This window comes from Gymnodraco acuticeps, unplaced genomic scaffold (genome assembly GCF_902827175.1).
Source record: "Gymnodraco acuticeps unplaced genomic scaffold, fGymAcu1.1, whole genome shotgun sequence".
Taxonomy (NCBI): Eukaryota; Metazoa; Chordata; class Actinopteri; order Perciformes; family Bathydraconidae; genus Gymnodraco; species Gymnodraco acuticeps.
In genome coordinates this window covers 159,645-281,540 of record NW_022990590.1, presented here as the reverse complement: position 1 = coordinate 281,540, position 121,896 = coordinate 159,645, and the positions used below count along the sequence as shown (strand labels likewise).

General features: G+C 40.7%; 6 protein-coding genes across 12 annotated transcripts; 3 read left to right on the top strand and 3 right to left on the bottom strand.

Annotated features, from left to right (window-relative positions):
• Positions 1-1,553: 1,553 nt before the first annotated feature.
• pigh (phosphatidylinositol glycan anchor biosynthesis, class H) lies at positions 1,554-4,156 on the bottom strand. Its single transcript, XM_034228540.1, has 4 exons — positions 3,655-4,156; positions 2,543-2,752; positions 2,375-2,458; positions 1,554-2,048 (listed from the first exon to the last, which is right to left on the bottom strand). The coding sequence occupies exons 1-4, from the start codon at positions 3,832-3,834 to the stop codon at positions 1,977-1,979; spliced, it is 546 nt and encodes a 181-aa protein (XP_034084431.1). The 5' UTR covers positions 3,835-4,156; the 3' UTR covers positions 1,554-1,976.
• Positions 4,157-4,590: 434 nt separating this feature from the next.
• zfyve1 (zinc finger, FYVE domain containing 1) lies at positions 4,591-15,009 on the top strand. 4 transcript variants are annotated; one of them, XM_034228532.1, is made up of 13 exons: positions 4,591-5,176; positions 5,330-5,857; positions 5,942-6,185; positions 6,797-7,057; positions 7,176-7,390; positions 7,513-7,619; positions 8,261-8,369; positions 8,457-8,554; positions 9,161-9,278; positions 11,010-11,180; positions 11,457-11,637; positions 12,303-12,416; positions 13,105-15,009. In XM_034228532.1, the coding sequence occupies exons 2-13, from the start codon at positions 5,369-5,371 to the stop codon at positions 13,335-13,337; spliced, it is 2,340 nt and encodes a 779-aa protein (XP_034084423.1). In that variant the 5' UTR covers positions 4,591-5,176; positions 5,330-5,368; the 3' UTR covers positions 13,338-15,009. The 4 variants fall into 4 exon arrangements, with proteins under 4 accessions (XP_034084423.1, XP_034084425.1, XP_034084428.1 ...); XM_034228534.1 differs by having other exon boundaries at positions 4,596-4,855; XM_034228537.1 differs by having other exon boundaries at positions 4,596-4,875; positions 5,382-5,857.
• Positions 14,566-32,734, bottom strand: wdr21 (WD repeat domain 21). 2 transcript variants are annotated; one of them, XM_034228538.1, is made up of 13 exons: positions 32,251-32,734; positions 32,005-32,144; positions 31,400-31,557; positions 31,173-31,255; positions 30,281-30,383; positions 23,753-23,896; positions 23,224-23,273; positions 23,024-23,103; positions 22,800-22,892; positions 22,386-22,507; positions 21,428-21,604; positions 16,919-17,033; positions 14,566-15,291 (listed from the first exon to the last, which is right to left on the bottom strand). In XM_034228538.1, the coding sequence occupies exons 1-13, from the start codon at positions 32,361-32,363 to the stop codon at positions 15,056-15,058; spliced, it is 1,614 nt and encodes a 537-aa protein (XP_034084429.1). In that variant the 5' UTR covers positions 32,364-32,734; the 3' UTR covers positions 14,566-15,055. The 2 variants fall into 2 exon arrangements, with proteins under 2 accessions (XP_034084429.1, XP_034084430.1); XM_034228539.1 differs by having other exon boundaries at positions 22,386-22,483; positions 32,251-32,733.
• A 229-nt stretch (positions 32,735-32,963) lies between these two features.
• dpf3 (D4, zinc and double PHD fingers, family 3) lies at positions 32,964-56,389 on the top strand. Of its 2 annotated transcripts, XM_034228713.1 has the most exons (12): positions 32,967-33,338; positions 43,101-43,261; positions 44,658-44,765; positions 48,370-48,503; positions 48,842-48,937; positions 49,177-49,249; positions 49,662-49,703; positions 50,858-50,995; positions 51,097-51,225; positions 54,406-54,518; positions 55,423-55,504; positions 55,656-56,389. In XM_034228713.1, the coding sequence occupies exons 1-12, from the start codon at positions 33,307-33,309 to the stop codon at positions 55,721-55,723; spliced, it is 1,176 nt and encodes a 391-aa protein (XP_034084604.1). In that variant the 5' UTR covers positions 32,967-33,306; the 3' UTR covers positions 55,724-56,389. The 2 variants fall into 2 exon arrangements, with proteins under 2 accessions (XP_034084605.1, XP_034084604.1); XM_034228714.1 differs by lacking the exon at positions 49,662-49,703 and having other exon boundaries at positions 32,964-33,338.
• Positions 56,390-59,613: 3,224 nt separating this feature from the next.
• Positions 59,614-71,546, bottom strand: LOC117554224 (protein LEG1 homolog). Its single transcript, XM_034228545.1, has 12 exons — positions 71,540-71,546; positions 70,515-70,642; positions 70,240-70,370; positions 69,964-70,057; positions 61,796-62,129; positions 61,488-61,574; positions 61,322-61,395; positions 61,010-61,114; positions 60,745-60,863; positions 60,217-60,358; positions 60,021-60,117; positions 59,614-59,930 (listed from the first exon to the last, which is right to left on the bottom strand). Exons 1-12 carry the CDS (start codon positions 71,544-71,546, stop codon positions 59,779-59,781), a joined length of 1,470 nt encoding a protein of 489 aa, XP_034084436.1. The 3' UTR covers positions 59,614-59,778.
• A 21,886-nt stretch (positions 71,547-93,432) lies between these two features.
• Positions 93,433-102,025, top strand: stx7l (syntaxin 7-like). Of its 2 annotated transcripts, none has more exons than XM_034228664.1 (10): positions 93,433-93,514; positions 94,949-95,040; positions 95,172-95,241; positions 96,453-96,543; positions 97,576-97,713; positions 98,886-98,932; positions 99,011-99,101; positions 99,206-99,278; positions 99,865-99,947; positions 100,635-102,025. In XM_034228664.1, the coding sequence occupies exons 2-10, from the start codon at positions 94,956-94,958 to the stop codon at positions 100,728-100,730; spliced, it is 774 nt and encodes a 257-aa protein (XP_034084555.1). In that variant the 5' UTR covers positions 93,433-93,514; positions 94,949-94,955; the 3' UTR covers positions 100,731-102,025. The 2 variants fall into 2 exon arrangements, with proteins under 2 accessions (XP_034084555.1, XP_034084556.1); XM_034228665.1 differs by having other exon boundaries at positions 93,511-93,576.
• The last annotated feature ends 19,871 nt before the right edge of the window (positions 102,026-121,896 follow it).

The window sequence follows — 121,896 nt, the reverse complement described above, 5'->3', positions numbered from 1 at the left end:
TACTCAAATTAAGTGAAAACCAGCAGTAGCAGGACAGGCAGAATTAATCGCAGTGTATTTTTTTAATCTGTCACAGAAACACTGGAGGTGAAAACTGAGGTAAATGTGAAATTACAGGCCTATCATAAAGGGAGGTAATTAACAGTCCACACCTCTGGCCAAAGAAAGCCTCACTGGTTTTTTTGGCCTGCCAAGCTTCTACACTACCTATGATTTACACTCAGGGGGGGACATGCTGGTTTATGAGGCCTATTCAGGAGCCCTGAGGTGTCACTCCCGGGTTTTCTCCTCGGCCTGGTTCCTGACCGTTTCACACCTCCAGGAGGGACTATTATCCTGTCAGAGGGCCACTCTTCACAGCTGCGTAACGCTTCGCCCCGTGAAAGTCACACCCTTCTGCTTGTTTTGTTGGCCTGTGGAGCCCTGGGTTCACACACAGGACTTTCCGGGAGCTGCAGATGGTCATCGAGATTTAAAATGGATGGGAAAAAACATGGTCTGAGGAAGAAACATAGGCTGAGTGGTGGTGAAAACAGGAGCTCTGAACTTCAAACTGTGGGCAATGGAGACCCATTAAACTTTCAATCGTATTGTTATAAGGCAGTTAGAACCAGGAGGCACTTTGACGGGAAGACTTTTTGCTGCCAGGGAATCTAATGCAAACCTTTACACTTATATTAATATATCTACTGTATATAGAAACTAATCCAAGCAGTGTTACTTAAAGTAAACTTAAGTAACAGTAAAAAACAGGCACATTATTTCATGGTCCAAAGTTCTTTGTTTTGGGGTTATCCAAAAGTACTTGGGTTTTGACATTAGAGTTAAAAGAAAAATGTAAAGTGAGAAATCACTGCAACGTGACTTGTTGCATCATTCTTCTTACAGTAACGCCTTGGATAATAAATATTCCAAATCTAATTTAACAAAAATGGTATGGTCAGCACTTGTATATTTCAGAAGTGAAGGTTTTATCACACTATTTGGGTGTATCGACTAAAACGAATTATGACTCATTGTGAACTTGATCCTACATACACTGCCATTATTGTCATTGTCTGTGAGGTAACCTTGAGTAACACTTCTGAGAACCGGACTGGTATAACAACAGTCTCAAGTAAGGTGACAGCTGAGGTAACCAGAGGCTCCTTCCTCAAAGAGATGAAGATATGAGTAGTTATGAGGAAGTCAAAATATACTTAAGGAGGATGAAGGTGTGGATGGTAATTTATAGAAATGTACAGTGCAAACATTATATCTGAAAATATAAATGTAACAACTCTTTCTAAGGCTTTCTGTACACATACATTGCACTTCTAAAATATGTTTTGTTATTTTATTGTGGGTAAACAAAGGTTAGTATTTATTTACTTAAGTTCTTTATAAAACTGATTCATTAATCTAGTGGTAATTCTATAAGTCTGAGTAAGTGTCGGTCTGCCCCCTACTGGGGAAGTAAAGTAAAGCTCCTCTGATAACTGATAACTATCAAACTAAAACCTGAACATTAAATAAAGAACAATAATGATTTTGTAATGTTTTAATAAAATGTATTCATTTAATAAAAAATACAGTGTGTAAATGCTTGAAAAATACAGACACTGGCATCATAAGTCAATCAAAATCAAAATGTATAAATAAGTAAAAATGTTAAATTATCAAAGATTTTTTTTTACAACAATGTCAGTTAAAAGGGATTGGCTCTTTAGGTTCAAAATAGTAGCATATTGCCATTTTTCTAAAATGGTTTCAGTAACTACACAACAAAGTGCGACATAATATCACTATGAAACTACAATTGGTGTTTATAACATGGCAGCACTTTGAATTCAATATATAACGTTCACATTCACAAAGGGAAGAAACATGAAAAATACACTTTGCAAAGGAATAAAGGAGAAGAAAAACTACTCATCAAAAAATAATAAAAGCATACTGCATGACAAGAAACATGAAAATGTATGTCACGTGGGTCATCAGCACTTTGAAAGAATCTCCTGACAGCTTTTGTAAACTTTCACCAAGCAGTTCAGCCTTGGCTTTGAACTCTGAAAGCAATTTGAAAAGAGGGTTCATTAGAAACACATTACTCTGAATAACACTGTGTTTAATAAAGATGCCCCATTGTGCTTTATGGAGTTTTCCCTTTCCTTATAGTGTTTTTTATAGGTTTTTCTGCATACAGCCAGCATGCCATTGCATCCTTGGGCAAGACACAGTGTCCACAGTATTGATGTTTTACATGTCTGATACTGTATATGTAATATGTAATGTAAAGCGCTTAGAGCACTTGTAAAAACACTAAAATATATGCAATGAATTATTATTATTATGCTTTATGGGATGTTCTCACACCTTGCATTCAAAACCTCACCTGAAACAATGGCACAACACGCGCCACTGCATTAGGCTCTGAAGGGTCCTTCAACAGCACACACAGGTAGTAGATGATTTGATGCTGAAATAAAAGCAATAGATGTCAATTCACCCTTCTTGCCAAAGCATAAACTTACATATCTGTAGGTTGTAAAAATGTCCTCACCATGTAAATAGCTTCATTGATGACAATATCCTTGATTTTGCCCATCTCAATGAACGTGGTGGTCTCACGGCCCGACGCGTAGCTGGAAGACAGCTGGATGCCTAAGGAGCCGATGAAGAGCAAGGTCTCGTGGTCGACCTTCACAAAGTGGATGTGAAGCATCATGCCAACCAGAGTGATGAATATAGCACTGGACAGAACGGCTGTGTTCTGAAAGAGAGGGAAGACATTTCAATGTAACTTGTCAATATCAATATGAATCATTACATACCACTCAAAAACGTAAAGAAGACTGATCATTTAAATGTACAGATCACAAGGAGCATCATCATTATTATGTCCACAAGGAGTTTCTTGGTCTGGCTTAACAAAATCAAAACAAGAACCAGTTGAGAGTTGAATAATACGGACAAAAATCTAATAATGCAAAAAAAGTGTACTAGCCTGAATGTCTTCTAAATATCAATAATGTGCTCTTACATAATAAGTAAGCTTGAATGGGGTGTACATAATGGTAAATAGGGCTTTTACCAATAACCAATTTCATTATCAATTATTCTGCTAATTACTTTCTAGAATCATTTGCCCTATACTATTTAAGAAAATATTGAAATGTTTTCATCCCAGTATCTCAAAGTTATCTCAATGTTTCTTTGTCAGTCCAAAACCCAAATAAATGTTATTTAATATTATGTAAAAGAGAGAAAAGCAGTATATTTCAATACTTTAGAGGCTGAAATCAGCTTTTTCTGACACTTTGGCATTGACAAAACATGTTATCACTATGAAAAGATTATCAGAACAACACTTTTCCACTGTCCCTGAAGTAATCAATAACTCGATTTATCGATGCAGCTCAAATAATATATGGTATAAAAACATGTAATATATTTATAAAGGTTAGTAAAATAGTAAAGGCTTATTTACTTTAAATTAATATGACCATTATAGTCATACAAACCATAAGGAAACAGTACATTTTGATAGTGAAAAATGTCACATCTCTTGTGTAATCGATTTTAAGCAATAAGGCCACAGCGATTCTGCCAGCACGTAGTAACCATAGACTGTACAGTGTACATGTAATTAATGTAACATCTCATGTATCTTACCTCTGTGAAGAAGAACACAACGTATGCCAAAAGCCAAACACAGCAGGTGTACACCATCACCTTCCCGATGGACACTTTAGGGACGCTGACAACGAACTCCTTGCAGAGGCTGGAGTGATCCTGACAGCTCAGAGAGATGGCTTTGCCACTAATGTCAGTAAAGGTTTCGTCTTCCATCATGAACGCAACACAAGCAGAGAGTAGAGAGAGGAGAGAAACAGGGAGCTAACTGGCTAACACTGACGACAGGATAGCATCGAGCTAGCTTTGGCTAGGAAAGGTCAGACGCATATAAAGACATAAAATGGTGCTTTTTCAGATAAATAATTCTGCATGCATACATACGACTCAATATCTCTGGAATTAATAGGATGAGAAAAACGTAGCAGCAAAAATCACTGAAGTGAATATTCCCAGGACAAGTTAATTTGAGTTGAAGCTAAAAATCAATGCTAACATTAGATGCACTCGTTTTCTACACCGGGGTGTTCGGTTTGGATGTTGTTGTACAGTAACGACAGTAACGAGCATCAAGTACAGGGCGGGCACTATCGCTCTACGTGTTTGACAGGTTTCACAACACCCAGGGACATTAAAATAATAAATACACGTTGTATTATAAAATGAAAGCCCGAGCTATTGATATTAACATGATGCCTGTCGTTATCAGTTACTGTAGTAATCTATCTGTATCTGAGTAAGCTCCGGTGTACGCTGGATACTAATAAAAGCGAACACTACATCAGCTGGAAGGTGCAAAGCATTATGGGCAACGGTTTATATATCGTCCAATAAATCCACATTATTTTTTTTAAGTAGAAAGGTAGTTGATGTCAAACTTTCCTAATATAATATACTATGAGTATAATTGACTGTATGTACTCTTACATCGTTTATAAATCGAGTAAAGTATTAATTGTCCGATGTTTTTCTCTGCAACTCCCAAATCCTTCATATCCCAAAATGCATCATGTTTCGTGACTTCTGAACTCTGGATAAAAACAAGCCGATCAGCTGATGGAAAAGCAACAACATCTACAGTGGTCTGACACAGAAGAGCCCTGCAAGCTAACTTTCTTCACAACATTAGCTGTATGTGGCAGTCAGCTGTGTGCGTTAGACGTATAAGTGTCCGGTTTTAGACTGTGTGGAGGCAGCCTTTTAGTTAGCCGTCGTCCGTTGGACTAGTAACCACTGCTAGGTCAGTCGACTGAAACGAAGGTGGTTTGTTTCTTCAGAAAGTGTCTTTCTTTGTGTCGGTTAGTGACAAAATAAAAATATGTATTACTGATTTTCAAAACGTTTTTTTAAGACATTATGGCTCACATTGACAGGGCTACTTTAAAATAGCAACTTGGCATAAACAAGTTAGCTGCAGCATTACCAAAACAAGACAGGGGATGCAGGGCAGCTAATGTTAGCTCGCAAACTGTTGTGCCAAAACAAAGTAATTCACTTGTCTGAACAAGGGCGTTTAAATGCACAACTCTTCCCGTTAACTACTGACTGAATATCCTTATTGGTAAGCAGTAATAAGCTTAACATTTTACAACTTTTTGACAGTATTGTACTTTAGTTTTTGTTTAAATGGCTCTTTACAGAGTTTAAACAAAGATTGCATCACTTCAGCTCCTCAATTGAACCGACACGTTGCGTTTATTCCGCTTGCTTTTAGTAACCGAGGGGTATCCACTGACCTGTCATTTCTTTTGACATGAGTGGTCAAGGTCCAGCTGTAGATAAAGGGATGACCACATTGCTAGGCTGTCAGGAGAGCTACGCCTGCGGGGGTTCAGAAGAGGCTGCGTTTGAGTGCGATGAATGCGGCAGCCTGCAGTGTGCCCGCTGCGAGATGGAGCTCCATCGCCAGGAGAGGATGAGGAACCACGACCGGGTTCGGATCGCACCCGGCCACGTCCCGTTCTGTGACTCCTGCAAGGGGGACAGCAGCTGCCCCGTGAACGGTGGACGGCTCAGGGCGGTGGTGCGCTGCCAGGGCTGCAAGACCAATCTGTGTTTGGACTGCCAGAAACGCACCCACAGTGGGGTCAACAAGAGGAAGCACCCTCTGACTCCATACCCTCCTGCAACAGCTCCCCAGGACAACTGCCTGGCTGCAGGGGAGTCACACATGGAGATACTGAAGGCCGAGCTGGAGAAGGTGTCCAGCTTCATCTTGGTGGACGAGAGGGAGGAGATGCAGGTAAATACTTTTAAGCAAATAGTTTGACATCTCCAGATTATTATTATTTTTTGAGAATGAGGCTGATCTTTTGTGGATTCTCAGGTGAAGGATGTGGAAGACTTTGTGAGCAGACTGCGTTGCAAGTCAGATGAGCTCTTGAAGGTGGTCTCCATCTTCGGAAACACTGGGGAGGGCAAGTCCCACACCCTGAACCATACTTTCTTCCTTGGACGAGAAGTCTTCAAGACCTCTCCCACCCAGGAGTCCTGCACCGTGGGGGTGTGGGCCGCTATGGACCCTGTGCACCGGGTGGTAGTCATCGACACAGAGGGACTGCTTGGAGCTGGTATGGGACCAACAATGGGAGAGCTTAAAGGGACAGTTCACCCAGCATATTTTCTCTCCTACCTATAGTGCTATTTATCATTCTAGATTGTTTTGGTGTGAGGTTCACATTTTTTGAGAGAGGCCTGCCAATGGATCTAGATGACACTTGGCTTTTGGTGTTCAAAGCACCCAAAGAAATTCAATTGTAATTAATAAAACCTCAACAATAATATCTCATTACAAAAATCATGAACTGGTTACTCAAGCTGATCTAAGGACTTTGTTTGTGGGCAGTTAATGTAGGAACTTCTTTCTTTTGACCAAACTAAACAATTATACATTTGCAAGGCGGCTCAGCACTAACATTTGTAAAACCTTTAGTGAACTGAAGAAAGGCTATCCCCATTCATTTTAATTAGCGCAGGTTTCTAGCAAGAACTAATCTCCAACACTCAGCAACGCACACCAAAACAATCTAAGTTGATACAAATAGTATAAGAAAAAAGTGTTTTTATTTTGGGTTGAACTGTCCCTTTAATACCATATAATAAACATCAGTACTGGGAGGCATGTTTTTCCTCAATTGACACACATTAACACTACCACATTATTATATTTTGCTCTCATCAGGAGCAAATCAGGGTCAGCGAACGCGCCTGCTCCTTAAAGTCCTGGCCATCTGTGATGTGGTCATCTACCGAACCCATGCAGACCGTCTCCATGACGATCTCTTCAAGTTCCTCGGCGATGCATCAGATGCTTACCTGAAACACTTCACCAAAGAGCTGAAAGCGACCACCACCCGCTGTGGTCTAGACGTCCCCTTGTCCACTCTGGGCCCTGCTGTGATCATCTTTCATGAGACTGTCCACACCAAGCTACTAGGATCAGGTACATGTCACCCTCTTAATTCTCTAAAACTTAACTTAAATGTACTGAAATGAAAAAGATTGTCAAAAGAATCATATGTTCTCTCACCTTCACTTTCTGTTTTGCTCTTCATCTCCAGACAAACCCTCAGAATCGGTGGAGCGTCTTCTCCAGGAGCGTTTCAGGAAGCTGGGTCTGTTTCCAGAAGCGTTCAGCTCCATCCAGTACCGTGGGACTCGCACCTACAACCCTCCCACAGACTTTAGCGGTTTGCTTCTTAGCCTTGAGCAGCAGCTGGACAACAACACCACCCGCTCACCACGCTCCGCCAGCGTCATCTACAAGGCCCTGCAGGTAAAGACCCTTGATTGTACTCAGAAACTACTAGTGTTATGTATTTATTTACACATTTGTAAATGTCAATATTGACAGCCAGCTTTATTGACTCTTTCTGTCTCTTTATTTCCTTCTTTCAGGCCCTGAGCGAGCGCTTTAGCGGGGAGATAGCCGATGAACACATGGCCAGTAACTCGTTCTTCCCGGATGAGTACTTCACCTGCTCCAGCCTCTGCCTCAGCTGTTGGTACGTGTCTCTGTAAATGCTGCCACCTTTGCATTTCATTAACGTAGTATACGTTTTTAGACCTTTTTATTTCGCCCTGGTTCTCATACAGACCTCCATAGTTTCATTCAATGAGTCTTGAAAATTAAGCTTTAATTGAAGGACAAAAAGTTAAAGTCGGCCAAATCTATTTGTTGTGACAATTTAAAACACTTTGTATTAGCATTTAATTTTCCTCTGGTGCATCTATAAATAACAACAGTGTAAATAATTTAAGTATCTTTTAGGTTTTTATGAATAATGTTTTTTAAAAGACACCGTCAAAGAATCAACATCAAAGGGGAACACTGCCGTTTCCAGTACATTCCGATATGCTATTTGAATGGCCTAGGAAAGCTGTATTTTTTATTTTGTAACCAACATTTTTTTGAATGACACATTCCCCTGAGTGCTCTCATAGTCATCTATGACACATTTCCCAAATCATTGTGTATGGAGCAGTTCTAGACTTAAACTTGGTGACATCACTGCACTCTGGTTTTTGGATTTGGAAGAGTAATTCTTGTTTATATTTGTTGCCTGTCGAGGACGATAAATGAATTTAGGAAATGGTTGTCAAAATATCCCCTTTACAATGTGGCCTTTTGTCCCTTAACTCTCAGTTCAGGCTGTAAGAGAAGCATGAATCACCTCAAGGAAGGACTTGACCACGAAGCCAAACAACGCTGCCGCTACTCTGCACAGTATGACAACCGCATCTACACCTGCAAGGCGAGTACAAGCCCCAATGCCACGCCTGTACATGTTGAAGTTTACCTGCGTGGTTAGATTCTCAATGTCTCTTCTAAAACTTCTCAGGCCTGCTATGAAGGAGGGAAGGAGGTCATAGTGGTTCCCAAAACGACAGCCTCGTCTGACTCACCGTGGTTTGGCTTGGCCATCTACGCCTGGTCTGGGTGAGTCCGGCTACCACAGAAGAACCATGAGGAAGACGATCGGAAATGTCTGCCTGGCACTGTGATCAACCCACTTGAACTATAGAAGAGGGAAAAATCCAGAACAAAAGGCTTTACTTTATGAGCTTCTCCTACCCAAACAGCGCACAACTATGCTTTTTAATTAGCTTATGTCTAGTTTTTTTTAAATGGATGGTTGTATAAATGTTTATGGTACAATTAGGCTTTGGTTGATGTCTGAATCCTCCCTTAAACTGAATCCAAAACAAACAAAATCCACGCCTTTATCCATCTTAGTAATGTATGCTTAAACACACAGATATAATAGGCAAAAGTGGAATAGATCCAAAATGTATGTATATTTATTTCTTTCATTATTAAAGTAAGGAGACCAATCACCAACTAATGTAATTTATATGCACTAAAGGCTGTTATATTATCATAAAGGTAGTTTATTTGACTTATGACTTCAGCCTAACAGATCACTAATGCAGGCAAACTGACACCCACAATGGGACCCTATGGTTCTTATTCTGCCATAAAACCAAAAACAATAGGCAACACAATCTGTCCCCTATAAACTGAAATGTTTTTGTCTTGGACCAGGTATGTCATCGAGTGCCCCAACTGTGCAGTGATCTACAGAAGCAGGCAGTACTGGTACGGGAACCAGGACCCAGTGGAAACAGTGGTCAGGACAGAGATCCAGCACATCTGGCCCGGGGTAAGGCAACAGTGGGTTTTATGTTGATGCCCAGGAAACCAGACCCGGCGCCAGAACAAATCTAAAGGGAGGGCATATGATTTTCATGGGAGGGCACACAAAACCGTCACGTGCTGCGGGCCTGCGGCACAATATCAAACAGCAAGGCCAACAGCATTGCGTAAAGACGCACACTTATCGCAAACATACACAAATAAAGGGCAACATAGCAACCACTTTGAAACATTGTGTGCGTGGCAGCACAGACACTGGTAAATCACGAGCAAGGCACACTGGTTACGGAAGGCAGCTTTCTCATCGCTGCACTCGGAGAGAAATAGTATAGACGGAGACGATGAGCTGTTTAGCCCGCCTTGGGCATGGTTTATGTTCCTATGCACTGCACTCGGACATGCTGTGGAGTGAATCGAGTCACCTCTGAGAGGGAGTTGGTTGACAGCTAAAAAAGCTATAATATCAACGACAGCTGACACGTAATAATGGTTCCGTGCCAGCTGATCTGCACCAAAGTACTCATTTCCTTATTTGTTTCCTCGCTTATCTGTCTCTCTCTCCACACACTCTCACATGAAATGTGTTCTTTTGATGCGGCATGCCTTAGCAGTCCTTTATCAGTCTGTAATGCGTGTTTCCAGTCGCAAAAACCTTTGACAGTAAAAGCCGCATCAGATGAAGACGTATTGACTTTAAACTGTCTACAGGGGAAACAAAAGGCTGCGTCTGCTTTTAACGAATCTTCAAGCCATGGTCTGTTGTTGTACCATGCGCTTCTTTCCTGAAAACAATCTCCCTGATAACGATCCAGTTTCACCTGGTTGGGTTTATTAACCCCAAGATCATCTGGGGCTGTTGGTCTTTGAGCGGTTGCTGGCCCAATAGAACCTGTTGATGTGCTGCAAGGTAGCGTCTGTAGTGGAGGCACCGGCACGGAGCAGGAGGAGGAGGATGCTGGCGGGTGTGGTACAGGGTGTGGCAACGCAGGTGGTGATGGTAGGGGCACAAGGAGTTGTGCCTCGGAGGACAGCGTTGGTGGCGGCCGCCTTGATGAGTCAAGGATTGGGCTCGCTAACTCAGCCCCGGGGTTTGCCGAGGTCAAGCTTGTGACATTAAGGCGTGCTGCTGCAACGGCAGGTGCAGGGTCGCCAGCAGCTGCATCGGCTGCAGTTCTTTCATCGCTATTTCGTTTTAATAAATCCTTAGACCTTTTGAGCCAATTTCTGATGTCCATTTTGTAATTCAAACAGAAATGGGAGTCTACAGAATGCACAATAAACAAATCCAGAATAGGCGGCAGAGTGTGACGCTGTGATTGGTCTAAATGGGGACGAATCACAAATCACAACAGACACATTAATTTATTTGACGTAGCCTGCGATTTTTTTAGTTCTGACATCACATACATCGTAGCATAAAAGTTCACAGTTTATTTATAATTAAAAAAATAAAATATATATTTTTTATTTTTATAAATAATAAAAAACGTGTTTATTGGGGGAGGGCAGGAATGTCAAATGGGAGGGCTTGGCCCTCCCTGGCCCTCCCACGGCGCCGGGCATGCAGGAAACTATTACCCAATGTGGTTTATGAACTTTTTTATATTTAACTGACGATGTACACAACAAATGTCAAATTTAAGATTCTCCAACAATATTTTGAAAGTATGATCTACAGGAGCTAGTGTATTCCTTTGTATCTTACTCAACCTTTTTTTCTCCTCTTGCCTTTTCTCAGTCTGACGGTTTTCTGAAAGACAACAACAACGCTGCCCAGAGGTTGCTGGATGGAGTCAAATACATTTCTCAGTCAGTGTCGGAACTCAGCGTGAAGCCGGCCAAAGCCGTCACCTCCTGGCTCACCGACCAGATCGCTCCCACCTACTGGACTCCAAACTCCTTCATCACGGTGCGCAACTTAATCTCTCAATTCCCAATTAATTACGGCTGTTAAAACTGCACATAGTTTTCCTATAGAGACCGACATCATCTTATCCTCTATGGCAGGGGTGTCCAAACTACGGCCCGGGGGCCAAATGCGGCCCGCGGACCATTTTGAATCAGCCCTCAGCTAATTCAAAAAGTATAATGGAATATGGCCCACAAATTAAACTTGTGCTTGTCTTATATTGTACTTCTTAAATATGAATGTAAAAATATGCTATCTTCGCTGTTTGTGTTGCAGAAATGCACTAAATGTGGGGAAGAGTTCCAGGCCAACGACACAAAGCACCACTGTCGTGCCTGTGGAGAGGGCTTCTGTGACTCCTGCTCCTCAAAAACCCGCCCGGTCCCAGAGAGAGGCTGGGGGCTCGCGCCTGTCCGAGTCTGTGACGCGTGTTTCCACAACAGAGAAATCTCCACTGGTAAATCCCTCTTAATATAGGACTTAATGTCTACGTACCATTTAAAAAATCATATGTTATTACTATTCTGTTTTAGCTAGTTTGTGTATTTATTCTTCTGACTTTTGAATCGCTTTTATGATTTTGAAAGCTATACTATGTTTAAAGGTCCCATGTCATGGCCATTTCTACTGATCATAATTCCATTGTTGAGGTCTACTAGAATAGATTTATATTGTGCAATTTTCCAAACTCACATTGGTTTCTCATACAGCATCTCTGTATAGTATGTGTATTCACTCTCTGTCCTAAACGACTGGTTGGAGCTTGGGCCGGTCGAGAGTCCCGGGCTGGTTTGTAGATCCAGTCCGCCCCTAAATGCTAATATTTTCGGTTTAAAGCACCTTGAAATGACTGAATGATTGAAATGTGCTATATAATTAAAATGGTCTTGCTTTTGGTCTGAGACAGTCCAAAGCTCTTAGCTACAAAGACAACTTTCCCTATTCCAAAAAATGTAGTCCTTAAAATCAAGATTGAGAAAGCAGCTCATATTTCCCAAATATTGGTATTGAACTGTCTAGGTCACGGAAATAATATTGTGTTACCTTAATTATAATTAAGTTATGTTGCTCTTTAAAACATGTGAGTGCCTGAATTTCTGTGCACATCTTTGCTTGTTGCAGAGTTACTGGACGCTGCCCTGGAGGAGGAGAGAGGCACCCTGATAGCGAGGAAGGTGGGGGAGGCGGTGCAGAACACTTTAGGAGCTGTAGTGGGGGCCATCGACATCCCTCTGGGTGAGCATTATATCGGTCGATTATCAAAAACAATCTGTGTTGGGAGGGGAATCGACCCACTATAAGTAGAAATACTTTTGTCTTAAAATACCTATATTAGAACAAAAATACTTAAGTAGAAGTGCAGAAGTATTTTGAGCTAAATGTACTTAAACTATCAGAAGTACTGATGCACAATTGCTCTTTCCAAAGTATTTTATTGATATAACTTATTATACTACAGTTGTTATGGCTTACAAATACATCTAAGAGCATTTTAATGGTATAGTTCGTCAATGTTGAGCCAATGTATTTATTTTATTTGTAATAAATCAAGTAAAATAAAATATAATGCAGTAAAAAGCACACTATTTCCCTCAAAATTGCAATGGAGAAGAATCATATAGTAGCATTAAATAGAAATATTCAGGTAAAGTATAAGTATGACAAAACACTTTTTAAAAATACAGTAGTTGATTAAATGCACTTAGTTATTTTCCACCACTTTACAATATGCGCATTATTTTCTTTACAATGTACACGTTTTAAATGTAACGTCTCTGTGTTGATGCTAATATTTTCTCAAATGGAACAACTGTTAGAAGATCCAATTTCCTCTGGCGGTAAATAGAGTATTCTTACAGCTTTAACTGAAGCACTCTACCCGGCTGTTGTTAGAATAACCCCCCATCCTCTCCTGTGCGTCCAGGCCTGGTGAAGGACGCCGCCCGCCCGGCCTACTGGGTCCCAGATCAGGACATCCACTCCTGCAGCGAGTGTCAGAAGGAGTTCTCCCCGCGCCTCTCCATCCACCACTGCCGCTCCTGTGGACAGGGCGTGTGCGGTGACTGCTCTCAGGAGCGCCGCCCCGTGCCCTCCCGCGGCTGGGACCACCCGGTGAGGGTCTGCACCGGCTGCAACCAAAAACCAGGGGAGCTCTAGCAGGACGCAGAGGAGGAGGCTGTTTGAGGACGCCTGTCAAAAAACTGGAAATTGGCTAAAAGGCTTCAGTTCCTCTTTTAGCGGCATTTCTTGGCTGCCAATAGACTGTCTGTGGCAGGTTTTCAAAACTATTCGTCAGTCCCTTAATGTTCTTTCACTTAAATATGCCTATATTTTACACTGTGAAGAATGTCAGACAGAGTAAGACTTGAATATCAAGAAGGAAGGAGAGATAAAACTGCTTGCTAGCGTTTTATGAAAGTGAGTTTTAAGTGTTAATGCTTACAATTGAGTGCGGTAATATCCATGTACCCCTAATCCTTTTAAAATGTGTACTGATGTACAACCCCTATGACAATCCCTCCCAGTGTGACCCACTAGTACTATTATAATTAGTCTGGGGCTACATGTGTGAACCGTTAGATAATAGATGCGTCTTAAACTGATCCCGGGTAAGCACTTTTATTCTGAGAATGTTTCCGCTGGAGCCCCTGGATATAGCACTTCAGAGAAACCCTGAAAGAATGATCCACCAAAATGAATTATGGTCCTTTTTAAATGGAGTTACAGTAGTTTCCCTCCTCTTCTTCAAGAGGATTAGAACAATCAGAAGCCAATAATGTACTGTAACATCGAGATGCATTCCTACTTATATAATTACTTAACTTCTTATATAATAAGATTTGAATGGGAAGATCAGAACAGCCTTAATAACGCTGTCCACATTGTTTAAATTTAACATAGAATATACATATAAGGGGAAAAATTTTCCTAATAGGGATATTTTTTTGAAAGGCTTGTGTTGTTTTTATGTTAAAGTACTATTTGCTTACAATACACATCTGATGAACTGCAACAGGAACTGATTTTATAGAGTGGCTGGCTCACAGTAGCAATATGGAACAGAAAAAAAATAACTTGAAAACATCTTTGAGGCTGGCCCCTCAAAACAAGGAAAAATATTTAGAGTGTTTACTCTGTCTACTCAGGCTGTGTAGCTAGGAGCAACGTTTGAGACTGTACTGTACAATCATCTGACAAATACATCATGAGGATGCAGCTAGGGCTTCCGACTGAACACTAGGGGGTTGTGAGGACTGGATTTGATTTTTTAAGTGACTGTTTGGGAGAGTTGGCTACCAATTCCACAAATAAGCTGAATTAATAGGAATCGTATTACTGTCCCTGTCTCAGAGAAAGATGTTCAATGAATACAAAATATCAAAAGGAACAAATCAATACCTTTATGCACATGTACGCTCATACAGTATGTAATAAACTGCAGAAACTCAGTCTCTGTCATTTAGGAGCAAATACAAAGCATTAGATATCAATAATTTCTTTAGAATAAGACATGGTGTTGATTTACATTATGAGCGCAGCACCATCCTTTTCAAATCAGATCAAAGAAATCCTAAATAACATATTAAAAAAATCATCCAATTCTTAAGTAAGGGCACTTTTTCTTGTAAATGTTACAGATTTCTTAAATTCGGTAATTGCCATGTATGCCACACGTCTATTACAATAACATAATAAAAACCACCCATCGAGACTTGATTGTAACCCCCTATATGGAAGCAAACCTGTGTACATGAACTGCATACTGGCCAAACTTTGTCTTTATAAAATACCTAAAGATTTTGTATATGAATAAAACTCCTTCCATACATTTGGCAAGTCCTTGTTTTGAGAAGATTCGTCAGTTTTCAGTCCTTTCAAACGGAGCCGGCTGGCTGCTCTTCTCCTTCCTGGTAGTCGGTGTTGTACGGGAAGTAGTAAAGGTCGTGTTTGACGGCCATGAGCAAGCCGGGGAGCCCCCTGCAGCCGCCCAGCTTGGAGGAGAAGACCACGCTGGGGATCATGTCGTTTGCGGCCGGGTGGGGCGATGGGATAGTCCTCAATAGGTGGCCATCTTTGAGGCTCCATAACCTAGTGTAGCAATCCTGACCGACTGGGGAAGGAACAGAGGAGGAAAATCATAATTCGTTTTTTCTCTTTCCAATCTGGTCGGAAAGCAACATTAATCATTAACTGGCTCAAGAGCATGTTGACTTGCACTAAGTACAGTATGTCAGCGCGGGCTGTGCAATTACGGCAAAAATCATAATCACGATTATTTCTGGTCAATATTGATATCACGATTATTAAATACGATTATTCATTGACTTTGAAAACGTCAATTTATTGAACTTTAAAACAAATTAAAATAATAATTTGAACAGTATGTTTTTAACAGTTGATTACCCTGAACTTTAAGTATAATTCAACTGAAAAACCAATAATAAATAAATTATACATTTATATCTACATTTAAATAAATAATATCAAAATAATAAATACCAATAAAGAAGATAAACAAATATTTTGGAGCGCACTTCCACAACCTACTAAACATCATGAGGTGCCGGCGGACCACCCTGGATGGTGTTAGGTCCACTCCCCACTTATAAAAATAGCACTTTAATCTCTAGCCTCTAATCTCAGATGCACCCTGAGTCATTTTGTTCTGGAACCGGGCCTGGACCAGGTGGAATATTTTTGCAAGAACAATGAATGGCTCGTTGTTAAAGACAAAAAGCTGGGATGTCGGATATGTAAAGAGGTAAAGTCTTTGGGAAAACACATTGGACAAGGACTGAAACTCTCGATGGAATGGGGTGAGTGTGCAGTGTGTCATTTCGGTAGTGACAAGTGCAAACAACAAGCTAGCCTGAGAAAAAAAGATCAAAGAACACGAAAAATCACAAGCCCATACTTAAATCTGCTTCACGTGAAGCAATTCAAAAGCAAGCTGCGGAAAGATGCGTGAGTGTACTCAGGGACGAGGAGTCATTGAACCAGCCGCCAGTAAGAGTCAGGCTTTAGCCATATCCGCTGCCTTTCATACTTTTAAGTACAGTGAGCCTTTCTAAAATATACAGTAAAGAGACAAACCCACCAGCATTATAGGATATACTATATGACTTTGAGCCAAATTCTTGTTTTTGGGCTGTATAAATAAAATTGACTTGAAACAGTTGCTGATTTAGAGTACTGGCACCTTTTTTATTCCAATTCAAGCACTGCATATATAAATATGATAACTAATGTCACTCACAACCTGTAATGTTTAATTATACTGCTACACGCAGTGCTCTTATTTTGGTAACCCCTTATCCGGAAACCGGAAGTAGCTAAGAGGCTCCGGCTTGACGAGGTCAGTGAAAGTTGACTGAACGCTAGAGACCGGAGAATAAAGACACGGCAACTAAAGCTTCCCTTGTAACGTGTTTATATGGATTTATTAAACAGACTGCAAGTCACAACACAACCTGGCTGAGAGGGCTTTTAGGGAGGGGTGGAAGCGCACGCGCGGGCAGGATGTATAACGCAATACAAATTGAAAGCATCATTGGGAAAGGGAATGCAGCAAAAATAATCGTTGCAAGCCAAAATCGTAATCCAGATTAAAATACGATTAATTGCACAGCCCTAGCGCATAGTGGTGTAACCTGGTAGGCAAGTAGTTAACTGGCATAAATTAAATTAACATTTTCAAAGCCAGTGTGTTGATGTGAGCATGTTGTGTTCTCTCCTACCTGCCAATAAGAGTCCCTCTGGCTCGTTGACATGAATGGGAAGGTAGGCGTGCTCATTGTAGTGCCCTTTGTACTCCTGCACAGGCTTTGTCGCACGCACATCCCACAGCTTAATCTGCACAGAATTCAAGAAAAACACAATGTTAGCAATATTAGCATTCATGTGGGTTGACATTTTTTTAAGAAGGGATGCATAATGGATTTTTTTTGTGTCACCAACTAAATACACACTTTTCATAAAGGATATGGTATGGTAACCATTATTTTCAATCTTTATTTTATTTTTAAGCTAAGTTCATAACCTGTAGTTTGTGCACATCTGATATGGCTCACTTCATTGCATTTTTCTAGTAAATCAAAAAACATCAATTGCACATTGGAGTCGTAATGTCTTCTTCTGAAGATCTTTTTGGCTCAACGGCAGGTAATTTATCGGGTATGATTTCATTATCGAATAATATATAACATACATTTCTCATTATTAGCTGTGTGCATTCCTTTTAAAAAAAAAATGATTACATTACATTGCATTTAGCTGACGCTTTTATCCAAAGCGACTTACAATAAGTGCGTTCGTCCAACAAAATACAACTTGAAGAAAACAGAATCATAAAAGTACATCAGGTTTCATAGAGCAAAAACATTTCAAGTGCTACTCAACTGGCTTTAGAAAAGCCAGTCCTTTATTAGTATAAAAGTGCTTCGTTAATAGTTCTATCGCTCGAAGTGGAGTCGAAAGAGATGAGTTTTCAGTTTGCGCCGGAAGATGTGCAAGCTATCTGCCGTCCTGATGTCAATGGGGAGCTCATTCCACCATCATGGAGCCAGGACAGCAAACCCACGTGTTTTCGCCGTTGGGAACTTGGGTCCCCCTCGCAGCGAGGGCGCAGCGAGTCGTTTGGCTGATGCAGAGCGTAGTGCACGCGCTGGGGTGTACGGTTTAACCATGTCCTGGATGTAGGAAGGGCCAGATCCATTCGCAGCATGGTAAGCAAGTACCAGTGTCTTGAAGTGGATTCTAGCAGTTACTGGAAGCCAGTGAAGTGAGCGGAGGAGCGGAGTGGTGTGGGAGAATTTAGGAAGGTTGAAGACCAGACGAGCCGCTGCATTCTGGATGAGCTGCAGAGGTCGGATGGCACATGCAGGTAGACCAGCCAGGAGGGAGTTGCAGTAGTCTAGGCGTGAGATGACGAGAGCCTGGACCAGAACCTGAGTCGCTTTCTGTGTCAGCTGGGGACGTATCTTCCTGATGTTGTAAAGCGTGTATCTGCAGCAACGGGTTGTAGCAGCGATGTTTGCAGTGAAGGACAGGTTGTTATCTAGGGTCACACCCAGATTCCTTGCAGTCTGAGTCGGGGAAACAACTGAGGTGCCGATGTTGATTGTTAGGTCAAGAGTGGGACAATCTTTTCCCGGAAGGAAGAGCAGCTCAGTCTTGTCAAGGTTGAGTTTGAGGTGATGAGCAGACATCCACTGAGAGATGTCAGCTAGACAAGCAGAGATGCGTGCGACGACCTGGGTCTCTGAGCGGGGAAAGGACAGAATTAATTGGGTGTCATCAGCGTAGCAGTGGTAAGAAAAACCATGCGGGCTAATGACTGATCCGAGCGAGTTTGTGTACAGGGAGAAGAGGAGGGGACCAAGAACAGAGCCCTGAGGGACCCCTGTAGTTAATTGACAAGGGTCGGACTCAGACCCTCTCCAAGTCACCCTGTAGGTACGGTCTTTCAGGTATGAGGTGAGGAGGGAAAGTGCAGAGCCTGAAACTCCAAGTTTTTGGAGAGTGCGAAGGAGGATCTGATGATTCACCGTGTCGAATGCAGCAGACAGGTCCAACAGGATGATGACAGAGGAGAGGGATGCAGTTTTGGCAGTGTGCAGTTCCTCCGTGACAGCAATGAGAGCAGTTTCTGTGGAGTGACCTGCCTTGAAACCAGACTGGTGCGGATCCAGAAGGTTGTTCTGATTGAGATAACAGGAGAGTTGTTTAAAGACAGCGCGTTCAAGTGATTTAGACAGGAACGGGAGGAGAGAGACAGGCCTGTAGTTTATAACATCAGACGGATTGAGAGTGGGTTTCTTTAGGAGAGGGTTTACTCTTGCCTCCTTGAGACTGTTTGGAAAGTGACCAGAAGTTAGAGAAGTGTTGATGAAATGGGTGAGAAACGGTAGAATATCAGGAGCGATAGTCTGAAGGAGGTTTGAAGGGATAGGGTCCAGAGGACAGGTGGTAGGGCGGGCAGAGGTAATGAGGGTAAGAACCTCACTTGGAGAGAGAGGGGAAAAGGAGGTAAGTGTGTTGGTGGAAGGAGGGTCTGGTGACCCAGCGGTGAGTAAAGGTGAGTCAGAAAAAGAAGAGCGAATATCATCAAACTTTTTTTCAAAGTGGGTAACAAAGTCGCTTGACAGAAGTGAGGAGGGGGGAGGAGCTTTTGGAGGGTCCAAGAGGGTGGAGAAGATGGAAAATAGTTTTTTAGGATTGGAATAGGAAGACTGGATCTTATCTTGAAAGAAAGTGCTTTTTGCCTGAGAGATCGAAGCAGAGAAAGAGGAGAGGAGAGCTTGATAGGTTAGGAGGTCGTCACGGTGTTTGGATTTCCACCATTTCCGCTCTGCTGCCCTAAGGACGGTTCTATTAGCACGCAGTGCATCATTTAGCCAGGGAGCAGGAGGGGACTGACGAGCCTGCCGAGATGTGAGAGGACAGAGCGAGTCCAGAGTGGATGAGAGAGTAGAGAGGAGAGTTTCTGCAGCAGAGTTTGGAGGCAGGAGTTGGAACGAGTCAGAGGAAGGGAGGGCTGAGAGCACCGACGAGGCAAAGGTAGAGGGGGAGAGGGAGCGAAGGTTACGGCGGACAAGTGCAGGATGAGAAGAGATTAGTTTGTTATGTTTGGAAAGGGATAGAGAGAATGAAATGAAGAAGTGATCGGATGTGTGGAGCGGGTTTACAGAGAGGTTAGAAGTAGCGCAGTTCCTTGAGAATATGAGATCAAGGACATTGCCAGCTTTATGAGTCGGTGGGGACGGAGACAGTGAGAAAGCAAAGGCGGTTAACAGAGATGTTAGTTCGTCTATCTTCCCCGTCTGGAGGTTGAAGTCTCCGAGAAGTACAGCGGGAGGGCCAGTTTCAGGGATGTGTGAGAGGAGATTATCTAATTCCTCCAAGAAGTCCCCCAAGGCGCCTGGTGGACGGTAGAGAACAACAATGGTTAGCTGTATAGGATGGGTTACTGTGACGTCATGGAATTCAAAGGTGGAAGGAGTGAAGTTAGGTAGCTTGAAGAGGGAAAAGCTCCATTTGGGAGAGAGCAGGAGACCAGTGCCACCTCCTCTGCCAGTTGGTCTGGGTGTATGGGAGAAGGAATATGCTGTGGAGAGAGCTGCTGGGGTGGATGTGTTGGATGGAGTAATCCAGGTCTCAGTGAGAGCAAGGAAATCCAGAGACTGCAGGGAGGCGTAGCCAGAGATGAAGTCAGCCTTAGGAACAGCTGACTGGCAGTTCCACAGGCCACCTGAAACTAGATGTTGGATCTCAGTGGAGCATATGGGATAGATGAGAGCAGGCCGGTTATATCGATTACGAGATATACGGGGCCAGTGATAATTGCGAGAAGACACATGAACAGGAATGGAGAAAATACACATGATTATAGCATGAGGGGCTAAACAACCAAATAAAATGAAATGAAATAAAAAACACCAGCGATACTTAGCTCAATCAAAGTAGAATTTGCCTCCTCTTTGCCTCCCTCGTGACTCCCACAGGACTCTAATGTCTTTGTCAGTCTTACTCCCACAGGACTCTAATGTCTTTGTCAGTCTTACTCCCACAGGACTCTAATGTCTTAGCCTGTCTGACGCTGAAGCTGACGCTCCAGGAAAGTGCTACCTAAAATGGACACCTGATTGCTGAGTTCTCACAGCTGTGGGGCAACGTCCTTTTAATTAGTTAACTCTCTGCAGCTGGTGGCCCTCAAAAGGAAATCGAGACTGGCTTCGTCCTGATGTGTTATTGTCTTTTAAGTCAATTACATTAAACCCTAAGTTATAAAGTTCTGAGTTTAACCCTTAATACAGTTACACCTACTCAATAAAGCTCTTAGTATTCTAGAAATGTTTAAATCAAAGTTAACCCTAGTAGTCAGTTAGATCACTTTTAAGGTTTCAGTCAAATGACTTTTCCCAAGTTTCTGTCTGACAGATGCTGTAGCGGTTTTGAGTTTTTAAAAACACAATTCCAGTCAGATCAACTACAGAGCATTGATACAGAGTACACACACTGAAATAGAGAAGTCTACAAACACAGTGTTACTCACACAATTCTAGAAGTCTCCAGTAGCTTTCTTGTCAAAAACTAGTTGCACACTGATGATCCGTTATCTTCTTTTTCCACTTGTGTCATTAGCCTCATCTCAGGACCTAAACATCATCAACATACTAGCCGTGTACAACTTAATGTCGTACCAACGATCAGAACCCAAAATCTAATTGTAAAGCCAATAGCCTGACCTGGCCCAGCATGTCAGCAGCGAGCAGGTAGTTCTCATCCTGCAGGACGCGCACAGAGGTGATGGCTGACTCCTGATGGAAGCGGCTGGCCTTCCAGCTCTGATCCCTGCGGCCGCGCTGCCGCAGGTCGATGCTGAAGATCTCTCCTGACCGGCAACCGTTAAACAGCACTGGGTCCTGGGGGGAAAAAGGAGGTGTTTCACATTAGGCACTTTCACACCGGAGCACTTTTCCCCGTACTTTTCCCGTTTAGTTCCGATAGTTCCTGGGATTTTGCGTTCACACCAAAAAGAGAACTTAGTTCATGAGAACTTTTACCCCCTTTTTAGTGCCTGCTAGAGAGGTGCTACTTTCATGGGAAGAAAAAAGTTCCAATTTCTGATTGGCTGGACGAATTTTAAACTACGCCCCGTAAAACTCTGAAAGGTTTTGTGAAGCCGCCATTATATTTGCTGGCATTAACATTATTAGCATTAGCCCCGCGCACCAACTGAGAGGATATAACTTATGGCAACACAAAAAAAAACATGGGAGCGGTGGAGTGATGAGGAGGCGTAGGCGTTCTGGCGATTTACTCGGAAGGCTTCAGTAGAAGCTGCTGGGAGTCCCAGCAGCTTCTACTGAAGCCAACTCCGGGGACTTCCGGCCAGGGACTTCGGGTGGCAGTATACGCTGTGAAGTTGTTTGCAGCCTGCCAGTAAACCCAAAGCAGAAGAAGAAGAAGTGACGTCGGCGGCTTCATTTGCGTAATCTTCCCTCAGGGAACTTATTCCGGTGTGAACGCGATCTGCTCTTTGTTCCATGGGGGTACTAAGTGCTGGGAACTAAGTACGGCAAAGTACTTGGTGTGAAAGCGGCTAAGGGTGCATTATTTTCTCTCTTACAGTGTCCTTTGTCACAAGCCAAACTATAGCATGTTACCAGTCATTTCATCACTTGAATGTATCAGATGACTCACCCTAAGGGCAAACTGCTGAGCCAGCACATCGCTACCGGTGCTGTACGTCTGCGTTCGTCCCGTCTCGGCATCTTTCACAATCACCCTTCGAGACAGGCCTGCCATCACATGCAAGAACACATCTTTTTTTTTTATTAATACGATTGTGAAAAGGAAAAGTATGCCTGATCAGATAACACAACATTTTCTGGCAACATATGCTCTCTCACATAGGCAACAATCTCTCCCGATGACTATATTCCAAAGCAATCATGTGTTGCTGTACATTTATTCCATCCAAACATATAGAGCATTATTTAATAGATTGTTTAACACTCCAAAGCTATAAGCCAACAAATGTACGCCTCTACAGAAGCAGGATATAATAATGATCTGCTTATAATTATCATGAGTTGGAAGAGGATGAATACAGACCAGTGCTAAAGGTCTTGTCAAACTGGGGGTTGAGGCACCAAGCACAAGACCAGGCGGAGGATATCTTGAAGCTACACAGCATCCCGGGCTGGTCTGAGGAGAGAGGAGAAATGTTAAAATGTGGATGCAAACAAACAACATGAAATGTGTTTTTAAAACAAAGTAGGCTAATATGAGTGTCCTAAATAGCGTGAGAAACCTGATAGGATTCTACTCAGTACAACCTGGGTTGGAGTTGCTGAAGAGGGAAGCAGGAAGTAAACTGACGCAGCCGGGGGTGTCCGCCGCTCCGACCAGACACAGCCTGACGGTCAGATAGGTCAAGGGAAATATACTTGTGTTGTCTAAAGCTGCACATGTGTTTTAAGGCATGTTAAATTATAAAAAAAATAAAAATAAAACTACAGTAGCTGAAAAAGGATACAAGACGTGGGAGTCCGGGTAGTTGACTGAGGCCCAGCAGATGGAATTCACCTGAAACAGCCAAATGTTAAGCTTATTGGATTTATCTTAGTATAATACAGAGGGATTTCTTGAAATGTTAGGTGGAACATTGGTCTGCAGACAGTGTAAGCCAGTGTTTCTCAAACTTTTTCATACCAAGGACCACTTAACCAATAAAAAAACACTCGCGGACCACCTAACTCCACAAATATCCAAAAAACATCGTTTTTCTAGAACAGATTACAAATCACCTGAAACTGGTACAAAGAAGTGCCAACATGTGTGATGAAGGTGTTGCGCTGGGCTATATGATGCAATTGATAGTTAAACTTAAGCTCGCTCCATTGCGGAAATATTCGCGCGAGAGTGCGGAAAACTTTAATTAATTAATTAATTTCAAATGTGAAATTGTACCAATATACTCACGGACCACTAGGGGGCGCTCACGGACCACCAGTGGTCCGCGGACCACACTTTGAGAAGCACTGGAAGCTGTTAAAAGCTCCCACCTTGCGGTTTGTGAAGTAGAGGTTGTCGCACATTTCCACAGACAGGGACCCCCGGCTGCTGCTGCTGAAGTTCATGATGCCGTACTTGCAGCCGCCGTGTGACACATCGTTCACCGTGAACACCCGCTCACATGCCGAGTCCCCCTGAGGAAGAAGAAGAAGAAAAGGTTTGACTTCCAAAAGATGTCCAGACAAAACATATTCTTTTTTTTGGTAATATGTTTTGTATTGACATTTGGCAGCAAACAATTAGTGTTTTTTCAAGATATAGTAATTGTACATCTTAACTTTGTCTGTCCGAAATGCCTTTTTCTTTTTTTACACAAAGATAAAATAAAAACAGAAAAAAGTTTCTCCATTGTGACACAAAAAGTTCCAGTTTTTGATTGACTGATGATGCTATCCTCTCCATTTTGTAAATATCCATTGTAATATCCATCCATGCGTTTAAAGTTGGGGCTATCTGGTGATAACCACTTCCTTCAAAGAGCTTTTTTACTCACCACCAGCAATAGATTTAATAAATATTTGTCGTTTTTAGTCTATTCTTGAGGTATTAGTCCATATAAAACATATTCTAAGGATTTACTCCTCTAAATTAACTAGAAAACATTTATTATGGCTAAAATATATAGTATGAGTATGGTGAGTATGGTGTTTAGTGTGTGTGTGTGTGTGTGTTTGGTGTGTGGTGTGTCAACCCAGTCTCACGGCATTTCGTGTTATAGTCACGACATTTAATCTATTGATTCGTGTTCACCAACACGATTTTCTCCTTCTTTTCGTGTCACACAGAACGATTTTAAAAGCAATGTATTTCTATTGGTAGTATGTTTCGTGCCTGCAACACGTATTTTTGTCCGGTCAGGTCTTGGAAGACCAGAAGCTGTAGGGTTCATAAAAACATGTTCTTACTCAATATCAAGCCATGATTATTGTTTTATTTTTAAATCGTATGTTGGACTTTTTTTGCCGTCCGCGAGGAAAATAAATGGGGCTTAGAGCCTCAGAATACTGAAATCTGTATTTTTTAAATCTTTTTTTTCCTTCTAATTTGTTATTATTTTCTAAATAACACACTGTTATTTACTCAACAATAACACACAATTATCCTTGTTTTTATTTATTTGTTTAATTCTATAATCTCTGGCTTTTTTGGCATCCTTCAGGAACTGAATTTCAAAATAAAATAACATCAGCTTGCTTTTCTCTTTGGAAGTCATCACATAACGGCATTGTAATACACGGTTCGGCTGCATTCAATATTACACATCTGCCGTAGTTCTTTATTTATAAAGCCCTGATGAGAAGACCTTTGGACAAACTGGAAGAAATGCCACCGAAACTGAATACGTGACGTGGATCATAAATATATCAGCAATTAAAAAACATCTTCAATTTCTCTTCACACAATATGTCTCCTTGCAGTATCAACACTAATTCGGCTGACTTTTATATTTGATCCAATTGGTAGATAGGCTGTATTTACACCATAACGGTGCACAGCTGATAGAAAAGGACTTGTAGTTTTTAAAGATATTACTGATTTTCTTTGAATATAAGAATGTAATACTGAGTTGAGAGAATAGTCAGGGGTTTTGGGTGATGGGAGACACATCTATGGAATCACAATTTCAATAGCTTACCATTAAATGACGGATATACTTTAGTTTCTGTCTTTGATGTTTTACAAATCAGATATTAATGTGTAGAAGTAAAACATGTGAATTAATATCGCAATATCCTGTAAAATTATGTGAAAACATGAATAAAACTACCCATCTTCAGATGTTATACATACATAAGTGTCCTACACTAATAATACAAAGTTATTATGGCATTGTATGCTGTGTGTACCTTGTGTGCACCGCCTAGTGGTTAAAGCACGATATTCTTTTTTTAATATGTTATATTTGATGAAGAAAATATTAAGAGTACATACAAAATAGGGGGAAAGTAGAAGGTCAATGATAGAAATATAGAATATAAAAAATCAAAGAAGATACTGTAAGTGATCTCTACAATAAAACAGTTTAGTGCTGGATGTACAAAGATATTAATAGGAGGATGTGCAAAACAGAAAAACAAATTAACCTTTATTCAAACATTAAAGAATATTTTAGGTTAAGGTCTTCTTTTAAATAAGAAAATGGGGCTGGTCCCGTTCGGTTTTGTTCCATTTCAAAGTGCTGTTTGACGCTCGGCGTAACCTTGGCGCACTGCCACTCTAACATCCAATCCCAGAGCTTGAAGATTAATCACGGGGTTTGTCGAGCAAAGGAACTGTAGTCCCAAACGATAGCTGAGGATTATGGCTAGTGTAGTGTCTTCGGTAGGGGTGTAACGGTATCCGTATTCGTCCAGTACCGTCACGGTTCGGCACATGCAGTCACACGACGAATACGCGTTTTTTTGGGAGTGGGAAAAAGATCTGTCATTCAGGGCAGTATCCATTACACTATTTATAATCCAGGGGGCGGTATTGCGTCTAAAAGCTGCCAGCCGCCCTTAAACAACAAATGAAGAACAAGAAAACACAACAAAACGAACAAAACACAAGAAGAAGAAAAGTTAGTATGGCGATTTCAGATAACACACAGGAGCTAGAACCCACCTGCTTCTTTTAAATCAGCTGTGTGGGAACATTTCGGGTTCCCTGTGGACTACAATAACGATGGAGTGCGAGTGGTGGATCGGACGAGGACGGTGTGTCGGCGTTGTTAGACAGCGGTGGGGTATGCTAATGGAACACACGCCAAACATGCTAAATCATATCAGAAGGCATCACTCAGATTTGCCAATCACCGAAGCCCGGCAAAAGACAACAGCAGTTCAACAGCTTATCCCCGCTGTTTTTAAGAAGCCAAGAGACATGAAAGCCGAGAGACCAAAATAAATAACGGAAGCTATTGGCATATATATTTCAACGGCTATGCGCTCTTGAAACACTTTATTATTATTCATGATGTAATATTTTCAAGACATTCTTTTTAGTTTTAGTTTATTGAAGCTTTTTGTTTGACATCAGCCATATAGATAATCTGGGCATCTGAGTGTGTGTGGTACTGTTTGTGGTTTGTAATACAGTTAATTTTTCAAAATGTTAGAGTTCCTTATTTTTAAACTGAAACTTGCACTACTGTTCAAAAATAAATAACAACAAACCTGGATTTATGCATTTGGAACTTTTTTTTTGCTTTTTCTTGTTGTACCGAACCCGTACCGAACCGTGACACGTACCGAACCGTGAATTCTGTGAACCGTTACACCCCTAGTCTTCGGCAATCCTAAACTCCGAAATGTTTTTCACATTTTATATCGCATTAACACCATATCCCAACGCGCATTGCGGCTAAAACATCCAATCACCGAGCTTAAACCACAGCTGAGGATCTTGGGTAATCAGTTCAGTGGGTGTGTATCGCAATGATGCTCGAAATGTCCCATATAGGCCTACGTCTGTGTCCTGTTACTTTATTTTGAAATTCACTTCCTGAAGGACTCCAAAAAAGCCAGAGATTATAGAATTAAACAAATAAATAAAAACAAGGATAATTGTGCGTTATGGTTGAGTAAATAACCGTGTGTTATTTAGAAAAGAATAACAAATTAGAAGGAAACAAATATTTAAAAAATACAGATTTCAAAGCGTTCGACAGGGTGGAGTGGGGCTTTCTATTTGAGGCCCTTAAGAGGTTCAGCCTCGGATCCAAATTTGTGTCGTGGATAGCATTGTTATACTCTTCACCCAAGGCTTCAGTGAGTACTAACGGGATAGATTCTCAATATTTTACACTAGGTAGAGGTACTCGCCAGGGTTGCCCTCTAAGCCCGTTACTATTCGCTATGGCAATCACTTGCGCTTAAATCTGCCAGCTTTACACAAGGAATGACCAGATATGGTTCAGAACACATACTCTTGTTATACGCTGACGATTTACTATTGTTCATTTCTAACCCTATATCAGATAATAGATCTGCTAACTCGATTCGGAACTATCTCAAGGTTCAAGGTTCTTTATTGTCAAACTAACATAGCTACAGAGTAATTATGTAGTTGAAAATCTTAGGTCACAGGCTTCTCCAACAATGCAACAGACTGTAGTGCCCACTCCTTAGGTTGGCTTCACTTAGGTTAAATCACTCTCAGGGTACAAGCTAAACTTTTACAAGAATGAGTGCTTCCCTGTAAATGACCTGGCCCTTCAGATCCCCAATAGACTCATCACCTTCAAGATGTCTAGGAGTAATTTTAAGTACTTAGGCGTGAATATAAGTGGAAAACTCTCAGACCTTTACAAAAACAACATCCCGCCACTAATTGACAAGCTCAAATTTGATTTGGAAAGGTGAATCATTTACATATAACTATTGCTGGGAGGGTAAACTGTATCAAAATGAACGTTCTCCCTCACTTCCTGTACCTCTTTCAATGTCTGCCAGTCTTCCTACCCAAATCACTTTTTCGTAAAATAGACTTTTTTATGGCAAGGGAAGACTCCTAGAATTAGGAAAGAGATTTTACAAAGGCACAGATCTACAGGAGGATTGGCGCTTCCAAACATAAGACACTACTATTGGGCAGCCAATATCCACAAAATAATTTTATGGACTAAGGAAGCAACATTGAGTTGGTGTGAGCTTGAAGCCAAATCCTGTCCTAATACCTCACTTTTGGCTTTGCTTACATCTACATTACCCAGCCGGCCAACTCAATATTCGAATAACCCGATTGTTGTTTCCACCCTAAGAATATGGTCCCAATTTAGAAAGACTCATGGACTTTTTGGATCCTCTATTCATAGTCCCATTCGCAACAACCATCTCTTTCTCTCCCCTTACACTGATGGGGCCTTCATGTGGCAGAGATTAGGTCTTATCAGAGTAAGGGACCTTTACATCATTTATATATCCTTTATTTAACCAGGTAAAAGACTCATTGAGATTAAAATCTCTTTTCCAAGAGTGACCTGGCCAAGAAGGGCAGCATGTACGAAGTTACAACAGATAAAACACAGACATGGCAACTGGCAACATTTAAAACGATTTTAGGATATACGAGCACTCACATCTACCAATGGTGTCGTGTTCTCTGTCCTTTAAGATGGACCTGAATTCCCCCATAGTGATTAAATCTGAGAGTTTCAGCTCCTTCTGTACATTGTTCCAAGCTGTGGGGCAGCATATTTCAAAGCTGTTTTACCCAGTTTTGCTCTCACTGTAGGAACCAGCATCTGAATAAAATCTTGGGAGCGCAAATGTGCAAATGTAGGAGGGAACCAACCCAAGCAGAGATTTATAAATAAAACCCAACCAATGGGAAAGTCTGCGAGCAGACAAAGATGGCCAATTAGCAGCAGCATATAAAGTGCAACGGTGTACTCGATATCCACATCCAGTAATAAATCGTAAGATTGCCGATTTGCCAGTGAGAGTTTGCGAGTCTGTAATAATGCAGGCTGGTAATTCACTTTTAGTTTCTGTTCCAAACGAGTTTTTTTATTACCTTGTTTTCTGTAGCTTTAGCTATCTATCTGACACATTTTGCCTCCCAGGCACTCATCTATTTTGCTACTTCCAGGTCCGTAACTGGGTTAAACTAAATAACCCTTCCTTCCCCAATATCCCTCCGGATTCAATAATTGACTCAATTCTGGACACTAACAACCGAAAAAGGTTTGATTTCAAGAATTTACAATTCCGTCTCCCAGAAACATCTCTTGGTAAAATCAAACAAGATTGGGAAGAGGAACTAGTCCAAGCAATAGATGATGATGTCTGGGATGGCGCATTAGCGAGAGTGAACAATATGTCCTGTGCCAGGCTCAATCTTATACAAATAAAAGTTGTCCACCGTATCTATTACACCAACTCTAAACTCTCCAAAATATACCCAAATGTCACGGATACCTGTAAAAGATGTCACACTTCACCAGCAAACATGACTCATATGTTTTGGTCTTGTCCTCGCCTACAAGGATACTGGACAAGCATTTTCAAACACCTTGCTGAGGCCTTGGACGTGGTATTGACACCTGCCATTTTTGGAGTACTACCTGGCCACCGAATGATGAGGAGGAAAACTAAAGACAGTATAGCCTTTGCATCTTTATTCCTTATCTATTAATTTTCTTTTAATATTATCTTTTACATTACTTTATTTGTACCTATATATGTATCTATTTATTTATTTGCTTTACTAGCTAGGACCGGGAGGGGAGGGGGGGAAAGGGAAAGATATTGACTGTATAAATGTAAAGTCATTGTGCCGACTCAATACAAAAAAATATATATATACAGATTTCAGTATTCTGAGGCTCTGAGCCCCATTTATTTTCCTCACGGATGGCAAAAAAAGTCCGACATTATACGATTTAAAATAAAAACAATAATCGTGGCTTGATATTGAGTAAGAACATGTTTTTATGAACCCCACAGCTTCCGGTCTTCCAAGACCCGACCGGACAAAAAGACGTGGTGGAGACTGGGTTGGGTGTGTAGTGTGCGTGTGTGCGTGTGTGTTCTCACCACTATGAGTCTGAAGTTGTCTGTGTTGGGGTTGCTGTTGTCCGTGCTCTGGATCTCTAGTTGGTGGCGTCTCATTCCACTGACCTTCACTTCATGCACCAGCCTGGAGACACACAGTAACCACGGTAACATGAAAGGACAATCATCTCAACTAAATCAATAACTCTTCTCCTCGCCACCATCTGACAATGCCTGTGTTAGAACTGACTATAAATTGTCTCATTGATAAATCAATCAAGAGAAAAATCATCGTGAACTACTTTGATAATCGATTATGGTTTAAGTACATTTTTCATGCAAAGCTGGCCTAAAATTACAATTTCAGTCCCTCAAATATCATTACCTGATTATTTATGCTTTGTATAATGTTTAAGAAGAATATCTTTGAGTTTTGGACACTTAGACCTTTAGAAACTAGGATGGATGTTTTTCACAATTTCTAACATTTTGTAGATCAAATAAGTAATTGATCAATCTTGAAAATACATGGGAGATTAATCGATGAGGAAAATAACCTTTAGTTGCAAATCCTTATCCATGTTTTTATGTATTTATGGAAATGTTAAGAAAAAAATGTATCTAATTGCATTTGGGTTACAACTATGTGTCAGTTTAATTCTTACAATTAGAACTGACAGGCAGCACAATATCCTAAATAAGTTATAGAATGTTCCTCTATGACTGTTTTCCAACTCTTCAAAAACGATTTGCATCATGATTAGTGGCTCGGCAATGCCGCAAAGAAAACTCCCTCAGCACATACAGAACTGATTATCATTCAAGTTTGACTGTGTTTGGTTGGTTTCTTTCTCTCTAATGTATTACAGCTGTGGATAGGATACAAGAAACAGCTCGATGTTCAACATTGATTGAGAACAGTGCGATGCGATACCTGCAATATGAGTTCTCAGGTAACATGCCAAGGTGTCTTTTCTGCAGCAGAAGTGAAGTGTTCAGTCCTTTTCTTGGTGCTTTCTATAAAGAAGATAATACATGATCAATAATCAAACCCACGCATTAAGGGAAACAATTGTAACTGAAGCTTCAAGCACACGAAACAACCTCATAAATGCTAAAAGCTTCAGAAGAATTGCCTTAATTTCCTCTCCGCGGACTTACTTTCCTGGACTTTTCATCCTCCGCCAGCATCTTGTTTCTTTCTTTCTCTCTTTCTTTTTCCTTCAGCTGCTCTCTGGTCAGCGGGTTACAGTTGTTGTGTCCGGGCAACAGGCGGAAGTAGCGATTTTTCTCCAAGTCAAAGTAGAACCCAGGAAGCTCTGGAAAAAGAACCGGGTGATGAAATTAGGCATGGATACCTTTTGTTCTTGTAATTCAAGTTACAGCCATCCATGATTATGTTGTTAACAGAATAATTATCTTTTCTTAAAATAAGAAACAGACTTTTTTATCATCTATATTTTAACAGTGCAGCACAGTACATAGAACAGAAGTTACAAAAAACAAGATACAAGACAATTGCATACAAATACTGAAATACTTAAAATACATGTATTATAGATAAAATACAGATAGTTTAGGTTAGGTGTCATGTTTGTATCCCTGGGATATTTCTGTAGTAAGGTGCAAGTAGTCCAAATAAAGGGTATAAAGGATTGTGTGTTTTCTGATCAAGTCTTTATAAAATGACAGCTTACTGCCAATAACAAATACAATTATGTGCTATTGTTTTTCAATTTTGGAAGATGTTGTTCAGTTGTTCTCACCTGGTGCAGCACTGCTGGTCTTAGAGGAGGAAGAAGAAGATGGGGAGGAAGAAGAGGAAGACGAGGAGGACGAGGACTGGTGGTTTTCATTTCTCCTCTGAGGTGGTCTAATTGACGGCCCTTCCTCATTATATCCAGACCTGTGAACGCAACACACCTTGTCTCTTACTGACGTCACAACCCCTGTCCTATTGAACACATATCACATTCTTTAACATAACTAAGCTTCAATATACTATCACTTACGACTGTTCGTCCTGTGTTAATCTTTGCCGGTTTCCCCTGTACCATCCATGGCGTTGTCCACCACCTCGTCGCTTGTACGGTCGCTGTCCTTCTTTCCAGTTCCACTTCTTCATTCCTGCTGTTTAGGTCTAACAGTAAGGCTCCTCGCCACACGCTTTCTTTCAATAACTTCAGTGTGTACGAGTGTGTAAGGCTAGTTGATGTAGCATGTTTACTTGTTAGCCAAGTTAGCAAGTGGCAATCTTTAGCATTTTAAGGTAACATCAACTACACATCTTTTGTGACACTTTTAAAGCAATGCTGTACAGTAAACGTAAAGACGGGTTTAATATGTTATTGAAGACACTTTCCTTTGAGTGTAAACAGTCTTTATTTTCTTAATAAACGGAGTTTAAGTTACAGTTGTAAGACCACATGAGCTAACAGGCTAATTGCTGTATATTTAGTTCCGGCCATGTTGTCCCGCCTCTAAATGCCATTCATTGGCTGATTGCTAACAAAAGCGCCTGACGTTGCAGGCACACATTGGTTGTTTTCTTTGTAAACGTTTCAGCCACGCATCAGAATAATAATGTGAAGGGATTTGTTTTATTTCATGCCGTCATTTGATTGATGGCAGTCAACATATTTTAAAATACTAAGGCAATGTATGTAGTCACCAGACTAGGTGCATTTCCTTTTATCCTCAGACATTTTGAATGAATTAAAAATAGATTACTGGTGGATTACTTTTCACACAGCTATCAAAACCCCTAACTCACAACTAAAGAGGAGATCATGACATGGCTCAATAATGTTTGATCCTTATTTCCAATTGTGATATGTTCACTAAAAATAAACACAAATGCCTTTATTTTCATGATATGATAACTACTCTAAAGACTGGAACATGGATGTTGACAGATATCTCTGAGGCCACGCCTAACGTCTTGATGCTGGACTTGTATTGGTAGGGAGCACACAGTGCCCAGGACCGCATTGGCTGTTGTGTTTTTTTCACAAGGGTCCCAAACTACACCGAGATTTGGAATATTACGTTACAGTCCTGCAGGAAAAATGGCGACTGCCATTCATAATCCTCTAAAATCGTAAGTACATTCAGGGTTTTCTAAATACAACCATCGTACAGTTGGATTACATGTAATGATTGATCTATACAGGGTTAAACGCGCGTTTGAATAGGAGCCTAAAAAATGAACACTTTCGCCACGGACTCGGACAGTCTCCGTGTGTTATCTGCAGGTACCGTTGCCTTCTTGCTGTGTTGTGTCATATAAAAGCATGCACTCGTGCACAAACTGCAGAGAAAACATCTCCAACCCGCGCGTAAATGTCCGCACTATATCTGTCTCTTGTTTTACTAGGACAGAAAGTTGCCATCGTGCACATTCAGTTTATCGAACACGGTTGACAGAAGTTTGCATGGAAGGCTTCTTTGTCAGTGGTAGATGGGAGAATTTGCATGGATAATTTAAGGCAACTAAATGTCACAAAGCGGACATTGTAGGGCGACTCTGGCTAGCCTCGCGGCTCGGGCTTTTGCTGCGGATGCTACATGCATGTAAACAATGGGATCGCGGATTATAATATGTTATTATACAGTATTGACCTCCTTTCATGCTTGGAGAAGAAGGCTGGGATGTATTACAGATTTAGGGGGCGTGCATTTTCCCTGAAGTTCCATTTTTGTCTGATCTTTAGAATCTGCTAGTTAATGTTCTGATTTGTGGAATCAAGCAGCAATTGTTATGCTATTTTTTAGAATATATATACAATAAATTAAAAAATTGGGATTTTTGTTTTACCTTATTTCACAGTAAATTATCAATATAATATGAGGTAGTCATTTCTGAACCATAATAAGGATGACCCCTTTATATGTGACCTGCTTTAAGTGCACTTATAACTTTCAGCCTAGTCTTTATCACTGAATGCATGTCTTCCTGCAGTGCTGGTTGACAGCAGATGTTTACCACTGGTCACTGGAATGTGCAGACAGTTAGACAGTTATCCCATAATCTGTTGTGCAAGAGCCAATGTCATTTTTTCCTGAGGGTGGAGATAAGTGTGGCACATATCACATCTTTGCTTTCACTTCAGGCCATTTTGTAATGGTGAAATCTTTTTAACCATCAGTCTTTTTTCCCCCTAACCATAAATGTGCCGAATAACATTTTCAGTATTCAGAGGAAGAGGAAAGGAGCATGGAATGTTTGTCAAGTACAGATATGCTCTTGTTTTGAAGATCTCTTTGTTGACAACCATTCATTACAGAAAGGATCCTACTGTACCAGCACTTGGGGATAAAATGCTTTAATCTGCTGTGTTCTACTGAAACAGATTAGAGTTGTGTATGAAGGTATATGGGTGTTGTGTGTGTCTGCAGTTGTGTGTGTCTGCAGTTGTGCATGCAGAACAGCAGATTAGGAGTGTCCCAGTATTCTCCTGGGTCCATCTGTTGAGAGGTACATGTAAAGACAGACAGACGGATGGAGGAAGGGAAACCCCATCTGCCCTTCGTATAGCAGACAGTACCTTCTTAGACAAACCCCCCACCACCACCACCACCCCTCCAAAAACTGCTTAAGGGCAAACAATGTTTAGGTTTGAGGCAACATTTAAGACTATACCATAGAAGAAGAAGAAAAAAAGTGTCAAGCAGGAGTGGAAAAGATAATATCAATTAACATGTGAGTTATGACCCTGGGAAATATAGTTGTGGTGTAGTTTTCAGGCAGTTGCTTGAGCCCCCTGTCTGTCAGAAACAATGTGCCCACCTTCTCATCATTCCCCAGGAAGTGAATGGCAAATCATTTGCAGTCAATATTAAGGACGTGATAATGTCCTTGCCTGCTATGAAAGATGAATAAGAACCATCATGAGCTTGCAGTCAATACGTCTGGCATGTTAAGCAGTTAGCTTGATTTATTTAAACATGTATTTTATAATGACCTCTCCCTGGCTGGGTGGCCGTGTTGGATGGGACGTCATGAAGAGATGACATGAAATATTGAAAGGAGTGATATAATTCATAGGGAAAAAAAGTGTCTTTATGGATGTCTTGTGTCCTTTTACCCTCTTTTTATAACATTGGTTGGGATTAGTGTTGCGCTCAGGTGGACGGTTGCTTTGGCTGGGGAAATGTAAAGGAGGTGGTGTGTGGGCGGGGGGGGGTTAGCGTGTAAGGTTGTGTTTTTATTATGTGTGTTTGTTGCATGCGTTGGCGCTTGTATTGCAGGCCACCCTTCCCCCCAATTTGCGTGAGAGGGACTGTGAGTGAGTGATGGAGGATTTGAGGGGGGGGGCGGCTGGGTCGTCTGTCTGGCTGCATTTACTGCATACATTTATACTACACCCTCAGCGAACTCTGGCCTTTGTCTATGCAAGCCCGGGAATGGGAATGTCCGGGAATGATTTCCAGGCATAGGGAATTAAATCTAGAAACCCTTCTTTTTTCTTTTTTCTTTATACAAAGCTCCATGCAGTGATTGATTGATTTTTTCTTCCCTGAATATGGTTCAGGCACATGTTCCCTCTCTTTATGGATTTTTTTGGTATGGGTGTTTTCTAGGAGGAGAAATTAGATATAAATGTATCTTTTTCTCCACATAGAAAATCTGAATCAGGGTTTCCCCTTTGCAACACCCTTTTCCGCTCTGCTCCCCCCCCCCTCTGCACACTGCACCTTTCCCTTTCATTCCCCTTTGTATGTCTGTTTGTGCACGGGCAAGTGTGTGTGTGTATATGTGTTTGTGTGTGTGGGAGTGCGCCCGTGCGTACACACATCCGCGTGTTAGAGAGAAAATGAGTGTGACAGGGTTTGAAAGGGAACACGTGTGCCCGGGGACATATATGACCCCTCCTCTTCCCTCCACTTCAGCCTCCTTGGCTCCTCCTCCTCCTCCTCTTCCTCGCCCCCTCCTCACTGCTTTGCCCTGCTGCTCGGCCTACAAAGTGCCACAAAGACGCCTGTCAGTGCCCACATGCTTTTACCCTGCACTTTGGGGCCTCTTACCTATCCAAAAGTGGATTTCCTTTCTGCCTACTATATTGTAGCCTATCTTATCTTTGATAAACCCCCACCATTCCCTGACATTAGGAGCTGTGTTTAAAGTCTTCCTCTAAGACACTGTTATGTGTGTTATGAGAAAGATCTGTCTGATGTTTGTGTCCGACTCAGTGAGCTGAATGAGGTCATGCAAAAGATATATATATATACAGCTTATGATGAGAAATGTTGTACATATCAAGTCATATAGGTCAGCTCATCAGTGGGATGTTTTGTTCTGTATATATCAATGGCTCTATGTCAAAGGCACCGTATATTTTGTACATTATCACATGCATTAAAGTAGTTACCTGCAAGTAGTGCAAAAACACAATTTAATAAAACAGCCTGTTTTGGTTTTAAAGGTTGGAATAGGCCAGAGCTACATACCAGGCCTCTTTTTGAAGTCCACCAGAGTTTGTGAAGTATTAGTAGTAGGGATGCACGATATTGTTTTTTTGAAACCGATACCAATAACTTCCTGCTTCTCAAGACCGATACCGATAACCGATAATAATACAATATATATGTATATATATATGAAATGTACCTGTAGTTTTTGCACACCTGGTGGTAAAAAAAAGACTAGTAGTGAGCAAATGACATGAGCATTACTACTATGAACAAAACTAACCCTGGGGTCGTCTCTTGCAAACTTCTTTGCTTTTTCAAAAGCCTCGTCGATAGGTAAAAGCCCCGGTGCCTTTGCAGCTGGCTTTGGATTCGCCGCTAGTTTAGCAGCGCAGGCGTCTTCGTACGCTTTTAACACACCATCGTAGCGATGGCGATGTTTCAGGTGACTAATCAGGTTGGCAGTATTATAGCTCGTTGCCTTTTTCCCTCCTCGTGGAACTTCTGCATTGCATTTGTTAATACAAATAGCAAGCAAACTATCTAACTCTGAAACTTTGAAATAGTCCCATACTACCGACGACATGTTTGTTTACTGTCCTGGCTTCACGGCCGCACACCATTTACGTCACAGCCAGGCATGAGTTAGGGAGCGCTGGATTTGTGAAAAACTCCCCTCTTCCTAAACCACTAATACCACAGTACTGGCAAAACGGGAGGAGCCGAGAGAAAAACAAGCGCCCCTCATCCCAATCCACCCACACCGCAGTATTTTTTCTTTTTTTTACCCAAAAAATATATTGTATATTATCGGGACTATTAATACTTTTATCGGGTTTATCGGGATGACGTCATAATTCCTAATATCGGACCGATAATTATCGGGCCGATAATTATCGTGCATCACTAATTAGTAGACATTGAAGACAGTAAAGTATATTAAACTGAATGTTATAAAATGCAATGACATTTTAATTTGGGTTTATGTATGTCAGAGAGAGAGGCTTAAACTGTTTTTTTCTCAATTAATTAAAGAACTAGTGTTATGAATGTCTATTTAACGGTACCTACATTGAACAAGTCTTAAGTACTTCTCTCATGTAATCAATATAACACACACACACACACACACACACACACACACACACACACACACACACACACACACACACACACATACACACTCTCTAACTAAAAGCAATGTCAGCCCTGTACATCTAATCAGGGGTTTCATCTTTTCGAGTGAAATCCAGTGTAAAACCTTAAGCCGATCACCATGCAGAGACTGATGTGAGTATTTTACTTTAATGTTCCAGTTTTCGCTATAAACATCTAATAGTCGAAGACATTCAATTGTATTTCTCGTTATAATTAATACAAATGAATAAAATATGTTCTTGATCTTACAATTCTGTATATGTCGCCTCTGTCTGTCTCTGGTGGATGCGTTAACCTCAGCCATCAGCGAGATCCGAGATGCGGCTTCAAAGCAGAGAGCCCATTAAAATGATTGACAAAGGTGTGATAGTAAACTGAGACGAGACTGACAAAACACCTCCTGCCTCGAGCAAAATGAGTGTTTTGTTATTTTGCTCTAACCCAATAAAGAAAAACAACAGCATTGTTCCATCTTTAATGAATCAGAAGGGTTTTATGGTTTGAAAAATTTCAAAACATAGGGAAACATTTCTATTATGATCAATTTCATTTGTTAAAATGGATTGTTTAACAGTCTAAAACCACACAAATAGTTTGTATACGATCATAAATGGTAGATTAAAGACAACAAAACTCACAGTGTAGTAGCAGCAATCGGGGAATGTTTGGCATTTTTGGTTTGAATAATTTTTCCGAAAGTTGTTGCCGTTGAAATGTTGTTCATTTAATCGTTTCAGGCCTAAAATGGTATCACTATTTTACAGCCGTGACTAAAATGTGTCACATCAGATCAGTCACTTCAGAACTTGTCAAAACTATAGACTGTATTTAAGAAGTGGATGAAGACACTACGCCTATTTTTGAAGCCTCCAGTTTGGCATTTTGGCCCTCGCCATTTTGTTTTTTTGGAGCACGAAATTACCATATTTAGTCAAGACAATGGGGCCAGGAAGGGATATGCATCGTTAAGCCTCTATCTTGATTGATTGGTAATATAGTCAATAAATCAATCAATCAACAAGGTAGGCACATCCTATACCAGGGGTGGGGAACCTTTTTCCTCTCAAGGGCCATTTCAATTTTTTCAACATCCTCCGAGGCCCGTACAAATTATTGACGTCTGCTTAAAAATACTAAAATCACAGCCCATTCATTTGGCCTTTCTTTCATGCTGTGCAAAGAAAAAGCAACCTCTTAATCCAGATATTTTACCATGACTCGCGCGTGCACGATTGTGTAACCTCCTCTAGGGGGGTCCGGGGGGCATGTACCCCCGGGAAGATTTTTTTTTTTAAATGTTGAAGTTAAAAGCATCAATTATCTGGTGCACTTTGAGAGCAACATTAAGAGATCTATGGATACATCTCTCAACACCCATATGAAGCAGAACTGTAAACAGATTTTATTTTTCTTTATGGATATCTTACAAATCACTCTCCTTTCAAACTGTATTCTTATTTATTAATAACAACTTTTTTTTACTGTCATATAGTATTTTATACCTGTTTACTTTATTCTCTTATTTTTTTTATAACTATAATGATCATATAAAGATGTGCCTTTACCTCACTGGTTGGAGAAAAAGCTTCTTATATTCATTAGCATAGCTAGCTAACCAGATGCTAATAACAACAAAGTTATTGACTGTATGATCAGTATGACAGATCGCCACTGGGCTTACAACTAAAGACACAGCCACGCAAAAAACTGCGGCATGTGTACGGCTCCTTATGGGTACTGACATTTGTGATGTCCCGGCCCGGAGCGACGTCCTGGTGCTCTCCGGCAGCTCTAAACCCCTGTCGGATGAGACATATACCACGTGATGACACGTTAGGCTCGTGTTGTGTTCAAGGACCCTGACCGTGGCCAGGAAAAACAGGCACTCGCTTGTTTAATTATTTTGCGGTCTAGATTTCTTAATTTTTTTTCTTTTTTGCGTGAGTTACCTCGAGGGCCGTATCAAATTGTCTCGCGGGCCGTATACGGCCCGGGAGCCGGAGGTTCTCCACCCCTGTCCTATACCCTGCTTAATTGTGTATTTGACTGTAAACTGCACTACTGTTGTTGTTGTTGTTGTTAGCTTTAAATTCAAGGGTTTTATGCATTGGTTTTGTTTTGTAGGCTACGTCAAGTTTTATACAGTCTGTTGTGGAAAATAGGAAGGAAAAACAAAGGTATGTCAGAGATTTAATATGCTACTGATGAGTTTTACTAATACATGATGGTATTCAGCAATAAGAAAGAGAATATGCTGTGCTGTCTGATTAATAGAGCTATATAAGGATTAAATGTAAGTTTGAATATGTATAATGTCCATGAGCTTTGACCTAGAAACATTGAAAGACTGTCACAAACAAAGCACTCCTCTGTGCTAGTATGGGAGCAATTGAGACAATCACAGTGGTATAAACACACACACACACAGTAACTGCAGATTCCATCAGTATCCAGGAAACTGTCGATCAAGAGGAATGTGTTCCACGACATGCAAACCTCCACTTACATAAGCTCCATCACTCGGATCAGCCATACAGTGGACTAATGGGTACAAACAGGAGGACAGTACAATCTCTGATGGTTCAATCTGGTCCGCGGGTTGGGAAAGGCAGAGCTCACTTAGCCCAACACATAAACACACCTCTCAGACAAATGTAGTCAAAGGAGCAGAGTCAGCAGACACGAACGCTTGCTTATGTAAGAGTTTATGAAGCCGCCCGGGGACGTTACACAGACGCTTTGTAGCTGGAAATGGGACAGAAATATATGTGGGATGACACAGGGAGGAAGAGTGAGGAAGAAAAGTTGGGAAGACAGATGCCTGTAGGTCAACTCACGCACACACACACACTTCAGCTCAGGAAACAAATAGTGAAAGCAGAGATAACGCTCCACCTCTGGGAATGTGAGTTATGTGACAGGAAGTCTCTTCTGGACATTTGGATTTGACTTGATCGCTACGCCTGCCGCTTGGTCATACAGTAAAAACATGTGTCGCCCAAAAAAAACAGCTGCCTTCCTCGTTTCTGTAAGTCTCCTGACACAAACCACAGCCATCAGACGCCACATGTGTTCAAGTCCAGACGTTATACATAAACTGTGGCACTGAAGGTGAACACAAAGCCTCTATACAGGTTTTCCTTTTTGCTGTGCTGCATGTAAAAACAACAATTTGGGGATTTTAGGAGAGGTTGCATGGCTGAATCTTTCTCATCCAGTAGCAGTGGTTTCCTGGATTCTCAACTGGCTGAATATCCCAATAGCTGGACCAGATTTTTGTCAGTCACATGTGATCACTTATCAGCATATTTTAGAGCCATTATCATCTGTTCAATTGTTAATTTGTTTAGATAAAATGAAATCAGGATTTCACTAAGGAGCATGTTAAATTAGAATATAAATTGTTAGCTCTATATATGTTTCTTCAACGCTGTCTCCTACAAAATGATAGTCCCATACAACTAAATCACATTCTCAATTACGTTTTGAAACATATTTTCTTCGAGACTCTGATTGAAGTTTGAACCATTAACCCTTATTGAAACAGAGCCACACTTGGTCAAAATGGTTTAGCTTAATATAAGTAAATAAATATTCGAAGTGGAAACTGATTTTTATTTTAAACCTTTCCCCCTCTAGTGTTTTCAAGTCGTGAATGAGGAATGCTCTCTGGTAGGCAGGGATGTAATGTATATGTCATGGGCTTTTATTGTGAAAGGGACTTTGCCACTTAGAGGCAAACAGAATTGCATTGTTAAGGGAAGTTTATGTGGAACCAATCAAGACGCTGATGGTGTTGTTGATGATTAGTTAAAGCAAACATGTCTTTTATTGCCACTAATAAGGAAGTCATGATTTCACTTAGGAGTCCGTTCAATAAATCAGTGTTCTCCCTTTAGAGATAGAATACATTTGTTTTGCGCTCTATATCCTACTTTTGTTGCCTTTTGAATTTCCTCTTTTCCACCACATGTTAGCCCCCTTCTCCATACCTGTCTTCTAATCTAAGTGCTCCCTGTTTCTCCATTTTACCTGGTGCTCTCCCTGCTGCTGCTCACTCCAACCCCTCACCCTTCTCCCTCCCTCCCTTCCTCCCCTATCCTTCTCCACGCACCCTCCGCCCCCTCCACCTCCAAACACTGCACATCTTTGTGAGAGTCACTTCGACCAGACCTCTGGTCTTTGTCCAGCTTGGAATTCTTTACATATCTATGCTCGGCCAGTCAGACAGACAGTCAGACAGACAGGGTGACTGGCAGGCAGATAGATGGATGCACAGAAATAGAAAGACAGGCAAGATCCTTCTGGTTCGGGTAAACCCCGACAGAGAAACTAGTGCCATTCTTCTTCTTTTCTTCAACTTTTCAGAACTCATAGTCCCTTATAGAGAATGACGTCTTTAAACCATACTTAGGAGATATTAACTGCAAATGGTATTTTATGTCTCATTTGGAAAACTAAACAGTAAACTGTGCCAAAAGATGGTTGACTTTTAAAAAAAAATCTGGAGCTAGGACATGCAAAACTATCTTTCCTCTATCTTCCTCTCAGAATTTTAGCTCTGTAATTATATGAAGAATTAGTCTCTCAAGGTTGATATTTAATTTTTAGCAAATGTGAGCTAATCTTATTATTTCCCTGTCTGTCGCTAATGATCTTAGCTGCAGAAATCTTCCCTCTAGACAGTGGAGGTTATTGATGGCTCTAATCCTGATTTATGCCCTCGTGTGTGTGTGTAGCCCATCTGCTGTGTGGAATTCGATCTCACACTCACTTATCCATCAATTTGATAGGATGAAACATTTCTTTTTATTCCTATCCAGCCAGCTCTCGTAAATGTTCCTTTTCAGCTTCATGCTTCGTCTGATTTCTGCAGCAAATCCAGACTTTACACAACAAACTGAGCCAAAATACGAAGTGAGGTATGGGCGCGTTGTATTTAGCTAAAGTTAAGCTGGAAAGAACAGGCCCTTGATTTACAGGAACTAAGAAATCATCAGCCTTCCAGCACATTTTATTACCATTTAACATCCAAAAAACGTTAGCATTTAGGTGATAGGACTTTAAGAGCAGTGATGACTCAGTTTATAGAAAGCAGAAATCGAAGCTGTGTGATGCAAATAGCTTAAATCCATGGCAGACATAGGACTATAATGTTACCTGTGGGTAACTTGAGTCCAATGTTAAAAGAATGGGGCAGTTAATGTAGAAGTAAATGAATAAAAGCCTGTTTGTGTTTCAATCTGACTGATAACCTTCCACGTTCTCCTTTTGTCTGTTTGTCTGTGTTCAGGCTTGGTGACCAGTTCTATAGGGAGGCTATCGAACACTGTCGCAGTTACAATGCCCGTCTCTGCGCTGAACGCAGCGTGCGCATGCCCTTCCTGGACTCCCAGACTGGTGTGGCGCAAAACAACTGCTACATCTGGATGGAAAAGTGCCAGCGCCAGCCAGGTGCGAAACGCCATCTAAACTGAACAAATGATGCTACTGATACACTGTAGCTCCAAATATATAAACAACAGTTTGACATTTGGGGTACTATGCTTGTCACTTTCTTCCAGAGTGTTTGATGAGGAAATAGATACTGCTCTCATATCTGTACGCTAACTATGTATAGACAGCTAGTAAGCTTATCTTAGCATAGAGAACGAAAACAATGGGAAACAACTAGCTTAAACATATTCTTGTTTAATCCATGTGTCAAACTATTTTGAGTGATTTTCTGGAGTCATTCAACTTTGGCCACCAGGCAAACAAGTACAAATCCTTTCTAATATCTAATTTATAAACAGAGTTTCCCCCAGTCTTTATGCTAAGCTAGGCTAACTGGCCGCTGGGTGTTCATTGAATGACAAAGAGTGGTATAAATCTTCTCATCAGACTCTCAGCAGGAAAGGCAAATACGCATAAATATAGATGGATTGAAAGGATTTAATTTATCTGATATGATGTCTAACCTCAATAAAAAGGCAAATCAACCCCTCTTTTGTATATTACATGAGTTACTACTTGCTGCTTTATCCTGAGACATGCTGTCAGATTATACATCTGGGCTGCCTGCTCAACCAAAGGCAACAATCTGCCCTTTACCGAGAGCTGGATACAAATAGCCTGTTCTCCATCTCATATGCAAAGCCCTTCAGGCCACACCCTATACTTTGTGGCAGACCTAACTCGCATTATATGCATTTATTCTGGGTTTATCCCTCCCCCTCCCTCTTCTTTTTTTTCTGCTCATGCTGACAGAAAATAAAGAAGCTTAAATCACTTCTACTGACTAATGGTAGAATATGATTTGACACAGAAATACCAACATATTTAAATCAAGCACAAGAAGTCTGCTTTGCTGAAAAAGTGATTTCCATTGGTTATTAGCGTAAAACTAAATGTAAGCATCCTCTACACTGATATGTCTGTTTAAGAGATTCTTCTAAATATGTGGACCATTAGCCCGAGCACTGAAAGCGGGACATATTAAATATCACGAAAACAACACTAGTCGTGGTGTGTGTGTGTGTGTGTGTGTGTGTGTGTGGTGTGTGTGTGGTGTGTGTGTGTGTGTGTGTGTTGTGTGTGTGTGTGTGTGTGGTGTGTGTGTGTGTGTGTGTGTGTGTGTGTGTGTGTGTGTGTGTGTGTGTGTGTGTGTGTGTGTGTGTGTGTGTGTGTGGTGTGTGTGTGTGTGTGTGTAATGTATGTGTGTGTATGACGGGGTCTCAATGAAAGTTTTGTTAAAATTGTAGGCCTGCCAATGGTTGTAAAGACTCTTCCTGTGCGCCTGTCTCTCTGCATGTGTGTGTGTCTTTATATATTAATTAATGTATGTGTGTGTTGGTGTGTGTGTGTCCAGGCCAGGCAGCAGGACAGATGTATACCTACCCTGCTCGTTGCTGGAGAAAGAAGAGGCGACTCCACCCTCCCCTAGATCCCCAGCTCCGCCTATGTGAGCTTCGACTAGGTAAGATAAACACCACACACACACACACACACACACACACACACACACACACACACACACTGCCATGTAGCAAATTGATATGCAAGCGCAATGAATGCCATATCCGCAGAAATATCGACCCACAATTGGACAATGAAAGCCTTTTTAACTGGTGCATCCACTCCTTTTTCACACACTCTACCGTCACTTACATGCACATGTAGGCTGTGTTTCTGATCTTTGTTCTCTTTTGTGGCTGCAGAGATCTTTAAGGCGTGCTCAGCGGCCTTAATGTTCGCTATCTGACCATCTGGCTCTGGTTAGCCCGTCTCTCTCGCCAGGTCTCCAGGTTCATTCTCTCCCCTGAATCAATGACTCCTCTCACTGTTCTCTGGCAGTACACACACACATAAGTGCACAAACACCCCCACACATGACTCTCGCTCTCCGTTGCAGCACAGAAGCACCCTCACTGGGCCTCTATAATCATTTGACCATGAGGCATTAGAATGTAAGTGAGTCTTATGAGGTGGAAGTGAAAGCATTTTTTCATGTGTGTGTGTATCCATGCATATATATGTGTGTGTGTGTGTGTGTTATAGGAGATTTTAGCAGAGGAATGCCCCGGGAACCTGATAAGGGGGAGAAATAAAGGCGAGTCTTTGTTTTGGCTTTGCCACATTTATTGTTTCCAACACGCTGTTTTGCAGACGCAATTTAATACTCGAGCGTTCAACCAAGAGCGATTCAGCTTTAAGCAGAAGAGGCATTTTGGGTGGAAAATAAGAGAAGAAACTCCCAAAAAGTAACCAACTAAAACAAGGGAAACAAAGCAATTGCAGTGTGAACAGCAAAAGTCTTCAGTTTTGTTTGACATAGATCCATTTCTGCTGTTTGGCCCAGATATCTTTCATAACACAACAGAGGAATGTAATGGCGCATTTCCACTGCAGGTCCTCGCACGGCTTAGTACGGTATAGTTGGGCCTTGGTAGGCCAGGCTCACTTTATGCTGCGTTTCCATTACAGTTTAGTAGCTGGGGCAGTAACTATAGTAACTCAGTGTAGGCGGAGCCGTGACGTCATCTTCAATGCGAAACACAAAACCAACATCAGCCGTTAGCTGTTAGCACTCAGAGCTCACAGCTCCTCATATCTGTTCAGAAACTAGACAAAAGTTAAACAAGTACAAACCACAGACTGCCTGTGTCATGGCGAATACAGTCGCTGGTTTATTTATGTCTGTAGGCCGTTGTTGTGAGTGTGGACGGTCGGAGCATATACAACGTTAGCTTAGCCGATCTCCATTCAGAAAACACGCATTTTAAAAGGTTTTTCGCCTGCCGTCTGCAGACTTGTCAAAGCATTAATTCATGGTTTTTACTAACCGGTATCAGTATGTTGTTACTTCGGCATCATTTTGAAACGCGTATTAAAATTAAATCACGGTAAAATATGTTCATTTTGTTGTAGTTGTAGCCCCCTTGCCAGCGATATTCTCTCTGACCATTCAGCAGTCGAGTGTTTACGTCACTAGTTTAGCATATTCAGCCCGGTTGTTGGCCCGGTAAGAATCGTGATTTTGGAGGGCCAGAAAACCGGTGAAAAAGTAGCCCTGAGCCGGAACTACCCCTAGTGGAAAAGCAAAAACAAACGGGCCGGGGTTGGCACGTCTGGCAAGTGGTTTGTTTATTTAATGCTTCCTGAGCCGAGAGGTAAACACAGAGGCTCTGTCATGAGGTTATAGTATATAACCAGGTTTTTGTACGGGAGATCCTCTCCTTCCATTTGTGTTGTGGCTCCACATGTTAGTGGTCATGCCTTAGCAGCCATTTTCCTTCCCTCTGTATAAACTGTTTAATCTGATGCATGTTACAAAATAGAGGCAAGCAAATACATATACGATGTTTGCGATACTTGACATTCATGTTTCGATGTACAAAAGGCAATTAGCATGCAGTTAAAGTTAATCTCTTCCATGATATTCGTTTTCTCATGTTTTTCTTAAATCATATTTCTTAAACTTTACTTTTGATTTCATTTGCCGGTTTACATTAAATGGTAACTCCAGTGTTGTACTTAAATAAAGTTAAACCCTCACTTTGCTCCCTCGTATCGGTCAAGCACAAAAAGATTCTGGATATCACATTTCCACTAATGCAACCTAAAAAGCATCCTCCTTTAGACCCCCAATTCTCTCGAATACGGCAGCAAAACTATTCAGTTTCATGCTATGACATAAAACAAGTTTATTGTTAATGCAAAAGGTTTTTTAACATTATAATGTGATATTTTCAGGTTATAACAAGATATATTTACGCTGTTACGATATATAAACTTGTCACGTTATTAATAAAATAGTATTCATCTTTTCATTATAATCTAAAAAATGTTACGTCATAGCATGATAAGCACTATATCGGAATAACATTGAGGATTTTGGCTCATTTACAAGATATGATTTCTACTACATGCTTGGGTTGAGACATTTGTGATGTGTTAACTAAGAAGGATTATAAATGGATACGGGAGAAATTTCTATGGATGCTAGCTATTCCATCTCAACTGCATCCTAGCCGGGTATGCTGTGACCTAAAGTACAGAGAGACAATTTATCCCTCTTTGTTTATCACCACGGGGGGTCTAGAAACTTTAGAATCAAATCACCACACTGTAATTGCTTGTATTCATGGAGTCTTCAGTGGCCCTCAGTGGCCCTTCTTTCAAACCCTACATCTCCAGTTTTAAATAGAGTGGAGGGCTCTTTTAAATTCAGCAGTGGTTCTAGATCAATATGATATGTGTGAGCAAGTATGGATGTTTGCCTCCTGTATGGGGATTTAGGGCGCTTCTAAGCTTTTTGCTGGCAAAGCAGAACATTGCCCTGGAGGGTCAAGGGAAGGGGAAGGAGGGTGAAGAGAAATGGGGGGGAGGGGAAAAAAAGTACTGTAGAAGAGGAGGGAGGGGGTGCAGGTTTAGGGACTGAGGGGAGGGAGGACATGTCATGTCAGTGCCAGCAAGTCAACCCACACAAATAGACACAAAGAAATGAGAGGAGGAGGAGGGGAAAGAAACACTCCCTGTTTTTTTCTTATCAAATCCCCACTTTTATTCTGTTGTCATCCTGGTTTTAGAGTTCAAAGACGAAGACAGAGAGTCAATGCTGCAGCAAGTTCATCTTAGGGAAATTAAAAAGTAGAAGCCAGATCCTGGAGATATAATACAAGCCTATGAGCAGTTTTTTTGGCTCATTGTTTCCTCTTTTCTTCCTGTGCACCTGGTGTTGCTGTTACTAAATCTCCCTTATTAACATCCTATGCAGAGGGAACACATACACACTGCCCACATTGATACTGATACATGTTCACCGCTTCGGTCAATTGCATGTTGTTCAACCAAAATGAAACAAATTTGAAGATTTTTTTTATAGAAGGACTTTCTGCAAAATGTAACTTTAAAGAAAATGTAACTAATTGAACTTTTTTTTCAGAAAACCCTAAGATCAAAAGGTCGAAGTGAGGATACCAAGAAGTAAAAAGAGCTTTAAAATATATGTGCACTTGGAAGGACACACACACACACACCTGCCATCTCAACTATTTTTTTTTTCTCTTCTGCCACTTCAGAAGCTGAGATGGCCCCGAAGCGCGAGGGGCCCCCAGGGGAGGCCACAGCCTTGGAGGCCCTCCTGAGGGGGGACAGCCAGATTGAAAAAAAAAACAACATCTGTAAGGAGGAGGAGACGATGCTGGAAATACAGGTATTTTATTATTGTGAAAATAATTACCCATATCTCCTTATTTTACACCTTTTCAAACATTTCACAAATATGATTTACTTTCAAATACCCCCTTTACTGTGTGTGTGTGTGTGTGTGTGTGTGTGTGTGTGTGTGTGTGTGTGTGTGTGTGTGTGTGTGTGTGTGTGTGTGTGTGTGTGTGTGTGTGTGTGTGTGTGTGTGTGTGTGTGTGTGTGTGTGTGTGTGTGTGTGTGTGTGTGTGTGTGTGTGTGTGTGTGTGTGTGTGTGTGTGTGTGTTGTGTGTGTGTGTGTGTGTGTGTGTGTGTGTGTGTGTGTGTGTGTGTGTGTTTAATCTGTAGAGAGTTCTGGAGGCAGAGGAAAATGGAGACGGTCTCGGTGATGAAGATGACTTTGAACTGGATACTCCAAAGAGGAAGAACAGAAACAGAGGCAAAGTGAGTCAGCATGCATTTGTGTGAGCTGTAAAAGAGGGTTAGTTCATCAACAATTCATCAACTCAAGCTCTATTAAAAGAAAAAAGGGCTCTTTCTACACTATTTGACTATATCTACAGCACCTTTCCAACATAAAAAACTGCTCCTCCAAATACAATAAAAACATATTTTGTGTTTTTAATGACGTTGAAATACAGTATGCTCTATGTAATTATCACATGTGACGTATTTCCTTTCAGAACAGAGGATCCAGTCGCAGGAGGACAGAAGCCGCTAACCTTGAAGACCAGGACAAACCTTACGTCTGTGACAGTAAGAGAAAAGGAAACAAAATTCTTCATAACATTGTATGGTGCTTTACGTGTTAGTTTACCCAAAATCAGAATCACATTGTCTCCTTAAGCTCATAGAAAGAGAAAAACATGTTCTAGGACTGACGATAACTCCTTTAAGATGTTTTATATCAGGAAACCTTTCTCTACATGCCTGCTTAAATTCTTAGCTTATATGTTCAGAAAAGATCCTTCAGACAATGAATTTTCTCTCATCCTTCAATGATATCCCCCTCTCCTTGTGTCCTATAAGAGCTGTCCTCTGCAGCATGAAGAACGAGTTTGCTGTTAATCCAGACCGTTGACTGAGCCTCGAACAAATGAATCTCATCCTCATTTTGTGTCTTGTTCTGTCTTTCCTTTATTGTTTGCTTTTGTCTTCTCTGTTCCAGATAGATACAAACAAAAGCATAACTCAAAAAAGGCTGAAGAAGGTATCTGAACCTGTCGCCATCTTGTCTTTCTAGGGACTCCTGTCTTTTTTCTTTTTTTTGCTCATGGGCATCTGGTGTGGGAATGGCTAACTGAATGTGAATCCCTCTGAGATATCTAACGCTTTCAATGCTTCATGCTAGTCCTGAACTCAGTGCAAGCATTGCATGACATTAACGCTTTGCCTCGTGCCTTAATGCTTGCTCATTGCAAGGCATGCACAATTTGATGCTTTAAAAGGCAGCTCTACTAATGTCTAACTGAGGGATGCATGTTTTTAAGGCCGCACTAGCTGTGATTGTGATCTGCAAATGTAGCCATTGTAGAAGTGTTTACACTGGGGGTTTAACATGTTTCATAAAGTCAGTTTTCAACCCAAAGATTAGATGTAGATTTCGGGTACAGTAGGTAGAAATTGCTGCAGAATTGGGTGAAGCAACATAAGCAGCAGAAACCGTTTGAAAATTAACTTCTATGATGGCTACATCTCTACTGTGTTTATTACGTTTTACAATGACCCCTAGAGCTACTAAAATATTAGACTGTAGATCCCTGTTTTTATATCAGTAGCACATAAAATGCTTCCAAAGTTTTACAACATGGCAACCGTAGAAAAAAACGTTTCCTGTAAAGCTCAAACCTTTTGTTGGTTTGCTCGCAATAAAATATATATTTTTAGACTAGATACATCCATTGTTTCCTGTCCTCACATCCATTAGTCACTAGACCTCCTTTGGAATTACTTATCGATTTGTCCTTGAATTTTCATTTTAGTTAAATGCCTGATTTGATGTTAATGTTTTGTCCTCCCTTAATCTTGCTTTATTTATTTATTATTTATCATATAAAAACATTATTTTGGCATTAAATATGTAGCAGATGATTCCTCGCTCTCTGTCACTGCAGTAATAATATATTCTCTCAACAACTAATAGATACATCCCATTTGTATTCACCTAAATCCTATGTAAACGAGAGTGCAAACCATCTCACATGAATACCATTGAGTGAAAGTTATTTGTTACAGCATATTCCAAATACATCGTTGATGATATTTGATTTTTAGCAGACCCTTCATTCACTATAGTAGCTGCACTACAGTACGTTGCACAATATTTGTCGTGTTCCTAATGGACCTGCAATGTTTTATCTGTAGTCTGTGGAAAGCGCTACAAGAACCGGCCCGGCCTGAGCTACCACTACACCCACACTCACCTGGCAGAGGAGGAGGGCGAGGAGGAGAAGGAATCAGAGATGACCCCGTCTCCTCCATACTGCCCGGACAACCACAAACGTAAGCTGCTGACTCATTTGATATTACATTTATGATAAGCCAGGTGGCCAGAAAAGGAATGTCATCTCTTTCAACTTACCTGTGTCTGTTCCTGCCTGCAGCTCAGAAGGCTGCAGACGGCAGCATCATCCCCAACGACTACTGTGACTTCTGCCTGGGCGACCAGGACTCCAACAGGAAGACGGGCCAGGCCGAGGAGCTGGTGTCCTGCTCTGACTGTGGACGCTCCGGTGAGTCTCAACATCCTCAACACAAGGGTTTCCATCAAAGCTTCATGGACTTTGTTTACATTTAGACCAAAACTAGATTTCCTGCCAATCAAATTATTTGATTTTAAACAATGTCATAGGTGTGATTTCAATAGGACAGCAAGGAAAATACTGTTAATAATACAACAAAGTTAATAGTTTGGCATTTTCGGAGCAGCTAGCATGTCCAAAGGTAACAAAGTCCGCCTAATAACACTTCTACGTGTCACTTTTAACACGTCTTATCTTGTTTGTGTAGTCCTTACAAAACATGAATTGGGAAATTGTGTTTTTTAAGTACTGGACTATTTCCTGGAGGCTTGTTGTCTTTGTGAGGTTTTTGTATGGATTTATCTAACAAGATATAACTTGTTACCTTAGTAAGCTTTAGGTGTGGTTGACAGCTACTTTTGGACAGAGATACATAGGCTAGCTGTTTCCCACTGCTTCCAGTCTTTATGCTATGCTAAGCTAAGCTAACCATCTCCTGGCTGGACTGGACAGGTATGAGAATAGTTCTGATCTTATCATCTCACTCTCAGCAGGACAATGAATAATCACATTTACCCAAATATCTCAGCTCTACCTTTGGGAAATAATTGAGATTTTCAGATACGAATTGTTTGCTAGTCTCATACTTTAATTTGTGTCTACTACACACTTCATTTTTTCACTTTACTTCCTTTTATCCACAATCTTGTTCATGTCTGTTCTTCTCTTCCTATCAATGTTTATTTTTGTTTCATTGGTTAAAACGGCACTGCCTAAATTGTTAAGATAAAGAATGACACAATTCATTTTTTTAAATATATTTTGGAAACGACACCAATGAACTATACCTTATTAGAAAGCTGACATTCATGTTTACACATTCATTTTTAGTCAAACATTTTTAATTCATCTTTAACCAACGTGTGTCTTAACCTGATGTTGTAGATCTGATGTATCTATGCTTTTCAGTGAATTGAGCTTTTATGTTGCCACAGTGTCTTTTCAACGGGTTGTCAATGAGCCGCGTAGACCATGAAAAGTGAGAGCCAGCTGCTAGGACTCTTTCCAAATTCCCTCCAGAAAAATATATTGATTCCTAGGCTCCTCTTCTTGCTTCCACCCTGCATGCCTCTCCATGTCTGCCTCGCCCATCAGTAAGGAGTTCTGCCTTTTGACGACATGCATTCACTCCTTTGTTGCTCACGCATCACCTTACAGCACAATTGGCTGCATTTTTGTTTCTTTGTTTTCTTTTTTCTCTCCTCCACTCTAGCCAAAGTGCTGGATATCTCATCAAAAACATTTCTCGAATCAGCTCACCCACAGTATAAGCGCATTAAATTCAACAAGATGTGAGCTATTTTATTGCTACCATAATCTTTTGTTAGGACAGCTGCAAGAGTGTGTGGCCTTGTCTGTGTTGCTCTGACGCTGATGTTTTCATGGTAGCTGGAAGAAGAGGAGGAGTGAAGAAGGATGGGAGGAAGAAACGTGCTCTAGAGGAAATGTTCGGCAGCGCGTCCGACAGCGAGGCCTCCGCGTTTCATGGCTTTGAAGATGCCGAGGTAGAAGACATATTGTTTTCAGATGATGATGATCCTGTGACTGACAGCTAATGACACGACTTCCTTGCTACATGGATGGCAGTCCAACACATCAAGTTTTCATTGAGAGAAGACTGGACTACTCGCCGAAGATTTCTTTTGAACTTTTTGAAGACCTAGGACGTGTATTCCTTCAAATCTTAAGGCATTTTTTCATGGAAATGTTGCCTAATGGATACATGCTCATAAGGATTTCACTGCTCACTGCCCATTTTTATAAAACCAACAATTATCCTCTTACACTTGAAATTACTTGCGCAAAATAATCAAGATCATAGACTAAACTTCACGGCTACATCCTAATGAAGTGGCCGTTAATGTGGCTATGGTGGGATGAACAACGACTCCTGAGGGCGGTGGTGGCGAAGTCATTAGGGACTTGGCTTGGCAACTCACCAGTTCAAGTCCCGGCAAGACCAAGTGCTACCGAGGTGTCCCTGAGCAAGGCACTGTTCCCTACACTGCTCCCCGGGCGCCGTTCAAAATGGCAGCCCACTGCTCCTAACACTAGGATGGGTCAAATGCAGAGAAACAATTTCCCCACAGGGATTAATAAAGTATATAAAAAAAATGAGTCACTCCCTATTGTAAAGAGAACAGGTAGTTAAGAGAGGTAAGAGCCAATCGGCACGGACAAACTCTTTTCTTTTGGCGCTTCGTTGAATGGTTTTTTTCTTCTGCCTGCTGCTATCCATTTAAGCTGATAGTCCATCTTTTAAACTGCCACAGCTAATTTCCCTCCGACAGTAATTCCTCAGTTTATTTTGGGGAAGCAGACGGCAGCTTATACCGTTTCTTTAAATTTCACTCAGTTTCTCTTTATTCACCCATCACAGGCTGCACAATGTTTCTGGCTGCTTTCCCAGACCAGATATAAACCAGTTCATCGTGATTATGGCTCATTGATACCCCATTGATACCACAGATACCAAGAGAGGCTTACAGCACTGTGAAAACGTGTGGATGCTATAAAAAAAAACTGGCATAAACTGTAATACTTCAGGATTAGGACTGTGAACAAGGAGAGGATTTGAAATATACCATGCATCCTTCTTTTTATGTTGTTACTGACGTGGATTTAGAGGAGGAGGATAAAATACATCTTGGCTGTGTTTTCCCCTCCACACATCACGGCTTGTGTTTTGTTTCCAGACATATAATCACCTGCCTTGTGTGGCTTTCTATTTCTACCTTTCATGCAGCTGCACAGACTCTCAACACTGTATGGGGTGCAATTACAGACAATTAACACTTACTACTGGCTCTTATTAAAACAAAGCAGTCTTCTTTATGAGGGATAACATGGTTGTTATGACTTTTCAACCACTTCACCAAAAGTTGTTTGTTTCGTTCACATTAGATGCTTGTATTTTTTATTTAAAGCATTTGGAAAGCATACCAACATTTAAAGAAAGTGTGTTTATCCTTTATTTTTCATGATGGATACTCCACAAAGGGCAATCAGATAGAGTTGCAGGTCAATTGAATCATATGTTGGATATGGATGTATCTTCTCTTGTCAACCCTTGCTTCCTTCTTTCTTCACTCTTCTCTCGTCCCTCCGCAGGTCACCCCACATGTCTGCAGTTCACCGACAACATGATGCAGGCGGTGAGGACGTACCAGTGGCAGTGCATAGAGTGCAAGTCCTGCAGCCTCTGCGGCACATCAGAGAACGATGTATGTAAACTGTCGAAGTCTTATATATCCCTCTGTGGCTAGATTCCCCTCTGAATTTGCTTTGAAGAGCACCACATTTGACATGTTTTCCTTTTAGTGTTGTGACCTTTCTACAGCCTGTCAAAGCCAATCAGATATTATAGATGATAGCTCACCCTTGATGTGGGTTTTACTTTTGTCTCATAGGTTTTATAAGAGTGAAAAATCTGATCATAAATTCATTCGATAGCCAAATTCAGTATGTTTATTTGAGTGCTGTAGCACAGTTTAGTATAATTCCAATTCAGAAAGACGTAAAAAAATAGTAAACATAAAAAGCAATAGTAATGTTAACACTAGAAAGGTATAACAATTGTGTTTTTCATGCACTGGTCAAAATATCTTTGGCTATTTTGCTTCCATAACATGCCTTCTTTCAAATTTGTGAAAAAGAACTACCAGCAGCTCTAGAAAAAATGTCTACAATGTTTCTGTTTGTGTAGATTTCTTCTAAATGTCTTAAGGGTTAGAAGTGTAATGGCGATATCTATTTGCTTAATTAGTTAAATACTCAACATAGCAAGCATTGCAACACAGGTGTGTTTTATAAGGCTGCATGTTATTTACACATTTCTTTGACAGATGTAGAAGTTTGGGCATAAATCAGAAGGCTAAGCCTCGATGGAGCTTAATTAACTGTCCCATGTTTTTTTGTAAGCTCACAGAACTACTTGCCTAACCTTATATAGAGCTCATAAGTGCTAAAACATTATCCGTGTCACATATATAGAGGTATGATTTATTACTCCGACATGAATGACCTTTACAAGCAGGTTCAATGTTTAATATTCTGCCCCCTGTAGTGCCTGGACATATGCTATAGGTAATATATATAGTTAAGTTGATGATATGTCTTCTTTTGCAGGACCAGCTGCTGTTCTGCGATGACTGTGACAGAGGATACCACATGTACTGCCTGAAGCCCCCAATGACCAAGCCTCCAGAAGGTGCGGCTCTCAGAGTTTTTATTATACATCAGCGTGTTGATACTATATATGTCATGCACTGTATATATGAAGGAGGCTACAAGCAAAGGCTATAAATGGAAAAAGAGCAAGTGGTACAAAGATTGACCCTCTTTCTTCTGTCTCTTCACAGGGAGCTGGAGCTGTCACGTATGTCTGGACCTTTTAAAAGACAAGGCCTCCGCCTATGGAGAAGCATAACTTCCATGAACATTCTCTTCAAATCACACTTACACACACAATTTATATATATTTGTACCTATACATTAACTGTTTGACAAAACCACACTTTAGCAAACACTTCTCTCAGATATAATTAAAAAAAACACACTCCAGTGCATTAGCCGGCTCAGAGCAGTTTCCTGTCTGAGGCGCGAAGACCTTTGACCTCTCATGTAGCCGAGCAACACTCAAAAAACGGCATCAACATGCAACCTCGACCATCAGCTAGCTGCAGGTTTGCCGTTGTAGGTTATTTCTCTACCTCACCACTCAGCAGACGGCAAGAAGCCAAAGCAAGATTGATAACGGCCAATACTGTGCAGTACAAATACTCATTTTAAACCAACCTCGGATGTTTTCACTCCTGATTTAAATTGTATTCTGAAGATTTGTTGCAGGCTTTTCTGATTCAAGCTGTTTTCACTTGCTTCCCTTTCTACTCAAGCTCTACAGTGAGTTTGACTGATGTTTGTTTAACTTCTTCCTCCCAGCTCTACTCCTCTCCTGTGTTTAGACTTTGCCGTTTCATATCTGGACAGACTCAATGTTAGCTATGCCATCTTTCACAGGTTTTTGTCAAGCTTTGTTAAATGTATGTCCTGCGCTGGGAGGAAACAGGGCGATAAAACAGCCTCTGCTATCATTCCTGTTGGAGCGTGGTGACATTTCTAATCCACGTCTGCTTATTGTATCCTCGCCGTTACTAGGATACACTGGTGCTAAATTTGACACTTTACAAAAATTATAGCATTTCTTTGCATGGAATGTTATTATTTATTTTTCATTTTAATGGTCCAATGTTACTGTCAAATAGATCATTGTTACTGTAAATCAGTGGTTCCCAAGCCTTTCATGTAATCTCCCCTTTGTGGAAGCCAGCATAAAAACATCGGCCCCTTAACCAAAACACATCAATTCATGTATTTTAAATCAACTGGTAACAATACCGGCAAAGTAACAAAAAGAGGAGCCTGAAATATATAAAAATATTATTCATATCAACACAAACGTCATATTCTCAGATGTTCCCATTATATACTGGTGTTCAAATATACATATAAATACAATTCCTTCCAAAAAGTCTTTACACTCTACAACTACTACTGTATTAACAGGGAATTTAAGATTACGTTTTTTATATTTTGGATTTGACTGACAGAGCCTCACTAGGTATTCATTTATTTCTGTCGAGTCTATTCATGTTTTAGGTACTGTACACTTTGTCACCTGCTCCATACACCTGGGTTGCTGAATCTTGAAAGCATCAGAGCACTGCTATTTATTTTCCCCCCCAAATGAATCAATCTCATTCATAGTTTTTTTTTCTCCACAGCAGTTGGTTTAGAAAAGCACAGGACGAACTAATAGAGTGGGGAAGTCCCTCCCCTTCCGGTGGACCTCCATGGGACCTTATTTCGAAAAAAGTATGTATTGAAGTCAATGGAGAGAGAAAGATTATCTTTCGATCCCGTTTGAATTGTGCCACGAATTACACATATGATGTTTGTCAATTTAAAAGATAACTTTGCAAGTAAAAAAATAAATAATGTGTCGTAAAACTGTGAAGTAACACATTTGTTTGTGTGAAACGCTCAATGAACTACCTCTCCCGTCTCGCACCACACACACACGCCGTCACGTTGGCACATTTCACTTATTTCTTTCAGAATGAGGTGAAAAGTATTAAAAGAGGTGAAAATCACTCCAAGTCTGGGCATGTTGAGAGCTGTACATACACAAAAGGGGAGTTAGTCGGTTCCGTAAGAGCCAGCATGCGGGACCGGGATTCTGGGATTTGTAGTCTTTCTAGTTGCGTATTTTTCATAGTCTTATATTTCAACAGTTTTACGGCAAACTGTGACTTTTTTGACATGGAAATTATTTTTTAAGATTGACAAACATCATATGTGTAATTCGTGGCACAATTCAAACGGGATCGAAAGATAATCTTTCTCTTTCCATTGACTTCAATGCATAATTTTTCAGAAATAAGGTCTCATGGGGCGTAAGTAGATGGGCGTGACTTCGCCACTCTATAGCTATTTTTACAGCAAAACAATTGACTTTTCACTAAGCCCCGCCTCCCTGAGTAACTTTCTATTCTATTAGCATAATATTACTTCCGGTCTGTCAAGCTTCTTTCTAATCGCAAAACAATGAGCATTTGTTTTTCTGATTACAGGTTGTAGGACAATTTGAGTTTATCTTGGAAGTACATATTAACAGTTTAATATAGTCCTAAACATATGAGTCATGTATTTTTGTACATACTCAATATGGTCCTTACAGGTACCCAGTAACAGTTGCTTAACCGTGATTGGACAATTGCTTTTGGGGGGAGGAGTTTAGTGAACAGCCAATAAAACTGTTGCACCTTTGTTTGTCATTTCAAAATAATTTGCTGTAAAGACAATTATTTACCTTTTGGTTTTCTATCTCTACATTAAATGTGTACCCCCTGCAGTGCCCCTCCAGAGGGCCCCACCTCACCGTTTGGGAACCACTGCCTCAAATCAACCAGGGCTGTGTGTGTATTATCAAACCTTGATTCATGACTTGTGAACAGACAGTGTGGTGAATCATATACATGTCCTTAGGACAGAGTATTTACTAGTGAGCCCTGGAAGTTAAACAGGTTATATAAGAATTTATTAAAGTTTTTATGCAGTTACAGTACGACTGTAATGTAATTTTAGACATTTTGGATTAGTATTACCAAGTGAGTAAGAGTTGATATGTTAAATTGGTCACGTATCTTCGATGCCACATCAATTTAATTTATGTTTTTTGTACTGAACTAGTTTAAGTAGCACTAATCTAATAATCATTTTAAAAAAAAAGAGGAACCACCAAGAATAAGCTCCAAATTAACAGATAAAGCCCTTAAAGTACAGACAGTGTGCAGACCTTCATATGATATCACAATCTGCATTTGTGTTTTTTTTTTATTGTGAGTTTTTGTATTTGATATTGCTTTTCCACAGACAATCATGGGCTAGAATAGATACAGTACATGATGTTAATAATATGCAGAGGGTTTTTTATTGTGCTCCTCCATGGTGGTATAATGACCCTTTGTGTCTTCCTTTTAAAAATGTCTTAGATGTCATTTTTTGTGATGTCATCACCTACCGTGATTCAACATTTGTGTTGTATTTTGTTAAAGTAAATGTCATGTTTTGTGTTGAAATAAATACTTTTTCATTAACCCTGTTTATTTTTAATGTTATCTATTGGATTCCACTTATCTTATATTCACAGAAATACTATTTGCAGTGTTTCTGTTCCCGTTCAATAATCAATTTCCAGGAAACTGAAATGTTGTGTATCCAAATTGAAAATAGGCTTTCAGGCTGCATCTGATATGAATCGAATATAATCTAAAAGAGTCAGACATCATTCTCCCCAAAGATATGGCCTCTCTGTTTGCCTTTTAGCACAATGTGTGGATGTTTTCTCCAGGAATACAAAATAACTTAATAATCGGTTACAATCATGTGAATTTCATTTGCAGACAACAAACAGATTGTGTCAGATTTTAGCAAAGAATTGTATATTATAATATTATAGGTGTTATTTCTAATATGTATGTCATCAAATAGTGGGAACTTTACATGGTTTTGTACTTTGCCCATTGACACTCCACGTTAGGTTAGAACTTACATCAAATTACCACAAGGAGGCGCCATTGGTAGAGAATAGAGCTCTTGATGGTTTCTGTCCAAATGATATATGTAAATAAGCCACATGAGAAATAAATGTTGGGATGTTACATAAAGAAAACGTTTTTTTTTTTGTTCTCATGTGGCCCTAATCCTCTTAATTGGATTAACACTGATTTTTAAATTGTAACAAATGAATTCATGTAATACAACTGCACACTAGTTTATTTATTATACCAATGCATCATGAGGCTTTATTGTGGAACACATATTCACAAGAACAAAAATATAACAAATCAAAACAGATTCTTTAACTTTCAGATGGAAAAAGTGATTATGACTTATTCATTCGAGTTGATTTCTCTCTGTATCTTAGCAGCTCGTAGCCATTCCTGTGAATATTGAAAGGAAAGTGGTTGTAGCGAATGTGGGATCCAGTAAGAGCTGCCCGAGCATCTCTCTGCCTTTTTCTCTTGTGGTCACTGAACACATGGCAGCTCTCCACATAGTCACCATTCTCCCACCTGGTAGATTACATGATCATGGTCATTCTTAGGAACTCACGCATGCAATAAAGAAGGCTACATTATAATGTAATATAATGTGTGTCCTACCCAGTAGAGTGTTGGCTGTGGACATCCAGGAGAAGGTAGAAAGTGAATGGTTTTCCTCCGTACTCAGATCGGCTATGTTAGGCGCTTGGTCATGCTCCTAGTTGCATACATTTGACAAAAAACAGGAATTGGGTAAATGAAGAGGAATTTAAACTGTATATATATTTAAGGGTTGGCTGCAGTTGTAGTGACGTACCTTTAAAATACGACTTGGAAGAGGGGTTATGAACATTGCAGAGTTTGCCAAGTTGGATTGGAAATGTGCTGCAGAAACGTATTCGGCTAAGTTTAGCCAGTTCTTAGCAAACGCCAACTCTACAGCGGAGAAGTGGCTCTGTCTGGAGTAGAGGAGACAACAGACAGCTTATTGGCTTTGTTGCCACAAGTTAAGAAAAATTCTCTCTAATAACTTTCTGACATACTGTTGCTAGATCAAGCTTAGCTTTGTTTAGTGTAAAGTTTAAGAACAGAGAGGAACAGCTGGACTGTTTTGAAAGTCACTCATTGTCTGCCATTTTATGTGAAATGTGATTGATTGAATTCTGTGTTTTTATCTTTCATGGATTAAACAAGACTAAAGCGTAAGAGTAATGATTGAGCTTTAGAGCTGCTGGTAATTTTTTGTAGCTTTAAACAAAGCCCAGCTAGCTGCATCCCCACTGCAGCCAGTCTTTAAGAAAGTATTGAGAAAAGCGTGTGATATCCAAAAATGTCAAACTATTACCTGGCATTGCATGCAGCAGAGGCATAAGTTGAAGCCATTTGTGCTTCCCAGTAGAGGCCGAGGAGGGAGTCTTTCTTCTCATTTTCAGGGAGAGGGGAGTCAGTTGCAGCCTTGAGACCCTTTAAACACACACAGACAACATTAGGGAGATACTCCAATGGGTTGCTGAAGACAGGCTCTTATTAATCTAAATGAAACAGTGTTCACTGTGCATCGCTTCATGAAGATGTTTATGTGGATTTGTTTGTGTTTGTAACTCACGTACCTGGAAAAAGGCATCCCATTTACCCATGGCGTCAGGGTAGCGACTCAAACAATCAGCATATGTGGTGCAATAGTCCAGTACACCTTCAGGTACCTGCATCTGGACCTAATAGTATCAAAATAAGTTATCATTACAATCATATTCATCATGATCAAAATATCCCAACTATTAGCAGTTACTACTATTCAGGAAATTCATGAATGCTGCTTTTATTGTCTTCTTTTAGCCATGCTAGCCCTCTTAGGATTGCTTTGATGATACAGACTGAAATATCTCAACAACTATCACTGGCATGTTTTAGGGTGAATTTACCTGAAGTCCGTCTCCCATGAAGCCCTGCTGTGCGGCAGACAGGAAGGGCAGTGCAGAGACAAAGTAGTTAACACCTGGATGAAAAAGGAGTGGCTTGGTTTATGTTTTCTATGTGTATGTACGTACACATGTGTATGTATAGTAGGTCCGTGTTTGTCAAACTTACAGCTCCACCAGCTCTCAGTAGAAATGCACATAGTATCTCCTGTTTGCAGGCCGCAGGTTGAAACACCGGTTGGGTCAGCAAGACGCCCTGCAGATACAAATTGTACATACGGCCATCAGTGTGTGTGTCGATGGTGGCAGCTGGTGGCAATCTGTTGTTATGTTTGCTCATTATAGGACTTTGTCTTAGGAATTACAGTAGGTTATTTATTCATTATATTGGTGAAAAGATTCGCTATCCACTTTCCCCTTGGAGAAGGAAACAAACAAGTAAGTATTTTCCTCCCCAAAAAATATTTGTTTTCTTACCTGAGGTTAGCATCCATCCAAGTTGCAGTGGAAGTCCCCAGATTGGACTGTCTGTGGCATTTGTCCCCATGGATCCCATAAACGGGTCTGTGGCAGCTATCATCAGTCGGTAAAGACTCATACGGTGAAGGAAGTGCCATGGGTCGGGATTCAGGATGTCATTCTGTACCGGCAGGTCGGACAACTGGCCAGCCGTGTGGACCCAAAGGACGGGCATGCCATTCTCTAGAATTACGGCAGAGCTGCTAAGAGACACAGCACATGCCAGGAGGAGTCCGAGGATAGCGGGACGCAGCATGACTAAGGATCTGGGAGAGGGTACCCTGGACTGACACTTCAGTCACATAAAAACAGGTCTTTTATACTATATAAAAGCCCGCATGGAGAAATCACGTGACATGGTTCAATGGACCCTCAAAGACAGACAGATAAGATAATATGTGTACATACTGTTCAACACTATCCAAATACTCAGTTACCTAAATTCACTCCATTATATTAACACACACAAAATCAAAGGTAGTTCTATATTGTACTGTTATTGTACTGTTGTTGTCAATTTGAAATAAGACAACACAACCCAGTCTCATGGCATTTCGTGTTCACCAACACGATTTTTAATCTATTGATTCGTGTTCACCAACACGATTTCCCCCTTTTTTTTCGTGTTGCACAGCACGATTTTAAAAGCAATGTATTTCTAATGCCTCTCTGAAGAACCAGCACCTTACCGTGGTAGAGAGGTTTGTGTGCCCTGATGAACCTGGGGGCTGTGTTGTCTGGAACCTTGTGTTCCTGGTAGGGTCTCCCATGGCAAATTGGTCTCAGGCAAGGGGCCAGACTAAGATTGGTTCAAAAGACCTCATGAAAGACGACACAAGAAGTGAGGATACCCGGCCCGGAGGAAGCCCGGGGTCCCCTTCTGGAGCCAGGCCCAGAAGGAGGACTCGTCGGCGAGCGTCTGGTGGCCGGGCTTGCCACGGAGCCCGGCCGGGCCCAGCCAGAAAAGGCAACGTGGGCAACACCTCCGCTTCTCCGTCCCGCGGGCCCACCACCTACGGGAAACATCGATGGGGTCGGGTGCGCTGCCAGAAGGGTGGCAGTGAAAGCGGAGGGTCTCGACGGACCAGACCCGGGCGACAGAAGCTGGCTTTGGGGACGTGGCACGTCACCTCTCTGGGGGGGAAGGAGCCGGAGCTTGTGCGGGAGGTGGAGCGTTACCAGTTGGATCTGGTTGGGCTCACCTCTACGCACAGCGTCGGCTCTGGAACCTTACTTCTGGATAGGGGTTGGACTCTATTCTTCTCCGGAGTTGCTCAAGGTGTGAGGCGCCGGGCGGGTGTGGGGATACTCACATTGCCATAACAAACACCATGTTCGAACATAAGGATGCTCATAAGTGTACGTGGTACCAGAGCACCCTAGGCAGAAGGTCCATGATCGATTTCGTTATCGTATCATCGGACCTGAGGCCGTATGTTTTGGACACTCGGGTAAAGAGAGGGGCGGAGTTCTCAACTGATCACCATCTGGTGGTGAGTTGGGTCGAGTGGCGGGGGAAGCCTCTGGATAGACCTGGTAAGCCCAAACGTGTAGTTCGGGTGAACTGGGAACGTCTGGAGGAGGCCCAAGTTCAGGAGGCCTTCAACTCACACCTCCGGCGGAGCTTTTCGGGCATTCCTGTGGAGGTTGGGGACATTGAACCAGAGTGGTCGGTGTTCAAAGCCTCTATTGCCGAAGCCGCGGCGGGGAGCTGTGGTCTCAAGATCCCAGGTGCCTCAAGGGGCGGTAACCCTCGAACCTCCTGGTGGACACCGGTGGTCAGGGAAGCCGTCCGACTGAAGAAGGAGGCCTTCAGGGATTTGTTATCCCGGGGGACTCCCGAGGCAGTTGCAAGGTACCGACAGGCCCGAAGGGCAGCAGCCTCATCCGTGGCCGAGGCAAAGCAGCGGGTGTGGGAGAAGTTCGGAGAAGACATGGAGAAGGACTTTCGGGCGGCACCAAAGTTGTTCTGGAAAACTGTCCGACAACTCAAGGAGGGGGAAGCAGGGAACCATCCAAGCTGTGTACAGTAAGGATGGGACGTTGTTGACCTCAACTGATGGAGTGTTAGGGCATTGGAAGGAACACTTTGAGGAACTCCTGAACCTGACAACTCCGCCCTCTATGTTAGAGGCAGAGCTGGAGTATGACGGGGGATCAACACCAATCTCCAGGGGGGAGGTCACTGAGGTCGTCAAACAACTCCACAGTGGCAAAGCCCCGGGGGTGGATGAGATCCGCCCGGAAATGCTGAAGGCTCTGGGTGTTGAGGGACTGTCATGGTTGACACGTCTCATCAACGTTGCGTGGAAGTCGGAAACAGTACCGAAGGAGTGGCAGACCGGGGTGGTGGTTCCCCTTTTTAAAAAGGGGGATCAGAGGGTGTGTGCCAATTACAGAGGCATCACACTACTCAGCCTCCCCAGGAAAGTTTACTCTAAGGTACTCGAAAGGAGGGTCAGGCCGATTGTCGAACCTCAGATTGAGGAGGAACAATGCGGATTCCGTCCTGGTCGTGGAACGACGGATCAGCTTTTTACTCTTGCAAGGATCCTGGAGGGGGCCTGGGAGTACGCTTATCCGGTCTACATGTGTTTTGTAGACTTGGAGAAGGCGTATGACCGAGTTCCCAGGGAGTTACTGTGGGAGGTGCTGCGGGAGTATGGGGTGAGGGGGTCTCTACTCAGGGCCATCCAATCTCTGTACTCCCAAAGCGAGAGCTGTGTCCGGGTCCTCGGCAGTAAGTCGGACCCATTTCCGGTGAGGGTTGGCCTCCGCCAGGGCTGCGCTTTGTCACCAATCCTGTTTGTAATATACATGGATCGGATTTCGAGGCGTAGTCATGGGGGAGGGGGTCTGCAGTTCGGTGGACTAAGGATTGCACCACTGCTTTTTGCAGATGATGTGGTTCTAATGGCTTCATCGGTCTGCGACCTTCAGCAATCACTGGATCGGTTCGCAACCGAGTGTGAAGCGGCTGGGATGAGGATCAGCACCTCCAAATCTGAGGCCATGGTTCTCAGCAGGAAACTGATGGACTGTCCACTTCAAGTAGGGAATGAGTCCTTACCCCAAGTGAAGGAGTTCAAGTATCTCGGGGTCTTGTTCTCGAGTGAGAGAACAATGGAGCGTGAGATGGGCCGGAGAATCGGAGCAGCGGGAGTGGTACTGCAGTCGCTTTACAGCACCGTTGTGACGAAAAGGGAGCTGAGCCAGAAGGCAAAGCTCTCTGTCTACCGGGCCATTTTCGTTCCTACCCTCACCTATGGTCATGAAGGATGGGTCATGACCGAAAGAACGAGATCGCGGATACAAGCGGCCGAGATGGGTTTTTCTCCGCAGGGTGGCTGGTGTCTCCCTTAGGGATAAGGTGAGAAGTTCGGTCATCAGGGAGGGACTCGGAGTTGAGCCGCTCCTCCTTCGCGTCGAAAGGAGCCAGTTGAGGTGGTTCGGGCACCTAGTTAGGATGCCACCTGGGCGCCTCCCTAGGGAGGTGTTCCAGGCACGTCCAGCTGGGAAGAGACCAAGGGGTAGACCTAGGACCAGGTGGAGGGATTATATCTCTTCGCTGGCCTGGGAGCGCCTTGGGATCCCCCAGTCAGAGCTGGTTGATGTCGCCAGGGAAAAGAAAGTTTGGGGCTCTCTGCTGGAACTGCTACCCCCGCGACCCGACCACGGATAAGCGGGAGAAGATGGATGGATGGATGGATGTATTTCTAATGGTAATGTGTTTCGTGCCTGCAGCACGTCTTTTTCTCCGGCCAGGTCGTGGAAGACCGGAAGCTGTGTGGTTCATAAAAACATGTTCTTACTCAATATCAAGCCACAATTATTGCTTTTATTTTAAATCGTATAATTTCGGACTTTTGTTGCCGTCTGTGAGGAAAATAAATGGGGCTCAGAGCCTCAGAATACTGAAATCTGTATTTTTAAAATCTTTTTTTCCTTCTAATTTGTTATTCTTTTCAAAATAACACAGTGTTATTTACTCACCAATAACACACAATTATCCTTGCTTTTATTTATTGGTTTAATTTCAAAATCTCGTGCTTTTTTGGCGTCCGTCAGGAACTGAATTTCAAAATAAAAATAACCGGAAACAGACGTAGGCATTTCGAGCGATTACCCAAGATCCTCAGCTATGGTTTAAGCTTGCTGATTGGATGTTTTAGCCGCAATGCATGCTGGGATTTGGTGTTTATATGATATGAAATCCGGAAAACATTTAAAAAGAATAAAATAATACTTAATTTCGAGTGTTCTTGCTTTTCTCTTTGAAAGTCATCATATAACGGCATTGTAATATACGGTTCGGCTGCATTAAATATTACAGATCTGCCGTAGTTCTTTATTTATAGAGCCCTGATGAGAAGACCTTTGGAAAAACTGGAAGAAATGGCGCCGAAACTGAATACTTGACGTGGATCATAAATATATCAACAATTAAACATCTTCAATTTCTCTTCACACAATACGTCTCCTTGCAGTATCAACACTAATTCGGCCTAATTCGGCTGACTTTTATATGTATAGTTGTGTATATGATATGTCAATAAACCTTTGAAAATGTTGAAATCTTGAAAGGGATTTTCAAAATAGCCATTATACAATCTTTAATTAACTATTAGTAGAGAATAACGAGTAATGAATATACTTTATTACTCGTTTCCATTCATGTCAATTGCAGATAAATGTTTAGTCTTCTCAAGCACCAACTATCAAATATCTCTCCTGATTGTCAAGTGCCAAAAATCAGGAGAGATATTTGATAGATTTTTTTTAAAGGTTTATATCATATACACAACTACGGTGTATGCAATGAATGAAAATTCATTCATTGTTATGCAGCTCAATTAAGTCACTTGAACCCAGAGAACTTTTATGCAGATTGAAAACAAGATAAAAACCAATGTCCTATCGGTCAAGAGGTAAATCCACATTGTGCAGATGTAAATGATCACAAACTGTGTGCGAGCTGACCCTGAGTAAGAGGTGCAGCTTTTTTTGGGCCACCACAGTTCAAAAGACTATTACATCACAGAACTCACGCGGGGGAAACATGATGATGTGCTTTCTAGGTGGGACATCTATTGGAGAAAATGGGAGGAATTTTCCTATAGGCAGGCTTTCCAGGCGAGAAAATTTGATGAAATGTCCTCTTGTGTCTATAAAATATTAGGCTGTGCAATCTTTCTAAGTGCTGTTGCACCATCAGCTGTCTTCCCCTGCCCTCAGACAGCAAATTTGAAATAAAAAATTCAACACCCATGTAGTTAATTTTAACACTATGAAAGAGTTTATATTGAAACCACCAGCAAAGTGTTAAATTAACACTTTCCAAAGTGTTGACAATATAACACTATCACAGTGTTACTATACCAACACTAAGAGTGTAAGATGTGAACACCAACACTGAACACCAACGCCGATAACAACACTAACAGTGTTGGCTGCATCTTCAATTCAACACTGTCCTGGTGTAGAGTAACACTACAGTAGTGATACATCTTCTCCATCTAACACCTTTGAGAGTTAAACATGTACACTGATAGTGTTGAATGTTACACTGTCCTGGTGTAGAGTAACACTACAGTAGTGATACATCTTCTCCATCTAACACCTTTGAGAGTTAAACATGTACACTGATAGTGTTGAATGTTACACTGTCCTGGTGTAGAGTAACACTACAGTAGTGATACATCTTCTCCCATCTAACACCTTTGAGAGTTAAACATGTACACTGATAGTGTTGAATGTTACACTGTCCTGGTGTAGAGTAACACTACAGTAGTCAGGGTTTCCCACACATAGACTATACTTGGGCGGGCCGCCCAGGTATATTAACGGCCGCCCAAGTATATTTCACAACCCATTTAGGTTTTTGTTTTTTTTATAATTTTCTTTTTTTATAATTTTTTTTTGTATTCGTCCGTGACCACGACGCCATCTGCGATCGATTAACTTGTGGACAATGATCCCTCGCTCCCTTGCACTGATCTCGCCTCCTTCTGGCCTGTTAAGTGGCCTGCCTCACACAGGGTGACTGGCTGTCCACATGATGTGGCCTGCCGACATGGCCACTGTCATACAGATCATAAATCAAAGCCCTTGATTGGTCTCTGTGTGTCATTCAAGCTCGGGATAACCTCAGCTCAGGTGAGGTAAAGGACTCTCTGAGTGTTTAGATAGTTAACTTAGTCTAAGTTCTCAGTGGGTCTCAAACGGTGTGGTCACCATTTATGTAAACACATATTTCCATTTGAGAGGGTAGTGATTGGTCTAATGGAGAGTGAGGTGGGCTGAAGATCGGAAGGCTGTGAGTTCAAATCCCGCCAGGAACACCACCACTAGTGTGCCCTTGAGTAAGGCACTTAGCCCTTAGTTACTCCAGGGAGAATGTCCCTGTAATCGGTCATTATAAGTCGCTTTGGATAAAAGCGTCAGCTAAATGAAATGTAATGTGATTAGTAAAATATGCATGAATAAATAAATAAAAAGTTAACTAGGTGAAAAAAGGTAAGATACACTTTTAAAACTTGTTGAGAGAAAACTAGTCTTTGCTGCGGCCTCAAAGAGGAGCAGGGGGGAGAGACAGGAGAGGCTGATTCCAAAAATAAATTAATAAACAAGTTTCAGTGTTTTTTTCATATTGGAAATGGTATGTTATTGGTTATGGCCATGATTTTATGATTATTGAAATGTATACAGTTCTGTTTAATATAGGTGTTTCCATAGATCTAGTCTCTTTATTTTCCCCTCAAAATGCACCAGATTGATGCATTTAACTCCAAAATAAAAAATAAAATCTTACCGGGGGGGGCATGCCCCTGGACCCCCATAGAGGATTTGAGGTCGACCCCCACTAAAAATCGCATGGATAGGTTCCTAAATACATTTATAAATACATTTATTTTTTTTAAATAGTAACACATTTCCATATGTTCATGTGTGGGTAGTAGATTTAAACTATTGGGCTATCATTATGGGCCCTGCCTGTACCTGTTCGCTCTGCCATCGCGTGAAGGGTCTGCTAACAAGTGACCAACAGAAAGGTTAATGTTAATGTTGTTGCACGTCACCTCAACCCACCCCCCCCCCCCCCCCGCTACCACCACCCCCCCCCCAAGTATATTTCAGATCTGTGGAAAACACTGGCAGTTAATGGGCCAGCACCAGAGGTGTTCCCATACACACAGGCGTTGGAGCTGTTCTTCATGAAAGTGCTCTGACAAACAGTGCCATCTTTGCGCAAAATGATTATACAGGAATGAAAAGTCAATAAATAAACATGTTGTTAAAAAAAAAAAAAATTTCGCGCACCCCCCCCCCCTGCCCGCTGCCACCACCCGCCCAAGTATATTTCAGATCTGTGGGAAACACTGGTAGTGATACATCTTCTCCCATCTAACACCTTTGAGAGTTAAACATGTACACTGATAGTGTTGAATGTTACACTGTCCTGGTGTAGAGTAACACTACAGTAGTGATACATCTTCTCCCATATAACACCTTTAAGAGTTAGAAATGTACACTGAGCTAGTGTTGAATGCACATTATACTGGTGTTGCATTTTGCATTAGCCTCAACGCCTCTGGGAGTTCAAAATGAACACTAATCTAATGTCAATGTTGTGTATTGGTATTATGATGTACAACAAAACTGGTGTTAAAAGTTACAATGACCAATAAATCATTCCAGATAACATATATGCCAAGTGCTTTATTGGAATGGTGGCATGTCTCTTAAGACTGACAAATTCTCACAATATGCAATTCAACAAATAAAAAAATAACCCTCTATGACAGTGGATGTCCGAAAAGGTTGTTTGTTAACTGCCGTGCCAGGCAACAAACAACCTTTTTGGACCTCAACTGTGCATCAGGTTTGATGACTGAAAGAATATCCTGCTTAACAACATTAAAGGCATGAAAATGCTCAACAAATAAACTTTCCATGTCTCTTAAGACTGACAAATTCTCACAATATGCAATTCAACCAACATTCAATATTGTTCAACAGCAAAAATGTATATGTACAAAAATAAAAAATAACCCTCTATGGCAGTGGAGGTCCAAAAAGGTTGTTTGTAAAACAGTCTACTTTGATCATAATCAAGAATAACTCACATATCCTGTCTTCCCATGTGGATCTTTGAGCGAGGGAAACAGGGTAACAATCCCCAGTGCATACTTCTCTTTGGTCAGTCGCTGAGGGATTCTCCTGTAGAGCAAAAACAGTCATTTTCCACATTTCATTCATTTAAGTCTAAGAGACTCAGTTTAAGAACATATAAACTTAATGAACTCAATTGATGTAGAAATACAATTGCACCAACTTCATCCACACTTAGCCTATACATACATGACACTTTCATGCAAAGCTATAACAAATTAGAATCTTACCCCTCACTCTGCACCATGTCTGCAACTAGAATGTTCACCATCACTTTTCTTGTGGCAGGACTAATTGTTCCTTTTTCCTCCTTCAGCACATCACTTCCTCCTGGTTTGGTCAGCAGAACCTGTTTTATCAGCTTAAAACAAAACACAACAAAAATGACACCCGTTAAGTAAGCAGTATAGGTTTATGAGCAATCTACTGGTACAGACACACGGATGGACAGACTTCACTAAAATGTAAAACAATGGTGTACATGACATATTGAACATGCACTCACATTTTTGGCTTGTGGACCCTGCAAAGACTCCTCTTTTCTGAAGCGTTTCAGAGTGCCACTGTTTTCACTGCTGCTTTTCGAAGTGACTGAAATAGTATCTGTGCCTGAAGCGGGGGATGAGGATGGCTCTGGAAAATAATATCATCACACAAGAGATATTAAATATGAATATTGAAATTATATAGTCTTCCTTTGTCATGTCTTTATGTAATCTACTGGTGAAGTGTTCTCAAAAATACAACAAACCCACTGAAAACCTCCATTGCAAATATGAGTCCCAAAGTCCTTGTCCACAAGAGCGCACTCTACTATGGAATGCCATTTAAGCCAATATTAAATAAATAAATATATACATAAATAATTAAATAAATACATATATATATATAAATATGCCTATGAAATAAATTATAAAATAAATAAATTAGGCAATAAATATGTATATATTATATGTACATTTAAATACACATTTATTTATTTCAAGAGACTTGTATTTCATGACACATTTATTTATTTCAAGAGACTTGTATTTCATAATGACACATTTATTTATTTCAAGAGACTCGTATTTCATAATGACATATTTATTTATTTCATTTTACTTGTATTTCATAATGGCTTATTTCATGTGACTTGTATTTTATAATGACGCGTTTCTTTATTTCAAGAGACTCGTATTTCATAATGGCTTATTTCATGTGACTTGTATTTCATGATGAGACATTTCCATTCCTTATATGCAAATGAACGGGGCGTGGTTAGCTCACAGGTCCAGAGACCCAGACCAAAGCAACAGCACCACACTGACTACTCGAGAAGAGGAAGAAAATGGAGAAGGACTATAAGGCAAACTACTAAATTCTCAGAGTCAGACATCGCATGTAATCTGATACTCTAAATTTCACCCGCCAGAAATGTTCGCTTCTTCTTCTTCGGTGTAAATTGTCCGTTGGCAAACCAGTTGACTTCTTCTTCTCTCGGTTTTTTGGCGGATTGCAAACAACTTTAAGGTGCATACCGCCACCTACTGTACATGAGTGTGAATCATCATATCATTCCATCTCTTAACTCATGGACGTATCTATGATCTAATCCAAAAATAAATAAATTAGGGCTGTCAAACGATTACAATTTTAATCAGATTAATCACAGCTTAAAAATTAATTAATCATGATTAATCACCATTCGAACTATGTCCAAAATATGTCATTTCTTTATGTATATTGTTGTGGGAATGGAAAGATAAATGAAAGAAGGCGGATATATCCATTCAACATGTTTATTGTAAAAAAATCTGTGTGTCAAAATGAAAGAGAGCACCTATCAATCATCAAACTGTGGGGTCTTAATTCCTTACGTATTGATTTCTATCTTACTTAGAAACTTCAGGAAAGTCGACGGGGGGGGGGGGGCGCGCTAGTGGAGTGGAGTACTTCGTGACTGCAGAGTGTGAACGTTGTGATCAGCTGTTTTAGCGCAGTTCTCCAGTGAAGGGAGGAGTCTCCCTCCGCAGCCGGTTGGCGTAGTTTTGGCACAATTCCGTTGTACAGACCGACGTTAACAGCAGCCCTGTCTGAGCACACGGAGACCGACTGTCGTCCGGTGATCTAACCGCCTTCTGGAAAAGCTTCACAAGTACGTCGGTACACAAATGCGCTTTGTGACACAAGTGACGGTACGCATTTCAGATTACGCACATAACCTGCGTACCAGTTATGTGTTACCTGTACTACAGCTAAAGTATTCTCCGTCGGGACTTCCTGCAACAACACCACGCCGTTATCTTGATTCTGATTGGCCAGAAGACATTATCAAAGATGTTCTATTGGGAAGACGATCACTACGTGACAAAAGTTTTCAAAACCGTTTCTGGTCTTCCGTATTTCCAGACAAGTGGCTGCTGAAATCAATCTTACTAACTGCTGTCTGTGCAATTTACTCCGCGCGAGTTGGCGGACTTTATTTAGCTTACTTTAACATCATTTTTCATGGTGGGGCTAAGCCATTTCTTGGTATGGGTGTAGCCTACCCCAGCCATACACTGTCTTTATAAATATTTGTCTGCTGGCATACCAGCAGACCAGCATTTATCTATCACCAGCTTATGTTAGTATTAAATATACAATGTATTCTGGTAACTATCAAAATAAAGACATTGTATAGTGTTCATAACAGTATTTTTATTTAATAAATTATACTTAATACAATAATATTACAAAAAAAACCTACATCTAAATAAATATATCATCTAAAAAAGATGCATTTGATTTAAAAATAACAAATATAATTCAAAATGTAAACAGCAACAAAGAAATTATAAACATTTTTTTTCTTATTCTTGTTAATATCCATTATCTTCTCTGTTATGTATCTTCCGGTCTTTGCCAATCTGGCCAGCATTTCTTGGTCCTCCAAATCTTTCTCGTACAGCCTCTGCTTGAAGCAAACTGAAAATAAGAAACAACAATGTTTTAACAAATCTTATTCAATTATGTGATGACAGAACTGCAAACAGAATAGCTGTAACTTTAACAAAATAAATAACTCAGTTACCTCTAATCATTAACCCATGTTTGTATCATTGAGTTAACTCTGTGTGTTGCTGCTAGCATACATAATATATACCTGACGTGGAAACGTTACTCGTGGATGGAGCTACAGAGCTACTAGAAAGACAGTCGAACCCGGTGCATTCCTCCGTCTGAATGTGGAGCACTTTTGCTAAATGTTTAGACAAATAGCTCGTGTTACCGCCCTTACATGCTAAATTCTTATTGCACTATTGGCAACGAGCATTTTCCACCTCAAGACCAAGCCCCCAGGAAGTGTGCCGGACTCTGAGGAAAATATTCGTTGTGTCCAAACGGCGGTACTACAATTTCCTTATCAGTCTGTGACGTCGACCGGCCCAGAAATACTTTTTCCCATTGACTAACATTGGGAAAGAGACATCTGTAACTCGGTGGATCATTTTTTTGAAACTAAATAAACTACCCAGTATGAACTATTGTATAGCCCTAGAATCATTAAGTTCTTAAAGTTGTAAAATGCACTAAAAGCCGAATCTAGATTTATTCTCTCTCTCTCCATTCTTTCTAGTGAGCCGAGAGTATGTGCTCAAGGGGCGGGGCTTAAGGGGCGCATGCTCTGTGAGCGCACAAACGGGTTATTCTGCTCTGACAGCCAGGCATGACGGGTAATCTGTGACGTTTCGCTCTCTCAAAAGTTGGGCCATTTTGACTTCATGCGCCAATGAGCAGCTCTCATAGGAAAGAACGAGGCCCCTCCTCCGATGCTGTATCCAGTTCTTATTAAACATCCATGCTCAAGACGGGTAACATAACTACCCTCGGGGCGCTTAGTTCTCTCCGCCATGTGTTTGTGTGCGCACGCGCGTGTGTGTTGCATGCATGTAGCAGGTTCTGTGTGTAAACTGCCCCACCCCCTCACACACCGACAGGGGAGAGAGATCTCGTCTGGATTGGAAAGATCGAAAATAAATCATAGACGCACTTTGTAGTCTTATTGCATATTAGAAACGGAGTTGCAGTAAGACTGCGATATAATGTTTATGTAGATATAATACATGCGACATCTATTTTTTAAATGTCTCCCATAACGATAAAAAGATTGATAACATTGGACGTTAACGGTACCACGGTCTTTAATAATTCAGCCCCGGGGCCCCGTTAATACTGGGGCTCGGTACCCATCCCTAGTTTTAATTATTACATCATCAATATTACATTTCAAATAACCAAGTACTTGGTTACTAACACAAAGCGCAAGTGGCTAGTGCTGCTAAGAACATACCTGGTGATGATGGTGGCTCTTCGCTGCAGGATCTGGTCGATGTCCTCCTAGCAGAAGCGATTGCCTTCGTCGTTCTCGTCCATGATGGCGGCGTAGGCTCCTTTCCTCAGCAGGTCCTTGATCTCCTTCTTGGAGAACTGCTGGACCGGCTAAAGGCGACGCAGAGAGACATTTACACAAGTGGATTTAGAAAACTCTTTTTGAAAATAAACTAAGCGTACTGCAACAGCGACTGACCCAAAAATGACTTGGCATCTAGAAATATTTCTTTTTCTCACCCCGTTGTTGATGCCACTCATGCTCTGCAGGACGGGACGGTCCAGCCCGAGCTTCAGACTAGCTTTATCCAGCATTTTCCTCTCATAGTTTCTAGTGATCAGATGGTACACCTCCACCGCCTTAGACTGGCCAAAACGATGACGAACCGAGCTTGAGCCTGAAATAAAAAATTAAAAGAGGGGTCAAAAGAGCATCATGTGCAGCTGCCGTTCAACGTTTTTAAGCATTAAATGGGAAAATAATATACACTTAAAGAACCGAGGGAATAAACGGAAAGATTGTTGTTGTTGTAGCCTTATTGAACCATCTTTAGGACGGACAGAGCAGATATATATATATATATATATATTAGGGCCGGGACTCGATTAAAAAAATTAATCTAATTAATTAGAGGCTTTGTAATTAATTAATCGAAATTAATCGCATTTTTAATCACATATAAATATTTGACCTGAGAACAGTGAGAAGCAATTTTTTTCACATGGATTTTAGTATACCATTAGGCACATTCACACCGCAGTACTTTTCCCACAAAGGTTCATGAGAACTCTTTGAACCTGGGGGTGGATTAGGCAAATGAAGCCGCTGACGTCACTTCTTCTTCTTCTGCTTTGGGTTTACTGGCAGGCCGCAAACCACTTCACGGCGTATACTGCCGCCCAAAGTCCCCGGAGTTGGGGACTGGCTTCAGTAGAAGCTGCTGGGAGTCCCAGCAGCCTTCCGAGTAAATCGCCAGAACGCCGACACCTCCTCATCTCCACCGCTCCCATGTTTTATTTTGTGTTGCCATAAGTTAGTCTCTCTGCGTTTCTGCGCTGGGCTAATGCTAATAATGCTAATGCGAGGATAATAAAATTCACAAAACTTTTTGGGAGTTTTACGGGGCGTGGTTTGCAATCCGCCCAGCCAATCAGAAATATAGCTCTTTTCTCACAAGAGAGCCGTACGAAAGTCCCTGCTCTCTAGCAGGGACTTTCGTGGGGGTAAAAAGGTTCTCATGAACTAATTTTAGTACCGGCTCTTTTTGGTGTGAACGCGATAAAAGAGGCTAACGTCCACGCTAGCTTCCACGCTAGCTGCTATATGTTTTGCATTGAGGTGATACTTGAGGCTTGATGTGCTGCGGTGATATGCCAATTCCTTTTTGCATAATTTGCACACAACCGTGCTCTTATCGACGCTTCCATCCGTCCGTTTTTTAAAACAACATTTCCCACTGTTGTTCACTGTGGTTTGTTGTTGTCTGAAGTCATGAACGTTAGTTGGTGCTCCAGTATAATCGGTACGCCTGAAACTCATCCAGTGAGAAAAGTTCCGCGGTGCAAAAATAAGTGCGATTAAAATGCGTTAATTTTTTTAACGCGTTAATTTTTGTGTAATTAATTAATCTTAATTAACGCGTTAAAGTCCCGGCCCTAATATATATATATTGTACCTGCAGGTCATTTTGAGGGTTCCAGTCAGAGTGGAATATCACACAGGTGTCTGCAGCAGTGAGGTTCACAAGCTCTTGATCAGGTGTTTGATGTGGGCTGGCATGATCCTTTCTGCAGCGATGAATAAAGAAAACAAAGAAGACATTATTAATAATAGTAACAACAATAATATTAGTATAACTATTTATATAGCACTTACACAATAATTGCAAAGTGATTCTCACAACAAAAATAAAGAACAAAACAATAAAAAAACTAATTATTATAGGAATGTTAAAATACAAATAAATGATAAACATTCTGAGAGGGCCGACTACAAAGGTAGACTCAGACCCCGGCCACACGAGGACGAAAACGGCTAAACGCATAGGATTAACGCAAACGCAATCGCAAACAAGCTTCCGTCCACACGCAATAGTTATCCGGATAGTGTCTGCCCACACGAGACCGCTCCGTTTAGCTCCAACCGCTGGAGAAGCTGCAGTACATATGCAGGAGCCTGTACGTGGCGCTGTAACTTCCTCCACAAAAGCAGCGAAGAAGCATGGTTGTCATGGTTGCCCTTCTGTTTATTCTCCGCGGTGGGGGCCGAGGGAACCGGGCAGAGTTTTTTCGCCAGTCAACGTGTATTAAAGTTTAAACCTTCCGACAAAATTATAAAAGTGCCGGTCAAAGGTCTATTTTGTTATTTATTGAGCTTTAAAACAAATGAATAACGACTCTATATAATATAATAATAAAAATACACGGAGCCTCTCTTTTTCCACCCTCTCTTTGGACAGCGTCAGTGTCTGTTTCATGCAGCAGCTGATCCAGTAATGAGTGACCCGGCCGACAATAAAAATAAACATATTTATAACTAGTTTAGGTAGTTTGAGAGGTTTCTCCGTCCTGTCAGATTAGACTTCACTCGCGTTTATGTCCATATCGAGAGAAAGATAAATAATCTGAATTCAGTGTGCAGTTTACTTTGACGCGGGGGTGAGCCGCAGAGGTGGGGAGAGGCGGGGCTATTGCGCAATCATTATCAGAAAATGATCGCTGAAGCTGCAGTACATATCCACAAAAGCAGCGAGTAAGATCCCCCCCGGATGTGTAAGTCTGCTGTAGATGTTGCACAAAGAACTGTAGCATGGTCAGTAGCGTCCGGAGCACGATAGCAACTCTGCGATCCGCCATTGTTGTTGTTGTTGGTGGCGAAACACATCAGCAATGGCGCGGGGTACGCGGAGGTGAGCAGCAGAGGTGGGGAGAGGCGGGGCTATTGCGCAATCATTATCAGAAAATGATCGTATAGGGCGTACACACGGAGCTGTTTGACCCCCCAGAGCGTTGCGTATGCCGTTCTATCCACCTTGGGACCCGTTATCGTTTCCTCAGTCGTTTAGTGCCGTATGCGGTCGTCCTCGTGTGGCCGAATGGTCTATATGACACTAAACAGTAACGCAAACGGCCGTTTTTGTCCTCGTGTGGCTGCAGCCTCAATGGCTCTTGATGACATCAATGAGCAGTCCCAAAACATGCTGCTGTATAAAAAGAAATATGTCCAGATTTCTTCCATTTAGTGTTGGATGATTTGTTGTATTGATTGCTGATGGATGTTAAGATATGTTTTACAATTATAACAAAAAGATTATTGTAATTGGAATCAAAAAGTTTACAAATTGTAGTTTTAATAAAATGACTAGCAATATAGGATTTATTATTCAACAGCGGTAAAGTATTAAGTTACTAAATTAACGTACACTGAACTGTAAAACTTACCACTATTTAGGAAAGGACCTGATCAGAAGGATTGACTAGTAAGACAGCAAAGAGGCGGAGGAGGTCTCTGTCATGTACAACCATTGGTAGATGTTACACCTGAAAGAAAGATAAGGAAATAAGACAACACAGGAGGACAAACATCTTCTTAAGTAAAAGACCAAATCATGTCAAGCTTTAACTTGAGGCTGTTTTTTCAGTCTTTACAATGCACAGTTGGAAATTACATTCCAAAAGCTAAATTCAAACTCAATACCATAAATAACTGGGTACCAAAGTGCTTTACCTGATAGGACACGTTCCACACGGAGCAGCAACCATCCGGCTGGGCCGTATGCTGCATATCATCTCCTCCCTCTCCACTGTTTCCAGTAGATCTCTACTGCCTGTCCAATAAAACTGAAATGCCCCAAAACAATCATATTTCAAAAGTTAAAAACAATAACTTGCTTTTGGCATTCAAATGTATTATAATTAGGGCTGTGCGATTATGGCAAAAATCATAATCACGATTATTTGGGTCAATAATTGATATCACGATTATTCATTGAACTTTAAAACAAATAATATTTTACCAATAAACAAGAACAAATATGTTGGAGCGCACTTCCAAAACCATACTAAACATATATTATTAATATGATAAATAAAAATAAATTGGACCAAAATAAATTAAATCAAATATGATGCAGTGCACTGTCACAACCTACTGAAAACTCCTTAACATATAGCCAACATTTTGGTAAAACATATTCAACATATTCCACTCAGGCTGGCCAACCGTCATGGTCCAGAAGTAACAGGAAATAAATGTTGAACTACAATTTAAGACCAAATAAAAAATGTTTAGGCCACCATGGCAAATGCTGGTAGGGCTGCTCATGTCATCTCTTAAAGATTTTTTGCAAGAAACACCAGCCTGTTTACATGGTCTGGTTTCAGAGATGAGCGCAGGCAGGTGACAATATTGCCACCTGTACTGAAGACCCTCAGCCACGCTCTGACACATGTGAAGCCGGCCAATCACAAAGCTTTGATGCGTTCAAGTGCATTATTTTGGCACAGGAAGATTATGTTACAGGACATTAACGATAAAACAGAATATTGTTGTTCTATTTGTAGACACATCTCGCGATCGACTGGTTGGGCACCCCTGGGCTAGACCATAGGTCTGTTGTGGTAGCAAAGTAGTCAGCTGAAGCCACATCTCTCTCAACTTCCCAACGGCATTTGTCATATAGTGCAGGCAGCGCAGACCTGCTGAAATAATACCGAGACGGCATCGCGTAACGCTTGTCCAACGTGTTGACAAGTTGCTTAAAGCCCTGGTTGCTAACAGTGCACATATCTTTAGCGATGTGGAATGTAATGGCAAAGTACTTGCAAATAGTGGAAAAAGTTTTACCCTTCTTTTTAACGAGTTGCTGCTCTTGTTCTGACATCTTCGCTCTCGCTGAACACTCACAACACATGTCACTCCCACGTGGCCGAGTGGGCTTTTAGGGAGGGGCGAAAGCGCACCCAGCAGAATAATCGTATTTTGTCAATTATGCTGTTTTCATAATCGTCGCAAACCATAATCGTAATCGCGATTAAAATACGATTAATTGCACAGCCCTAATTATAATCTCACCTTTTTCCTGGATGTCAGGAAGGCGTTCCCTTCAAGTCCGCAACCAGTCATAGGAGTTCAAATGCAAAGCCTGAAAGATGACAAGAGCGGGAGACTTACATGTTACAAAATAAGTAATACCAGAGCAGTGTTTAGGACATGCAGGGAACAGATCAAATCCCCTGACAGGCTCACACACTTTGGTGATGTCCTCATCTGATGATGATGTTTCATTTTTAGCAGCAAAGTAACATTACTCAAGGTATATGTTGGACCCAACTCATGTACAGTATGTTTTGCATCTCCTCAACAATGGTCTGTATAGTTGAGTAGAAACAAACTGTCCCTACAGTTTCAGGTAGATTAACAAAGAAAAGTTTGCAATGAAGCACAAAACCCCTCTTTGTATTAAGCTAGCTGCCACAAAAAGTACAGCTTAACATGCTAACCTGGTGGAGTTAGCTAACGTTAGCTAAGTTCATGTCCAACACAAAACCTATAACGTGCATTACATTGACGATTTTAAACACAACTTAACTCTCTCAACTTGTAAAATAACGTTAATTTAACATACCCTTAAATAACTACATCACGTTTTTCAGGGGCAACACAAACTGCAGAAAACGTTAGCTGCTAACTGTTGTTAGCTAAGACAGCTAGCTCGTAACGATAGCCTCCTAGCAAACGTAAGGTTACGTTAACATTAACTTAACGTTGTAAGAAAGCAAAACGAACCTTCGAGACATATTTTACTCTCAGACTGGGTGTAATTGTGTAGCGTTGCTTACCTCCAGAAGGACTTTTAGCTGTTTCCCAGTAGAGACTAGAGAGAGCTGTCAGAGCGGTTGCTCTCAGAAGAGCAGCATTGGGCGGACCAGATAAGACCAGATAAGAACCAGTTAAGTCTTGGAGCCCACCGACGTCTTCCATGTTGTTATTTTCATTTAGTAGTTTGCCTTATAGTCCTTCTCCTCCATTTTCTTCCTCTTCTCGAGTAGTCAGTGTGGTGCTGTTGCTTTGGTCTGGGTCTCTGGACCTGTGAGCTAACCACGCCCCGTTCATTTGCATATAAGGAATGGAAATGTCTCATCATGAAATACAAGTCACATGAAATAAGCCATTATGAAATACGAGTCTCTTGAAATAAATAAACGCGTCATTATGAAATACAAGTCATCTGAAATAAATAAATATGTCATTATGAAATACGAGTCTCTTGAAATAAATAAATGTGTCATTATGAAATAAAAGTCTCTTGAAATAAATAAATGTGTCATTATGAAATACAAGTCTCTTGAAATAAATAAATGTGTCATTATGAAATAAAAGTCCAATGAAATAAATAAATGTGTATTTAAATGTACATGTATACATATTTATTGCCTAATTTATTTATTTTATAATTTATTTCATAGGCATATTTATATATATATATGTATTTATTTAATTATTTATGTATATATTTATTTATTTAATATTGGCTTAAATGGCATTCCATACTCTACTTGGGACTAATACTTAGACAGCAATGGTGTTTTTTTGTCTAGCAAAAGCTTAAGAACAAGGCTTTCATCAAGAACCCCAAGTAAGTACAACATTATGTATTTTCACCAAATCAGTGGAGTATGCACATTTGATTCCTATAAACAATACTTTACCTTTTAAGATAGTTTATAGCAATGAAATGTGTGGTGTGCTTGACACTTGCATGGGGATAGTCAGCATACAATACAATTGAGAAATGTAAAATCGACCCTTTTCTCAGCAGCCATGTCGACATGCAGCGTAAACAGAGATGTAATTTAGGATGTAGGCAGGCCAGGGCCCTGATAATATGCTGTCTCACTGGAATGGCTGTGACACGCTAAATAGATCGGGCCAAAATTCATTTGATCTATTACACCTGTGTTTACCCTGCTATGACGTCATCAACATAGCTGCTGAGAAAAGGGTTTATTGTCGTCACTCACCACCGTCATTCAGTTCATCTTTGATGACAAAGCATATTCCACTGGTAGTGAGTAGATCTGGAAATGCGTAGTCGTCCACTTCTGTGCCAGTCTCATCCTCCACTGATAAGATGCTGTCCACAGGGATGGAAAACCTCTCTTTCACTAAAAGGATTGAAGACCAAATGTAAGCATAAGTGACACACACACACACACACACACGGGGGGGAACTGCCTCAACAGTGCATCATGTCCATCTAATGTAACAGTAGGTTAATGAGGGTGGATCGCAAAATTCCCCTCTGTGGGACTAATAAAGGTATTCCGATTCTGAAGTGGTTTACTTGCCTTCAGTGATGAAGATGTCAAAACAAGCTTCTGGAATTTTGATGTACTTCTTTTGGTTTCGGTATTGCACTTTGACAATCATCTTCAGCTGAAGAGAAGAGCAAGAGCCCTATATGGGTAAAATGGAGATACACAACATTTGTTATTCCACAAGTTATTATGATGCATCACAACTTCCCCTTCTTAAGCAAGCAAATACTCAAATTGTATAAGGGTGGCATAATATAAATTGGAACTGTCTTTAGATAAAGAAATTCTACTTTATGCTCCGTTCTTTTATTTTTGTATCTTTAAGATGTGAGGCTTCTATCTGTGCATGACAAACGTTTCGGGACCAAATTAAGCACAGTGTTGGTGTGTTGCAACCCAGTCTCACGGCATTTCGTGTTATAGTCAAAAAAGTAATCTATTGATTCGTGTTCACCAACACGATTTCCCCATTTTTTTCGTGTCACACAGAACGACTTTAAAAGCAATGTAAATAATAACAAATTAGAAGGAAAAAGAGATTTTAAAACCAAATACAGATTTCAGTATTCTGACACAGAACGATTTTAGAAGCAATGCATTTGTATTGGTAATATGTTTCGTGCCTGCACCAAATAATAACAAATTACAAGGAAAAAAAGATAACAAAAAATACAGATTTCAGTATTCTGAGCCTCTGAGCCATTTATTTTCCTCCGACATTATAACATTTAAAATAAAAGGATTAGGCTAAGGGTAAGATATTGAGTAAGAACATATTTTTATGAACCACACAGCTTCTGGTCTTCCAAGAAAAGAAAAATCGTTCTGTGTGAAATGCGAAAATCGTGTTTGTGAACACGAATCAATAGATTAAATGTATGCCTTGAGACTGGGTTGCAAATATTCTTAGCAAGATAGTTAACATTATTAGCTACCACAAACAACTACAATTATTTTCATGGGAAATTAACTAATGTTAGCTAACTGGGGAACAAATTCAATTAAATGTAACGTTATCTAGATAACGTATCACTCACTGCATGCAGTCTGTTGTCGAGGCCACACAAGATGGCTGCTTCCGCACGGAGCAGAAGAACACGTGCTAGAAAGAAAAAGGAGCCAATTAGCCAACAACTTTATTACTGTACATACACTTAAATAATTTCACTTGGGGAACAAATTCAATGAAACTTAGATAACTTACAGTCACGCGGTCTGTCGAGACCACACGGTCGAAACCCGCGGGGACTGGTGGCTGCTTAGGTGACACTGAGATAGTGATAGAAAGGAAATTGGAAAAAAAAAAAAGTTGTTAGCGAAGTCGGCTAACTATACCGATAAGGACCGACACCATAACCTCTTAGCTAGCTGTCGAACTAACGTTAGACATGTGCAATACGTTGGTGTTTGTAATGACATAATAGTATGTAACATAGCTAATGTTATCTAATTCGACATCTGTGACTAATTCGACAGCTAGCCAGCTAGCTAACGTTTAGCAAGCAGGTGCACGGCCAGTACAGACAAATATTCTTAGCAAGCTAGTAAACATTATTAGCTACCACACACACAACTGTAACATTATTTTCAAATTAAGTAATGTTGGATAACTGGGGAACAAATTAAATGTAACGTTATCTAGATAACTTACCGTCACTCACTGACTGCAGTCTATCGAGGGCGAGGCCAAGCGATCACACTTGCTGCAAGACGGACTGATGGCTGCTTCCGTTAGACGGAGACTTGACGGAGAACATGCTAGAAAAGTAAAAGGCGGCAATTATCGAAGAACATTTTTACGGACACTAGAGCTTGTTAGCTCGCTGTCGAACTAACGATAGACATGTGCAATACATTGGTCTTCGTAATGATTACATATTATGTTACATATCTAACGTTAATTCGACATCCATATCTAATTCAACAGTTAGTTTAGCAAGCAAGCATTGACTGTATGGTCTGTGCACCTGCACCTGGTCATGACAGTCAAATAGTAATAATTAGCAAGCTAGTAATGAAAACAATACATTTAAAATTACGCTACCTACCACACACAACTGTATTTTCAAGCAAAATTAATGTAAGCTATCTGGGGAACAAATTATGAAACGTAGCGATAACTTACCGTCACGGACTGCGGTCTCGAGACTGAAGGTTGCATCAAAAAGATGGCGGAGATCTAAATAATTTCACGCACATCACGTAAAAGTACCCGGATTGAGAGAATACACTATCCGTCGTTAAATATGTTTAACACCATGATCCAACCCTGTACTATATAGTGTTTTAACAACAGGCGGTGTTAATCATGTTAAATGTAACACCAAAACCACAACACTTTACCCCGAAAAGCTCTAACACCAGGATTTTCACACTGGCGAATTTGCTGTGCACATATGGTATCCTAAATTTCACTTATTAGGGCAAAGATGTTCAAAACATCTCTGCCTCTTTTGGACTTACGTCGATCCTTATCCAAGGTCAACAGGTTTTTCATGCAGGGCTGAAGCCAAAGATGTAAGAGAAAATAGTCAATTATCAATATCCCCAACAAAAAAACATGAACTCTCTGAACCAGAGCAACAATTGTATAATTTAGCTTCTCTGATCAGGTAGAAATACGAGGTTACAAATAAAAAAGCATAACTTTGATGTCCTCATTATGCAGGGATTTTAATTATGATATTACAGATATGCGTTTAAAAACAAGCAGCATTTTCATATTGCTTCAATTTGAGCTGGTGCTAATACCAAGAACCATTTTAGTGTTTTGTATTTTATATTAAAAAATGCTGTAAAAAAAGAAAATCTGATATCTTGTAACTCAAATATTTTATGTAACACAAACAATTAGTATAAAGCAGATATAAACGAAATACTCAAATAAAGTAGGGGAGACCAGGGACAGTTGTAACACTTTTTGGGTTTTCCCCAATGTTACGGCTGCTGTTTCTGCCTGCTCAGTAACCTGTCTGGGATTGTTTGCAGCTGTGTGCGTGTGTGTGATTATGCAAATGAGCTGTGTGGTTGCCCCAACATCATTAGCTGCCCATCCTCTGGTCCGCCTCTGAAGATGGGGATTGGATTGACGTCGTCCAATCGCAGCGCACAGCCGGCGCACACCTGCTGGGGAGGAGTACAAAGGCAGCGGACTATCACCTCTCTGGAGGCTCTGCTGTGTGAGCGGAGGCCTCTCGCTTGTTCTTCTCGTTTGTGTGCAAATGTGTAACCAGTGGTTAACTAGTGTGATCTTGTGTGTTAGTAGTGCCTAGAGTAGCTTAGTTAGAGTAGTTTATATAGTGTTTAGAGTAGCTTAGGGTTTTGTGACTGTTGCCTGTAGTTTAGCTGTGTGTTTTGTATACATTCCCTGTGTTAGTCTGTACCACTTTTAACGTGAGGTTTTGTTTAGTTCCTTATTTAGGGTGAGTGGTATTTCTTTGTATGTACACAGACTCCTTTTTAAGAGTCCTCCCTTTGTTTGGTTATTTGTCAACCTGTGCCCTTTTGGCCCTTTTGTTTGTTCCAGGTTGCATGCCTTCCATTTTGTTTGCCGCTGCTATTTATAATAAAACCACTTATCATTAATACCAATACCAATCTGGTTGTGTTTCTTCCCTTTAGTTCCCCTAGCCCAGGGGTCTGCAACCTTTTTGACCAAAAGAGCCATTTTGCTCCTTTTTCCAAAACATTTTTTTGTCTGGAGCCGCAAAACATATTTCATAGTTTTTTATTGTTATATCAGACAAAAACTACAGCTTTTTTGCATTTATTAGGCTATTTATTACATGATATAAAACTGTTAACCACTAATAAGAAACAAAGAACTCTTATAAGGAGAATTACAAATAATACACAGGCCTACTTTAAAATAAATTAAACACAGCACTTGGGGAGTCCTCTGCACATTTGAAGGCAAAAAAAATATTATTAAAATGGGCCCACTTTGAAATAAATAAAACATATAGCTGCACCATAAAAAGAGTTAAAGGTAGGGTAGGTAAGAATGGAGAAACCAGCTCGAGTGCGCTATAATTTGAAAGTACACAACCGGAAAAAATATGCCTCTTCCTTCAGACTTTCTTACAGAGTCCCTCCTCCAACACACACGAACGCGCACATGACCAATGAGGGAACGAGATAAGTTTGTGCACAGATGGAAGGCTGACAGGCAGTTAGGCCATCCAGTTATTTTAGCCGGGCCGGCTCAGATGATTGGTCGAGCTTTTTACAGCGCTACGGCTTCCAGAGATTCATTTTTGTATGTATTTATTGTCAAAGCATTTAATATATTCATTGCTATCGGGACGTTAAGAGCATTCCATGGAATATAACAAAAAGTGTTTTCTGAAATAAATTACATACCCCATTGAATTATGACTGAAGATCATCAGCTGTCTTCCTCTCCCTTGTTGTTCCTCGATACGTAAAGGCTGCACCACCGTTGACAACTTCTCTTTACATATCAAACATACCGGTAAACCAGCATCGTTTGCTGTGAAAGCATATAACTCTGTCCACACAGAATTAAATCCTGTGTTCCTCCGGTACTTTTCTTTGATTTATCCATAGTTCGCTCATCGAGCCGGGGGTCAGGTTATTCGCCTCCAAGAAAAGGCGCTCGCGCGGGACCGTAGCAGGATGTGACGCATATTTTAGTTGACCTAATTAAAACCGTTTTGTTTTTTATTTATGTGTCACAGTATCACCTCAAAATACGAAACATTTTCAACCATGCAACAAAATATAAATAGTCCTACAAATACTTTTATTTTATTTCCTTCTTATTTGTGTCTAAGCTCAAGGGAGCCAGAGCAGAGGGCTTAAAGGGCCGCATGCGGCCCGTGGGCCGCGGGTTGCCGACCCCTGCCCTAGCCTAATAGGGAACGTAACCAGTGGGGTCTCGTCCGGGATATTAACTACTTTCCTGGGGTTATAAGTGGGTTTTTTATTGCTAAAAACAATTTGGTAAGGTTGTGTGCAGTTTAGCTGAGTATGGCAACTTTCGATTTTGAGTCGTTTTTGGTCTCTCCTTCTTATGAGCAGCTAGATCGGTGTGGTAAAGATGATTTACATGAGCTAGCGCAACATTTCAGTCTCGCAGTGACTAGGCAAACATTAAAAAAAGAGTTAAAGGCTCTGGTGGTGGATGAGTTGGTGGAAAGGGGTTCTCTGGAGTTGCCTGCTCAAGCTGAGCTCACTGTGCCTAATGTCCTTGCTAAAGGAGAGGGTAGTGACAGCAAGGGGAGCGAGCAGTGTAAAGCACCGTCCGCGCCGCCTCGCTATAGTCCACCGTCTCCTGGTAGTCTAGATTCCCGGGAAGGGAGTAGACTCAAAGTCCGTCTCGCCCGGCTCCAGTTGGAAGCTAAGGACCGGCAGCTTTAGTGGGAAGCTAAAGACAGGGAGAAAGACAGGCAGTTTCAGTTGGAACTACGAAAGGTGGAAATGGACAAGGAAGTCCGGATACGTCAGCTGGAGCTAGACTCCGAGCTGCGCGCCTCCGGTGCTTTTGGCCATGTCGGAGGAAGCTCCCCACTTCATTCTCATCCACCTGCCTTCAACGTAGGGAAAAATATTGCATTAGTGCCGGTTTTCCGTGAGACTGAAGTGGATGCGTATTTTGGTGCGTTTGAACGTATTGCAGCGGCACTACGGTGGCCGGCTGAGGCCAGGGCTCTGATGGTAATGTGTAAATTACATGGGAGAGCTCAGGAGGCGGTTGCTGCTCTTTCGCTGGAGGACAGTCTAGATTACGACTTGGTGAAGGGGGCCATACTTAGAGTGTATGAGTTAGTCCCTGAAGCTTACCGGCAGAAGTTTAGACACCATAGGAAGAGTCCTGATCAAACGCACGTAGAGTTCGCTAGGAAAAAGGGAATGTGTTTTGCTAAGTGGATTGCCTCATGTAATGCTACAGATTATTCTTCCTTGAAGGAATTGATTATGTTGGAGGAATTTAAGAAATGTTTGCCTGAGCACATTGTTATGTACGTGAATGAGCAAAAAGTAAATTCCCTCTCTGCTGCTGCTGTGTTAGCTGATGAGTATGTGCTAACGCATACATCTGTGTTTTCTCCGGTCTCTACTGAGAGATCGCGCCGTGTAACAGCCGCACCATCTACTGAGCCGTTGAATGTGTCTAGCATAGCGAGAGAGGAAAGAGAGTGCTACTATTGCCATCAGTTTGGACATGTCATCGCCAACTGCGCAGCTCTGAAGCGTAAAGAGCAGCGGCAGAATATGTCCCCGCCAAACGGTATTGGCCTGATCACCCATAGGCTACCCGTGCACAGGCGAGTAAAAGTGTTCCTGATGCCTCAGTATCTGAGTCTGTGATTGTGCCTGTGTTTTCCGATGAAGCTGTGTCCGGGGAGAAGCCAGAAATTGTGGCTCCCCCTCCTCCTCGTGAGGATGTTGCGAGACCGGCGCAACATGCCGGCTCAGACAAGCCTCTAGACTTCTCGACACTCCCGGTAACCCGAGAGCGTCAGCTAGGTTATCGAATCCTGGTGTTGGTGTTAGCTCTACAACATGTTAAGATTCATGTTGGACCCAGCCTTTGGCCAATTGTGATGTTTACCTGTTACGATTCATTTATATTCTGCCCCAGCGTGTCCAAGCACAATCAGCGTCTCCTGCACTGGGCTCTGATTGTGCGGGATTACCACAGTAGACACCCGTCATTAATGCCCCGGCCACACGAGGACGAAAACGGCCGTTTGCATTACTGTTTAGTGTCATATAGACCGTTCGGCCACACGAGGACGACCGAATACGGCACTAAACGACTGAGGAAACGATAACGGGTCCCAAGGTGGATAGAACGGCATACGCAACGCTCTGGGGGGTCAAACGGCTCCGTGTGTGCGCCCTGTACGAACATTTTCTGATAGTGATTGCGCAATAGCAATAGCCCCGCCTCTCCCCACCTCTCCCCACCTCTGCTGCTCACCCCCGCGTCAAAGTAAACTGCACACTGAATTCAGATGATTTATCTTTCTCTCGATATGGACATAAACGCGAGAGAAGTCTAATCTGACAGGACGGAGACACCTCTCAAACTACCTAAACTAGTTATAAATATGTTTATTTTTATTGTCGGCCGGGTCACTCATTACTGGATCAGCTGCTGCATGAAACAGACATTGACGCTGTCCAAAGAGAGGGTGGAAAAAGAGAGGCTCCGTGTATTTTTATTATTATATTATATAGAGTCGTTATTCATTTGTTTTAAAGCTCAATAAATAACAAAGAAGACCTTTGACCGGCACTTTTATAATTTTGTCGGAAGATTTAAACTTTAATTCACGTTGACTGGCGAAAAACTCTGCCCGATTCCTTCGGCCCCCACCGCGGAGAATAAACAGAAGGGCAACCATGACAACCATGCTTCTTCGCTGCTTTTGTGGAGGAAGTTACAGCGCCACGTACAGGCTCCTGCATATGTACTGCAGCTTCTCCAGCGGTTGGAGCTAAACGGAGCGGTCTCGTGTGGGCAGACACTATCCGGATAACTATTGCGTGTGGACGGAAGCTTGTTTGCGATTGCGTTTGCGTTAATCCTATGCGTTTAGCCGTTTTCGTCCTCGTGTGGCCGGGGTCTAAAGGGTTCAGAGAATGTGTTGGCCGATGCTTGTCCAGGTTGAGTTGAGATGTTAGTGTGTGTTATTAGGAGTTTGTTAGTGTGTTAGGTTCACAAAACCTGTGGGTTTGTGTCTTAAGGGGGGGAGTGTTACGGCTGCTGTTTCTGCCTGCTCAGTAACCTGTCTGGGATTGTTTGCAGCTGTGTGCGTGTGTGTGATTATGCAAATTAGCTGTGTGGTTGCCCCAACATCATTAGCTGCCCATCCTTTGGTCCGCCTCTGAAGATGGGGATTGGATTGACGTCGTCCAATCGCAGCGCACAACCGGCGCACACCTGCTGGGGCGGAGTACAAAGGCAGCGGACTATCACCACTCTGGAGGCTCTGCTGTGTGAGCGGAGGCCTCTCGCTTGTTGCTCTCGTTTGTGTGCAAATGAGTAACCAGTGGTTAACTAGTGATCTTGTGTGTTAGTAGTGCCTAGAGTAGCTTAGTTAGAGGTTAGAGTAGGTTATATAGTGTTTTGAGTAGCTTAGGGGTTTGTGAATGTTGCCTGTAGTTAAGCTGTGTGTTTTGTATAAATTCCCTGTGTAAGGCTGCTTCTCAGGTCGATTAAATGAAATCCTTGCTTCCCTCACTTGCGTCGTTTCCCTGCGTTTAGTCCCTCCCACCAGGGAAGCATGGAGGGACGCAAGGAAACCACGAGAAGCAGGGAAATGAGTTTTAAGAGCAATGGGACGTCCTTTCCTCCGGAGCGTCACGTGAAGCGACGTCCGTTTGTGATGACGCTGTACAGCTGATCGTCTGACAGCAACTCTGTCCCCGTTATTTCCACACACCCCCGCCTCTGTTAGTACACATTTACTGACACAAACATTTGTATCATCTGTTGTAGACCCAAATAAATAAAATAAAATAAGAACTCATTGTCAAAAAAGATAAACGCCATTCTTAAAATTTATAAACGAACAATAGTTTGATTAATATTGATTAGAGTGCACAATAGAAATAAAATAATTGAGAGAAGAAAAAGAGATATGTTATCTATCAAAACCCAGTTAGATTAACATTCATTGGATTGCACACTTTGTTTGTTTGTTTGGATATGTAGCACATTAACATTATAATAGCACTTAAAGACTGACTGAATGGAACTGACAATAAATGAAAATGTAAAACGAAAAAAGTGATCATGAAAATGTTTCCAAAAAATGAATTAAATGATTTTTGACCACTTTGTTGTTCAGATATATCACATATTTGTAACTAAATGATACATGAATTGAAACAAAACACGGTATAAACTGAGGAGTGATTCCCGTGAGGTTCATGTATTTTCTTCACTCTGCTCTCATGTCAAGAAGCATCAGTTCAGTGCATGCACTGCCTCGTCCAATCAGTGAGCGATACACAGTAAGGGGGCGGGGTGAGTATCTGAGGATTTCATCGGAGGATGGTCTGGTGGTTCCTCGGTTATCGCTCCTCCATGATCGCTCCTCGCTCCTCGATCCTCGGTCCTCCGGCAGAAATAAGAGCCATGGGACGGTACTCAAGATGGCGCAGGCAAATCAACTTCCGGTGAGACCGAGGACCGAGGAGCGAGGAAATGAAAATAGTCGACCTGAGAAGCAGCCTTAGTCTGTACCACTTTTAAAGTGAGGTTTTGTTTAGTTCCTTATTTAGGGTGAGTGGTATTTATTTGTATGTACACAGACTCCTTTTTAAGAGTCCTCCCTTTGTTTGGTTATTTGTCAACCTGTGCCCTTTTGGCCCTTTTGTTTGTTCCAGGCTGCATGCCTTCCATTTTGTTTGCCGCTGCTATTTATAATAAAACCACTTATAATTAATACCAATACCAATCTGGTTGTGTTTCTTCCCTTTAGTTCCCCTAGCCTAATAGGGAACGTAACACCCAATAAGTAAAAAACCATTTACACTATGGTAGCCATTTTGCTATATTATTACATTCTTAATGTATCAACTGAAACAATGTATTTAAGTGTTTTTATGAAATAAGTACAGGTTGGAAAATGTATTTAAATACAGTCACTCAACTGTTACAACCATCCCAGTGTACGGTTGTAACACATGCCAGGGAAGGTTGTAGCATGTTAATAACGGTTACCTTTTTCCCCACTACATGACAAAAAAGAGGGAAAGCTGCCAAATTCTAAGGCAGCAAGATTGTAATGGGGTTTCACACATCCTCCAACAAACATTGAACAATGAACAATGAACATAACTTAAAACCGAACACCAGATGGAATTAATCTGATTCACAGTTGTGGCAGGTGTAAAAGTCACTTCCATCTGTGCAGTCATTGTGTGCCCAGGCTTTACAGGACCAACAGTGCAGCCAGATCTCCTTGGATCTGAGTAGCTCTCCAGGCACACATCAGATGAGTCCTGAATCTCCTGCTTCTCTTTGGGTTTGTTTTTTGTTGAAGAAATTCATTTTTCTCTTCGCTTTAGACTCTTTTTTTTCTCAGCCTCGAGTTGGCAGAGGAGTGTCTGTGAGGACAGCGGTTTCTCTTCTTGTTCTCCCCTTTAGGGTCCGTGTTACAACGGTCCTAGGACCACCAGTCATGTTGTCACCCCCTGTGAACCTGCCTGATTGCTAGCTTGACCATTTAGCCAGTTATATTTTTAGCTTACAAAACAATGATTCTAATCATACTAGTTTGGATTCCTAGACATTTGACCTCAAGACAGTATCCAAAAAATACATCATATAATTGTTGTTAATGTTTTACCTCAGAAACACACTTTTGCTGATAGCTTTCGCGAGAGATTTAAACGTGGCTCCTTTTTTTCACAGCGATCTTTTGATCTAACTGAGCATTTGCAGAGTGAGTTTCATCACTCTAGCTTGTTTGTGATTGGAGATATTGAAGGCGTTACAACTGTCCCGTGTTACAACTGGTCTCCCCTACATCGTTACTTTGGCAATATTGGAGCACTGTCCATTTAATATCTTTTAGATCACATTTATTAATCTAAATTCATTTGTTGGCTGAGGGAGGCATCACGTTTAAGAAATACAACTGTTATTTCACTTTCACTGAGATGATTCCTACATGTATTTGGTAGGAATATGCGGTTTGTGGGTCATTCCAGAATTGGAGGACATTTCATGTCCCCCATATAAAAAATCGAATAATCCATGCCCAAAAGGCTAAAACATGCACGTATGTTGTGTTAAACATACTTGTCTTGAGACAAAATGTATATAGAGTTGTAGAAAAAGTGGTTTCAAAATATTATTTAAATTATCAAATAGCTCTCGAACATCCCCTAAAATGGCATTTTTATCTTGTCCCGCTTCTTGGTGACCAACTTGCATGTCAAATATAACATTTAAAATAGGGATTTTATTTACTTTTTTTGGTATTATTCTATTGATATATGTCTCTTGTAATGGTAAAATCAATTTGTTAAATCATAAACATATTTTAAATAACAGTAATTTTGCACAGAAGGTGTGTCCCTCAACATGCGTTCAACCCTGTTACCCAAACCTTTTTAGATTGGCAGAGGAAGTGAAAAAACTGTAAATCAGATGACACAGTGGAAATGACATCAGCAAGCCATGTGCTAGTGCCATGGGTAGACCAAAACTAAGTCCTCTCTTTTATTTTTCATATTTTTACAATCTTTTCAGTCTTAAAAGAGTGTGGCACTCTGACCCACTCAACCCTGTTACTGATATTATCAGAATAAATCATATTAATTTCAAAGTTATCTTTCTTGCATTAGATATCCAAGTTTGTCCTTGCCTTGAAAGTAGCATTACATGCTCCATCTAGCAATAATTCCTGAGGTTAAAGCTCAAATTAGCATTGATTTTCAACCCTGTTACCATAATTAGAGTAACAGGGGTAATTCTTCATTGGAAAATATACATTTGATGCCTAGCTGGGCAAATTTAAATATATGTTTATTATCTGTTTTTCCTAAATACATAAAAAAAATTATAAAATAAAAGGTTCATTCTTTAAAAATATTGGTGTCTAAATTGTCCTCCAATTCTGGAATGACCCTTCTATTATAATAATAATAGTACCCAGGTAAATACAAATATTGCCATAATATCTATGTTCACTTGTTTTTCTTCTGATATTTTTATATAACCATCTCTTTAGTCCTTTAGTATGTTTTTATGGCGGTGATTTTTGCATGCACTGCTGACAGACATCATGTGACGGGGAGGGGCAGAGAATCAGGAAACACATCGCTGCTGCAAGCCCCAAAAAGGTAAAGTCTAAACTTTAAGAGTATTTAGCTCTACATTTGGCAAGGATTGACAACACTGCCGGGTAAGATAGATAGAGACTATGTTATGATCCCGTTTAATTTTTTAGGGTCAACGACGATAGTGTAAAGTATTTTTCTGACCGGAAACGAGAGGAAAAACATTTCAGATTGTGCTGCGACTTTGATTGTAACGTAATGCCTTCTGCACCCGCGGTCAACACTGTACATATAAAGACAACTTTCACCAGTGTACTAATAAGTGCCTTAGTAGTTAAAATCTACAAATTATGCTCTTCTCTCCCTGTCATTGGAAAGCTCATGTGATTTCCGCATTTTTCTCGTCGGCAGCCACTGTAGTAAAGGGTAACATACACACAGAGACAGGGAGGGTGCAACACGTTGAATTAAACTGAACAGTTTGATACAATTTATCATTTAGCAGCAAACGTGTTTCCTTCCATAGCAATAACAGGGCTGGATAACCTATGATTTCTTGACCGATGTTGATTTACATGCTGGTCATGGTTTGAGTTCTCTTGAGTCAGTAGTAGCCTACAGGAAGTCTGCTTGACTGCACTAAAGTAAATAATCCTGACCCAACCCTGTTAAATGCTAGGTTTATATTCAAACACAAGAGCAGATGTTTAATTAAAAGCATCCACTAGCAGCGGCGTCCGTCCGTCGACGCTCGCGACACAGAGGGCCTCATCATATAATTTGCGTCACTTTGCGTGAGGCCAAAAGTTGGCCAGGGACGGCCCTGATTGTTGTCTCAGCCCTGTTTCAAAAGTGCTGTTTGTGTATCTTTAAATGCAAATGAACTGCCAAACTCAACGCCCCCTGCAGAAGTGTTTGGTTAAAAACCACAATGGTGCTCTAAAGAGGAGATTCAGGTGATAAGGTGGGCGGGTGTTACCTAGGTTGGTTAATGGCTAATGGTTGCACAACCCAAAAGAACATTGTGTCATCACAGAGTGGCCAAAATCTGACCAGCTCATTTTCATAAAAAAATATGTTCAAGTTTTGTTTGAAAGAAAATTACAGTTTGTAAATGAGATATTAACCGTCATGTATGGGTCTAATGTGTGGATGTGACTCTTGGCTATTTAAGCTTTTTGCTATTGCTGTGTTTTGTTTAAAAATTATGATACCATCCAAAGAGTTTTACACAAAGATCATTGGACTTCACCCCACAATGGACGATCTGGGCCAATCACACGTCATGTTAAATAAAAAAACACTTGCTGTGATTCGGCGAAAAACAAATGCATGCATCGTTTAAATACTTCATAGTTGGTAATATGATTGACAGCTTGAAGGTATCAAGGAATGAAACACATTGTGATAAAATAACTGTTCTGGGCAAATTGGGTACAGAAATACGCACCCAGAAATACAATACTCTGTCATCATAATTTTTTGTGTTCTCCACAGCTCCATCATGGCCTACCGTGCTGGGAATCCAGAGGACCCAGGTGCTCTGGTTCAGAACATCAGCTCCAGCATCCAGAAGCTGACGCTGCTGAGTAAGACACACACTACACACACTATACACAGAAGTCTTATCATCAGCTGACTCCAATATGTGAATGATGGTCGACATGTGGAGATACATCAGAACAGATAAACATTGTGTGCCCTCTGTCTTCCTCCCTAGCCTCGGAGCTGCAGAGGGCCGTTTCTACGCTGGGAACAGAGCAGGACAGCAGCAAGTTACAACAGACCCTGTGAGTTAGTGGTTTTTGGACAATAGGTCTATTATATTCAACATCTTAGTAAAAAATGCAGCTGGAGAAAAGATACACCTTAGTAGAATTTCTTTCTGAAAGTTGTCCAGTGATCAACCAAACAAAATGTAACAGTTGGTTGCGCATATTGCATTTGAAATGTAACACAGGCTAATGCTAATATTGTCAACTGTACACACACAGCTATGGATGTGTTTCTTCTTCAGACCAATAAACTGCTTATCCTCCAGAGACCCACCCATTCATTTTTGTCCTCTGTGAAGCACATTGGGTTTTGGTCCATTACTTTGAGGTTATACATGCCACCGCATTAAGTCCAATTGTACTCCACAGAGGACATCCTGGGCTTTTCAAACATATGCCATATGTGGGGGTGTGGCTTTGAAAATGATAATTTCATTGTATTTCAAAATGGCCTCCATCAACACAAGCACTATTTATAGAAAGAGAAATGGTAAGTTTGTAATTACCAGTGTTGTGAGTTCAATATTTTAATTAATTATAGTAAGGGAACATCTTTGGAGTTAGTGTAGTGAGTTTTCAGAGCAGTGTAATACTTATTTGACCTAGAACTAAATGTTTTTATGAATGTCCTCATGGGGATTTGCTAACTTTTTATTTCCCCCATTTTACACAACACAACATTTGGAGTCCACTATGGGCCAAAACTAACACGTAGGTTTCTGTAGGGGTCATGGCAGTGGGAAAACATACATCAAGTGCCTCAAGTGTCAGATGTATCTCATTTCAAAAAAGGATGGAGTACTACAAATGAGGGCTCAATATTTGTTGCATTGAGTTGTTGTGCTCTAATGTTGTCAAAATGTACTTGTATGTTAATGTTGTTTATATAATATGCTTTGCATAACTAACACCGATGTCCTCTACAAAGGACACACAATAAAATAAAAATATATATTTTTAGTTTTTGTTAGTCATTATGTTTATACCACCCTAAAGACTTGTGTGATCAAAAATAAGAAGGACATTTGAAACCTTTTTCTTTCTGGGTCTCAGGAGGATTTGAAATGTAACACAGGCTAATGCTATTATTGTCAACTACTGTACACACACAGCTATGGATGTGTTTCTTCTTCAGACCAATACACTGCTTATACTTGGTAGGCTACTGAATCTTGGGTCGAATGTTATCTTCTTTATTTAACCAAATTATGTTCTTTGCTCACCAGGCAACAGAAACAGCAGCAAGGCAACCAGCTAGCGAAGGACACTGACAGACTCATCAAGGCATTCAGTGCACTTCCTGTTGGCCCCGATCAGGTGCTGAACTCTAAAGTTGCAGTCGAATTGTCAAAAAATCAGCTCCTATCGTCTATTCCTTGACCTCTGTGTGAAACGTCACGGGGTTAAGGAACAGTGGATAGGAGAATTCAAAAGGACTTAGGGAAAGAGACTGCGGTGCTTTGAGAATCCGACTGCACTTATACTATCTGACGTATTTATGATGCGCCAGCGGACGTCATAAATGTGCGTCTGCTGTGGGGAAACTACAGATCTCTATAGAGCGGACTACATGGATGTATAATAAGAACGGCAGACTACTGTAAACTCATCTAGAGACTCTGCACCGTGCTCTGATGCTGTTGTTTTATGCTTTATAAACGTGGACAACAGAGAAACATATTCTTCATGACCAAAGTTGGAATTGAAATAAAAAAGTAAAGTGAAACTTATGCTTGTCATCCTCACCCTCCACATTAATACAAATTATCCCAATACGTATGATTGTATGAAAAGATCTTAAAATAAATACAAACGTATTTATTAAACTTGTTAGTCCTCAACCTATCACTGTGTATATCACCATTAAACATGTTTTAAAAAGTTTAAGAAACCCCACACAGCTCAGTAAACACTGTGTGAAATGTTGACTTTATTTGATAAATTCAGTGAAAACTAACGTTCATATTTCTCCTTTTGATTATTATAGTGATGAACGTTCAAAACAAAGCACTTCGAATGTTGTGTCACGGTAAATGTTGCGGCCGCAAGGCATTGTGGGGTAGCATTTTCTACTTTCGTTATCCCAAAGGAAGGTCCAGTGTTTCCTAAGCTAAAGGAGGTTATAAGGGAAGTTTCAAACCTCCTTTCCTTTCATCTCTAGAGAATTCAGCTCTTATCATGGCGGCCACTTGGGTACTTTCCGTTAGGAAGGTTCCTACACTTAACTGACAATTCGACCGCAACCTAAACCTCTCCCTTGATTTTAATTGTTCATTATTTACCTGCTTGGTCACACAGATTTGAACTCAGGGCTTTTCTGTTAACATTGTTGTTCTGTGTGTGTTTTAGCGGCAGAGAAAGATACAGAAAGAGCGCCTGCTTAATGAGTTCTCCGCCGCCCTAAACAGCTTCCAGAAGACCCAGCGGCAGGCGGCCGACAAAGAGAGAGAGTTTGTGGCAAGAGTCCGAGCCAGCTCCAGGGTGTCGGTGAGTAACCTGCTGCCTGGTCACAGTTTAACGGGTGCAGGGAGTAGATAATCAGTGAGCGGACAATAATTCATTTACCAAACCCTTTTTTTAGGCCATTATTATCTAAACAAACTGCAATCCTTTTCCATGTTTAAAGTTTTTAATGCACATTTTTAACAGTTTAACACGCATACAAAAATGATCCAAACACAAAAGTGCTGAGGTTTGACAAACAAATGGGTAGTTAGATAAACAATTTCATCCATTTAAAATAAAGATATAAAAAGAACAAAACAACAAGCAGCATTACATCTTAGTTTCTCAAAATGTAGTTATACTGAGGTAATATAACTTCGCATTAGCCATTTATATTGCATTAATATTATAATTTTGGTGATTTGACTTATTTCGCCCTTTTAAGTGAGCAGGTTTTCGGCAATTACAATCAATGAATGGGACTAAAAACATCTTCCAGGTGAATTTCTCCATGCACTCAGCAACTTAACCAAAGTAAGAAAAAACATACTTAGAAAAAGTTATTATCTTTAATTCATAATTATTTGAACTTGAAGTTCACAGGAGAAGCTCTATCACTATGCAACTGTAGTCGACACCAGCTCCCTTAGGGATAGCCTGAACGCTTGGCAACTCTTACACACTGCTTATCTCTTTGCACAGAAGGTTATCTGTATAGCTGTTCATGGTAATAGGCAGGAACGGTTCGTTACTGCTTTAAATGGTTGGTAAGGAATCTCAAATAAACGTTTTATTGACTCTTTGTCCCCATGCAAACATATTTGGATGTGAAATATTGTTGAAACTTAGGGAAGCACAGATTCAATCACACATTGACCGCCACTGCAGTCAGCATGTCGTTGTGTCCCTGGGCAAGACACTTCACCCTAAATTGCTCCTGAGGGGATTGTCCACAGTATGTCTAATATATACAATATGTAGTGTAAAGTGCTTTGAGCCCTTGGAAAAGCCTAAAATAAATACCGGTACCATGGATTATTATTATTTATACTTTTAGAGGTATTTTGATCAAGAATGCTGTACATTTTATTGCATCCAGTACACACCAAATCATTGCTTGACCCACAACCCCAGTGAAGAACATCCTCTGCAGTATGTTTGCAAAAGCAAGCCCAAAAGTATGTCTATTCAACTCTTTTAATTTCCTTGAACAGGGAGGACAGCCGGATGATGGCTTCGGAAATATGCCCCCTTTCCTCATGTAGGTCCATTATTTATTATCAATAATATAGTTTCTGTTATCATTATTACTTTTTTAATGATTGTATTATCCCCACAGTGATTCCCAGGTGCAGGCCCAGGCTGAAGCCATCACTGAAGACGACCTGAGGCTGATCCAGGAGAGAGAGTCCTCCATCAGGCAGCTGGAGGTGTGAATATAAATCAAATGTCAATGGAAGCATGAACACTTATATGTTCAATCAGCTCTTTATTTCCCTTTCACATGTGTTGGTATCATCTCTTCTTCATTTAGTCGGACATCACAGATATCAATGACATCTTCAAGGACCTGGGGATGATGGTACACGAGCAGGGAGACATGATCGGTAAGCTCTCATCTGACCTTAGATTTCTTCCTCTTCCTCGAATAATGTAACAACCTAAAACTGAAACACTTATTATAAGAGGAATGTGGGCTGGGACAGCATTCTTATAAATGCCACCTTTAGTCAATGTAACAACATATTTACCCAAAACATTTCCAGAGAAACACAGTTCTTACTAAGGCACGTAAGCACAGAGGCTTTCTTTTACATACTAGTATACCCTGTAATGGTTTAAAATGTATCTTCTTTTTTATACTTTTTAAACTTTCTTATATCTGAATTTAAATCAAAGGTTATAAATTGAGTTAGTTATTTGTTTTACCTGATTTAAACCCTAGGACACCTTTTGTATTTATTTGTCACTAAATTATACATCTTTATGTGCTTTTTTGTTATTCGACCAAAGAAAGCTGCCTGGCCTTGCTTTGCTTTGAATAATGAACAAATGAAATGAATCCCATGACCTTGTCCAAATGATCCTTGGTATTGACAGGGGACAAGACAAGTTTTTAGATTTGGACCACGTGTTCTCTCCCTTCCTCCTACCTGCGGCACGTAAACGGTGTGTTTCCTGTGTGTTGTGCAGACAGTATAGAAGCCAATGTGGAGAGCGCTGATGTGCACGTCCAGAGCGCAACACAACAGCTGGCCCGCGCTGCAGAATACCAGGTACATCTCAGATAGGACAAAGAGCACAGTGATTTAAAAAAGAAGGGAGTAAGGAAAGGATCAAGGAGAGTAACAAGGAGGTAAAGAGGAGAGGCATTCAAATGGGAAAGGGGAAAACTAAGACACAAGAGGATCTGATTTATGATGTTGTGTTAAGTCATTTTTAAACACTTATAACCACAATAAATGTTTTCAATCAATTCAAGATCATGTCTAATACCTATTTACAATAGTGGAATAAGTACTTATCTTTCAATTTGTTGAAGTAGTACTTCCACAGTGTAAAAATCCTGTCTTTCAAATGAAAGTCTTTCAAAAGAATGAAAGTGTTAGCATCAAAATATATTTAGAATACCAAAAGTAGTCCTTTTTAGACTAACATATATTTTATCACTAGTTTATAATATTGATGTTATAATGTGTAAATGTGGAGCTATTTTTTATTACTAATAAATGTACAATGTAATATAATAATAACATATACTGTAGTTTATATTTCGTATACATAACCCAAATCTGCAAAGGGACTAAAGCTATCAAACAAATGTACTGCAGTGAAAAGGATGAGATTGACCTCTAAGGTGACATAGTTAAAATAGTGGAAATATTTAGAATGTACTAAGCTACATTCCACCACTGCTTATTTATTAAATAAATAAATACTGGTCCTTTTCTTTCCCCCCGCAGCGGAGCTCTCGGAAGAAGATATGCATCCTGATGATAGTGTTGGCTGTAGTTTCTGTTGTTATCGGACTCATCATCTGGGGTGCTGTCAAGAAATGAGGGCTTCTTCTTCTTCTTCTTCTTCTTCTTCTTCTTCTTCTTCTTCTTCTTCCTCTTCTTCTTCTTCCTCTCCTTCTTCTTCACCACCTTTCAGTTTGGTCATCAGCATGGAGAAAGAATGAACAGCACCACCCTTCCTCTCCTCCCCCTACTCCTCTTTTTCTCATCCCCCCTTAGGAGGGGAATCATTGGGATTGTCTGTCTTTCTGGGACTTGATTATATTTTTAAGATGTGGCAGTCTGTATTTACAGGACTGCAAACTCCTTCACAGTGAAAACAAAACTAGCACAGGCAGCGTTATTATTCCCAACACCTTTATGTACGCATTTGAGTCTGATTTATGCATGACTTACTGTAACTGGAAAGCTTTAAAGTTGTACTCATGTGATTGAGTGTTGCTGTGTTCAGTGGCGGACATGTTGCCGCCTTGTAAGTCAAATAAGATTCAATAGAGACAATGCTTCTGGGTGTGATGAAGCAGCACGTGTCTGTTTTGCTGCAGCTGCTTTCTTTTATCAGGTCAGATATGAAAAACGCTTATGCTAAACGTTACTCAGCAACCAAACTATGAATCAAGTGCACTATGCAAACTTCAGAGTAAACAAAAGCTAGCCTGGGTCCATAGTACACTTTAGCCAAATCGCAATCAGAAAGTTGTAATGCAGTGCTCTGAGTGCAGTTCACTCTTTATCTATTCTATCCTCTATTTAAAGTAAAAGAAATACTAAAAAAAAAATGTGTTTAAATCCAATTAAAATTCCTGTAGTTCTATTTTAATGATCAATCAATTCATACTGTACATACCCAAACTAAATGTTGTGATTAAAACCTTATATTACACTCCACTGTCAACTAGTCATTCCAAGTAAAGGGAGATGTTGTTGTTACTGTGAGTAGGGTGTTTCCTTTGAACGTCAAGAAAAATCGTATTGAATTAAATTACATTTCACGTCCCAGACATCAATAATGTAAGTGCGAAATGTAATAGTTAAAGTTGTGGTTTATGGTTTGTTTTACCTACTGCAGTTAGGGATAATTGTTTTTTTTAATCAGTCACATTAAGTGAAAACACCTGACAGGGCTTTACTCGGAAAAAAGTACATTTTCTTTTGACAATTCCCTACGGTAACAGTGTATGTTTCTTTATTGTGTTCATGAAGAAACAACATTTGTTGTAACCCAAACCAAAATAAGCGACAGCAAACACTAATAACACGTGTACATTTCCGATCATATGTATATTTTGTAATTAGCTGCCTACCATGTGTTGAATAAATCACCTGAATAATCTGAATTCTGTTTCATCAGCTCGTTTTTCTGATTACTACTGGACCTCCAATTACTGCATTGTTTTCTTCTGGTAAAACATATAGTAAAAGCTTCCATCTCTTAAAAGTATTTAGTGAAAATGGGGTTTCATACATAGATTTATGACAGCTTCTGGCAGACAACAACACTGAGTGAAAGATACAGACTATTACCTTGATAAAATGTGTTAAATCATTTGTAAGTAAACGACTCAAAAATATATATAAAATGGGTTAAATCATTTTTCTACATTGTAATGCAGAAGTTTTAAATATTATACCTTGCTAGGTGGTGCAAGACTACATTCATCTAAATAAAAAAATACAGCGCATTATTCGTTTTATATTTAACATTTTGGCTATTCCACAGTGTTTCTCTGTATAGCATATTTTTCATTCAGTAGTTAGTTTCACATTCAAAGTTACATAATTGAGAGGGACTGGCAGGTTGTTTGATGACAGTGAGGGTGCAGGACCTTTCACATAACCTTTTGCTTATTTATTCAGGTGCAAGTGACCCCTCACCAACCGTTGACTACCTTACCTTTGATCCTGAAAATAGATCAATGGCTTTAAAACAGCTTCGTATCCATCAGTAGAGGACAGTTAAACCTTTACCTTTGGTGATTCTGGAAAACCACATTTTTGACCTTCTGTGGGGTCAAAACATTATGTTTTTAGGCCCAGTCATAATTTGGACAAATATATCACCAAAAAGAAAGAAAGCGGTTGACTTTGTTGCACAACATGTCGTTTTCGGACAAAGTGGTGTTTCTAAGCATGATATTTACAACTGCTGTTGCGCATTTAAGACAGTCATCAACATGTTCTGCCTGTGACGCAAGAACATCTTCCTGTTTCCTTAGAACAGTACTCAGCATTTTGCATACAAGAACCGCTCAGCGTATATACCTTGTTCATTGTACAAGCCAAAGGTAGTAGAAATCTAAATGTTACATTTCATAAACCAATTAGTTTTTTATCCGACATAAAAAATATACCAACAATAGTAGTCAAAGAGGACCAACAATAGATCCCTGTGGTACACCTCATGAAATCTAGCCTAAAAGGGGTATAAAAGAACCACATTATGTCATCTTGTTGTTTCCACATACTGAGGAAAGTCAGTTTCAGGATGAGATGAAGGAGCCGACAGGAGTTACAGACAGTGTTGCAGTTGGATTGGGATGTGGAAGTAACAGACAGCTGTGACGCGGTAGGGAAAGATTTTCCTTGGCAGAGTGAGGGATTTGGAGGATTTGGACACAGTGTTGTAAATACATCACCCTCAGGCAGAGAACAGGTTGAACTGGGCGTCAGTAGGACAGGGAGTATTTTGGTCTGGTTACACACACAAAGTAGCAGGCTGCTGCAAAGAGCTAAGCAGGATTTTCCTTCCAAACAGAAATGTCCTAGCAGAGGAATGAGGAAAGTTTAACCAGCTGCAAAGTTTCTGCAGAGGAAGCAAAAGGGGTTGAGAGACTCATAGGAAATTATTACGTTGTTTTTCAGTTGAACATCATCTCTCATTTACATTCATTTGACTGCTTCATTTAAGAAAAATGTACACCAGCAATAAACAGAATTCTAGCAAGCATGAATTAAAGCAGTGTATATAGCATTTGTATGTCTCTATACTTTATTACAAAAGTATAATGTGTCAGGAGCATAATGGAGAAATGTGACTCACTGGAGGAGTTTCACTCTGCTGTGATGCACGTAAATTAGAGAAAAAAACAAATCTATGCAAACACTGAGCTCACTGTCTAATGCGTCATAAGAAAATAACTGGAGGAAACAACAAGTTGCTCTCAGTTTTCCTTTCCACGAGTAAGCTGAAAGAAGCTCTTCTTGATTTGTTATTTTAACCTTGAATCTGACTTTTCTGGGGGAATTTAGAGAGGGTTGAAGCACCAATAGAATATTTAATTATGTTTCATTGTTTTCATTTCATGTCATTTGTGTGTACTTTTCAAAGGAATAGGCTAGCACCTGAATAGGTTAATGCAAACGTTATGCAAATTATGAACAATTATTATAATGGAAGAGGCACAACTCTTTTATTTAAGAAACTGAAGTATTTAGTAGTGTGCATAGTGCATTATAATTTGTACTGGTATTTAATTTAATTTAATTTAATCGTTTATTTGGCAGGGACAATGCACAATAATGAACACTTAAAACATTCAAATGTATCAAGCGTAACAGTGCCAGATTTAGCTTTGAGCTAATTTCCATCCGCAGTAAAACATTTAATAAAATTACATTTAACAAACATAGCAAAAAGTTCAAAAGAGCAAGAGCAGCATACACGAGTATTTATGACATGGTAATACAATATAGCAGCAACGACATGTAAAGTGCAAGAGAAGATACAAGAGCTACCTGAAGTGCAAGAGGAGATACCCCTGTGTTAAAGTGCATTTAGCGGTGATTGCACATCTGTTTGTTTCTCAACCATTCTTTGAGTTGACCTTTGAAGCTATTGAGAGTGGGACAATCCTGTATCTCAGTAGGGAGGCTATTCCAGAAAGAGCTGCCTTTAATGGAGAGGACATTTTGTCCAAAAGTGGCCCGTCTGCGGTGGACCTCACAGTCTCCTCTGGTTTCTGACCTAGTGCAGCTTCCAGTGTGTTTTCTGTGGATGAATTCCCCTAATGGAGGGGGGGCCAGTCCTTGTAAACATTTGTAAAAAAACACATACTTTTAAAAGACTTAAAATTGTCAAAACTTAAGAAATTGTGTTTTTCAAGGACAGTATTTTAGTTGAAGGTTGATCAGATATGGATTCAGAAATATAAGTGAGCTTATGTGCAGATACTTACACAGCGAATTATGTGCAATTCTCCAACTAATGAGTTTTCTTTTCATCCCAACTTTTACATTTTCCTGTAAACGGTACATTTTCCAGTCCAGTATAACATACACAGAGAGCATTGAATGCAGCAATGCAGTAAAATGACTAACGAAACATACAGAACCACACAAACGTCAAATTGTGGACCCAGTAACAAACTATGATGTTTACAAAAAATAACACAATAGAGTTCGACATGATTTATGGAAAAAAAACACTTGCACTTATTTAACATCAATTTTATACATCCTGAAATGTGCACTTGCCATTGTGTTGAACAAAAGTCCTTTCACTGGATCATTGTAATCATTGCTTCCAGCAGAGGGCAGTAGGGAACTGCTGCCATAACCCTAATAAGCACAAAACACACAACTACTGTGTATGAGGCTATTACCTGGTATTGTTATAAGTACAATTGTACAATAGGCACACAATATACTATCAATACCCACTGTTTACGATTGTACACAAATGGAAGGAAGGAAGATGTGTTTTTAGAACTATACATCTCATATTATAGATGGATTAAAACAAGCCTTACTAAACTCCATTAGACCTATATCACATCCAGTCTTTGATCTCTTCTGAGTGAGAATGTTTGGTCCGATCCATGTTAATTAGCTTAGATCAAAGTCTGGACTGTCCTTATCAGTACCAGCTCAGTTTCCAGCCCCTTGGCAGCAGCACCCATCATGCAGATCAGCTAACAATGATTATCATCAGATGGAGTACTAATAGCTAGAATAGTACATTATCTCTTTTTTTGTGGTTGCTGAAATCGTTTTACCTTGTCTTTAACTGGAATCATCTCCTGTCCTATTTCTCCTCTTCCCTCCCTTACTCTTAATAACAGCACGTCCACAGTGCTGTATCTATGGCTGCAGATGCACTCACTATTTTTAGGGTTAGCTAAAAGCCCACAGGATGTCAGCTCTCTTTCAGGACAACCATGACATCATTTAAATGCCAAAGGGCACATCATCCTGAGAACTAAAATGTAGTCTAAAGGTTGCTACATTAGTTGAATAGATACCAAACATTTTGACTGTTTGTCTGTTCAATTTAGCCTCAGTTAATAGCTTGCTTAATACAATTTAATCTGAATTTAAATACAACAGCAAGTCGTTAGTTTTGAGATTAAAAACACAGATTACATCAGTGTTCCTGCATGTGATACATTCTGCATAACAGCCGCTCCAGAGGAAAAGTGTCCAAGTGGCTAAAAATGATCACTGTATCAATGCTTATAATACACAAAATTAAACATCTATTCATGCATTTACTCTAGGTCTGGAGATCGGCCTCACAAAGTGAAACCATTCCATTAACTGTAAATGAGTGTTGTTGACATATTGAAAACGCACCTGTAACTGAGCATCACTGCCTCCATCCGTGATTCCGGACATGTAACCCTCAGGTCCGGTCCGAATCCCCAGAGGGCAGCATTCCCGCTAGTAGCAGGAATGTAAACTTTACTTTGGAGTCAAGCTTCAGTCCAGCAGGAGGAATGCAAAGTGTTTGCTGTCAAAATGTCTTTCCCCCAAAGTACTCCCCCAGAAAAGTAATACTTTGAAAAAAGTCTTCAAAAAGCTGTGGTAGAGCTGGCACTGGTGGGATGACAACTGGCAGTAGAACAGAAAAACAGGCTAGTGGGTAAGGTTTTTTTTTAATTTAGAGGCTTCTATGCGTTCTGGTAAATATTGATGTTTTTCTGAAGAGGAAGTAGCTCTCAGGTATGTGACAGGATGATCCACACGGTGAGGAAACAGCTCCACTCACCTGCCATTTCAAAGTGTACACACTGATGAAACCCTCAGTACACTTGCAGAGCTGTTTATTCCCTCTGCAATGACTAACAAATAAATAAATAACATCAAGTGCAGATTTTTCTAAAGAAAAATTTGACTGCTGGTGGGATCTTTGGTAAATATCTGAACTTCAATAACAAGTAACCGTGTTATGTGATGTCAGTAAACAACACGTGGCATCCTTATATTTACCAAAGTGGCTGTTGGTCATTCCATATCAAAGGATGCCAAAGGGGTGAAAAGTCAACCATCTATCTGTTTTTCAACATTTTTTTAGTGCCAACCCATGTTGTACTCGCCAAAGTGACTAATGTAGGCCTTTCAATAGAAGTAATTGGACTCTTTGGTGCAGCTTCATTTCCTGATTCATGCAATTTCTGATAATTTGTCTGTTCTGATATGAGGATCTTTTAAGCTAATCTTACTTTATGCAATCTATCCAATGAGGCACTGTTCTGGTTCATTCGCAAACTCGCTCTCATCAGCCATGTTTTCAGCTGCAACAGGCAACTTTTTTGTTGCTATACAGATCCAATAATCCCACTGTATCCTTTATGTCCAGCTCCAAACACACAGACAATGTTATCAGCTAGCTTAACATAATGGAGAATTAAGCATTCACAAGGCTAGCTATTTCCCTCAAGGGAACAACAGAGCTACAAGGAGTGTGAAAATTGGGCTTCAAAATAGTGATAATGTTGGTGTGTAGCAGAGGTGGGAGAAGTACTCAGATCTTGTACTAAAGTAAAAGTAGAAGAACCAGAGTGTAGGAATACTCTGTTACAAGTAAAGGTCCTGCATTCAAAATGTTATTTAAGTAAAAGTACTAAAGTATTGGCATCAAAATATAGTTGAAGTACCAAAAGTAGTAGTAGTCATTCTGCAGATGGACCATTTTAGAATTATATATGTTTTGATTACAATTATTGATGGATTAATGTGTTTATCAAAGCTGGTAAAGGTGCAGCTAGTTTTAATGACTTTGTATACTGCAGGGTAGCCGGTGAATTAACTCTAAAGTTTTATAAAGTGTTGATTATATTTCACATTATTAATCCAAATATGTAATGTAACTAAGGGTACAAAATAAATGTAGTGGAGTAAAAGTACACGATTTACCTCTGAATTGTAGCGGAGTAGAAGTACAAAGTAGCATGTCATGTGTGAACATTGGGTGTACAGCTTGATGCATTCCAACCAAGTGGCTAAACATTTCCTTTTTTTATCTGAAAGACTAAAATGCTGCTTTTGATTTAATCACTTGTTCCTCCCTCAGGGCCTGCATATGCTCAAGCTATTGCTGTAAATGTCTAACAGGCCTCTGGGTTCCACATTGCATTGATAAAGTGGTATTTTTATAAGTCTTGGCTGGTAAGATATATCCCTACTCTCCAATCTTCTACTGTTTACATTCTCCAACTTGTTCCTTTTGTGAGATTTGTGGTTTAAATGCTGACCTTAAAACGAAAGGTTAGAGCTGATTTTGGACCATGATTTGTGTTATAATTTCCTCAACTCCCTGTTTTTCATCCTGCTGACATCTCTGATTACAGCACAAACTGATTTATTTGTTTGTAACAATAGCCAAAGTAAGGGTGACCTTCATCAACCCCCACCTCAAATGTGTTTTCTGAGATCCTGTGTGAACAAGTTAAATACCATCCTAGTTTGCTCACCTTAAATTATCTCCTATAATTGTATGGGAGCGTTTGTACAGGCGAACGTAACCAAGAGGAAAAATGTAGGAAGACAAACTATAGTGACCTTGTGAAGCGCATCGCATGTCATAACGTCGAGCCACGTCGCCGTTGGTGGGAATGAAGGATGGAGGAAAGCAGGGAGGTAAGTGAGGAATGGATGTATGTCTCCTAGGTGGCCATGTTGTTGCCATGGAAGGATGTGGGCACTGGTCAGACCACACACACATACACACAAACGGAGACACACACATGGACACTGGCAGCGAGGCCTCGGCAAGCTGCTGCTCTTATTATTGTTATGGAGCGGTAACTCTGGGGCTTCACCATGGAGGGACCATAGGAATTAGAGTCTGGGTTTGTCCACTGGTAGGTATTTGATTCCCGGTTTCTATAATGGTGGGTAATAAATTGTGGGTGTTTGTCGTAGAGGGACTTGTGGAATTTGGATTTGGGTTAAAGTTCCTGTGTAACTACAGCTACACTTGGAGGATCTGGATGAAGCAGGAAAAACATGGCAGCAGAATATGGCTTCCGATCTGAACGACACCATTTTAGGTAATGAGGGAAACAAATACACATCATTTTCTATTTTAGTTGGTCTTCCATAGTGATGGCTACATGCAGTCCAACATGTTTTGATGTTTAGAGCAGACTATCAAAAATGATACAGAATTAGCAGAGTGAGGAGACTAACTTCACATAACTGGATAGTCTATGTGAAAAACATCAACAATCAATGCAAAGCTTTAATTGTATAGCCGCTGAAATCATGCTTTCAACGTTCAAGTATTTGTCTATGACTTTACATATTCAAATATCAACAACAAACAAACTTTGGACAAAACAGTGATGGGCCCATGAGGAAACAAACCCCAACCCAGTCTCATGGCATTTCGTGTTCACCACCACGATTTTTAATCTATTGATTCGTGTTCACCAACACGATTTTTAATCTATTGATTCGTGTTCACCAACACGATTTCCCCCTTTTTTTCGTGTTACACAGCACGATTTTAAAAGCAATGTATTTCTACTGGTAATGTGTTTCGTGCCTGCAGCACGTCTTTTTCTCCGGTTGGGTCGCGGAACACCGGAAGCTGTGTGGTTCATAAAAACATGTTCTTACTCAATATCAAGCCACAGTTATTGCTTTTATTTTAAATCGTATAATTTCGGACTTTTGTTGCCGTCTGTGAGGAAAATAAATGGGGCTCAGAGCCTCAGAATACTGAAATCTGTATTTTTTAAATCTTTTTTTCCTTCTAAATTGTTATTCTTTTCAAAATAACACAGTGTTATTTACTCAACAATAACACACAATTATCCTTGCTTTTATTTATTGGTTTAATTCCATAATCTCGGGCTTTTTTGGCGTCCGTCAGGAACTGAATTTCAAAATAAAAATAACCGGAAACAGACGTACAAATTAGAAGGAAAAAAAGATTTAAAAAATACAGATTTCAGTATTCTGAGGCTCTGAGCCCCATTTATTTTCCTCACAGATGGCAACAAAAGTCCGACATTATACAATTTAAAATAAAAGCAATAATTGTGGCTTGATATTGAGTAAGAACATGTTTTTATGAACCACACAGTCTTCCACGACCCGACCGGAGAAAAAAGGCTTGTTTGAGACCAGGGGCGGATCTAGACAAATATTCATGGGGTGGCAGGAGATTTTGAGGGGTGGCATCCCCTGACAGAAGTATATGCTGATTTAAATCGCAATCATATCAATCAATTAGGGGTGTAATGGTACACGTACCCGTACTGAAATTATTCGGTGTGTACCGAACGAATATAGCGTTAAACGTACAAAATTGAGAACATGAACAACTTTCTGGAAGTAATCTATATCATAGAGCGACCAAGTCATTTAATTGGACGAGAGGCATACTATGAGAGCTGGTCACAGGGATGCTTTCAAATGTAGTCAGTAATTTAAGGAACTGTCGAAATGGCGAACGCAGATAAAGTTGAGCTGAAAATCCTCCAGCATCATTGAAATCTCCGGTTTGGGAACATTTTGGTTTCGCAGTTACGTACAAGGATGACGGACAAAGACAGGTGGACCGAACCAAAGCTGTTTGTCGGCATTGTTCAACTAACATTGGTTACGCGGCTGGCAATACATCACACTCATTTGAAAAGGCATCACCGAATGTGAATATCACCGGTACCAAAAGAAAAAAGACTGAAGTGCAAACCCAACTCCCACTAGCATGTAAGCCTCCACCACTCGCAAAGAGTCCAGACCGAGCCAAAGCTATTACAAACGCCAAATATCCTTATGTTGCCATGTTAGCAAAGCGCTACCTGGCTGTATCTGCTACCTCTGTCCCTAGAGAGAGGGTGTTCTCCACAGCAGGAGACATTGTTAGTGCCATCAGATCTGCCCTTTCAGCAAGCAATGTGGACAAGTTCATCTTTCTTTAAACAACATGAAAATACAATGACAAGCAAGTCCTAATGTCAAGCTGGCTGCTTAGGTACAGTACAGTTCAAATACAGATTATTTCAGTTCATCGAAATGCTGCACCTTAATGTTTATTTTACTATATTTTGTATTTATTTGAATACATTAGTCACAGTTTAATAATAATTTTAAAAATGTTTTTAATGTTTTGTGATAATTGTTTCTGCTGTACCGAAAACGTACCGAACCGAACCGTGACCTAAAACCGAGGTACGTACCGAACCGAAATGTTTGTGAACCGTTACACCCCTACAATCAATGTTAACTTGGAAAGCCACAATATTAATATTTTAACTCAATCACATAGGTGATATTATTGTGGCACATCAGTAAAGCCTTACATATAAGGTGGCAGACGTAATGTAATGAATTTTAACTGAACAATAACTGAATGAGTTTGTCTCACTCTTAGACCAGCAGGGGTACCAAATCTATGCAGACTGCTGCAATAAGTAAATTAATTAACTGTCTCATCGATGTTTGTCTGAATGAATATGATACTATTAACAATCATATTATTCCTATCAGCTGTCAATCACTGTTAATAAATAATAATAATAATAATAATAATAGATTTAATTTGTTAGCGTTTTTACAGGTGCTCAAAGACGCTTTACAGATATAGTGAAGAACTGTTATGATTCACATATTCATTTATTATTGAATAAACTATATTTTTTGGAGGAGTTAATGATGAATGTTCATCAAGATGCTTGCTCACCCTCCTTCAAATTGGAAAAATAAGTAATTATATCATTATTGATATACAGTTACAACCTTGACTTTACATCAGAAAGAACAAACATTAAAGAAGTGACTAACTGCATCAGTTAAGGTTAAAAAACGTGTATTCAGCTAAAACATCGCTGCAGTTATTATCCAGTGGAAGGTCCTTACCTACTGGCCTAGTTCAATCAAAGTGGTTACTTTCTGTTGGCTGGGCAGTGTAGTTTTACACACCGTCTTATTTTACTCTCTCAGGACTTAAAACAGTTTTTTGGGGGTAGACCCCCTCAAAGAAAAAAATATATACACGCATACAAGGTCATCATCTTAACAGTTTGTTATTCTCATCGAGTCATCCGTGAGCAGAGCATCAAGTTGGCATGTCTATTACAGCTGAATGCGGCGATTACTATTTTGTTCAGCAAAACGCCTCACAAACTTATTAAGATCAACAGCTGTAGTGCGTTTTGATTCAATGCTGAGTACAGCCAAACTGACAGTCTCTTCTCTGTCATTGTAGACCGCAACTACCTCATTCCTTCAGTGCTTGGGTCCGAAAGGCTTCTCGTTTTGCGCCGTCCCGTTCAAGTGAATTCGCCACCAATCATATTTCCACTCTCGCGCCAGGACCGGGGGAGGGGTTACATGACGTGCATCTTGTGCTGCATTCACTTGCACTCTGACATTAGAGACTTTCTCTCATAAATGTCCGATGAGCCACAACTTTTCTTTCAAAACAAAGATGCCAACTGGGGTGGCAGCTGGGGTGGCAAGGCTATTGTTTAGGGTGGCAGTTGCCACCCCATGCCACCCCGGTAGATCCGCCCCTGTTTGAGACGCGTTGCGGCTCGCCTCGAGAATAGCCGATCGCAACCGGGGGAGGTCTCAAAAAGCTCGCCTGAAGTCGGACAGCTCGGAGTCGTCTTCTTCTTCTTCTTCTTCTTCTTCTTCTTCTCTCGGTTTTTTGGCGGATTGCAAACAACTTTAAGGTGCATACCGGCACCTCCGGAGTCGGCTTGACTCGGTTTGCATTTATAAAGAATGCACACATGTGTTTAATCGTTAATGTCAGATATGTACTAAGTAAATACATTTGTTCCTGCTCAAGATTAGATTCAACTTTATTGTTATTGCACAGATTACAGGTACTGAGACAACGAAATCCAGTTTAGCTTCTAACCAGGAGTGCAACAAGTAGTAAAGTGAAAAGTAATGTACACAATAGACAGAATAAAATATAGAATGAATTGAATGATGAATAAACAGTGAGGGGTATGAATACACTAGATATCAGCCTGTGAGCAGTATGAACAGTGTGTATGAATATGCTAAGATATATAAAGTATGAAAACGGTAAGCAGTGCAAGTATAGTATAAAATATATAGATATTAATTTCATGATGATAAACATTGTGGAACAATGATGAAAAATGGGAATGGATGTGGCGACGTAAAACTGACACAAAACAACAACACACTTTTGCCGAGCCAATTGGAGAGTTTCATCAGCAGCACGGGGTAAAAACCACCAATGAGCGCTCAGCTCGAGATACCAGCGAGTCGTTTCCCATCAAGCATTTCGCTTCCGCAGCCCGTGGAGAGGAACTGCGCCGCCTCGCCGCGCCTCGCTCTCAAGGCTGCGGGCGTCTTTGTCCCGCGAGATTTCAACGTCTCATGTAGGCGAGCCTCCAGAGCCAAGGCTGCTTCTCAGGTCGACTATTTTCATTTCCTCGCTCCTCGGTCCTCGGTCTCACCGGAAGTTGATTTGCCTGCGCCATCTTGAGTACCGTCCCATGGCTCTTATTTCTGCCGGAGGACCGAGGATCGAGGAGCGAGGAGCGATCATGGAGGAGCGATAACCGAGGAACCACCAGACCATCCTCCGATGAAATCCTCAGATACTCACCCCGCCCCCTTACTGTGTATCACTCACTGATTGGACGAAGCAGTGCATGCACTGATCTGATGCTTCTTGACATGAGAGCAATACCCCAGCGGAGTGAAGAAAATACATGAACCTCACGGGACTCACTCCTCAGTTTATACTGTGTTTTGTTTCAATTCATGTATCATTTAGTTACAAATATGTGATATATCTGAACAACAAAGTGGTCAAACATTTTTTTATTCATTTATTGGAAACATTTTCATGATCGCTTTTTTCATTTATACATTTTAAGAAGGGCGTTTATCTTTTTTGAGAATGACTTCTTATTTTATTTCATGTATTTGGATCTACAACAGATGATACTAATGTTTATGTCAGTAAATGTGCACTAACAGAGGCGGGGGTGTTTGTGGAAATAACGGGTGCTGCTGCCAGACGAACAGCTGTGCAGCGTCATCACAAACGGACGTCGCTTCACGTGACGCTCCGGAGGAAAGGACGTCCCATTGCTCTTAAAACTCATTTCCCTGCTTCTCGTGGTTTCCTTGCGTCCCTCCATGCTTCCCTGGTGGGAGGGACTAAACGCAGGGAAACGACGCAAGTGAGGGAAGCAAGGATTTCATTTAATCGACCTGAGAAGCAGCCCAAGTCGGACAAAATGACTAACCATCATGCAACGCACTAGCAAGACGTTGATCGCAACTGCGCAGGTCTCGCTTGTCTCAAACAAGCCTAGTACCAGTAGAAATCAGTAGAAATACATTGCTTTTAAAATCGTGCTGTGCAACACGAAAAAAAGGGGGAAATCGTGTTGGTGAACACGAATCAATAGATTAAAAATCGTGTTGGTGAACACGAAATGCCATGAGACTGGGTTGCAAACCCACAACAACACAGTCAAATCAACTCAAATATGACTAAATCCTGATTGGTGCACAGAACTGCATGACAACAATCCTTTTTAACTGAATCCCACCCTCTTGAAATGGCTGAGAAACGCAAACAATCCTTGAGAGAAAATGTATGACCATCATGTGACATTTTATGATTGATAGTAAGAAGCAGAATGTGAAAACGCTTTCATTTTCTTTGGAGGGACTGCAGTCATTTGGGTATATTTAAAGTGCCACAACAAATCAAGCATGGATATCTTCTAATTGACCTTTAATAAACACAACAAAGGACTTTTTGCTTATTAGATGAGAATTCAAGTACCAATGCTGTGACAGTAAAACAATCATGTTAGTCACAGCAATGATTTTACAAAATGATTAGTTCAAATATTTAAAGGATACACTTTTTGTATTTGAACAAATAAAGTTTGAGATTAACACCATTTGTTGAGACCGGATTTTTCCAGATATTTTTTTCAATGCGGCCTATTTACTGGACAACACCACACGAGCGGGAATGCATGCCCATTATTTACAGATCCTGGCTCTGAGCCCTGTGTGAATTATACCTGTTAATCAGGCGCATTGAGAGGCGATTGACGTCAGAGGAGGACAAAGCTAACAGAACAAGAGGTGTGAAGAGTGTGTGCGTGAGCGTGTTTGAGTAGGCAGGTGGGGCTGCCCAGGTCAAAGGTTAAGAGGTTTGATGGGTGGGGCTGTGGTGGTGATCGGGTGAAAGCCGCTTGGCAAACACAGCTTGCTGTCACAAACACAGCAGATATATGAATAGCCTCAAGTCGGTGAGACAGACAGAGGAAGGATAAGTGTGTGAGAGAGGGAGAGGAAGGCAGGGAGGAAGACAGACAGCTCACAAGAGGTGAAGGAGGGAGGCCCTGGTTTACTCACAGTGTTGTGATATGTTCGTCATGTTCTCACACCGGGGAGATTCTCAGACTGCTTGTTTCCATTTCCCTGTCTGGCAGAGTATCGCTGATAAAGGAGGAAAGACAAGAGGAGATCAAATTGACGTCACTTACACAATTGAGATGGAAACAATTGTATAATAGGACAAAAAACCACTATATTATGGGATAATTAATATCCTGTCTCATAATAAGTCATATAAAATGTTCATAGTATGCCATCACAGTGTAGTATGTCATTGTATGCACACAAAAAATACATGGTATAGCATAAGTTGAGTTAATTATTATGAATGGCATTATAGCCTATGCAAATATAGTTACAAAATGACTTGTGGTTGTGGGGGTTATTGAGGATGCTGAATTCATTTGGGACATTTTCAGGAGAAAGAATTGCAGTTTTAACCAGAAAGTGGCCATATTTGTAGTCTCAGTGGGCTGATTTTGACTCCCATGTGTAGTGTTGCAACCATTAGATATAGAAAGCCCAAGATGAACATTATTATCTCTACTGTGCACTTCTTTTTCAAATAAATAGTCAATCTGTCCAATCTAAATGATCCCCTATATCTTCCAAATCGACCCAAAACGTATCCAAATCAGCCCAACGAGAGTACAAATATTGTAATTTTCTGATTAAGACCGCCATTTTTGATACTGAAAATGTCAAAATGGTAACGTGCAAATTGCCCAACATATGCAAGCTAGCATCCGACGGTTTCTATGTGCTGGGGACACGTACTATGCATTTCTAACATAAAACTTTGGGGTACTGAACATTTCCGGGACTCTACGATCAGCAACATTATTAGGGTTTGGCATTCACAACCAAATGACTTTAACTTACAAACTGTGATGATTTTGTAGCCTTCTCTGTGGGCTACTGCATAATTTTTTAACCCAAAGATACACAACAAGGTAAACAGGCTTGGGTAAGACATCAGCTAACTGCATCCCCATGTTTCTGTTCTGTGACCGGTTCAATCCGACCTTCAAAGCACAAACCTGCCGCCACATCAAACGTTTTCTTTTTATATCTGAGTATAGACTTTTTGCTTTTTGCCTTAATTTATCCTGGGAACATTTGCCAAGCACACATGCTCTCTTTCATCAACACCCTGCTTCACACGTACACAGTTACACACATTCATACCTGGCAGCGGCCCAGTGCAACCACAGTCTTCTAGTGTTGGTCCACTGGGCAGCCCCACCAGAGCCATTCAAACGTTTAGACATGTGCTCAAGGACATTTCTATGGTGTTAGCTGAAGGAGAGGAGAGCGTTCCCTTTCCTGATCTGCATTTTAGTTGGCAAATCAAGGATCCAACATCTCAATCTCCTCATCAGCCCACTTGTCTAAACTTAAGGCCTTCACATATTGGACCTAGACCTTTTGCGTAATGAAGAACATTTAGAAGAGAAACAATCCAGGATTTCGTCAAAGGATTTTGGAAAACACTTTTGGATTAATGAATTAGCATTAAACATAAAGAACACAGGAAGCCAATGGGAATATTAGTTTTGCAGGTATTTGTTCATAAACACAAGTAAAGGACAAAGTAAGGTAATTGACATATAATGTTGTTGGTTGAAGAGTAAAGGCATCACTAAAGCTATTCAAATTCAACCTGAGGCTGTACAACACATTTCTGATGGCAATCCATTGTTGAAATGTTTTTTTTTTAGCTCATGGTGGCTCTATATAGCATGGGTGTCAAACTCAAATACACAGTGGGCCAAAATAAAAAAATTGGTACTAGTCGAGGGCCGGACTGGTTCAATGTTTATTGCAGAACTTATTGAAATGAACTTATTGCACATATTAAACCTGGAACTAACAAAGCTTAAATGATTGCCTATAAAAACAATATTAAACATTAAATAATCAGTTGCATTCATTTCTTATGGCTCTATCTGCAGCTTTTCCGGAGTCATTTCTTATGATTACACTTTCCCACGGGCCAACAACAGCTTCAAAAAAACTATTTCCCTCAAAGAAAAAAACAAACATGCCCTGTTGTCGCAAGAAAAAAAGTGCAGAAGGAAACATCCATCAAAACTCAGTTTGCTGCTCTGTGATGCTAGTTCAAGCCAGATACTTGGCATCTCATCTTGGGTGCAAGTTCATCAATGTTTGGGGTCAGGCTCTGAGCTGAGGAAATCCTCAGGATTGAGTGAAGGTGTGCGTGCAATATACCGGCGGGCCAGATCTAATAGTAATTAAAAATGATCCTGCGGGCCGAAATTAAATCCACCAAGGGCCTGATTTGGCCCCCAGGCCTTGAGTTTGACACATGTGCTCTATAGGAAAGTTAAGGGGTCATCAAAATCAGTTGGCTTCATTGACAGGGGGACTTGGATGTCCTCAATCATGCCAATAGTTGTAATTCCAGTTTGGACCAGAGTTGTGGAGAAGCTGACAGACCAACATCTAGCATGAAAAAGTGAACCATGTAAAAGCTGATCTGCTGAATTTAATTTCAGTCAATTATGTCCAAAATGTTGGCACCAAATTGACAAGTATTTTTTTAACAAGATTGACATTATATAATTACAAACTCAAGTGGCGGACAGCATGGATGGTCATCCTCAATAATTCAACTGTGGCTCAGTGTTCCAGGCAAATGGCTCAGTGGTCACATACATCCTCATAAGAGCCCTCCCTTCATGCGGCAACATGTTGCTCTGCTCAGACCAGTCTGAACTGCCCCTTCCTAGGGCACGGGCGCTCTAGCATCAAACGATATTTTTAATCAAGTGGTCAAAAGCTATTGCACAAACATTCTAAAGTAACTTAGGTCAACAGCGTCCCAGAGCCTGTTCTGTTAGCAGGAATGCTCCTGTACGCTGGAACAGGCCCCTCTTTGTGTTGCCGTCCAGCAGCCTCACGCCACACCGCACTGCGCTGGAATCCTGTTTGTTTTCTTTCAAATTTCTCAACCTAGTTCACTCCGATGTGGAAGCGCAGTGTACCAAATGTGTGTGTGTTTGTGTGTGCTTGCTGTGTTTTAAGGTGTGCGCGAAGTGTGCATCTGTGTTTGTACCCAATGCAGCAACAGTATGGCTCATTGAGCATGTGCTCATTTAAAGCGGGTGCCAAAGTTTGCATGCTTCAAAATGGAAAATACTGGAGGGTTAAGAAAATGATGAACTGTGTATATTCAACCAGTTCCAGTATAGGCTGTGAAGAGTTAGTGTAAGATGCCAATTGGATGTAATTGCTTTCTGTAGCAACCTATTGGTTAATGTTGAATTTACTCTACATTTGGGGACAAGACAAAACCTGGAACTTTAATCTGTTTTTTTCATTTCTGGACTCCCCCACATTCATTTCTAGTCAATCTACTTATCAAACCGGTAATCTGCAATTATCCACAATACTGAGTGCTTGTTAACCCCCTTAGAGCTGCCTGGACAAACACTTTCCCTCTAATGCTTTAGGTCCTCCTCCCCCTTTTTCCTAATTTCTGCTGTTGGCTGACCAAATCAGAGGAATTCATTATCCCGGAGACTTTCTGAGAACAGAGTTGGTCAAGCAGGGGAAGTCTATTCTTCTTTCTTGTCCTTCCTCACAATTAAATTATGCCATACAATCGGCTTATTATTACTGCTGACCACTGTTGTTTTGCCTTATGAAATGTTAACCTGGCTGTCTGGAAGTACTGTTTCTACCCAGGTTATTTCTGCAAAGATGCTACCTGGGTAAGATGCTTTTTGTAAGGAAAACGTGAGGCACAACTTTGGTCCATGCTGTCTGAACCTTGACCAGACATCTTTAAAAAAGTTGAGAGGTTTCATTTATTCATTTTGGTATAGCAAAAGGGTTGAATGATGTGGAAATATGGCAGTCTTCTCAACAACTGAACAGTCAATTGAATTTCAATGAGACAATCATTATATTTGGAAATAATAAGACTAGTTTTCCAGGCATCCATTTAATATCTTTAAACTGCTTGTGGGGAGAAGTCCTCATATGAAAAATCCTATTCATATAACATTGCAACATATATGTTTTATAAGGATGGAATATTATGCAACTTGTCATAAAGGTGTTGAAACACAGAAATTGTACATTTCTAGATGTGTGTATCTAATACAAAAACTATGTTAAATGTTTTAGTGAAAGACGTTTTTGAGAAGGTGACTCCAGTATTGCAGTCTCATTTATTCAAGTGAGATATTTAAAAAGATTATACACATTTTCCTCTCATTTGGAGACCTAGAGGAGGCTTTTCTCCTCCAAATTATTATAATGAATTCCAGGAGCCTAAAATATGTTTGTAATGTGAGATACGGAGTAAACACTGGGATGAAAATTACTTCTGTAATGCCTTATCCATTGTTCAAGAAGATTTCTTTGATCCATGCATTTTGTAACATAATAAAATGTGATTGATGGTCTGCATAATCAGCACTTTTGTTGGTCATGATCTTATGTTTTTCTGAACATCCATCTTTGGCCTGTCCTTAAATAAATTCTCCCTCTGATGTTTTGGACTGTTTTCAAACCCTTTACTGCTCCATTTCCAGTAACCTGAGGAAATGCCTTCTCTGGGCTGTCCCACTAAAATGCCACATATAGGCGGCCCCTTCTAATAGTGCAGGGTATACTGCTCTGAAAAGCCCCTCCAGAATACTCTGCAGGGCGGTGTGTCCTGAATGTCCTGCACCTGCATAAACACACCGAGCCAGGAGAGCTGCCTGCTGCCCTGCCAGGCACGCTAAACCACATCTCCAAAAGGCAGCAGAATAACATACCTGGGAACAGTTACCGTGAGAAGCAGGGGTAAAGTATAATTCAGTAAACCACAGAAGGTTACAGTCAGAAGGCACGGCAAGAAAGGTGCAACCTTCAGTTTATGCACACTTAGTGAAAGTCAGCGTGCAAAAAGCAAGGTTCAAATTGTGAAAGTACAGACAAAACAAAACCAGTACCAAAATACAGACGAATGTGTGATATAAAACAAAGTACTAGTAAAATATCCTTGGCTATCAGACACAGGGAGAGAAAAAAACAGATGTGTGGAGGAGACATATAAAAGGGAATAAAATCTGAGCTGGAATCAGATTGGACGAGAAAAAAACGTTTGAAAACTTCTTGGAAACATTAAGGAAAATGAGCATATAAACGGTAAAAGGAAAAACGTGTTAGGACCAGAGAGAGTGCAAATCGGGCCCCCGAGACAGGCTTTGTATTGACACACTGTGACAGAACACCTACCTGTCAGACGTGCCCCGTGAAGGCTCACCTCAGTGGGACAAGGCTTCATATTCACACAGCATCACACGACACCTCGTAGTTACGTAACTGTTGCACCCTTCAATCATTGTATTGTAAGTGAGACCTCACAAGGGGCCCTGGTCAAACATGCCATACTACTTTATAGCACAGGAGTTTCCGTTGCTGCTAGCGAGCTTCCATATTTGATCCTGCAAGGAGTAATGTGATCTGAAGAAAGGAACAGAAGTAGAAGCAGGAATGCTATGAATCAATTAAGCGAGGAAATATATTTTAGAGCACTATACATTTGGGTAATAACTGCCTTTAGAAAGTCACATGGACAAAGTGCATTACATAAATTGTAAGTGGTTTATTGTCACAGATTTGACAGATACCATCATGATTGTTCCCTTTTGCGTCATCATCTCCTCCTCCTCTGTTGCTGGTGGATTTATACACTGAGCAGGACTGGATACAGCTGGAAAAATAGTTAACTCCCAGTGGATGATGCATGAGATACATTTGGAGTAACACATGTGGTGATGATGATACGACTAGATTTAGATTTGTGAATCTGCCAAAAAGAATAATCCTTTAAGCAAACAGTTCTGCTTTTGCTTTGGAACTTGATTAGGACTGTTACCATCGCATCAACCGGAGATACTGGAGCAGTGGGGTTTAGTTGAACTTAGTTGTTCTATCGGCTACATGTTATCATTTCTTTACATTGAATTGTGAAACCTCTTAAAATGAGTAATCCATTGTTTACTTAATACCCTACTTGCTTTGTTGCTGAGAGTGAGAAAAGAACACTTATACCTCTTTCTGTACAACTCACTGTTCAATATTAAACAAGAGCCAGGATATGGTAAGGCTAGCTTAGTTTAGCTTAACATAAAGACTGGAAACAAGAGGAAACAGCTTGTCTGGCTTTGTCTGAGAGTAGCAAAATAAGCCCTTCTACTACAGCTAACACCTTACATCTTGTCTGTTAAATCCGTACCAAAACCAAAGCGTAAAAAGACAAGCTGTGGTTTCACAGGGATCATGTGTCGGACTATTGCTCGGCTGTACACAGCTAGCTTGGTGTATTTTTGTGCGAGACTAAGCAAACATTTCCTGGCGGAAGCTTCATATTTAGCTTACCAAAATGAGCGTGTTATCCATCGTCTCAGCTAACTCTCAGCAAGAAGCTACACATTTCAACCAATTCCTCTAAGCTAATGTAAGTTAGGCTTAACACTATCTTCAGGGTAAGAAGTAGAAATCCCAATTTAGGGAAACAATTAAGTGACCTTAGACAATAAGGTTTACTTAGATCCAGGTTGTGGTACAAAATATATGTTCTTCAGCGAAAGTTATCCCC

Bases quoted from the DNA above. Each gene is read 5' to 3' on its own strand.
- LOC117554224 (XM_034228545.1), bottom strand. The intron at 70,371-70,514 runs GTGAGTGCATGT...TTTTGTTTTAAG, and splicing joins AGGGTCCACAAGCCAAAAAT to CTGATAAAACAGGTTCTGCT. The intron at 61,115-61,321 runs GTAAATTCACCC...TGATACTATTAG, and splicing joins TCATGGGAGACGGACTTCAG to GTCCAGATGCAGGTACCTGA.
- zfyve1 (XM_034228532.1), top strand. From the start codon at position 5,369: ATGAGTGGTCAAGGTCCAGCTGTAGATAAAGGGATGACCACATTGCTA. The intron at 6,186-6,796 runs GTATGGGACCAA...TGCTCTCATCAG, and splicing joins AGAGGGACTGCTTGGAGCTG to GAGCAAATCAGGGTCAGCGA. The intron at 11,181-11,456 runs GTGCGCAACTTA...TTTGTGTTGCAG, and splicing joins CTCCAAACTCCTTCATCACG to AAATGCACTAAATGTGGGGA.
- stx7l (XM_034228664.1), top strand. From the start codon at position 94,956: ATGGCCTACCGTGCTGGGAATCCAGAGGACCCAGGTGCTCTGGTTCAG. The intron at 95,041-95,171 runs GTAAGACACACA...CTTCCTCCCTAG, and splicing joins CCAGAAGCTGACGCTGCTGA to CCTCGGAGCTGCAGAGGGCC. The intron at 99,102-99,205 runs GTGTGAATATAA...TTCTTCATTTAG, and splicing joins CCTCCATCAGGCAGCTGGAG to TCGGACATCACAGATATCAA.
- pigh (XM_034228540.1), bottom strand. From the start codon at position 3,834: ATGATGGAAGACGAAACCTTTACTGACATTAGTGGCAAAGCCATCTCT. The intron at 2,753-3,654 runs GTAAGATACATG...CCTCTCTTTCAG, and splicing joins TTGTGTTCTTCTTCACAGAG to AACACAGCCGTTCTGTCCAG. The intron at 2,049-2,374 runs GTGAGGTTTTGA...AATTGCTTTCAG, and splicing joins GTGTTGTGCCATTGTTTCAG to AGTTCAAAGCCAAGGCTGAA.
- wdr21 (XM_034228538.1), bottom strand. From the start codon at position 32,363: ATGAAGAAGTGGAACTGGAAAGAAGGACAGCGACCGTACAAGCGACGA. The intron at 31,558-32,004 runs GTGAGAACAACT...TTCTTTTTCCAG, and splicing joins GACCAGCAGTGCTGCACCAG to AGCTTCCTGGGTTCTACTTT. The intron at 30,384-31,172 runs GTATCGCATCGC...GTGTGTCTCCAG, and splicing joins CCTGAGAACTCATATTGCAG to GCTGGTGCATGAAGTGAAGG.
- dpf3 (XM_034228713.1), top strand. From the start codon at position 33,307: ATGGCGACTGCCATTCATAATCCTCTAAAATC. The intron at 49,250-49,661 runs GTAAGAGAAAAG...TCTCTGTTCCAG, and splicing joins CAAACCTTACGTCTGTGACA to ATAGATACAAACAAAAGCAT. The intron at 50,996-51,096 runs GTAAGCTGCTGA...TCCTGCCTGCAG, and splicing joins CTGCCCGGACAACCACAAAC to CTCAGAAGGCTGCAGACGGC.